Raw genomic sequence first — 144,179 nt, 5'->3', positions numbered from 1 at the left:
CTTGGGTAGGGATCTTATATCTGTTGTTTTGCCCTGATAACTGATGTTAAAACTACCCTATGTGTTAAAATGGAAGAATACGATAACAAGTCGTTGATCCCTGACTGCCTGTGCATTCAACAGGATCAAAGCTGATCATTAACCTCAATTCTGATCAAGATCCCGTTGTAATCTGAGGTAACCTTCTTTGTTGTCCACTACACCTCCAATTCTGGTGTCATCTGCAAACTTGATAACTATATCTCCTATGTTTACAGCCAAATCATTTATATAAATGACAAAAAGCAGTGGACCCAGCACCGATCCTTATGGCACTCCACTGGTCACAAGCCTCCAGTCTGAAAAACAACCTTCCACCACCACCCTCTGTCTTCGACCTTCGAGCCAGTTCTGTATCCAAATGGCTAGTTCTCCCTGTATTCCATGAGATCTAACCTTGCTAACCAGTCTCCCATGCGAAACCTCGTCAAACACCTTACTGAAGTCCATGTAGGGCACATCCACTGTTTTGCCCTTATCAATCCTCTTTGTTACTTCTTCAAAAAACTTAGTCAAGTTCGTGCGACATGATTTCCCACACACAAAACCGTGTTGACTATCGCTAATCAGTCCTCGTCTTTTCAGATGCATGCAAATCCTTTCCCTCAGGATTCCCTCCAATAACTTGCGTACCACCAATGTCAGACTCACTGCTCTATGGTTCCCTGGCTTTTCCTTACCACCTTTCTTAAATAGTGGCACCACGTTAGCCAACCTCTAGTCTTTTGGCACCTCACCTGTGACTTATTTTTATATTTTCAAGCACTGGGTCACCCCAGCTCTCCAATGATAGAGAATTTCCAAGTTTCATTACCACTTGAGTTACCAAATATCATCTCACCCCAGTCCTAAATGGCTGGGCTCTTATTCAGAAGCAATGACCCTCTGTCCAACAGTCACCGATGGCAGGGGTTAAAATATCTCCAGCACCTCCCCTGTTAAACGCCTTAAGAACTTTACAGACCCCTTCTGATCTTCTGAATTCTGGAGATTATGCACCGCATCTTCTCAACCTGATTTAGAGTAGGATAAAGGGCCAGCACAACATCGAGGATCGAAGGGCCTATACTGTGCTGTTCTGTTCTATGTTCTACGCTCCTTCTAGGTCAATGATCTCACCCCAGGAATCAGTCCAGTGAAAATGTGCAACACAATCTTAAGGGGCAAGATGTTACTCTGTGTATAAGGAGTAAAGTCTCCAGTGAAGGGGGAGATCGCAGTGCAGTGGCTTTGCGACTGGCCTGCTCATCCCCAAACCCAATGTAATGATTTACTGACTGCATTTCAAACCCCACACCAGGTAACTGATGGAATTTAAACTCCTGCCTCAGAGTGAAGGCTCAACCATTTAGAACTGGGATGAGGAGAAATTTCTGGTGGTGAAACTGTGGAACTCATTGTCACAGAAGGCTGTAGCAGAAGGTTTTCGACACCAGGTCATTAAGAGAGAGAGAGAGACATAGGTTCTTGATTAGTAAAGGGATCAAGGGCCAGCATCTGCAGTCCTCACTTTTGCCATAAAACCATAAGACATAGGAGCAGAAATTAGGTCATTCAGCCCAGTGAGTTGGCTCCGCCATTCAACCATGGGTGATAAGTTATGGGTAGAAGATGGAGTTGAGAAATATTGAATGGCAGAGCCAAGTCAATGGGCAGAAAGGCCTAATTTCTGCGTCGATGTCTTACGGCCTTAAGGTCTAACCCTTGCACCCCTCCCCCCCACCCCTTACTCAATGAGCCTATTGGCCTAATTCTACTCCTCCATCTTATAGTCTAATGCATCATTTTAGTGATGTCAATTGTTCTCATAACATACGATCTGGCAAACTCACTACCATCTTAGACTGATCTGTCTTTACACATGAATCCATATCCACAGCAACATGATTGACTCCGAACTGCAGTCTGAAATGGTTTAGCAAGGCACTGCACTTGACAGGCAATGAGGGATGGGCAACAAATTGCCAGGCTGTGCCCATCTCTCAGAGCAGAGCAAATGAAACAGAAAGTGCAGCGCGTCTTATTTCTCCCATTCCATCCAATCTCTTTGTGACAGGGAGTGGTTTACCTTTCCATGCTCAGTTCTGTACTGTCAGTAGTTTAACGACATTTCACAGCACGGATTAACTTCAAACTTCAAAAGAATACGTGGAAGCTCATGCTACGCAATGCAACGTTACCTTCCTCATGGTGATAATGTCCTGGGTGTGTAATCGTTTAAGTCTGGGATCTACCGCATGCACAAAGACCTCGGCTGGATTGTCAGACCAAATTGATAGCTCCAATCCGTAACCTTCCTGGTGCGGGAGCAATGCTGAATTGACCTGAAACTGTAAATCACAGTCAGACAGTGAGCCTGAAGAGACAGCGAGCTGGAAGAGATCCTGTAGGTATGAAATTAACTCGGAGACAAAACTTAGGGTGATGCTGGATGGCTGGCTTTCAGTATGAAGCCTGTCCCTCACAGGAATGCACTAGGACCACAGCACGTTTTAAATATATTATCACAATTAGGACTTGGATATATGAGACATTGCCTCAATCTTGGCAGAGGACAGAATATTTGGTAATGTATTAGCCACTGAGAAGGATAATGTTCGTCATCAATAGAATACTAACACCCTGGTGAATTTCAGCTCGATGATTGCAAATCCTTTGACCGTTTTGAACCTGTGGATCAGATCAACAATCGACCTTCTGCAACTTCAGGGAGTGAAACCTATTTCTCTGCAAAGATGTCCTCATAATTTCACCCTCTGAGCCCAGCCCTTGACGTTTACACTGAATAAGTCCAACGAGTTGTCAAATTAAGAGCAAAGAAGTAATGTAAAATTTGATCATTACTTGCAATCGTGGAGTTATACAGGATGGAAACAGACCCTCCAGTCCAACCAGTCCAAGCTGATCATGTTCCTCTTCCCTCCAGCAACAGCGATAAGGTCCCCCTTGTCCTTACCTACCATCCCACATCCAGAGGACCATCGGCCACCAGTCCCACCAGCTTCAGCAGTACGCCACCAACAGACGCAGAATTCCCTCTCCCACACATAACATTCCTCCCCCCCTCTCAACTCAGCCTTCCTGCAAAGGACCACTCCCTCTGACCCTCCTTCACTCTAAGCACCTCCCCCCAGCCCCACAGCATCTTCTTCTGCCACAACCTGCCTGCATTTGGCCCATACCCTTCCAAACCTTTCCTATTCATGTACTTATCTCACAGTCTTTTAAATATTGTAACTGTCCCCTGTCCACCATTTCCTCTGGATGTTCATTCTAAACACGAACCACTCAGTGTGAAAAAGTTGCCACTCATGTCCTTTTTTTAAATCTTTCACCTCTTACCTTAAAAAAAGCCCGCTGGTCTTCAAATCCCCCACCTTAGGGAAAAGCACCATACTATTTACATTATATATACCTCATGAGTTTATAAACATCTGTTTGCATCCTGGCCTTCACCTCAATGGGAATGGAGTATCAAATCAGGGACATCTTTTTAAAACTGTACAAGGCATTGGTCAGGTCACAAACAAAATAGAGAAATCGCTGGGAAAACTCAGTAGATCTGGCAGCATATGTTGGGAGAGAGAAAGCAGAGTTAATGTTTCAGGTCAGTGACCCTTCTCCAGAACTGACAAACACAGAGAAAAATGCGATTGATGCTAGAGAAGGGGCGTGAGGAGGGGAGATGACATAACTTCACAGAGGCAAAGGGGTCATCACCAAGGGTCCCATCATCCTTATTTATATGTGGAGAGTCTTTGACACTGATCCAGCTCCCACGGAGCCAGTTCTCAGAGTGAACAGAACCTCTGACACCCCTGTTTATATCTGTCAGCCAGGGCTCCCTGACTGGACCAGACTGACAGCCCCAGTCAGGGAACTCATATTGTATGAGGTCCACCTGGTTGGCCCTGCTACAATCACTACAGAGGAAGAGTGAACGATAGGTGGAGGTGAAGCCCGGAGAGAGAGAGAGAGATAGAGAGATAGAGAGAGAGACAGAACAGCAGTTAGGCAGACAGAGGAAGAGGTAAAGGTCATTACTTGCAATCATAGAGTTACAGCGTGGAAACAGACCATCCAGTCTGACCAGTCCAAGCTGTTGCAGGAGGGAAGAGGAAAATGATCAGCTTGGACTGGTCAGACCGGAGGGTCTGTTTCCATGCTGTATGACTCTACGATTGCAAGTAATGGTCAAATTTTACATTATTGCTTTGTTCTTACTGTGACAACTAGTTGGACTTTTTCAGTGTAAATGTCAAGGGCTGGGCTCAGAGGATGAAATTATGAGGACATTTTGCAGAAAAATAGGTTTCACTCCCTGAAGTTGCAGAAGATTCTGGGAGACTCTACAGCTGCTAATGGAGACAATGGGTCCTTTGTGGCAGTGGCAGGGCCTGGTGTGTGGGGCTTGGAGGAAGGGGATGGGGGATGATGTTCAGGCCTTAAAAGTTTGAATTCAGTATTGAGGCTGCAGTGTCCCCAAGCAGAACGTGAGGTGCCATCCATCCAGCTGAGCTGAGCTGGAGCACCACAGCAAACCTGAGACAGAGATGTTGGTCCAGGGAACAGGGTGGTGTGTTGAAGGGTCGGAAACTGGAAGCTCAGGGTCTTTGTTTGCGGGCAGAACGGAGATGTTCCGTGAAGCAGTCGCCCAGTCGATGCTTCATCACCCCAATGTAGAGGAGACCACATTGGGAGCAGCGAGCGCTGTTGAATAAATTGCGGAAAGTGCGGGTAATGTGCCGCTTCACCTGGAAGGCGTTTTTGGGGCCTTGAACACTGAGGAGGGAGGAAGTGAAAGGGGCCGGTATTACACCTTACAGGTGCAAGGGAAGGTGCTGTGGGGGAGGTGCTCAGAGTGAAGGCGGAGTAGCACAAGGTGTTCCAGAGGGAACAGCCCCTTGTGGGAAGGATGACAGTGTGTGGAGGGGAGGGGGGGAGGGGGGAGGGGAGTGTGGGGGGGGGCCATTGGGGGAGACAATTGCGTGTCTGGTGGTGACATCTCGCTGGAGCTAGTGGAAATGGTGGCTGATGATCCTCTGGATGTGGATGCTGGTGGGATGGTGGGGAAGGACAAGGGAAAACCCCATCGCTGTTGTGGGAGGGAAGGGAGGGGGCAGCGAGGGTCAAAATGTGGGTGATGGATCAGGTCTGGCTGAGGGTCCTGTCAACCACGGTATTGGGGAATCCTCTGTTGAGGACATTTCAGAGCCTCCCTTGTCTGATTTGGCACCATCAGAACACCTGGAAGAACTGAGAGAATGGAAGAGAATGTTTACAGGAAGTGGGCTGTGAGGACGTATACTTAAGGTAGCTGTGGGAGTAGATGGGTTTGTCGTGTATATTAGTGGCCAGTCTATCCCCAGAGATGGAAACCGAGATGTCGAGGAAGGGAAGGGAGGAGCCAGAGATGGACCTGGGGAAAGTGAGGGCAGGCTGGCAACTGGAAGTGGAATCGATGAACTTTTCCATTCCAGACGAGACAGGGAAGCAGAACCAATGGTGTCATCAATAGACCAGAGGAAGAGTAGTGGGTGGGGCCAAAATAGGACTGGAACAAGGAATGTTCCATGGACCCCACAAAGAGACAGGTATAACTGGGATATGTGCAGGTACCCACAGCCAGCCCTCTGACCTGAAGAAAGGGAGAGGAGTTAAAAGTGAAGCTGCTAAGGGTGAGGACAAGCCTGGCCAAGCAGAGGAGGGCAGTGGGGGTGGGGACGGTTCAGGATTGTGCTCCAGGAAGAAGTGGAGAGCCCTGAGACCATCTCGCCTCAGGCGACTCTCTGTGTGGAGTTTGCACGTTCTCCCCGTGTCTGCGTGGGTTTCCTGCGGGTGCTCTGGTTTCCTCCCACACTCCAAAGATGTGCTGGTCAGGTGAATTGGCCATGCTAAATTGCCCGTAGTGTTAGGTAAGGGGTAGATGTAGGGGTATGGGTGGGTTGCGCTTCGGCGGGCGCGGTGTGGACTTGTTGGGCCGAAGGGCCTGTTTCCACACTGTAAGTAATCTAATCTAATCTAATCTAATCATCTTGGTGGGGGGGTGGACGGGTAAAGGGGTTGCACGTCCATGGGATAGAGGAGGCGGCTGGAGCCTGCGAACTGGACATTCCAAAACTGACATTGAAAAATCACAGATGCGAGTGGGAAGGGGCTGGACAAGGAGAGAAAAGAATTCAGATCGAGGAACTCAAGCTGTGGTCAGAGATCTGTGGACAGTCTTGCGTCCCAATATCTAAGGAAGGCTACACTGGCCTTGGAGGGAGGTCAGAGAATTCGGACTAGGTCGATCCCAGGTATGGAGGGATTTTCCGATGAGGACAGATTGAGTAGGTTAAGCTCGAACTCAATGGAATTGAGAAGAATGAGAGGAGACCTTCATTGAAATGGATAAGGCTCTTAGTGGGTTTGGCAGGGGAGTCTCAGAGAGGTTGTTTCCCTTTGAGGGAGAGCCAGGGACCAGAGGACACTATCTCAGAATAAGGAGATGCCCAGTTAAGACAGAGATGAGGAGGAATTTCTTTCTCAGAGAAGAGTGAATCTGTCGAATTATTGACCGCAAAGGGCTGTTGAAGCTTGGTCTTTCAGCATGTTAAAGGCTGAGACAGATTGTGAAATCAGCCAGAGAATCCAGGGCTATGGGTTAGAACACAAATAAACATAAAACATTACAACGCAGTACAGGCCTTTTGGCCCTAACTGTTGCAATAAACCAATGTGAAGGCCATCAATCCTACACTATTCCATTATCATCCATATGTCTACACAATGACCATGTAAATGCATCTACTACAGGGTGAGGCTTTGAAGTGTCACTTTGTGAATACACATTGGCAGTTCTTTTCTGAAGTTTTGTGTCCAGTGCAAAATCAAATTACTCTGGTATATTAAAAAAAAACAAACAGATGATGCTGGAAATATCCAGCAGGTAAGGCAGCACCTGCTTTTTCAGACCATGACCTTCAAACTGGTTGAGGATTATCAGCTCAGAGGCATGGTCTCATTGAGTGGCAGAACAGATTCAATAGGCCGAATGGTCCACTTCTGCTCCTACGTCTTGCAGCCTTATATCCAGAACAATAATGATTGTAAAACTGGAAGGAACGTCAATGTGTCTTTTAGCCTCTTGCTCCCTGAAAAGCTCCAATATAAAAAGTACCAAAGACAGTAAAAAAAAATCATAATGAGGAAACAAAAGCACAAAATGCTGGAAATCCTCATTATGTCTGGCAGCAGCTGTGGGGATAGGAACAGAGTTAAAGTTAGACCAATGTGAAGTGCTGCATTTTGGGAAGGGCAAACCAGGGCAAGACTTTTGGTAAAGTCCTAGGAAGTGTTGCTGAACAAAGCGACCTTGGAGTGCAGGTTCATAGCTCCTTGAAAGTGGAGTCACATGGAGACAGGATGGTGAAGAACGTGATTGGTTCACTTGCCTTAATTGGTCAGAAAATTTGAGTACAAGACTTGGGATGCCATGCCATGGCAGTACAGTACATTGGTTAGGCCACTTTTGGAATACTGCGTTCAATTCTGGTCACCCTTCTACAGGAAGGACGTTGTTAAACTTGAGAAGGCGCAGAAAATATTTACAAGGACGTTGCCAGGACTGGAGGGTTTCAGCCATAGGGAGAGGCTGAGTGGGGCTGGGGCTATTTTCTCTGGAGTGTCAGAGAGGGAGGGGTGACCTTAAAGAGGTTTATAAAATCATGAGAAGGTGAATAGCCAAGGGTCTTTTCCCGGGGGTGGCGGAGTCCAGAACCAATGGTTTAAGTTGAGAACAGATAGATTTAAAAAGGACCTGAGAGGTAACTTTTTCATGCAGAGGGTGGTGTGTGTGTGGAATGAGCTGCCAGAGGAAGTGGTGGAGGCTGGTACAATTACAGCATTTAAAAGGCATCTGGATGAGGACATGGTTAGAAAGGATTTCAAGGGACACGGACCAAATGCTGACAGATGACACTCGGTCAGATTGGAATGTCTGGTCGGCTCAGATGAGTTGGGCCAAAGGGTCTGTTACCGTGTTGTACATCTCTATGACCCTACTCCAGCTCTGCAACCTTTCATCAGATGGAGCCAATGAGGTTTTTTTTCTCACAAGTAAAAGACAGGGAGTGGGAAGTAGATCTTTGATAGTTTGGAGGGCAGGAGAGATTAAATTACAAAAGGTTTCAAAGCCAAAGTGAGGGCTAATGGAAGAAGTGAACAAAAACATGTCTCCCAAGGTCATGCGAAGGGCAGGATTCCGAATGGATGCTGCCAGATAGAAAATGAAGGAAATATGAGAGGCCAAACCAAGCTGGGAGAGAAGATTATTGCTTAAAATTGTCGGACTCAGTGTTGAAAGCTCATTTGAAAGCTCCTTGAGCATGTGTTCGGGTTCAGTGGAACACTGGCTGAAACAGGTTACCCATTAAAGATAGGGAACGGAACCTAATTACATGGGTCAGACAAAAGGAACAGGGAATAGCAAACCTTTTCATCACATAAGCTCTCCACTTCGACCCATTGGGAATCCACGACAATTTCCTCTTTGCCTTTGTCATCGACGACATAGTAAGCCACAATGCGGAAGTAAGGGATCATGTCCCAAGTGATTTGAATGTCAAATGTGGTCTCTGGCACTCTCTCAACTCTCCGCAGGTCCAGCACTTTGCCTTTTCCGAGAACCTGAGAGAAACGCAGAGCTGTGATTAGAGAGAACACACGCTGATATTGGATGCAGGCAAAGGACAGGTCACACATGACAATTTCACAAAGCTACAGCCCATTGTCCAGTTGAATACAGCACTTGCCGGACCCCACCTGGAGTGCGCCATTCAGTTCTGAGCACCAGGAAGGATACTTTAGTCTCGGAGTGGGATCAGTGCTGATCCAATAAGGCGGCACTGTTGCCAAAAGGATTACATTATGAAGCTAAGTTACATGAATCAGGCTTGGATTCCTTTGAATATAGAAGTTTGAGGAATTGAAGTTTTTATGATAATCAAAGAAGTTGGTTGGGTAGGTAAAGTGGAAACTATTTCCTCTGGTGGAGCACCCCAGAACAATATATATGAGAGACAGAAAGAAAGAAAGAGAGAGAGAGAAAGAAAGAGAGAGAGAGAGAGAAAGAAAGAAAGAAAGAAAGAGAGAAGAAAGAGAGAGAGAGAGAAAGAAAGAGAGAAGAAAGAGAGAGAGAGAGAGATAGAGAGAGAGAAAGAAAGAGAGAGAGAGAAAGAAAGGAAGAGAGAGAATCACTCTGCATCACAGACAACTAACTGAGCTCACTGACTCCACAGAGCTTTGGGTGAAGATGTTCCTCCTCATTTCAGACTTAAACGATCACTCCCTAACCTTGCATCTGTTCTGTCATACTCTAGATTCATCAAATACAATCCCTGCTATGCAGAAAGGGGCCATTTGGCCCATCACGTCTGCAGCAATCCTCAAAGAGCACCCCACCCAGACCCACTTCCCTAAAAAATTCCTAATGAAGAGCTCTTGCCCAAAATGTCAATTCTCCTGCACCCCACTCTCAACTCTGCTCACCAGTCCTCACGTTCCTATGCCAGTAGCTGTCCCACCTAACCTGCACATTTTTGGACTGTGGGAGGAAATCGGAGCACTCCCACACAGACACAGAGAGAATGCATAAACTCCACATGGAGAGTCACCCAAGGGTGGGCTTCAACCCAGGTTCCTGGCACTGAGAGGTAGCAGCACTGAGCCACCCTTTCTCACCTGTCCTGACTAAAAACAGGTCTTACTGCTCTGGATGCCGGGGAATATTGGCCCAGTTTGTTCAGTGACTGAGAGAATGTGAGCACTGCAAATGCTGGAAGATCAGAGTCAAAAAGTGTGGTACTGGGGAAAGCACAGCCACGGAGCATCCAAGGGAAGGCAGCATCCAAGGAGCATGAGAGTCGACGTTTCGGACATAAGCCCTTCATCAGGAATGTAGGCGGTGGGAAAAGGATCTGAGAGATAAATAAGAGGGAGGCGGGAAAGGTAGCTGGGAAGGTGATGGGTAGATACAGGTGGGAGGTGATTCTGATCGGTCAGAGGGGAGAGTGAAGTGCATAGGGGGGAGGAAGATGGACAGGTTGGACAGGTCAAGAGGGCGGCATTAACGGCGACTTCACGAGTTTCCAAATCTTGCCTCCTCCTATCTCATCCCAGAACCAACCCCCCAACTCGGCACTACCCTCCTGACCTGTCCATCCTCCTTCCTTCCTATCCACTCCACCCTCCTCCACCGACCTATCACCATCAGCCCCCACCTGCATCCACCTATCGGCTTTCCAGCTATTATTTTCACCACCTCACACCCTCCTCCCCCCCAGCAGGCCCACTCCCCTCCTATTTTTCTCTCAGCCCCCTTGGGCCCCCATCCCCACATTCCCTATAAAAAGCTTATGCTCAAAATGTCGATTCTCCTGCTCCTCGGATGCTGCCTGACCTGCTGTGCTTTTCCAGCAACCCCACCATCCATAGACAAGCAGTTAGGTTGAGTAGTCGTGTTGTTCAGTTCTCATCAGAGAGAATAGCCCTCATTCTTGGAGTCAATAGCGTCAATATTTGCTGTACAGTGTCCAATGTGTATCCTCCAAAATATTCCAGGTGTAATCTCCCGAAATTCTTCTATCAATAGAGTAGGATTTCTTTCCTCATGTAGTACAGGTCAACACTCTCTCTCAGTCACTTGCTGTGCCTAACTTGAACGATAAACATGTACAGACCAGGGCTGCCTTATATCTTGAAATCCTTCATGTAAGTATTGTAAGCTTACCATGTAATCGAAGTAATGGACATCTCTGAGGTCATACTGGCTGATAGCTGTCAGATTTACAGTGATGATATACCCAGGATACAGCAGAACGTGTGGCACGCTGATGTGAAGGTACCTCCTGCTGGCGGAATGGTGTTTCCTCACGACTTTAACTATCTTTTCAGATCCAGTGTTTTCATCGCCCGCAATTGCCTGGAAAGGGTTAAAAGTGACTGTACATCGAGAAGCAAAAAGAAAACAGCTTTTGATGGAAATCAGAGACGTGAACAGAAATGGTAGGAAATACGTGAGTTTTTCCAATTTTCTGCTTTTGTTGTATATTTAGAATAGCGGGCAGACGCAAAATATTTATTTCTTTTTATTCACCCCTTTCCCCAGGGTTAGGGGAGTCCAGATCTAGAGGGCATACATTCAAGGTGAGAGGAGGAAGATTTAAAAGGGGCAACTTTTTTCACACAGAGGGTGGGGCATGTGTGCCATGAGTTGCCAGAGGAAGGGGTGGAGGCTGGTACAATGACAACATTTAAAAGGCATCTGGATGGGTATATGAGTAGGAAGGGCTTGGAGGGACAGGGGCCAAGTGCTGGCAAATGGGGCTAGATTAATTTAGGATATCTGGTTGGCATGAAGGATTTGGACTGAAGGGTCTCTTTTCCATGTTGTGCAGCTCGATGACTCTATGGCACAGCAGGTGGGTACCACTGCCATTTATTGCTCAGAAGGCTGGTTGGAGTCACACATCGGCCAGACCAGGTACATGTAGCAGATTTCTGACCCTAAAGGAGCATTACTGAACCAACAATTGCTTTATCCCCAACAATTGGGGGTTTTCTGCAGACCAACTAATAGCAGTAGAGAGATTGAAAAATGCATAGGCAGGCAGATTCTGGAAAAATGCAGAGGTAGCAGGGTTGTAGTTATGGGTGATTTCAACTTTCCCAATATTGACTGGAACCTCCTAAGTGCAGATGGTTTGGATGGAGCTGTTTTTGTCAGGTGTGTTCAGGAGGGGGTTTCCATGCTCAGTATGTAAACAGACCGACGAGGGGAGAGGCCATTTTGGATTTGGTGCTCAGCAATGAGCCAGGACAGGTGTCAGATCTCGCGGTGGGAGAACACTTTGGTGACAGTGATCACAACTACCTCACATTTACCATAGCCTTAGAGAGGGAAAGGAGCAGTTACCGAGGGAAGATATTTAATTGGGGAAAAGGGAATTATGACGCTATCAGACAGGAGTTGGGAAGTACAGACTGGGAGCAATTGTTCCACAGAAAGGGCACAGCAGACATGTGGAGTCTATTTAAGGAACAGCTGTTGCAAGTGCTGCACAAATTTATTCCTCTGAGCCAGGTAAGAAGGAGTAAGATTAAGGAACCTTGGATGATGAGAAGAGAGGAGCTTCTTGTCAAAAGGAAGAAGGCAGCTTGCGTCAGGTGGATGAAGCAAGGATCTGGCACAGCTTTAGAGGATTACAGGCTAGCTGGAAAGGAGCTCAGAAATGGATTGAGGAGAGCCAGAAGAGGACATGAAAAAGGCTTGGCAAGAAGGATTAGGGGGAACCCAACGGCGTTTTACTCATACGTGAGGAATAAGAGAATGATCAGGGAAAAGGTAGGGCCGATCAGGGATAGCGTAGGGAACTTATGTGTGGAGTCTGAGCAGATAGGGGAAGGCCTAAATGAATATTTTCCTTCAGTTTTCTCTAAGGAAAAGGACCTTTTTGTGAATAAGAACTTTGAGGAGCTGGGATACAGGCTTAACCAGATCAAGATTGATGAACTTGATGTGCTGGAAAATTTGGAAAACATTAAGATTGATAAGACCTCGGAGCCAGACCACATTTATCCTAGGCTGATCCGGGAAGCGAAAAAGGAGGTTGCTAAGGCACTGGCAAAGATCTTTGCCTCCTCACTCTCCATGGGAGTCGTACCGGAGGATTGGCAAGAGGCAAATGTTGTGCCTATTTTTAAAAAGAGTAATAAGGAAATCCCTGGCAATTACAGACCAGTCAGTCTTACGTCTGTGGTCAGCAAAGTTTTTGAAAGACTTCTGAGGGATACGATCTATGACTATCTGGCAAAGCACAGTGTGATTAAAGGCAGTCAGCATGGCTTGGTGACGGGCAGGTCATGCCTCACAAATCTTATTGAGTTCTTTGCGGAGGTGTCAAGAAAAGTTGACGATGGTCGAGCAGTGGATGTGGTGTTTGTGGACTTCAGCAAGGCATTTGATAGGGTTCCCCATGATAGGCTCATTCATAAAGTCAGGAAGTATGAGATACAGAGAGATTTGGCTATCTGGATTCAGAATTGGGTGGCTGACAGAAGGCAGAGAGTGGTTGTAGATGGAAAGTATTCTGCCTGGAGGTCAGTGTTGAGTGGGGTCCCGCAGGGCTCTGTTCTTGGGCTTCTGCTCTTTGTAGTTTTTATAAATGACTTGGACAAAGAGGTTGGGGGTGGGTTAGTAAATTTGCAGATGACACAAAGGTTGGCGATGTCGTCGATAGTATCGAGGGCTATTGCAGGTTGCAGCACGACATAGACAGGATGCAGAGCTGGGCTGAGAAATAGCAGATGGAATTCAACCTGGATAAATGTGAAGTGATGCATTTTGGAAGGTCGAACTTGAATGCTGAATATAGGTTTAATGACAGGATTCTTGATAGTGTGGAGGAACAGAGGGATCTGGGTGTGCAAGTACATAGATCCCTCAAAATTGCCACCCAAGTGGATAGGGTTATTAAGAAAGCATATGGTGTTTTGGCTTTCATTAAAAGGGGATCGAGTTTAAGAGCTGCGAGGTTCTGCTACAGCTCTACAAGTCCCTGGTGAGACCACACTTGGAATATTGTGTCCAGTTCTGGTCGCCCTACTATAGGAATGACACAGAGGCTTTGGAGAGGGTGCAAAAAAGGTTTACCAGGATGCTGCCTGGACTGGAGGGCTTACCTTATGAAGAAAGGTTGAAAAAGCTCAGACCTTTCTCTCGGGAGAGAAGGAGGAAGAGAGGAGACCTGATCGAGGTGTACAAGATAATGAGTGTAATAGATAGAGTCAATAGCCAGAGACTTTTCCCCAGGACTGGGTTGACAGGTACGAGGGGTCATAGCTTTAAGATATTAGGGGAAAAACATAAAGGAGACGTCAGAGGTAGGTTCTTTACGCAGAGAGTTGCGAATGCATGGAATGCGTTGCCAGCAGTGGTGGTGGAAGCAGAGTCAGTAGGAACATTTAAGCGACTGTTGGACAGGCACATGGATAGCAGTGAGTTGAGGGGTAGGTAGGTTAAGTTGTTATATTTTACATTAGAATTAAACCTTGGCACAACATCGTGGGCCAATGGGCCTGTTTTGTGCTCGGCAAAAGTGAGGACTGCAGATGCTGGAAACCAGAGTTTGGATTAGAGTGGTGTTGGAAAAACACAGCAGGTCAGGCAGCATCCGAGGAGCAGGAAAATCAACGTTTCAGGCAAAAGCCCTTCATCAGGAATAAAAGTTCTGTGCTGTACGTTTTTATGTTCTATGTTCTAATTGTTTTCATGGCCATCATTAGATTCGACTTTCCAAATTTTAATTTAAATTCTGCCATTCGAGCAGTGTTCAGACTCAGGCCTCCAGAACATTAATTCTGTAGTGAGTACTATAATACAATAATTCTTTCAATGGTGGTATAAATATACAGTCAAATAGATATATTGAAAGATGTATGGTAGGACAAATAGACAGACATCAAAAGGTACAGTTAAAAAATAGACAGCTAGATACATTAAAAGGTGGTAAATAACATAGACAGTCATTAATAGATACATTGAAAGATGGTTTGTAGTGCAGCCAGTCAGATAGACATTAATCGATACATTGAGGAGTGATGCAGGTATAAATGACAGATGGACACTAGTGCAACACGTAAAAACTGGTCAATCATCAAGATGAGAATTTGCTGTGAAAACCAGGTAAAAGGAGAAGCTTGGAGTCATTCACCCAATATCTGCCTCATGCCTTGTCTGGAATTGAGCAGGCTAGGTGGTGTCCTGATAAAGTGTTTGCAATTCGCAATGAGTTAGAAGGGGATACCCAGGGATAAGGTCTTTCTCTTGTAGTGATTTCAGCAATACAGGCAATGAATATAAGTCAGCCATGAATAGTACCCATTAATACACTGGTAAATCCAGTTAGTATTTTAGCAAAATTTCAACTGAGCTTGTGTAGGGTAGTACAGTGGCTCAGTGGTTAGCACTGCTTCCTCACGGCACCAGGGATCTGGGTTCAATCTTAACCTTGTGTGAAAGTCTGTGTGGAGTTTGCACATTCTCCCACATCTGCATGGGTTCCCTCCGGGTGCTCTGGTTTCCTCCCACGATCCAAAGATTAGGTGGAGGTCAGGTGGAGTAGTTCTGCTAAACTTCCCATGGTATGTAGGCTAAATGGATTAGCCATGGGAAGTGTAGGGTGTAAGGGTCAGTATGGGTCCAATGGCCTGCTTCCACACTTCAGAGATTCTATAAATTGACATTTGGCCTAATAGCCAGAAGATTTCAGGTTGGTTTGTATGTGACAATATAGTGATTTCAGGATTTTTTTTTCTCCTGTAGAAGATGAGTGACAGTTGCTATTCCTTTTAACTTTACTTTCTTGAAAAAGAGAAGGCCAAGAAGTGACCTAATAGAATTCTTTGAAATTACCAAAATGTTTGATGGGACGGACAGAAATACTGATTTTTTTTTTTGTTTAAACTGAGCGGGATTCCAAAACCAGGAGCCATGGATATAATTATTAATAAATTAATATAGAATCTCTGAGGAAATTCTTTTCAGAGGCTGGTGAGTCTGTGGAACTCATTATCACAAACGAATGGTTGGAGTGAATAGCATAGATGGAAGGAATGGTAAAGAGGAATTGGAAGTTAATTTGCCATTGGACAATGGTGAAAGTGGATAAGTAAGTTCTTCATAAGTTCCTGACTGACCCAAGTTGAAATGACTTCATGGCGGCAGGTGTGCAGGCTAACTGTTGGCTGAGGATTTCTCTCTGTACTGTGGACCACAGCAACAGGCTGCATGTCAGTTCCCACTAACCAGGTTTTGGAGCACAGAATTAATGGGTACATTGTGTGTGTGTTCATATGTGTCTGCATGTTCGTGAGTTTATGGGTGTGCTCATGTGTGTGTACATCTGTGTATATGTGTGCATTAGTCTGCCTGTGAGTGTATGTCTGTATGCATGTGTACGTGTTTGGGTCTGTGTGTCTGTGTATATGTGTTCATGTGTGTTCATTTGTGTGTGCCTCTGCGCTTCTAGGTATGTACGTTCATTATCGTGTGCATGCTCATGTGTGTCTCTGTGTGTGTTCATGTGTGTACACATATCTATGCTTCTGTCTATGTGTATTCGTGTGTCTAGGCATGTGATCGTGTGTGCGTGCGCGCGCGTATGTATTCAAGAATGTAGTTGTGTGTGTATCTGCATGTTCATATCTGTGTGTTTTTGTATATCTGTGTGTGCATATCTGTGTGTTTTTGTGTATGTCTGTGTGTATGTGCTTTTTTTTGTGATTAAATTACTGACAGTGTGGTAACAGGCCCTTCCGCCCAACAAGTCCACACCGACCCGCCGAAGCGCGACCCACCCAGACCCATTCCCCTACATTTACCCCTTCAGCTAACACTACGGGAAATTTAGCATGGCCAATTCACCTAACCTGCACAATTTTGGACTGTGGGAGGAAACCAGAGCACCCGGAGGGGACCCACGCACATATGGGGAGAATGTGCAAACTCCACACAGACAGTCACCCGAGGTGGGGATTGAACCCAGGTCTCTGGCGCTGTGAGGCAACAGTGCCAACCACTATGCCATCATGCCACCCACTCTGCCACTGTGTGTATCTGTGTGTGTTTTCATGTATATATGCTTCATGTGCATGTGTGTTCATGTGCGCGTGTGGGTTCTAAAATTAGATTGAATCTCACCACAAACTGGAAAATAAATTTTAGTTATAATTATGAATATCAGCAAAAAGATATGAACAGTGGCAATCCCAGTTTAAAAAAAGCACGAGTAATGAAGTCTTACCGTGATTTCTATTGTCTCAGCATTCCAGGGAACCATAAATTTAAAGCCTAGCTCACCAATTTGGTCAGTCAGTTGTGCAGCACTAGATGTGAGTATGTTTTCCCCTTTAATACGCACTGATACATTGATAGGTACATCAACAGCAGCAGAGCCATTGGGATAGGTAACCGATATCTGTAAGACAAACAGCGATAATCAGTGACTTCTGAACAGTGTGAGGTCATGGAGTTTTGGACGGGCCAACAAGGCAAGGGAGTCCATGTTGATTGGGAGGACCCTAGGAAGTAGAAAGGATCAGAGCAACCTTATTGTACATGTCCATAGATCATCGCAAGGTAGACAGGCAGGAGGCTGGAAGAACGCAGCAAGCCAGGCAGCAGCAGGAGGTGGACTAGTTTCAGATGTAACCCTTCTTAGATCGTTGAAGGCAGCAAAACAAGTAGAAAAGGTGATGAAGAAGGAATGTGGGTCAATTGCATTTATTTGTCAAGATGTGGAAGTGAGGGTGTTGGGCTGGGATGGACAAAATTGAAAATCACACGACACCAGGTTATAGTCAAACAGGTTTATTTGAAAATACAAGCTTTCAGAGCGCTGTTCCTTCATCAGGTAAGCTACTTGTCAAAGGAACAGTGCTCTGAGAGCTAGCGAGTGCAAATAAACCTGTTGGACAATAACCTAGTGTTGTGTGATTTTCAGCTTTACTAGTCAAGGTATTGCACACAAGAGCAAGGAGGTGATGATAGAGCCTTATAAGACATCATTTAGCTTATGGCTGGTTACTGCATGTGGTTCTGGTCTCCACAGTCCAAGAAGGATGTGGGGAAGATGCAGAAGAGATTCACCAGGGGATGTTGCCTGAGAAGGAACATTTCAGCAATGCAGAGATACTGGAGAAGCTGGAGTTGTTTTCTTTGGAGCAGGGAAGGCTGACGGGAACACCTGATTGAGAAGTAAGAGATTATGAGGGATATCAATGGCGTAGGTAGGAAGAAATGCTCTCAGTTAATAGAGCAGTGATGCTTAAAGTTCAGGAAATGGTCAGAAAGATGAGAGGGGATTGGTGAAGAAACATCTTCGCCCAGAGAGCGATGTATATCTGAAACTTGCTGCTGAAACTGTAGTAGAGATGATAACCCTCAGAACGTTTAAGAGTTGAACACCAGAAATGCCTTACGATACAAAGATATGGGTCAAGCACTAGAAAATGGAATTGGAGTAGGTGAGTTCTTAATGGCTGGCACTGACATAATGGGCCGAAGGGCCTTTATCCATGCTGCCAAACTTCGATGTCATAAGTGGATCAGGTGGGTTTTTATGACAACCGACATTCGTTCCAATTAGTTTAGTTCCAGATTTTTATTGAGTTCGGATTTCAACATCTGTTGTGTTGGGATTTAACCCATGTCCATACAACATTAGCCTGGAGTTCTGAATTATCCCAGTAACAATGTCTCGATACCACTTCCTTCCCTAATGGGGATAGTAGAATCCTGAGAAGTATTGAAGATCAGTGGAACCTTGGTGTGCATATCCATAGATATGTAGCAGGGCAGGAAGGATCAAGTCAAAAAGTGTGGCATTGGAAAATCACAGCCAGTCAGGCAGCATCTGAGGAGCGGGAGAGTTGACATTTTGAGCATAAGCTCTTCATCAGGATGAGTCTCCTGCTCCTCGGATGCTGCCTGACCATCTGTGCTTTTCCAGCACCACACTTTTTGACTCTGATCTCCAGCATCTGCAATCCTCACTTTCTCCGGGATAAATAAAGTGGTGAAGCAGTATTGGATTCCTACTTTTACTAGCGGAGGCATAGTTTACAAGATGAAGAAGATTAATTGGGGCTGTATAAAATGGAGATTGATGAACAATTGGACCAAGTGCTTAAAACAGTATGAGACCAGATATGGAGCTTGATGACTAGCACAGACACATAGTAATTCAGGGAAACAGACCGGTCGGTCCAACTCATCTGTGCCAACCAAGTTTCCCAAACTAAACTAGTCCCATTTGCCTGCATTTGGCCCATATCCCTCTAAACCTTTCCTATTCATGTACCTCTCCAGTTGTCTTGTAAGCATTGTAACTGTCTCTGCATCTACCACTTCTTCTGGCAGTTCAGTCTACGCACGAACCACCCTCTGTGTGAAAGCCTTGCTCCTCAGATCCCTTTTAAATCTTTCTCCGCCCACCTTAAAAATATGTCCCCCTAGGTTTGAACTACCCCACCCTGGAGAAAAGACCTTTGCTACTCACCTTATCTACGACCCTCATGATTTTATAAACCTCGATAAGGTCAGCCCTCAACCCCCAGCCTAAACCGCCTCTCCTAAACGTCCTAAACCCTCCAGTTCTGACAACATCCTGAACCCAGTCCAATTTAATAATAACCTTCCTATGTCAGGGTGACCAGAACTGTATGGTCTGAGCAATGAAGGTGAGTGTGCTAAATGCCTCTGAGGGGAAAACTCTATTGCAAGGAGGAGAACAAAACACAAGAAGAAACAAAACATAAGAAAAAAAAACATGCAAGTTCCCCTTTAAGTTGCCAACCTGCCAGGAGTTTTCTGCTCCTCTGTCTGATGACCTGGTGGCATTGTCAGGGGAATATGTCAGGGCTGACCATTCTCGTCAGACTCTCAGCATTGTCCTTCCTCTGATATCCCGTCCATTTGTCTTCACCTGAATTTGTTGGCTGGTTTCTGTTACCTCATGATTATCGCAAGTAGTGACATAGTCCGTGTCTGATTGTCCTGGTGTAAGTCACACTGCAGTTCAGTCTCCAGTGTCACAAAGCTAGTCCCTTATTTTTTTTCTAAAAGCTGTTCCTTGGCTCAAAGTGACTCTGTCTTTGATTTTTTTCAGAGGTAACAAACCGGGCCGGGCTCTGATCACTCTGGTTTGGTACAGAGATGAAAAGGATTTTGAGAAGCCTTTTGTTTATATCTAAACAGATGAGATTTCAGGCCAAAGTGGTCATGTTTTAAAAGTGACCTGTAGAATGAAAGGGGAGTGGTCAGCTGTCTCGCTGAGCAGTTTAGTTCAGTCTAGACCTGGTTAGGAGTTCAGCAGTGAGCTGTACAGAAACTCTCTCTCTCCTTCAGCCCTTCTAACTTCAACCTGTAAGCATGTGTTCCATTTGTACTGGTTTTTAAGGGGGTTTGCTTATTGGGACTGTTGTGTATATTCAGAACAGCATAATTAAATCTCGTTTGGATAGACTGAGTTCTGTAGGGCGTTCTTTAATCTGTTCTCTGTGTTTCATTGTGTAATTCTGTGAAGAAATTTTTCTCTGTTTTCAACCTCACTAACTTAATCAGGGTAATTTTCTCTGTACACTTACTGAAACAAATTGGTCTGGGCTGCTTGCTTAAGAAGGTTTTGAGTGGTCTGACCTAGTCCAAAACGTCAGACCTTGCTCGATAGTACAGTGCTCCTTTGGTAACCTATTGGAGCGTGCGCTGCGATTCACTACCTGGGAAGGGACTTGAATCCATTATTTTCAAGCATTGGGATCAGAGTGTTGCTAAGTGAGCATCAGTTGACAGGTTGGGACGCTTGCGGGCTGGGGAAGTGGGGTACCTTACACTGAACTCCAGAAGCTGACGGTAATGGGGGAGCAATGTTGGTTAAAAACCTCTCCCAATCTCACTCACTGTTGAAGCTTAGTGTAAGATGTAAAGTGGCCACTGTCCTCAATCTGACCACATTCACAGCTGGTTTTAGATGCTGTCAGACATTTCATCTACTCTTTGGAATCACTGCTACTCACTGAGCTAGACAATAACTTGTGATTGGCCGATTTACATTTTTTTTACAGGATTCCTACAGGGTGAGAACAGGCCCTTTGGCCCAACAAGTGAACATTGACCCTCCAAGCAGCAACCCACCCAGACCCACTCTCCTCCCCTAATACTCCATATTTACCCCTGACTAATACACCTAAACTGTACATCCCTGAACACGATAGGTTAATTTAGCACGGCCAATTCACCCTAACCTGTACCTCTTTGGACTGTGTGAGGAATACAGAGCATGTGGAGAAAACCCACACAGACACAGGGAGAATGTGCAAACTCCTCACAGACAGTCACCTGAGGCTGGAATCGAACCCGGGTCCCTGGTGCTGTGAGGGAGCAGTGCTGACCACTGAGCCACTGTGCTGGTCCTTTGAAACCTACTTGACACCTAACCGCCAAGTTGCTGAAGGTTTCCAACCTGTTTATTTTCTTTCATTTCTGCCAGCAACTCACTCCTTTGGCAATTAAAGCATGAGTTTCCTCTCACCGCTTTGTGTTTTCTTGACACCCATTCACAGCATTTGACATTACTGGGCAGGCCTGCGTTTATTGCCCGTCCCCAGAGGGCAGTAAAGAGTCAACCAAGTTGCTACGGACCTGGAGTCACATGTAGGCCAGACCAGGTAAGGGATGGCAGTTTCCTTCCCAAGAGGATATTAGTGAACCAGATGGGGCTTTTCTCTGATAATTGGCAACAGACTCATGGTCATCATGAGACTCTTAAGTCTGGATTTTCATTGGATTCAAATCCTACTATCTGCCATGGTGGGATTTAAACCCCAGACCCCAGAACATTACCAGGCCTCCAGAGAATCAATCCAACAATAATACCATTATGCCGTCCCCTCTCCTTTGCCCATGCTGTAATGCTTGCCTTAATGTTGACGATGGGCATATCCTTGCAACATTAGATCGCCTGATCACCCTTCGTCTCTGCATTGTCAATGGGTCACTTCACTTTGCACCAGATTGAGAGCATCTGCTGAATCTTACCAGATACTGGCTCAGTGCCATAGAATCATGAGGAAGAGGAGCCGGTGTTGGACTGGGCTGGACAAAGTTAAAAATCATACAACTCCAGGTTACAGTCCAACAGGTTTATTTGGCCACACTAGCTAGTGCTTCCAAATAAACCTGTTAGGCTATAACCTGATGTTATGTAATTTTTAACTTTGTCGTAGAATCATCCAGCATGGAAAGAGACCAGCTTCAGTCCAATCACTCCCTGCTGACCATAATCCCAAACTGAACTAATCCCACCTGCCTACTCCTGGCCTATAATCCATCCAAACATTTCCTATCCATGAACTTATCTCAGTATATTTTAAATATTGTGACTGTACCCGCATCCACCATTTTCTCTGGAAGTCCATTCTGCACATGAACCATCCTCGATGTAAAAAATTTGCTTCCTCATGTCTTTGGTAAATCTCTCTCCTCACATCTTCAAAATGTGTCCCCGAGACTTGAAATCCCCAGTCCGTTCATCTTAACTATACCCCTCATGATGTTATAAACCTCTCTAAGGTCACCCCTCAACTTCCAACGCTGCAGGGAAAACAGTCCCAGCCGTTGAGTTTCATTCAAGCTGAGGGTGTTTCGGGTCGCGAGCATCCAAAACTCATCATCTTGTTAAGCACACTGATGTGTACAAACCCACCCCATTCAAATCTCTCCCCAAATGCTCGTCCAAATCTCCTACTTACCAGAAGCAGAAATATGTCCCACTCCTGCACCCTGCTATGATATTTGGTGGGCAGTCTAGAGCTCCCACGCAGATGTTTGTCACATTACTTGCCCTCCTTTCCAATGCAAGGCACGAAAGATGAAACTGACAGCCTGCTAGATTTTACTGCACCCAAAATTGCCACAGGGAGAAAGTGAGGACTGGTGGAGAGTCAGAGTCGAAAAGTGCGGCGCTGGAAAAGCGCAGCAGGTCAGGCAGCATCTGAGGAGCAGGAGAGTCGACGTTTCAAGCATAAGCCCTTCATCAGCTTCACATTCCTGATGAAGGGCTTATGCCCAAAACATTGACTGTCCTGCTCCTCGGATGCTGCCTGACCTGCTGCGCTTTTCCAGCGCCACACTTTTCGAGTTTGAAATTGGCCCAGCCTCAGGGCCCAGTTTGGCCGTGCAAGCACGCCAGCGATATGGGACGAAGTGGGACAGATCTTTCACTAACACCTCTGATTCCAGGGACATCAGCTGGAGGGGGAGTGATACTGGGAGAAACTATTTGCCAAGAAACTAGGGAACTTGACCCATTGGTTCCAGACTCCTCTAAAGCAGCACAGCGACTCAGTGGCTAGCACTGTAGCCTGACAACGCTAGGGGCCCAGGTTCAATTCCAGCCTTGGGTGACTGTCTGTGTGGGGTTTCCTCCCACAGTCCAAAGATATGCAGGTTAGGTGGATTGGCCTTGCTAATTTGCCCCATAGTGTTCAGGGGCATGCAGACACTTTGACCAACTCAGTAACCTTGCATCTCAAGAAGTGATTTGTATCTGCTTTAAGAATTTTCAAAGACACTGCCTTTCAAGGAAGGGTGTTTCAAAGATTCATAATCCTCTTTGAGAAAATAAATGTCCTTGTTTTTGCGTTCAAGGGACAACCCCTTATTTTGAAACTGTGACCCGCAACCCCAAATCGATACTTAGCAAGAAGTACATATATACCAGGGAGTAAAAGTCAGTTCCAGGTGTAAAATAGGGTTTTGTCGCCACGAAGCTGATGCTGTAGGATGAGTCTTGAAATGATATGTTGTCCAATAAGGTGATTTCACGATTACCTGCATTGAAAAAGAACAATAACAACTTGCAACTTTAATGCAGCGAAAGAGCCCAAGAGCAATGACCAGACACAATTCAGAAACAATCTACAGAACAACATTATAGGTCAGTTATCTAAAAACTGAGGTCAATAGGCATCTGAAAGAAGGCAAGTGAGAGAAAGTCAGAGGAATTGTGGGAGGAATGCCAAATATTAGAGCCTGGGTAGCTCTAGACACAATTGCCCATTTCAGAGAAAAAAAAATTTACAAGACATGCTTTATTAGAGGTTGCAAGTTTGGAAGGTTCTGTATAAGAATTGGGAGGTCATGTTGTGGCTACACAGGACATTGGTTTGGCCACGATTGGAAAAACTGCATTCAGTTCTGGGGTCCCTGCTACAGGTAAAATGTTGTTAAACCTGAAAGTGTGCAGAAAAGATTTACAAGGATGCTGAAGGGTTGGAAGACTTGAACTAAAGGAAGAGGCTGAATAGGTTGGGTCTGTTTTCCCTGCAGTGTTGGAGGTTGAGGGGTGACCTTATAGAGGTTTATAAAATCAAGAGGGGCATGGGTAGGATAAATTGACAAGGTTATTTCCCCAGAGTAGGGGAGTCCAAAACTAGAGAGTATAGATTTAAGATGAGGGGGGAAAGATTTTAAAGAGACTTCATGGGCAGGTTTTTCACATAGAGGGTGGTACATACATGGAATGAGCTGCCAGAGGAAGTGGTGGAGGCTGGTACAATTACAGCACTTAAAGGGCATCTGGATGGGTATATGAATAGGAAGGGTTGAGAAGGATATGGGCCAAATGCTGGCAAATGGGACGAGATTTAGGTAAGATATCTGGTCGACATGGACGAGTTGAAGGGTCAGATTCCATGCTGTACATCTCTGTGACTCTGCGGCTATGAGTCTTGGTGAGGTGCTGGTGCATATCTTGTTGAGGGTATACTGTTGTCGCTGTGTGATGCTGGCAGAGGGTGTGAACAGTAAAGGTGCAAGATGCAGTGTCACTCTTTACCTTCAAAGGTGTCAAGTCCCTTCAGTGCTGTTAGACCCAATCGCATTCAGGCAAATGGAGAGTTTTCCAAAACGCTCCTGACATGTGCCTCACAGATGGTGGAGAGATACTGGGGTGTCAGGAGGTGGCTTACTCAGCACTGAGTTCCCAGCCTCTAACCTGCTGTCGTAGGCATGCTATTTGTACATATCATTAATTAACCTGCTCGGGTATCTTATGACCCACCTGTAGGTTAGGTGGGATTTGAACATGGGCCTCCTGTCTCAGGGGTATGAACATGACCACTGCACTACAAGACAGTTGGTCCTTTTCAGCTTTGTTGGCAACTAAAATTCGAGATGTGAGACGAGCGTGGAGACTATGCAGAATCTTTGAGGATGTCGTAAGTATAGAACAGCTGGAATAAGTATAGATAAGTTCATAAAGAGGTAACACACAAGTATGCGAATTGTAACCAGTGGTCTATTGGGGGACAATGTCAAAGATGGAGTAGAGTCATAGAGTCATAGAAAGAGGGTGAATGTAGCACAATGAAAATCAGGTGGTGGTCATCAGTGTTTTGGCTGAAGGCAGATTTACAGGAAAATTAGTAGGTCTCCCAGAATAGCACTGAAGTCTTGAAGCCTGATGATAATAGAAGCAAAGGTCAACCTTCCCACTGCAAATAGACCCATGTCAGCCCAGAGAGGTCAAATCATAGAGTCATAGAGCTGTACTGCACAAAAACAGACCCTTCAGTCCAACTCGTCCATGCCAACCAGGTATCCCAACCTAATCCAGTCCCACCTACCAGCACCTGACCCATATCCCTCCAAACCCTTCCTATTCATATACCCATCCAGATACCTTTTAAATGTTGTAACTGTACCAGTCTCCACCACTAGCTCTGGCAGCTCATTCCATACACACACTTCCTTCTATGTTAACAAGTTGCCCCTTAGGTCCCTTTCAAATATTCTTCCATTCACCTTAAACCCATGCCCTCTGGTCTTGTTAGACCTTGGAGACCAGGTTGATCGTTCCTTGAAAGTGGAGTCACAGGAAGACAGGATAGTAAAGACGACATTTGGTATGCTTGTCTTTATTAGAGGGTGCGTTGAGAATAAGAGTTGGGATCATGTTGTGGCTGTACAGGACATTGGTTCAGCCACCTTTGGAATATTGCATTCAATTCTGGTCTCCCTGCCATAGGATGTTAAAAATCACACAACACCAGGTTATAGTCCAACAGATTTATTTGGAAACAATAGCTTTCGGAGCACTGTTCCTTCATCAGGTGGTTGATCAGGCATCCGAAAGCTAGTGCTTCCAAATAAACCTGTTGGCTATAACCTAGTGTTGTGTGATTTTTAACTTTGGACACCCCAATCCAATGCCGGGTCCTCCATATCACGCCATAGGAAGGATAACGTTAAACAAATGCCATGAAGGAAATGCAGAGCATCTGATGGCTTGGTTTAATTCAAATGCAATACAGGGATAAATCAGAAACTAAAATTGTGATCGATCTGATTCGCCAACAGAAAATGGCTGGGGAGTGCAATGGAATTGCTTTCAGGAAGATTGTAGTGGGGACTGATGATAACACCCTAAGCTGTTGGAGAACATGTCAAACATGGGGACTAGTGATAATGCCCATTGCTGTTGGAGAGCATTTCAGTGGTGGGGACTGGTGATAACGCCCATGGATGTTGGAGAGTGTTTTATTAATGGGGATTGGTGACAATGCCCAAGGCTGTGGAGAACATTTCAGTGGTGGGGATTGGTGTTAATGGACATGGCTATTGGAGAACATTTCAGTGGTGGGGATTGGTGACAATGCCCATGGCTGTTGGAGAACATTTCAGTAATGGGGGCTGGTTACAATGCCCATGGCTTTTGGAGAACACTTCAGTGGTGGGGATTGTGATAAGCAATGGCTGCAATATTGAATCTCAAAGAAACAAGGTAAACAGCTAATAAACATTGGCGATTGCTTAACATGCGAAGATAAAGAACAGCTCAAGTTTGATGATCACTTACCATTTTTATCAGAAATCTCCGCTTGAATGTACAACATGCCGTTCTTGAACTTGTCCATCCCTCCTTTCTGACTTATGTTGTTGATCAGATCGATCGTTTCTAAAGTCACACGAAAGTCTCTGTTCTGTGACTGCAAGCAGAATTCAAGATGTATTCCATAAAGTGAGAGGTGAAAGGCTGACAAACCCGCAGGGGCTGATAATCTACATGCCAAGGGTACTAAAGGAAGCGGCCCTGGGAATATTGGATGCATTGGTGGTCAGTTTCCAAAACTCTGCAGACTTCAGATCAATCCCTTCTGGTCCTATTTGCCTGCGCTTGGCCAATACCCTTCTAAACCATTCCTGTTCAGATACCCACCCAGACGCCTTTTAAATGGTGTCATTGTACCAGCCTCCAACACTTCCTCTGGCAGCTCATTCTGTAAATGCACCACCCTCTGCCCCTTAGGTCCTTTCTATATCTTTCCCCTCTCACCCTAAACCTATGCCCTCTAGTTTTGGAGTCCTTCCGCATGGGGAAAAAGACTTTGACTATTTACCCTATCCATGCCCCTGATGATTTTATAAACCTCTATAAGGTCACCCATCAGCCTCCAAATTGCAGAAGGATGTTAATATTTTGGAAGCAGTTCAGAGAAGGTTTACTAGATTAATCCCTGGAATGTGCAGATTACCTCATGAGGATAGGCTTGACAGGCTAGGCCTACATCCTCTGGCATTTAGGAGACTCAGAGGTGACTCAATTGAAACAGATAAGATCCTGAGGGAACTTGACCAAGTGGATGTTGAAAGGGTGTCTTGTCTTGTGGGAGAATCCAGAACTTGGATTAAAAGCAAGAGGGTGTCCATTTAAAACAGAATTGTGGAAACATTTTCTGTCAGAGAGTTGTGAGTTGTTGGAATTCTCTTCCTGAAAAGACAGTGGATGCAGAATCTTCAAACATTTTTAAGGCAGCCATTGATCCTTGATAACCAAGGAATGAAAGGTTATCAGGGATGTGTAGGAATGTCAGATTGACATGAAAGTCAGATCAGCCGTGATGTTACTGGATGATGGAGTAGGTTTAAGTGATCCACTCTTGGTCGTCCCAGGAGTCATGTGTAGGCCCAATGGGGTAAGGATGGCAGATAGATTTCAGGGTCAGTCAATCATAATAGCAAGGCTTCAATTACTGTGACTAGCCTTCAGGTTGAGTATTAGCCCAGGACCTCTCTGGATTACCATTTGAGAGACAGTACCATTACCACATCATTTTACAACAGGGGATAATATCAGAGGAGATTGATCGGTCTGCCAGATTTCTTTTAGATTATTTACAGTGTGGAAACAGGCCCTTCGGCCCAACAAGTCCACACCGACCCGCCGAAGCACAACCATTCCCCTACATTTACTCCTGAACCTAACTCTACGGGCAATTTAGCATGGCCAATTCACTTAACCTGCACATCTTTGGACTGTGGGAGGAAACCAGAGGAAACCCACGTAGACACGGGGAGAATGCGCAAACTCCACACAGACAGTTGCTTGAGGCGGGAATTGAACCCAGATCTCTGGCGCTGTGAGGCAGCAGTGCTAACCACTGTGCCACCGTGCCGCCCACAGATGAGGATTATTGACACCATTTTTCCTTCTGAATCAGTGGATTGTATTCCATGATTTGAGTAAAGTCATAGAGTCATTAAGGGTGGAAACAGGCCCGTCAGACCAACCATAATCCCAAACTAAACTAATCCCACGTGCCTGCACTTGGTCCATCTCTCTACACAACGTTCCTATTCTTGTACTTATCTAAGTGTCTTTTAAACATTGTTACTGCTCCTGCATCCACCACTTCATCTGGAAGTTCATTCCACATACTTTTTAAAATCTCTCTCCTCTCACCTCAAACATACGCCCATCCGTCTTGAGATCACCCACCCGAGGGAAAAGAGACCAACCATTAACCATATCTGTACCCCTCATGGTTTTATAAAGTCACCTCTCAACCTCCTATGCTCCAATGAAAATGTCCAGGCCTATCCAGCCTTTCTTTATAACTCAAACCTTCTGCACCCAGCAGCATCCTGGTAAATCTCTTCTTAATATCCAGCTTAACATCCTTCCTGTAACAGGGTGATCCGTACTGGACACTGTCCTCCAGAGGAGGTCTGAGGGCTACTCTCTTGGAAGGTGCCACCTTTCTGATGAAAATTTGAAGCTGAGTACTTGACTGCTGGTGCTGATAGCATGAGCATCTTTGGTGTTTGCTGAACACTGGAGGAGATAATGTGAGGGAAGCAGGTTTTGTGGTAACTTTCGAAAGCGATTTTGATAAATATTTGCAGGATTGTGGAACTTGGGGCTAATTGCATACATCTTTCAAAGACCTAAAAGCACACTGAGCAATGTATACATCACAATGTATATTTCTTTGCATCACAATTAAGGTCAGTGCTGTAAGAGTAATGGACATTGATGGGGACATGCAGATTCGATTTTACTGTACTGACATTCATCTGACATTCTGCTCTGTTATGGACGAACTAAACTGACCCTGGGGCCACCGACAAAAGATGATCAATACAGCTTCTCATTGCTGGGAGTATTGCAGCAGAAGTTTTGTGTTTGCATTTCCCGCTCCTGAGCGATTGCTGGTCTCTCTCACACAATCTCGAAAACTGCTGACTTACACAAGAGATTGGGTGTAGATTTGATAAGGGGACCCTGTGACCCAAAACCGTAGTTATCCCAAAGGTCGCGTTGCCATGAAAATCACAATGGGATTTAGCACTGCAAGAGAGAAATAAAAAGAAAACAAATAGAGTGAAAAGTGTAGACAGAACTGCTGGGAATCACATTTTTTAGAAAGAAAGCTGTAGATGTAGTGGTAATATCACCGGACTCAAATCCCGTCACCTCGGTGAAAGATGCTCTTTGGTCTGTCCAAAACCTGTCGGTCTTCTAGAGCAACGAGTTGACCCTGACCGAGTGTTGCAGGCTGGCACATCCCAAGGTCCAGGACTACGTGCTGAGGGATGTACTGAAGCTTGGGGCAGCTGCTGGGAAAGACCACCGTCTGGGGCCTTCCTGCTGAAGGTAAATGGGGGTCCATTCAGTTATCAGACCTTCCTAGTGCCCCAAATATATGTAAATATAATCTTGCACAAGTAAGAGATGTCTTTGGCTTGTTTACTGGATAGAGTCAAATTCTAATAATTTGGATAGAGACAAATTTAAATTTTAATAGAGTCAAATTCGAAACCAATTCTTTGTTTCGTCATATGCTACTGTAGAACCAAACTGTTTCAGGGTCTATGTAGATAAAGATTTTTTTAAATGAATAAAATATATTTTTGAAATAAAAGAAAATTCCAGAAACACAGGCTAACATTCTGAGGTCCTGAGCTGCACAATGGCAACCAACAGACAAAAGTCAACGCGTCAAACAAGACAGATCTGACACCAAAAGTAAGTGGGAGCAGAATACTACAGGAAGACCATCTGGCTCACTCATGCAAGTTAAGGAAGGAAATTTGACATCTTTGAATAATGTCTCTGTACAGGTTGATTAGAAAATGTGCTTAACTATTTTTCAAAAATCATTTACATGGGTTCACAAAGCTGGGGATGCAATAGTTATACAAACAATGGGTTGAGAAAAGATTTACACAGAGCATCCTGAGTACCGTGACACATGAGGGCAATAGAACTATATGACAATCCCCTCTAATACCCCCAGGTGTGGGAAAATCAAGCGAAATGACAAACGCTCTGCCAATCCAACATTCGGCTTTCTACCGTTACACATGACTCTATAACGTTCTCCTTTTTGGGTCAATTCCTCTCTCCTTCCAACCACCTTGAAAATTAAAACATTTAAAACATTTAAAACAATTATCTTGGGGATTTAAATGAAAGAACTATACTTTCCACATTGTTACATTTTCTCACGTATCAAAGAAACTCCCTGTTCCCCCGACAAAGGGGAGGGATAGGAGTGTGTTACTTACCGTACTTGGATTGTGACTGAGAAGGAGGCATTAGTTACCAAATAGTGCCAATGATCTGGGATTATCCTCACATCAAATTTGGGTAACTCTGCAAAGACAAATCAGGTTGAATTAAAATTGAGGCAACTGGCTGCCTGGTGAATTACAGCGCTCAGGAAAGGAACGTGAGAGTTGGCAACTTGCGGTACTGCTCAATGTCTAATATCATCACATGAGCAAGATTTATGACCAACTCCAGCAGTTCAAAACCGGGTGCCCTGAGGATGCCATGGGCGTCAGACTGGTATTCAACCAAGACCCTGTAACCTCTGCCTGGGCACTGGACCAACCCAGATTCAATGGGGACAGCATACCAGATGGTGGGTATATAAGCGGGTTTCCCACATGGTGAAGTTACAGCATGTTAAATGGTGGAAATGGCATGTAATTGTCAAGACAAAGTGATCCCATAACCAAAAGATCAGATCAAACATCAACTGTCCTGCCACGTGCGCTCCTGAATGGGAATGGACAATGAACGGACTAACTGAAGGGATAGGCTCGTTCAGTATCTTTTCCAACAATACAGTTCCATAAGGTAGGTTGAGAAGTGGCAGCTCAGTCACAGCTTCCGAGTGTAGCTCATTCAGAATCCTAGTGCAGCTCATTCAGAATCCTAGTGCAGCTCATTCAGAATCCTAGTGCAGTTCATTCAGAATCCTAGTGCAGTTCATTCAGAATCCTAGTGCAGTTCATTCAGAATCCTAGTGCAGTTCATTCAGAATCCTAATGAAATTTATTCAGAATCCTGGTAACACTCATTCAAAATCCTAGTAAAACTCATTCAGAATCCTGCTGCAATTCATTCAGAATCCCAGTGTAATTCATTCAGAATCCTTGTACAATACATTTTGAATCCTAGTGCAGATCATTCAGATCTGAGTACAGTTTATTCAGAACCTGGGTGCAGCTCATTTAGAATCCTACCACAGCTCATTCAGAATCTTAATGCAGTTCACTGAGACTTCACGTGTGATTCACTGAGAATACTAGTTCAGTTCATTCAGATTGAATAGGGTTCCCCCATAGTAGGCTCATTCATAAAGTTAGAAAGTATGGGATAGAGGGAGATTTGGCTATCTGGATTCAGAATTGGCTGGCTGACAGAAGGCAGAGAGTGGTTGTAGATGGAAAGTATTCTGCCTGGAGGTCAGTGTTGAGTGGGGTCCCGCAGGGGTCTGTTCTTGGGCCTCTGCTCTTTGTAGTTTTTATAAATGACTTGGATGAGGAGGTTGAGGGGTAAGTAAGTATATGTGCAGATGACACAAAGGTTGGAGGTGTCGTCGATAGTATCGAGGGCTACTGCAGGTTGCAGCGCGACGTAGACAGGATGCAGAGCTGGGCTGAGAAATGGCAGATGGAGTTCAACCTGGATAAATGTGAAGTGATGCATTTTGGAAGGTCGAACTCGAATGCTGAATATAGGATTAATGACAGGATTCTTGGCAGTGTGGAAGAACAGAGGGATCTGGGTGTGCAAGTACATAGATCCCTCAAAGTTGCCACCCAAGTGGATAGGGTTGTTAAGAAAACAGATGCTGTTTTGGCTTTCATTAACAGGGGGATCGAGTTTTAAGAGCCACGAGGTTTTGTTACATCTCTACAAGTCCCTGGTGAGAGCACACTTGGAATACTGTGTCCAGTTCTAGTTGCCCTACTATAGGAATGATACAGAGGCTTTGGAGAGGGTGCAAAGAAGGTTTACCAGGATACTACCTGGACTGGAGGGCTTGCCTAAATGAAGAAAGGTTGAATAAGCTCAGACTTTTCTCTTGGAGTGAAGGAGGAAGAGAGGAGACCTGGTCAAGGTGAACAAAATAATGAGTGGCATAGATAGAGTCAATAGTCAGAGAATTTTCCCCAGGGCAGGGTTGACTGGTACAAGGGGTTATAGTTTAAAGATATTATTAAGGAGACATCAGAGGTAGGTTCTTTATGCAGAGAGTTGTGAATGTATGGTGGTGGTGGAAGCAGAGTCATTGGGGACATTTAAGTGACTGCTGGACATGCACATCGATAGCAGTGAGTTGAGGGATGCATAGGCAAGTTATTATATTTTACATTAGGATTAAATCTCAGCACATCGTGGGCCAAAGGGCCTGTTCTGTGCTGTACATTTTTAATGTTCTATGTTCTAATCCTCATGCAACTTGTTCGGAATCCTAGTGCAACTCGTTCAGAATCCTCATCCAACTCATTTAGACTCCTAATGCAGTTCAATCAGAATCCACATGCAGTTCACTCCAAATTCTTCATTCAGATTCCTCATGCAATTCACTCAGTATCCTAGCGCAGTCCTTTCAGAATCCTAGCGCATGTCATTCAGAATCCTAGTGCAGTTCATATAGAACCGTCGTGACATTCACACAGAATCCGAGTGCAGTTCACTCAGAATCTGAGTGCAGCTCATTTAGAATTCTACCATAGCTCATTCAGAATCCTAATGCAGCTCACTGAGACTTCACGTGCAATTCATTCAGAATCCTCGTGCAACTCATTCAACATCCGAGTGCAGTTTGTTCAGAATCCTAGTGCAGTTCATTCAAAATACTTCATTCAGAATTCTGTAGCAACTCATTCAGAATCCTAGTGCACACCATTCAGAACTCGACTGCAGTTCATATAGAACCGTAGTGACATTCATACAGAATCCCAGTGCAACTCATTCGGAATCCGCGTGCAGTTCATTCAGAATCTGAACACAGTTTATTCAGAATCCTAGTGTAACTCATTCAAATCCTCATGCTGTACATTCCGAATCCTAGTGCAATTCATTCAGAATCCTAGCGCAGCTCACTCAGAATCCTCGTCCTTTACATTCCGAATCCTAGTACAGCTCATTCCAAATCCTGGTGCAACTGATTCAGAATCCTCGTGCTGTACATTCCGAATCCTGGTGCAGCTCATTCCGAATCCTAGTGCAGCTCATTCCGAATCCTCATCCTTTACATTCCGAATCCAGGTGCAGCTCATTCGGAATCCTAGTGCTGTAGATTCCGAATCCTGGTGCAGCTCATTCCGAATCCTGGTGCAACTGATTCAGAATCCTCGTGCTGTACATTCCGAATCCTGGTGCAGCTCATTCCGAATCCTCGTGCTGTAGATTCCGAATCCTAGTGCAGCTCATTCCGAATCCTCGTGCTGTAGATTCCGAATCCTAGTGCAGCTCATTCGGAATCCTAGTGCTGTAGATTCTGAATCCTGGTGCAGCTCATTCCGAATCCTGGTGCAACTGATTCAGAATCCTCGTGCTGTAGATTCCGAATCCTGGTGCAGCTCATTCAGAATCCTCGTGCTATACATTCCGAATCCTGGTGCAGCTCATTCGGAATCCTAGTGCTGTACATTCCGAATCCTAGTACAGCACATTCCGAATCCTGGTGCAACTGATTCAGAATCCTCGTGCTGTACATTCCGAATCCTGGTGCAGCTCATTCCGAATCCTAGTGCAGCTCATTCCGAATCCTCATCCTTTACATTCCGAATCCAGGTGCAGCTCATTCGGAATCCTAGTGCTGTAGATTCCGAATCCTGGTGCAGCTCATTCCGAATCCTGGTGCAACTGATTCAGAATCCTCGTGCTGTACATTCCGAATCCTGGTGCAGCTCATTCCGAATCCTCGTGCTGTAGATTCCGAATCCTAGTGCAGCTCATTCCGAATCCTCGTGCTGTAGATTCCGAATCCTAGTGCAGCTCATTCGGAATCCTAGTGCTGTAGATTCCGAATCCTGGTGCAGCTCATTCCGAATCCTGGTGCAACTGATTCAGAATCCTCGTGCTGTAGATTCCGAATCCTGGTGCAGCTCATTCAGAATCCTCGTGCTGTACATTCCAAATCCAGGTGCAGCTCATTCGGAATCCTAGTGCTGTACATTCCGAATCCTAGTGCAATTCATTCAGAATCCTAGCGCAGCTCACTCAGAATCCTCGTCCTTTACATTCCGAATCCTAGTACAGCTCATTCCAAATCCTGGTGCAACTGATTCAGAATCCTCGTGCTGTACATTCCGAATCCTGGTGCAGCTCATTCCGAATCCTAGTGCAGCTCATTCCGAATCCTCATCCTTTACATTCCGAATCCAGGTGCAGCTCATTCGGAATCCTAGTGCTGTAGATTCCGAATCCTGGTGCAGCTCATTCCGAATCCTGGTGCAACTGATTCAGAATCCTCGTGCTGTACATTCCGAATCCTGGTGCAGCTCATTCCGAATCCTCGTGCTGTAGATTCCGAATCCTAGTGCAGCTCATTCCGAATCCTCGTGCTGTAGATTCCGAATCCTAGTGCAGCTCATTCGGAATCCTAGTGCTGTAGATTCCGAATCCTGGTGCAGCTCATTCCGGATCCTGGTGCAACTGATTCAGAATCCTCGTGCTGTAGATTCCGAATCCTGGTGAAGCTCATTCAGAATCCTCGTGCTGTACATTCCGAATCCAGGTGCAGCTCATTCGGAATCCTAGTGCTGTACATTCCGAATCCTAGTACAGCTCATTCCAAATCCTGGTGCAACTGATTCAGAATCCTCGTGCTGTACATTCCGAATCCTGGTGCAGCTCATTCCGAATCCTAGTGCAGCTCATTCCGAATCCTAGTGCAGCTCATTCTGAATCCTCATCCTTTACATTCCGAATCCAGGTGCAGCTCATTCGGAATCCTAGTGCTGTAGATTCCGAATCCTGGTGCAGCTCATTCCGAATCCTGGTGCAACTGATTCAGAATCCTCGTGCTGTACATTCCGAATCCTGGTGCAGCTCATTCCGAATCCTCGTGCTGTAGATTCCGAATCCTGGTGCAGCTCATTCCGAATCCTGGTGCAGCTCATTCCGAATCCTCGTGCTGTACATTCCGAATCCTGGTGCAGCTCATTCCGAATCCTCGTGCTGTACATTCCGAATCCTGGTGCAGCTCATTCAGAATCCTCGTGCTGTACATTCCGAATCCTGGTGCAGCTCATTCAGAATCCTCGTGCTGTACATTCCGAATCCTGGTGCAGCTCATTCGGAATCCTAGTGCTGTAGATTCCGAATCCTAGTGCAGCTCATTCGGAATCCTAGTGCTGTAGATTCCGAATCCTGGTGCAGCTCATTCCGAATCCTGGTGCAACTGATTCAGAATCCTCGTGCTGTACATTCCGAATCCTGGTGCAGCTCATTCCGAATCCTCGTGCTGTAGATTCCGAATCCTAGTGCAGCTCATTCCGAATCCTCGTGCTGTAGATTCCGAATCCTAGTGCAGCTCATTCGGAATCCTAGTGCTGTAGATTCCGAATCCTGGTGCAGCTCATTCCGAATCCTGGTGCAACTGATTCAGAATCCTCGTGCTGTAGATTCCGAATCCTGGTGCAGCTCATTCAGAATCCTCGTGCTGTACATTCCGAATCCAGGTGCAGCTCATTCGGAATCCTAGTGCTGTACATTCCGAATCCTAGTGCAATTCATTCAGAATCCTAGCGCAGCTCACTCAGAATCCTCGTCCTTTACATTCCGAATCCTAGTACAGCTCATTCCAAATCCTGGTGCAACTGATTCAGAATCCTCGTGCTGTACATTCCGAATCCTGGTGCAGCTCATTCCGAATCCTAGTGCAGCTCATTCCGAATCCTCATCCTTTACATTCCGAATCCAGGTGCAGCTCATTCGGAATCCTAGTGCTGTAGATTCCGAATCCTGGTGCAGCTCATTCCGAATCCTGGTGCAACTGATTCAGAATCCTCGTGCTGTACATTCCGAATCCTGGTGCAGCTCATTCCGAATCCTCGTGCTGTAGATTCCGAATCCTAGTGCAGCTCATTCCGAATCCTCGTGCTGTAGATTCCGAATCCTAGTGCAGCTCATTCGGAATCCTAGTGCTGTAGATTCCGAATCCTGGTGCAGCTCATTCCGAATCCTGGTGCAACTGATTCAGAATCCTCGTGCTGTAGATTCTGAATCCTGGTGCAGCTCATTCAGAATCCTCGTGCTGTACATTCCGAATCCAGGTGCAGCTCATTCGGAATCCTAGTGCTGTACATTCCGAATCCTAGTACAGCTCATTCCAAATCCTGGTGCAACTGATTCAGAATCCTCGTGCTGTACATTCCGAATCCTGGTGCAGCTCATTCCGAATCCTAGTGCAGCTCATTCCGAATCCTAGTGCAGCTCATTCTGAATCCTCATCCTTTACATTCCGAATCCAGGTGCAGCTCATTCGGAATCCTAGTGCTGTAGATTCCGAATCCTGGTGCAGCTCATTCCGAATCCTGGTGCAACTGATTCAGAATCCTCGTGCTGTACATTCCGAATCCTGGTGCAGCTCATTCCGAATCCTCGTGCTGTAGATTCCGAATCCTGGTGCAGCTCATTCCGAATCCTGGTGCAGCTCATTCCGAATCCTCGTGCTGTACATTCCGAATCCTGGTGCAGCTCATTCCGAATCCTCGTGCTGTACATTCCGAATCCTGGTGCAGCTCATTCAGAATCCTCGTGCTGTACATTCCGAATCCTGGTGCAGCTCATTCAGAATCCTCGTGCTGTACATTCCGAATCCTCGTGCAGCTCCTTCAGAATTCTAATGCAGCTCACTCAGAGATCACAAGCAATTCATTCAGAATCTTAGTGCAACTCATTCAACATCCGAGTGCGGTCCACTCAGAATCCTACTGCACTTCATTCAGAATCCTCATGCAGTTTGTTCAGAATGCTACTGTAAACTCATTCAGAATTTTAGCACAGTTCATTCAGAATTCCAGTGCAATTCATTCACAGTCCTCATGCAGTTAATTCAGAATCCTCATGCAGTTCATGTAGAGTCCAACTGCAGTTCATTCAGAATCTGAGTCCAGCTCATTCAGAATCCAAGTGCAGATCATTCATAATTCATGTGAAACTCATCCAGCTCATTCAGAATTCTTGTGCAACTCTTTCAGGGTCCTCGTGCAGTTCATTGCAAATCCCAGTGCAGTTCATTTAGAATTCTGGTGCAACTCATTCAGAATCCTCGTGCAGTTCATTCAGAATTCTACTACAACTCATTCAGAATCCTCATGCAACTCATTCAAAATCCTAGTGCAACAAATTCAAAATCCTAAGAGCAACAAATTCAAAATCCTAGTGCAGCTCATTCAGACTCATAGTGCAACACATACAAAATTCTCTTGCAATTCATTCAGAATCTTACAGCAACTCATTCAAAATCCTCATGCAGCTAATTGATAGTCCTTTGCAAATCATTCAGAATCCTAGTGAAGTTCATTCAGAATCCTGGTGCATCTCAATCAGAATCCTCAAACAATTCATTTAGTGTCCTAAGTGCAGTTCATTCAAACTCCTCATGCAGTTCATTCATAATCCGAGTGCAACTCATTCAAACTCCAAGTGCAGTTCATTCAGAATCCTATTTCAGTTCATTCAGAATCTTCATGCTGTTCATTCACAATACTCGTGCAGTTCATTTAGAATTTGAATGCAACTCAGTTAGAATCCTATGCGGTTGATTCGTAATTCTAATGAAACTCATTCAGAATCCGAGTTCAGCTCATTCAGAATTCTAGTGCAACTCTTTCAGAGTCTAAGTGTAGGTCATTCAGAGTCTTAGTGCAGCTCATTCAGAATCTTAGTGCAGCTCATTCAGTCTTAGTGCAAGTCATTCAGAGTCTTAGTGCAGCTCATTCAGAATTCTAGTGCAACTCTTTCAGAGTCTTAGTGCAGCTCATTCAGAGTCTTAGTGCAAGTCATTCAGAGTCTTAGTGCAGCTCATTCAGAATTCTAGTGCAACTCTTTCAGAGTCTTAGTGTAGCTCATTCAGAGTCTTAGTGCAGCTCATTCAGAATTCTAGTGCAACTCATTCACAGTCCTCGTGCAGTTAATTGAGAATCCTTGTGCAGTTCATGCACAGTCCAAGTGTAGTTCATTCAGAATCCTAATGTAACTCCTTCAGAATCCTCTTGCAGTTCTTTCAGAATCTTTAGTGCAATTCATTCTGAATCTTAGTACAGCTCATTGAGAGTCCCAGTCCAACTCATTCAGAGTCCTCATGCAGTTAATTCAGAATCCTCGTGCAGTTCATGTAGAGTCCGAGTGCAGTTCATTGAGAGTCCTAGTGCAGTACATTCAGCATCAGAGTGCAACTCATTCGGAATCCCAGTGCAACTCATTCGGAATCCCAGTGCAGTTCATTTGGAATCTCAGTGCAGTTCATTCAGAATCCCAGTGCAGTTCATTCAGAATCCCAGTGCAGTTCATTCAGAATCCTAGTGCAGTTCATTCGGAATCCTAGTGCAGTTCATTCGAAATCCCAGTGCAGTTCATTTGGAATCCCAGTGCAGTTCATTCGGAATCCTAGTGCAGTTCATTCGGAATCCTAGTGCAGTTCATTCGAAATCCCAGTGCAGTTCATTCAGAATCCCAGTGCAGTTCATTCGGAATCCCAGTGCAGTTCATTCAGAATCCCAGTGCAGTTCATTCAGAATTCCAGTGCAGTTCATTCGGAATCCTAGTGCAGTTCATTTGGAATCAAGTGCCGTTAATTCGGAATCAAGTGCAGTTCATTCGGAACCCAGTGCAGTTCATTCAGAATCCCAGTGCAGTTCATTTGGAATCCCAGTGCAGTTCATTCAGAATTCCAGTGCAGTTCATTCGGAATCCTAGTGCAGTTCATTCAGAATTCCAGTGCAGTTCATTCGGAATCCTAGTGCAGTTCATTCGAAATCCCAGTGCAGTTCATTTGGAATCCCGGTGCAGTTCATTCGGAATCCTAGTGCAGTTCATTCGGAATCCTAGTGCAGTTCATTCGAAATCCCAGTGCAGTTCATTCAGAATCCCAGTGCAGTTCATTCGGAATCCCAGTGCAGTTCATTCAGAATCCCAGTGCAGTTCATTCAGAATTCCAGTGCAGTTCATTCGGAATCCTAGTGCAGTTCATTTGGAATCAAGTGCCGTTAATTCGGAATCAAGTGCAGTTCATTCGGAACCCAGTGCAGTTCATTCAGAATCCCAGTGCAGTTCATTTGGAATCCCAGTGCAGTTCATTCAGAATTCCAGTGCAGTTCATTCGGAATCCTAGTGCAGTTCATTCAGAATTCCAGTGCAGTTCATTCGGAATCCTAGTGCAGTTCATTCGAAATCCCAGTGCAGTTCATTTGGAATCCCAGTGCAGTTCATTCGGAATCCTAGTGCAGTTCATTCGGAATCCTAGTGCAGTTCATTCGAAATCCCAGTGCAGTTCATTCAGAATCCCAGTGCAGTTCATTCGGAATCCCAGTGCAGTTCATTCAGAATCCCAGTGCAGTTCATTCAGAATTCCAGTGCAGTTCATTCGGAATCCTAGTGCAGTTCATTTGGAATCAAGTGCCGTTAATTCGGAATCCCAGTGCAGTTCATTCGGAACCCAGTGCAGTTCATTCAGAATCCCAGTGCAGTTCATTTGGAATCCCAGTGCAGTTCATTCAGAATTCCAGTGCAGTTCATTCGGAATCCTAGTGCAGTTATTTCAGAATCAAGTGCAGTTAATCCAGAATCTCAGTGCAGTTCATTCGGAACCCAGTGCAGTTCATTCAGAATTCCAGTGCAGTTCATTTGGAATCCCAGTGCAGTTCATTCAGAATTCCAGTGCAGTTCATTCAGAATTCCAGTGCAGTTCATTCGGAATCCTAGTGCAGTTATTTCAGAATCAAGTGCAGTTAATCCAGAATCCCAGTGCAGTTCATTCAGAATCCCAGTGCAGTTCATTCAGAATCCTGGTGCATCTCATTCATAATCCTCAAGCAACTCATTTAGTGTCCTGGTGCAGTTCATTCAGACTCGTCGTGCAGTTCATTTCGTAATCCGAGTGCAACTCATTCAAAATCCAAGCGCAGTTCATTCAGAATGCTCGGGCATTTCATTCAAAATTCGAGTGAAACTTAACCAGCGTTCTACTTCTGCTCATTCAGAATGAATGTGCAACTCTTTCAGGGACCTCGTGCAGTTTATTCTGAATCATAGTGCTTTTTTGAATAGGAAGGGTTTGTCAGGATATGGGCCTGGTGCTGGCAGGTAGGACTAGATTGGGTTGGGACAGCTGGTTGGCATGGACAGGTTGGACCGAAGGGTCTGTTTCTCTATGACTAGATGACTTATTCAGAAACCTAGTGCAACTCAGACAAAATCCGAGAGCAACAAATTCAAATTCCTAGTGCAGTTCATTCACAATCCTTGTGTTGACCATTCAGGATCCTTGAGCAACTCATTCAAAACGCTAGTGAACTCATTCAAAACCAAAGTGCAGTTCATTCATAATTCCAGTGCAATTTATACAGAATCCGAGTGTAACTCATACAGAATCCGAGTGTGACCCGTACAGAATCCGAAAGTCAGACATACAGAATCCGAGCGAGACTCATACAGAAACCGAGCGAGACTCATACAGAATCCAAGTGTGACCCATACAGAATCCAAGTGTGACCCGTACAGGATCCTAGTGTGACTCATACAGAATCCGAGAGTGACTCATACAGAATCCGAGAATGACTCATACAGAATCCGAGTGTGACTCATACAGAATCCGAGTGTGACTCATACAGAATTTGAGTATGACCCATACAGAATCTGGGTGTAGCACATATAGAATCCGAGCGTGACTAATACAGAATCCAAGTGTGACCCGTATAGAATCCGAGCGTGACACATACAGAACCTGAGTGTGACCCATAAAGAATCTGAGCGTGACCCATACAGAATCCGAGCATGACAAATACAGAATCCAAGCGAGACCCATACAGAATCCGAGTGTGACCCACACAGAATCCGAGTGTGACCCATACAGAATCCGAGTGTGACCCATACAGAATCCGAGTGTGACCCACACAGAATCCGAGTGTGACCCATACAGAATCCGAGTGTGACTCATACAGAATCCGAGTGTGACCCATACAGAATCCAAGTGTGAACCATACAGAATCCGAGTGTGACTCGTACAGAATCCGAGTGTGACTCATACAGAATCCGAGTGTGACCCATACAGAATCCAAGTGTGAACCATACAGAATCCGAGTGTGACCCACACAGAATCCGAGTGTGACCCGTACAGAATCCGAGTGTGACTCATACAGAATCCGAGTGTGACTCATACAGAATCCGAGTGTGACCCATACAGAATCCAAGTGTGAACCATACAGAGTCCGAGAGTGACCCACACAGAATCCGAGTGTGACCCGTACAGAATCCGAGTGTGACTCATACAGAATCCGAGTGTGACCCATACAGAATCCGAGTGTGACCCATACAGAATCAGAGTGTGACTCATACAGAATCCGAGTGTGACTCATACAGAATCCGAGTGCGACAAACACAGAATCCGCGTCTGACTCATATAGAATCCGAGTGTGACCCATACAGAATCCGAGATTGGGACATACAGAATCCGAACGTGACTCATACAGAATCCGAGATTGGGACATACAGAATCCGAACGTGACTCATACAAAATCCGAGCGTGACCCATACCGAATCCGAGTGTGACCCGTACAGAATCCGAGTGTGACCCATACAGAATCCGAGTGTGACCCATACAGAATCCGAGTGTGACCAAACAGAATCCCAGTGTGACTCATACACAATCCGAGCGTGACCCATACCGAATCCGAGTGTGACCCTTCCAGAATCCGAGTGTGACCCGGACAGAATCCGAGTGTGACCCATACAGAATCCGAGTGTGACCCGCACAGAATCCGAGTGTGACCCATACAGAATCCGAGTGTGACCAAACAGAATCCCAGTGTGACTCATACACAATCCGAGCGTGAAACATCCAGAATCCGAGCGTCACCCTTCCAGAATCCGAGCATGAATCCGAGTGTGACCCATACAGAATCCGAGTGTGACCCATACAGAATCCGAGTGTGACCCGCACAGAATCCGAGTGTGACCCATACAGAATCCGAGTGTGACCAAACAGAATCCCAGTGTGACTCATACACAATCCGAGCGTGAAACATCCAGAATCCGAGCGTCACCCTTCCAGAATCCGAGCATGAATCCGAGTGTGACCCATACAGAATCCGAGTGTGACCCATACAGAATCCGAGTGTGACCCATAGAGAATCCGGGTGTGACCCATACAGAATCCGAGTGTGACTCATACAAAATCCGAGTGTGAACCATACAGAATCCGGGTGTGACCCATACAGAATCCGAGTGTGACTCATACAGATTCCGAGTGTGACCCATACAGAATCCGAGTGTGACTCATACAGAATCCGAGTGTGACCCGGACAGAAACCGAGTGTGACCAAACAGAATCCCAGTGTGACTCATACACAATCCGAGTGTGAAACATCCAGAATCCGAGCATGAATCCGAGTGTGACCCATACAGAATCCGAGTGTGACCCGTACAGAATCGGAGCGTGACTCATACAGAATCCGAGAGTGACTCATACAGACTCCGAGTGTGGCTCATACAGAATCCGAGCGTGACTCATATAGAATCCGAGTGTGACTCATACAGAATCCGAGCGTGACTCATACAGAATCCAAGCATGACTCATATAGAATCCAAGTGTGACCCACACAGAATCCGAGCGTGACTCATACAGAATCCGAGTGTGACTCATACAGAATCCGAGCGTGACTCATACAGAATCCAAGCATGACTCATATAGAATCCAAGTGTGACCCACACAGAATCCGAGCGTGACTCATACAAAATCCGAGCGTGACTCATACAGAATCCGAGTGTGACTCATATAGAATCCGAATATGACCCATACAGATTCCAAGCGTGACTCATATACAATCCAAGAGTGACACATATAGAATCCGAGAGCGACTCATATACAATCCAAGAGTGACACATATAGAATCCGAATGTGACCCATACAGATTCCAAGCGTGACTCATATAGAATCCGAGTGTGGACCCATACAGAATCCGAGTGTGACCCATACAGAATCCGAGTGTGACCCATACAGAATCCGAGTGTGACCCGGACAGAATCCGAGTGTGACCAAACAGAATCCCAGTGTGACTCATACACAACCCGAGCGTGACACCTCCAGAATCCGAGCGTGACTATTACAGAATCCGAGGGTGACCCATACAGAATCCGAGGGTGACCCATACAGAATCCAAGTGTGACACGTACAGCATCCGAGTGTGAGACATACAGAATCCGAGTGTGACCCATACAAAATCCGGGTGTGACCCGTACAGAATCCGAGTGTGAGCCATACAGAATCTGAGTGTGACCCGTACAGAATCCGAGTGCGACTCTTACAGAATCCGAGTGTGACCCATACAGAATCCGAGAGTGACCGTACAGAATCCGAGTGTGACCCATTCCGAATCCGAGCGTGACCCGTACTGAATTCAAGCGTGACACATACAGAATCTGAGTGTGACTCACACAGAATCCAAGCGTGACCCATACAGAATCCAAGCGTGACACATACAGAATCCGAGTGTGACCCATACAGAATCCGAGTGTGACCCGTACAGAATCCGAGTGTGACGCATATAGAATCCGAGTGTGACCCATACAGAATCCGAGTGTGACCGTACAGAATCCGAATGTGACCCGCACAGAATCCGAGTGTGACCCATACAGAATCCGAGTGTGACCTATAAAGAATCCGAGGTTGACTCATACAGATTCCGAGTGTGACCGTACAGAATCCGCGTGTGACTCATACAGAATCCGAGTGTGACCCATACATAATCTGAGTGCGACCCATGCAGAATCTGAGTCTGACTCATATAGACACCGTGTACGACCCATACAGAATCCAAGTGTGACCAATTACACAATCCGAGCGTGACCAATTACACAATCCGAGCGTGACACATACAGAATCCGAGTGTGACTCATACAGAATCGGAGAGTGACTCACACAGAATCCCAGTGTGACCCATACAGAATCCGAGTGTGACTCATACAGAATCCGAGTGTGACTCATACAGAATCCGAGCGTGACTCATACAGAATCCAAGCATGACTCATATAGAATCCAAGTGTGACACATACAGAATCCGAGCGTGACTCATACAGAATCCGAGTGTGACTCATATAGAATCGGAGAGTGACTCACACAGAATCCCAGTGTGACCCATACAGAATCCGAGTGTGACTCATACAGAATCCGAGCGTGACTCATACAGAATCCAAGCATGACTCATATAGAATCCAAGTGTGACACATACAGAATCCGAGCGTGACTCATACAGAATCCGAGTGTGACTCATATAGAATCCGAATGTGACCCATACAGATTCCAAGCGTGACTCATATAGAATCCGAGAGCGACTCATATACAATCCGAGAGTGACACATATAGAATCCGAATGTGACCCATACAGATTCCAAGCGTGAGTCATATAGAATCCGAGTGTGAACCCATACAGAATCCGAGTGTGACCCATACAGAATCCGAGCATGACCCATACAGAATCCGACTGTGACCCATACAGAATCCGAATGTGACACATATAGAATTGGAGTGTGACCTATAAAGAATCCGAGATTGACTCATACAGATTCTGAGTGTGACCGTACAGAATCCGAATGTGACCCGTACAGAATCCGAGTGTGACCCGGACAGAATCCGAGTGTGACCAAACAGAATCCCAGTGTGACTCATACACAATCCGAGCGTGACACATCCAAAATCCGAGTGTCACCCTTCCAGAATCCGAGCGTGACACATACAGAATCCGAGCGTGACACATACAGAATCCGAGTGTGACCCATACAGAATCCGAGAGTGACACAGACAGAATCCGAGCATGACCCATACAGAATCCAAGTGTGACACGTACAGCATCCGAGTGTGAGACATACAGAATCCGAGTGTGACCCGTACAAAATCCGGGTGTGACCCGTACAGAATCCGAGTATGAGCCATATAGAATCTGAGTGTGACCCGTACAGAATCCGAGTGCGACTCTTACAGAATCCGAGTGCAGACACTTACAGAATCCGAGTGTGACCCATACAGAATCCGAGAGTGACCGTACAGAATCCGAGTGTGACCCATACAGAATCCGAGTGTGACTCATACAGAATCCGAGTGTGACTCATAGAGAATCCAAGTATGACCCATACAGAATCCGAGTGTGACCCATACAGAATCCAAGTGTGACTCATACAGAATCCGAGTGTGACTCATACAGAATCCGAGCGAGATTCATACAGAATCCGAGTGTGACTCATGTAGAATCCGAGCGTGACCCATACAGAATCCGAGCGAGATTCATCCAGAATCCAAGCGCGACTCATATAGAATCCGAGTGTGACCCACACAGAATCCGAGCGTGACTCATACAGAATCCAAGCGTGACTCATATAGAATCCGAATGTGACCCATGCAGATTCCAAGCGTGACTCATATAGAATCCGAGAGTGACACATATAGAATCCGAACGTGACCCATACAGATTCCAAGCGTGACTCATATAGAATCCGAGTGTGGACCCATACAGAATCCGAGTGTGACCCATACAGAATCCGAGCATGACCCATACAGAATCCGAGTGTGACCCATACAGAATCCAAGTGTGACACATATAGAATCCGAGTGTGACCTATAAAGAATCCGAGATTGACTCATACAGATTCCGAGTGTGACCGTACAGAATCCGAGTGTGACACATATAGAATCCGAGTGTGACCTATAAAGAATCCGAGATTGACTCATACAGATTCCGAATGTGACCCGCACAGAATCCAAGTGTGACCCATACAGAATCCGAATGTGACTCATACAGAATCCGAGTGTGACCCGTACAGAATCCGAGTGTGACCCATACAGAATCCCAGTGTGACTCATACACAATCCGAGCGTGACACATCCAGAATCCGAGTGTGACCCGTCCAGAATCCGAGTGTGACTCATACAGAATCCGAGTGTGACACATATAGAATCCGAGTGTGACCTATAAAGAATCCGAGATTGACTCATACAGAATCCGAGTGTGACCCATACAGAATCCGAGTGTGACACATATAGAATCCGAGTGTGACCTATAAAGAATCCGAGATTGACTCATACAGATTCCGAATGTGACCCGCACAGAATCCAAGTGTGACCCATACAGAATCCGAATGTGACTCATACAGAATCCGAGTGTGACCCATACAGAATCCCAGTGTGACTCATACACAATCCGAGCGTGACACATCCAGAATCCGAGTGTGACCCGTCCAGAATCCGAGTGTGACTCATACAGAATCCGAGTGTGACCCACACAGAATCCAAGCATGACACATACAGAATCCGAGTGTGACCCATACACAATCCAAGCGTGACACAGACAGACTCCGAGCATGACCCATACAGATTCCAAGCGTGACACATATAGAATCCGAGTGTGGACCCATACAGAATCCGAGTGTGACCCATACAGAATCCGAGTGTGACACATATAGAATCCGAGTGTGACCTATAAAGAATCTGAGATTGACTCATACAGATTCCGAGTGTGACCCGTACAGAATCCGAGTGTGACCCATACAGAATCCGAGTGTGACACATATAGAATCCGAGTGTGACCAAACAGAATCCCAGTGTGACTCATACACAATCCGAGCGTGACACATCCAGAATCCGAGTGTGACCCGTCCAGAATCCGAGAGTGACACATACAGAATCCGAATGTGACCCGCACAGAATCCGCGTGTGACCCATACAGAATCCGAGTGTGACTCATATAGAATCCGAGTATGACCCGTACAGAGTCCGAGTGTGACCAAACAGAATCCCAGTGTGACTCATACACAATCCGAGCGTGACACATCCAGAATCCGAGTGTGAACCGTCCAGAATCCGAGAGTGACACATACAGAATCCGAGTGTGACCCGCACAGAATCCAAGCATGACACACACAGAATCCGAGTGTGACCCGCACAGAATCCGAGCGTGACACAGACAGAATCCGAGAGTGACCCATACAGAATCCGAGCGTGACACAGACAGAATCCGAGCGTGACCCGTACAGAATCCAAGTGTGACACGTACAGAATCCGAGTGTGACACGTACAGAATCCGAGTGTGACCCGTACAAAATCCGGTTGTGACCCGTACAGAATCCGAGTGTGAGCCGTACAGAATCTGAGTGTAACCCGTACAGAATCCGAGTGCGACTCTTACAGAATCCGAGTGCAGACACTTACAGAATCCGAGTGCAGACACTTACAGAATCCGAGAGTGACCGTACAGAATCCGAGAGTGACCGTACAGAATCCGAGCGTGACACAAACAGAATTTGAGCGAGACACATACAGAATTCGAGAGTGACTCATACAGAATCTGCATTTGACACATATAGAATCCGAGCGTGACTCATACAGAATCTGCATTTGACACATATAGAATCCGAGCGTGACTCATACAGAATCTGCATTTGACACATACAGAATCCGAGCGTGACTCATACAGAATCCGAGTGTGACTCATACAGAATCCGAGCGTGACTCATACAGAATCTGCATTTGACACATACAGAATCCGAGCGTGACTCATACAGAATCTGCATTTGACACATATAGAATCCGAGCGTGACTCATACAGAATCCGAGTGTGACTCATACAGAATCCGAGCGTGACTCATACAGAATCTGCATTTGACACATACAGAATCCGAGCGTGACTCATACAGAATTTGTATTTGACACATATAGAATCCAAACGTGACCCATACAGAATCCAAGCGTGACACATACAGAATTTGAGCGTGACACATACAGAATCTGAGTGTGACTCATACAGAATCTGCATTTGACACATATAGAATCCGAGCGTGACACATACAGAATCCGAGCGTGACTCATACAGAATCTGCATTTGACACATATAGAATCCGAGCGTGACACATACAGAATCCGAGCGTGACTCATACAGAATCTGCATTTGACACATATAGAATCCAAGCGTGACCCATACAGAATCCAAGCGTGACACATACAGAATTTGAGCGTGACACATACAGATTCCGAGCGTGACTCATACAGAATCCGAGCGTGACCCGTAGAGAATCCGAGCGTGATACATACAGAATCCAAGTGTGTACAGTACAGAATCCAAGCGTGACACATACAGAATCCAAGTGTGTACAATACAGAATCCAAGCGTGACACATACAGAATTTGAGCGTGACACATACAGATTCCAAGTGTGCCACATACAGATTCCGAACGTGATACATACAGAATCCAAGTGAGACACGTACAGAATCCGAGTGTGACTCATACAGAATCCGAGCGTGACACATACAGAATCCGCGTGTGACACATATAGAATCCGAGTGTGACCCATACATAATCTGAGTCTGACTCATATAGACACCGAGTACGACCCATACAGAATCCAAATGTGACCAATTACACAATCCGAGCGTGACACATACAGAATCCGAGTGTGACCAATTACACAATCCGAGCATGACCCATACAGAATCCGAGTGTGACCAATTACACAATCGGAGCGAGACTCATACAGAATCTGAGCATGACCCATACAGAATCCGAGTGTGACCAATTACACAATCGGAGCGTGACTCATACAGAATCTGAGCGTGACACATACAGAATCTGAGCGTGACACATACAGAATCCGAGCGTGACTCATACAGCATCCAAGCATGACTCATATAGAATCCAAGTGTGACCCATACAGAATCCGAGCGTGACTCATACAGAATCCGAGTGTGACACATATAGAATCGTAGTGTGACCTATAAAGAATCCGAGATTGACTCATACAGATTCCGAGTGTGACCGTACAGAATCCGAATGTGACCCGTACAGAATCCAAGTGTGACTCATACAGAATCCGAGTGTGACCCGGTCAGAATCCGAGTGTGACCAAACAGAATCCCAGTGTGACTCATACACAATCCGAGCATGATACATCCAGAATCCGAGTGTCACCCTTCCAGAATCCGAGCGTGACACATACAGAATCCGAGCGTGACACATACAGAATCCGAGCGTGACACATACAGAATCCGAGTGTGACCCATACAGAATCCGAGAGTGACCCGTACAGAATCCGAGTATGAGCCATACAGAATCTGAGTGTGACCCGTACAGAATCCGAGTGCGACTCTTACAGAATCCGAGTGCAGACACTTACAGAATCCGAGTGTGACCCATACAGAATCCGAGTGTGACTCATATAGAATCCGAATGTGACCCGTACAGAATCCGAGCGTGACCCATACAGAATCCGAGTGTGACTCATACAGAATCCGAGTGTGACCCGTACAGAATTCGAGCGTGACCCATACAGAATCCGAGTGTGACCCGTACAGAATCCGAGCGTGACCCATACAGAATTCAAGTGTGACACATACAGAATCTGAGTGTGACTCACACAGAATCCAAGCGTGACCCATACAGAATCCAAGCATGACACATACAGAATCCGAGTGTGACTCATACAGAATCCGAGTGTGACCCGTACAGAATCCGAGTGTGACGCATACAGAATCCGAGTGTGACCCATACAGAAACCGAGAGTGACTCATACAGAATCAGAGTGTGACTCATATAGAATCCGAGTGTGACTCATATAGAATCCGAGCGTGACCCATACAGAATCTGAGCGTGACCAATTACACAATCCGAGCGTGACACATACAGAATCCGAGTGTGACTCATACAGAATCCGAGTGTGACTCATATAGAATCCGAGTGTGACTCATACAGAATCCAAGTGTGACTCATATAGAATCCGAGTGTGACCCATACAGAATCCGAGTGTGACTCATATAGAATCCAAGTGTGACTCATATAGAATCCGAGTGTGACTCATATAGAATCCGAATGTGACCCATACAGATTCCAAGAGTGACTCATATAGAATCCGAGTGTGGACCCATACAGAATCCGAGTGTGACCCATACAGAATCCGAGTGTGACACATATAGAATCCGAGTGTGACCTATAAAGAATCCGAGATTGACTCATACAGATTCCGAGTGTGACCGTACAGAATCCGAATGTGACCCGTACAGAATCCGAGTGTGACCCATACAGAATCCGAGTGTGACTCATACAGAATCCGAGTGTGACCTGTACAGAATCCGAGTGTGACCCGTCCAGAATCCAAGCATGTCACATACAGAATCCGAGTGTGACCCATACAGAATCCGAGCGTGACCAATACAGAATCCGAGTGTGACCCGCACAGAATCCAAGTGTGACATGTACAGAATCCGAGTATGAGCCATACAGAATCTGCGTGTGACCCATACAGAATCCGAGCGTGACACAAACAGAATTTGAGCGTGACACATACAGAATCCGAGCGTGACACAGACAGAATACGAGTGTGAGACATAGAGAATCCAAGTGTGACCCGTACAGAACCCGAGCGTGACTCATACTGAATCCGAGTGTGACCTGTACAGAATCTGAGTGCGACTCTTACAGAATCCGAGTGCGACTCTTACAGAATCCGAGTGTGACACACACAGAATCCAGGCGTGACTCATACAGAATCCAAGTGTGACTCATACAGAATCCGAGTGTGACCTGTACAGAATCCGAGTGTGACCCGTACAGAATCCGAGTGCGACTCTTACAGAATCCGAGTGCGACTCTTACAGAATCCGAGTGTGACTCATACAGAACCCGGGTGTGACCCATTCCAAATCCGAGCATGACACATACAGAACCCGAGTGTGACCCGTACAGAACCCGAGTGTGACCCATTCTGAGTTCCAGTGCAACTTTTTCAGAAACTGAGCAAAACTCATTCAGAATCCCATTGCAGCTCATTCAGAATCCCATTGCAGCTCATTCAGAATCCCATTGCAGCTCATTCAGAATCCCATTGCAGCTCATTCAGCATCCCATTGCAGCACATTCACAATCCCATTGCAGCTCATTCAGAATCCCAAAACAGATCGTTCAGAATCCCATTGAAGCACATTCAGAATCTCATTGCAGCTCATTCAGAATCCCATTGCAGCACATTCAGAATCCCATTGCAGCTCATTCGGAATCCCATTGCAGCTCATTCAGAATCTCATCACGGCTCATTCAGAATCCTACTGAAGCTCATTCAGCATCCTACTGCGGCACATTCAGAATCTCATTGCAACTCATTCAGAATCCTACTGCAGCTCATTCAGAATCCCATTGCAACACATTCAGAATCCCATTACAGCTCATTCAGAATCTCATTGCAGCTCATTCAGAATACCATTGCAGCACATTCAGAATACCATTGCAGCACATTCAGAATCTCATTACAGCTCATTCACAATCCCATTGCAGATCATACAGAATCCAATTACAACTCATTCAGAATTTCATTGCAGTTCATTCAGAATTCCATTGCAGCTCATTCAGAATCCCATTACAGCTCATTCAGAATCCCATTGCAGCTCATTCAGAATCCTATTGCAGCTCATTCAGAATCTCATTACAGCTCATTCAGAATCTCATTGCAGCTCATTCAGAATCCTATTGCAGCTCATTCAGAATCACATTGCAGCTCATTCAGAATCTTATTACAGCACATTCAGAATTACATTGCAGTTCATTCAGAATCCCATTACAGCTCTTTCCGAATCCCATTCTAGCTCATTCAGCATCTCATTGCAGCTCATTCAGAATCCCTTTATAGCTCATTCAGAATCCTATTATAGCTCATTCAGAATCCCATTCTAGCTCATTCAGAATCCTATTACAGCTCATTCAGAATCCCATTACAGCTCATTCAGAATCCCATTACAGCTCATTCAGAATCCCATTATAGCTCATTCAGAATCCCATTGCAGCTCATTCAGAATCCCATTACAGCTCATTCAGAATCCTAATGCAGTTCATTCTGAATCCTCATGTAACTCATTCAGAATCCCTGCATTTCATTTGGAATCCCTATGCATTTCATTCGGAATCTGCATCCAGCTCAGTCAGCATCCAAGTGCAGGAGATGCAGAATCCCAGTGCTGCTCATACAGTATCCTAGTGCACCTCAGTCAGAATCCTAGTTCAGCTCATTCAGAATCCTAGTGCAGTTCATTCAGAATCCTAGTGCAGCTCATTTATAGTCCTCGTGCAGTTTATTCACAAATCTCTGAGCAACACCTTCCAAATCCTCATGTAACTCATTCTGGATCCTAGTGCAGTTCAGTCAGAATCCCAGTCCAGCTCAATCAGTGTGCCACATTACTGAACACAGGTAAGAAATGAACTGCAAACTCACCGTAATTCTGAACTTGAAATGATATCGCACCTTCATTTTTAGAGCTCCCGTTAACTCTCGCCCGGATCTGATATCTTCCAGTCCTATGATTAAGTAAACACATTGCAGGATGGTGAAACTTGGTGAAAATAAGAGTGCACACTGATAAGTTGGGCCACATTCTGGAGATAGTCCTTTTTAAATGTGGTATTGCTTGATGTCAAACCATTTCCTGTGAGGCATCTCAAACGTTTTAATAGTTAAAGGCAACTTGTTTCTGTCCTGTCTAAATGTGGGCTCCAAAAGTATTCGAGCAACCTGACTGTGTTCCATGCATGTGTTTGGATATCAGTGCCAAGGCTGGCCTTTATTGCCCCTAATTGCCCTTCAGAAGGTGACATTCTTGAAATGACCGTGCCTCTGAAGAAGGGTCATTGGACGTGCACTGTTTTCTCTCCCCCTTGATCTGCCTGACCTGCTGAGTTTCTTCAGCAATTTCTGTTCTTGCTTCAGATAGAGCTATGAAGTGGCTTGGAGTGCCAGGTATAAAAGTCGGCAAGTCATAGTGCAACTCTATAAGACTTTGGTCAGGCCCCGTTTGGAGTATTGTCTGCCTGCTAGTTACCGTATGACAGGAAGGAATGATATGGAGACTTTGTAGAGAGTGCAGGACAGGTTTACCAGGGTGTGACCTGGATCGGAGTGTATTAACTATAAGGTAAGGATGGACTAACCTGGATTGTTTTTCCTACAGCATTGGAGGCTGAGGTATGACCTGGTAGAAGTATATAAAAAGTGGATAGGATGAATAGTTGGAGTTTTTTCCCAGGGCAATAATGTTAAATTTCATGGGGGGGGTGGGGGGGTGGGGTGTGGGGAACCATAGATTTAAAGTAAGAGAGAAAAAGTTTAAAGGAGATGTGTGAAGTACTCAGACAATAGTAAGGATGTGCTGGCAGGGGAGGAGATAGAAGCAGGTATGATAGTAAAGATGAAGAGGCACTTAGACAGACACATGAACAGACAGGGAACAGAGGGATATGGCTCATGTGCAGGCAGTTGGGATTAATTCAGATGAGCATCATGGAGGACATAGACTTGGTGGGCCGAAGGGCCTGACCCCGTTCTGTGCTCTATATTTCCATTCTGTACATTGACCTGCTCAGATATCACATTGAGCTCCTGGCATTCTCTGACGAGAGCTCACTTTCAAGACATGGACAGAATTGGGCACTGTCTGATGGTAGCCTTCACTCAAACCAAGCATCCACCCAAGTCCATGATATCCCCACTTGATCCATTGGGTGATATTTACCCTCAAAATTCCCACTGTGTACCAACTCAAGGCTGTGGGTCTGCTAACTCTTACTCAACTGCGACCACTTACGGAATTTTATCATGTCGAACCCAGGACCATTCAAATTCAACTTTCTGATTGATCTCATCCTCTCTGTTTGTGCACTGAAGGAGGCCATTTGGCCCATCGTGCATCTACTGACTGTGCATATATTGAGTTCTAGATGCACTGAGTGACAAAATATCTCCTGAAATCCTCTCTAAACCTTTGGTTCTTACCTGAAAACCATACCCACCTCCCCAATCAATTATATCTATGTCTCTCTTGAGCTTGTGTACCTCAGCCAGGTCCGCACTCAGCCTTCTCTGCTCTAAGGAAAACAATTCCATCCTCTTCATGGATGAACCATTGCAATCCAGGCAACATCTTCGTGAATATTCTCTGTCCCCTCTCCAGTGTAATTACATCCTCCTTCTGTGGTGACCAGAACTGAACACAATATCCCAGCTGTGGCTTAAATAACATCTTGTACAGCTCCAACTATTCCATTCTCTTATTCCCAGTGCCTTGCAGAGTTTCATCTTCAGACAATGCCCCAAGTCTCCTTTGAATTCCCCCCCCATTAATCCTGCCTCCACCCCATTCTTAGGTGGTGCATTCCTGTTCCCTAACCATTCATTGCATGAGGAACGTATTCCACACGCTGCCTTCGCTTTTTTCACCAATCGCTTTCAATCGGACCCTGCTGGTCCCGATTCTTCTGCCAATGCAGAAGATTTTCCCAATTGCCTCTGTCTATTGCCCTCATGATTTAAAAACACTTCACACACAAAAGAAATTCTCTTCTCAGCCGTTTCTTCTTGGACAGTTTCTGTTTCTCCGATCTACGTCACTGAATTTCCTGATCGCAGGATCTTGACTCATATCTATACCCTCCCAACTGCCTTCTCATTCTTCTTGAGTTGTGGTGCCTAAATTTGGGCAAAACACTCTATTTAACTCCCATGCTGCAAGCCTGTGGCAGGACTCTGACCATTCCATTTTGCTCTTCCCTCAGAAATACTCTGAGCTGAACAGACTGCAGGAGTTTGGTGGCTGCTGAGACTTAACCTTACATTGAATCCTTCAATAATTCTGGGAGGCATGATAGATGAATGCAGCTGTCAAGCAATACAGAAATATACAATGCCTTATAGAGTCATAAAGTCATACAGCGCAGCAACAGACTTTCGGTCCAACTAGTCCATTTCGACTATAATCCCAAACTAAACTAAACCTTCTAGATTAGATTTAGATTTACTTACAGTGTGGAAACAGGCCCTTTGGCCCAACAAGTCCACACCGACCCACCGAAGCGCAACCCACCCATACCCCTACATCTACCCCTTATCTAACGCTACGGACAATTTAGCATGGCCAATTCACCTGACCTGCACATCTTTGGACTGTGGGAGGAAACCGGAGCACCTGGAGGAAATCCACGCAGACACGGGGAGAACGTGCAAACTCCACACAGTCAGTCGCCTGAGTCGGGAATTGAACCCGGGTCTCTGGCGCTGTGAAGCAGCAGTGCTAACCACTGTGCCACAGTGCCGCCTACAAGCCTCTCCTATTCATGTACTTATCCAAATGCCTTTTAAACATTGTAACTGTACTCACATCTGCCACTTCCTCTGGAAGTCCATTAGGCACTTGAACCACTTTCTCTGTAAAAAGGTTGGCTCTCTTTTTAAATTCTCCGCTCAACAAATGCCCTCTATCCTTGAGATCTCCCATGCTAGGGAAAAGATGCCTACCATTTTCCTATAGCCTTCATTATTTCATAAACTTCTATCAGGTTGTCTCTCAACCTCCTACTCTCCAGAGGTCACAGCCTATCCAGCCTTCCTTTATAAGGCAAACCTTCCAAACCCAGTAACATCCAGGTAAATCTCCTTTGCACCCTCTCCAGCTTCATAATATCTTTCCCATAAGTGAGTGAAAAAAACTGGACACTCCAGAAGAGGCCTCGCCAAGGTCCTGGATAACCTCAACATGAAGTCCCAACATCCTATACTCAAAGGACTGAGCAATGAAGGCAAGAAGCACAATTTAGGCTTACATTTCAGACTGGATGCTGATTTCGCCACTATGCACTGAATCCAAGCTGTCTTGTTCATCCACACTTGCTAAAACATTACCCTGGGAGTCCTGAAGAAAAGACACACATCAGCCATTCATTGCAGTTGAAACAAACTTAAGCAAAGATCGCGTATTTTTGAGGGCAAATTCAGCTGCCAAGCTCCATGGTAAAATGATATTAATCATTACTATCAGCTTCATCTGTTTCAATAAATGAAGCTGATTCTAATTCTAAACTGCTCCTCAAATTACGATTCAAGGGTTTCTGTCCAATCTCTAGTGTCCAAATTGTCTACTCCCGTTCCTAATCTGAATGTGCATATGTCGCCATGCTATTTGTCATGGACTTTAATAGAGTGTGGAGGATCTTTACCGGAATAGCACTTGGAAATGAACAGATTCATATGAGAGACTGATGAAGCAAAGAGTAAGATGATCATGTAAATTTCTCCACAGAACCAGTCAGACTCTCTTTAACATGTCTAAGTGTATGTCACAGCGAGTGCAGGATTACCCCCGATCTAACAGGATCCATGGGAACAGGATTCATCATGACCAGATATTGGTACGTTTTTAGTAATTTGGACCTGAGGTATAGAATCCCTACGGCATGGAAGCAGACCATTCTCCATTGAGTTTACACTGATCCTCTCAAGAGCATTCCACCCAAACCCACCTACCCCTGAAACCCTGAATTTCCCTTGGCTAACCCACCTAGATAGCCCATCCCTGGACACTATGGGGTAGTTTAGCAAGGCCAATCCACCTACTGCACAGCTTTGGACGTGGGAGAAAACTGGAGCACCTGAAGGGAACCCACCCAGCCACAGGGAGAATCCACACAGACAGTTGCCTGAGAGTAGAATCAGACCTCGATCCCTGGTGCTGTGAGACAGCAGTGCTAAAGACTGAGCCACCGCTATGATAGGGAGGAAGAGCATTTGTTGGCAGATAGGCCATACTTAGATAAACTTACCCAAATATCTGCAGTGATTAGATTCCCTACAGTGTGGAAACAGGCCCTTCAGCCCAACCAGTCCACACCGACCCTCCAAAGAGTAACCCAGCCAGACCCATTTCCCTCTGACTAATGCACCTAGCACTATGGGTAATTTAACATGGTCAATTCACCTGACCTGCATATCCTTGGACTGTGGGGAGGAAACCAGAGCACCCGGAGGGGACCCACGCAGACACGGAGAGAACGTGCAAACTCCACACAGTCACCCGAGGCTGAAATTGAACCTGGGACCCTGGTGCTGTGAGGCAGCAGTGCTAACCACTAAGCCACCATGCCTCATGCAGTAAATGCTGGTAAAATATGGAACTATATCAAGAAAGAAAGTACAAAACCATCACTTACAGATACTTCTATTACAACCGTGGTGCTTATGGGATTCAACTCTTCATCAAGTGTAAAGACTTGGTATCGTACTGAAAAAAAACATGGTTTTCCAAGGTTACTAACTTCAAGTGGAATGGTTACAATCAATGGTGGAACCTTGAAATCCAATCCAAGAAGGTCCACACAGAAACAGCACAGCTCCCAAAGATGATCTAACATTTATTTCTTATCCTTCTGAAAATGTTGCTGTCATAAAGATACCAGTCTCACCTCTCTTGGATTTCCCAAGACTACACTTAGCCCCAGGCACAACAGAAATGGGAATCAAAATGCATCAACTCCATCGAAACAATAAGCCTTCCATTATTTCTTCTTGCAAACTGTTGAGACCCCCAAGGTCAAGTTATGGTTGCCTGTTGCCATCAAGTGAAACTAATGTCTAGACTCTATAGAATGACACAGTCCTGATGAAGGGCTTTTGCCCAAAACTTCGATTTTACTGCTCCGCTGCCTGAACTGCTGTGCTTTTCCAGCACCCACTCTAATCTAGACACAGTACAGAAGGAGACCACTTGGTCCATCATGCCGGTGCTGGCTCTTTGATAGGGCTATCCAAAGGGTCTCATTTGCCTAAATCTTTTCCTGTCAAGTATTAGATAGAAAAGGAAGTTACTCTTGATTCTGCTTTCATTGGGATTTCCAGCATTTCACAATCAAGGAAGCTGCAAAATAAGTGTCCATGGTGTCGGGGCCAAGGTACTTGCAGTGACAAAGGATTGGCTGACTGGCAGAAGGCAGAGAGTAGAGACAAAGGGTCTTTTTCAGGACAGCAACTGTTGACTATTGGAGTTCTGTACAGGTCTGTATTAGGACAGGACTAATCACATTATACATTAAAGATCTGGATGATCAGGGTATTGTTGCTAAATATGCAGGTGACACAAGGTTAGGTAGAGGGATAGGTAGTGTTGAGGAGGCAGACAGGCAAGAAGGGTTACACCCGAAACATTGACTCCTCCACCTCCTGATGCTGCCTGGCTTGCTGTCCTCTTCCAGCCTCCTGCCTGTCCGTTCAGAAGTACTGGGACAGGCTAAGAGAATAGGCAAAAAAGTGTCAGATGGAACGCAATGTGGAAAAGTGTGAGGTTATGCACTTTGGTAGGAAGAATAGAGGCGAAATAGAAAAAGGCTTCAGAAATCTGAAGTTCAATGGACTTGGGAGTCTTACACCAGGATTCTCTTAAGGTTAACACGCAGGTTCGTTTGCCCTCTCTGTGCCCAGTATTTCTCCCCAGTCTGCTCGATTATGTTTGCCACATATTTGAAACAACTCCCATGTATGACAGTGACACGTGACACATTCGGGCACGAATTTTCCTGCACTCTATCAGTGAAAGGTGTTGAGACTACATCAGTTGCCAATATGCCAACCGACAATGAATTGACCCAGAAGATGCCCTCTTGCTCACATAACTATTTTGTCCCTGTATGAAGCAAGCAAGCCAGGACGATAGGTCTGTTTGATCTGGAGCAATTGCTTACCAGTTTCGTGAGGTTTGTAGATGGGTTTGTCAGTTATAACATAAATGAAATAAGGTCGTGGTGCCAGTCGAATCCGTGTCTTTCGGGTCACTCTAAATGGGATTTCAGCCACCAGCACTGCATAATGTGTTTCATGGGTAATGTCCAAATGCCTGGTCTTTTCTGGAAGAACCTGGGAAATGAAAGTTTTGTGAGTTACTTTAGGGAATACTCACTCTCAACTGCACAATGTAACCATTCCCAACAACAAAGTGGTTAAGGATGTTCAAGATTTGGAGATGCCGGTGTTGGACTGAGGAGCAGGAGAGTCAACATTTGGAGCATAAGCCCTCTATCAGGAATGAGACTTGTGGGCCAAGGGGGCTGAGAGATAAATGGGAGGAGAGTGTCGGGCTGGGGATATGAGGCAGCTGGGAATGTGATAGGTAGGTGGAGGTGGGGGTGAAAGTGATAGGTGGGAGAGGAGGGTGGAGAGGATAGGTGGGAAGGAAGATGGATAAGTAGGGCAGGTCTTGAGGGTGATGCCGAGTTGGAAGGTTGGGATTGGGATAAAGTGGGAGGAGGGAAAATGGGGTAACTGGTGAAATCCATATTGATCCATTTAATCAATTTTAATGACAATCTATTTGACCGTGCAACTGGATAATGGATGAAAATAGTGACAGACACTGATAATATGATATAGCCTTACAAAACTCACAATTCATTTTCTTTCATTTGTTTCAACAGTTACGAGAGCAATTTGTTAATGAATCTGCTGGGAACTTTACAGTTCCCAGGGATGTTAAAAGTTAAGAGGAGAGTTTGCGCATCTAGGCTTGGGGTTCCTTGTATCTGATTAAGATTATGTGGTGATCTAACTGAGGCTATGAACATATTTCAAGGATTTGTCAGGGTAGACAGAAAGAGAGCAACTATTTCACCTGGTGGTGAGTGTCTAGGACAAAAGTCAGAACAGAAATTAAAAATTAAGGCTAGGCTGTTCAACGGTGATTTGTGGAAATATTTCTTCACACAAAGGTCAATGGAAATCTTCGCGGTGGGAAAACTCTGAGATACAATTACTCAGGATGGAATCACCGCATAGCAAAAAGGTGGATTGATTAGGAACAGCCAGCATGGAATTCTAAAGGAGAAGTTGACTCTCATTAACTTAATGGAGTACCTTGAAGAGATAATATCAAGGATATTTGAGTGTAGCGCTGTGGATGTGGTGTATGTGGATTTTTAGGTGGAGTTTGATACACTACCAACTGGCAGACTGGTGAGAATTATTACAGCTTGTGGAATAATATGAACAGGAGCAAAATGGATACAAAACAGTCTGATTGGCAGGAAACAGAAGTTTACAGGTAGAAGCTAACAGGCATTTTCTAGGCTGTAGTGGAGCACCCAGCATTCAGCACTGGGTCTCTTACTTTTACTGACTTTTATATATATATAGCGACCCTGATCTTGGGGTGGAGGGGCAGTTGCAAAGTTTGCTGATGATTCAAGCATTGTAAACTGTGAGAACTCCAGAAAGACAGAGACAGTTTGGTGGCATGAGCAGATAAATAGCGGAGGAAGTTTAAAGGGGGATGGTGCATTTTAGTTGGAAGAACACAGACAAACAAAGCAAAATATGATGCATAATTCTAAAGGGTATGCAGGAGCAGAGATATATATATATTGTGTATGTGTGTGTGTATAAAAATGGCAGGAGAGTTAATAAGTATACTGAGTTATTAATGAGGCAAGAACAAGGAGGTTATGTTGGGTTTCTGTAAGGCACATATTAGACCTCAGGTGAAGTATTCTGTGCAGTTGTTAGTGCCACACTGTAGGAAGAATGGGAACACATTGCAGAGAGTGCAGAAGAGGTTTATAAGCGTGTTTCCAGGGATGAGGAACTTCGGTGATGTGGATCCATTGAAGAGGTTGTGATGGCTCTCCCTGGAGGGACGAAGGCTAAGAAGAGATCTGACAGCTTTTCAGCATCATGAGTGGTCTGGATGGAGAAGGGAGGAAGACTGTATTGGAATGGGATTGAGAAGTGCAGCGGAGGCTTTGGTCTAATTGGATGATAGAATGCGTTCAAGGGGATGAATGGCCTCCTTGTTTTCTCACATTAGCGAACCAAAACCCTCAACAATTGAATTACCTGCATGTGGATAACTTTGGTGAAGTTGTTTGCCTGGTTCAGGTCTACCTGATGTCTCTGGGACAGTAGGACATCCTGCGATTCCCCTGATTGTCCCTCAAAGTAGACAGTGATGGCAACACTGGCGGGAGCCTTGAATACTTGAACGGTGATCGTCTCGTTCATGCCGATGTGAACCACTTTGGGAGCAGTGATCAAGTATCTAAGAAAGTCAACACAGCACACTGTTCAGGAAATCAGCACTTTCACATACCTGCCCAATCCCAGCTGGAGCCTGACCTATCTAACAGTATTTCAATCTTCCTGAATGATCTGTTCACCTCCTTTCAAGTAAGTAAATGGATGAGAAATTAAGCACCATCCTTATTTTCCCAATTAGTTGGATGTAACGCTTTCTGGCCCCATGCGTATCTTCACCCTCTAGCTCTCCATTGCTTTTCCACCTTCTACAAGACACAAGTCAGGAGTGTGATGGAATTCCCGCATGATTGGCACCTCATCCACAAGCATCCACTCCCTCCACCACCAACGCTCAGTTGCAGCAATGTGTATCATCTACAAGATGCATTGTAGAAATTCACCAATGCTCCTCAAACAGCACCTTCCCAACTGGCAATCAATTCCATCTAGAAGGACAAGGGCAGCAGATACATGACAACACCAGCCCCTGCAAGTTCCCCTCCAAGCCACTCATCATCCTGACTTGGAACAACAACGCTGTTCATTCACAGTCGCCGGGTCAAAATCCTGGAATCCCCTCCCTGAGGGCATTGTGGTCAACCCACAGCAGGCAGATTGTAACGTTTCAAGAAGGCAGCTCATCCTCACCCTCTCAAGGGGCAACTAGGGGCAGGGCAATAAATGTTGGGTCCAGCCGGCAACACCCATGCCCCATGAGTAAATAATAACAAAAAACACCCCACTTGCCTGGATGAATGCAGCTCCAACAACACTCAAGAAGCTTGACGCCATCCAGGGCAAAGCAGCCCGCTTGATCAGCCCACATTCACAAACATTCACCCCTTCCATAACTGGGGGTCAGTAGCAATAATGAGCATTATCTAGAACATGCACTGCGGCGACTCACCAAGGCTCCTTAGACAGCACCTTCAACTAGAAGGACAAGGGCAGTAGATACACGGGAACACCACCCCCAGCAAGTTCCCCTTTGAGCCACTCACTATCCTGGTTTGGAAATATATCGCCGTTCCTTCAATCTGCTTAAGCCATGTGGATCTCAAAACCTCGACTCAACGGACTTCATTCTCAGCGAGGAACTGAGCTCTTTTATGCAACTCAACCAATAAAGGACACGGTGATGCTCCATAGGTATTATAAAACCGTCCCTTCATGTGAGCAGGATAAAATGGTCAAGAAAATAACCCCTGATTTACTGTCACAGAAAATCCAGCATCACAGCTTTTTTTTTAATTAGTTCTGTCAAAAGAAGCTTTTCTGTTTGGCTTACGCACATTAACCTCTTGGACGAAGAATTGACAACCTGTAACAACTGGGAGTTAAGTAATGGGTCAAAGTTATGAAACTGTCCCGTGTGGGATGGGGCCTAGACCCCAGGCTTGAGCAATTCAAGATGGCAGCTTATCACCACCACCTCCGGGATGGGCTGTTATTAGGCCTGGGGTTTAGATCAGAGTGGGTGCTGGAAAAGCACAGCATGTCAGGCAGCATCTGGAGAAGCAGGAAAGTCAAAGTTTCGGGCAAAAGCCCTTCATCAGGAATAGAGGCAGGGAGCCTCCAGAGTGGAGAGATAAATGGGGGGGGGGGGGGGGGTGGGGCTGGGGAGAAAGTAGCAAAGAGTACAATAGGTGGATGGGGGTGGGGATGGGGGTGATAGGTCAGGGAGGAAGGTGGAGCGGATCGGTGGGAAGGGAGATTGGCAGGTAGGAAGAGCTTCAAGGCAGAGGAGATGACCTGGAGGTTGCAGTGAGCGAGAGAGAGACTCATTGAGATTCTTATTAAGGCTGGGCAATAAATATTGGCCCAGCCAGCAGCACAGTGTGCTGTGAACATGAACGACAATTCACTCTACCGTTGGTGCCTATTCAATAAGGGATGCGTAATCCACTCCCTAGACACTCACGAGTCCAATTGCTTGGAAAAGGGAAATCAATCCTGACAAAGGGCTTATGTCTGAAACCTTGATTCTCCTGCTCCTCAGATACTGCCTGACAGGCTGTGCTTTTCCAGCACCACACTCACAAAAACCAGTTAATGCGGAGCACTCTGTGATAAGGGCTGAAAATGTGTTGCTGGAAAAGCTCAGCAGGTCAGGCATCATCCAAGGAGCAGGAGAATCGACGTTTCGGGCATGAGCCCTTCTTTAGGAATGAGGAAAGTGTGTCCAGCAGGCTAAGATAAAAGGTAGGGAGGAGGGACTTAGGGGAGGGGCGTTGGAAATGCGATAGGTGGAAGGAGGTCAAGGTGAGGGTGATAGGCCAGAGTGGGGGTGGGGGCGGAGAGGTCAGGAAGAAGATTGCAGGTTAGGAAGGCGGTGCTGAGTTCAAGGGTTGGGACTGAGACAAGGTGGGGGGAGGAGAAATGAGGAAACTGAAGAAATCTGAGTTCATCTGTTGTGGTTGGAGGGTTCCTAGGCAGAAGATGAGGCACTAACCCTAGACTACACCTCCTTCCATCCTGCCCTAGTCTACACCTCGTCCCACTCTGCCCCCTGTAAAAACGCCATCCCATATTCCCAAATCCTTCATCTCCGCCGCATCTGCTCCCAGGAGAACCAGTTCCAATACCATACAACCCAGATGGCCTCCTTCTTCAAAGACCGCAATTTACCCCCAGGTGTGATCGACGATACTCTCCACCGCATCTCCTCCACTTCCCGCTCCTCCGCCCTTGAGCCCCGCCCCTCCAATCGCCACCAGGACAGAACCCCACTGGTCCTCACTTACCACCCCACCAACCTCCAGATACATCGTATCATCCTTCGTCATTTCCGCCACCTCCAAACGGACCCCAACACCAGGGATATATTTCCCTCCCTACCCCTATCAGCGTTCCAAAAAGACCACTCCCTCCGTGAGTCCGTTGTCAGGTCCACACCACCCCACCAACCCAACCTCCACTCCCGGCACCTTCCCCTGCAACCGCAAGAAATGCAAAACTTGCGCCCACACCTCCCCCCTTACTTCCCTCCAAGGCCCCAAGGGATCCTTCCATATCCACCACAAATTCACCAGCACCTCCACACACATCATTTACTGCATCCGCTGCACCCAATGTGGCCTTCTCTAAATTGGGGAGATAGGCCGCTTACTTGTGGAACGTTTCAGAGAACACCTCTGGGACACCCGGACCAACCAACCCAACCACCCCGTAGCCCAAAACTTCAACTCCCCCTCCCACTCCACCAAGGACATGCAGGTCCTTGGACTCCTCCATCGCCAGACCCGACGGCTGGAGGAAGAACGCCTCATCTTCCACCTAGGAACCCTCCAACCAAAAGGGATGAACTCAGATTTCTCCAGTTTCCTCATTTCCCCTCCCCCCACCTTGTCTCAGTCAAATCCCTCGAACTCAGCACCGCCTTCCTAACCTGCAATCTTCTTCCTGACCTCTCTGCCCCCACCCCCACTCCGGCCTATCATCCTCACCTTGACCTCCTTCCACCTATCGCATTTCCAACGCCCCTCCCCCAAGTCCCTCCTCCCTACCTTTTATCTTAGCCTGCTGGACACACTTTCCTCACTCCTGAAGAAGGGCTCATGCCCGAAACGTCAATTCTCCTGCTCCTTGGATGCTGCCTGACCTGCTGAGCTTTTCAAGCAACACATTTTCAGCTCTGATCTCCAGCATCTGCAGTCCTCACTTTCTCTAATCTGTGATAAGGACCATGTAATCTGCTTTTGCGCCTATTTGCAGGGTGCGTATTGGCTAAGAGTTCAGCTTCAGAATGCTATCTTTAATATCCATCTTTAAGGGCAGCAGTTATGGTCATGCTGTTCCTTAAAAGATCTGGAGTGTGCTCATCAATCCCTCGGCACTGCACCTCATCCAATCACGTTTCGTGTCATTGGAAATGAATGGATGCAGAAGCACTTTGTTTTCTTGAGTCTGTGATCTGAACCACAGCGCTATGGGTAGGGCAAGGGGGCAGATCCCAGAGCTGCACAGTCAGAATGGGCACTGAACCTGATACTGTTGGCAATAAGGTGGCACGGTGGCTCAGTGGTTAGCACTGCTGCCTCACAGTGCCAGGCACTCGGATTTGATTCCCACCTCGGGCGACTGTCTGTGGAGTTCGCACATCCTCCCCGTGTCTGCGTGGGTTTCCTCCGGGTGCTCCGTTTTCCTCCCATAGTCCAAATGATGTACAGGTCAAGTGAATTGGCCATGTGAAATTGCCCATAGTGTCAAGTACACTAGGGTCATGGCACTCATCCACAGATTCTATCAACAAACACATTGACCTGGACCCAATATACCGACCACTGCAGCAGACAGCTGGAACTGACAATCGGAAGCGGCAGAGACAAACCACTATAAATGCCAGAGGAAAGATCACAGAAGCGCTTCACAGGAGGCTCCCAAGCACTGAGGATGTCACCTAGACAGGGGACGAAACGTCTGCAACACAAATTCCCAGCTCGGCGAACAGAACCACAACAACGAGCACCCGAGCTACAAATCTTCTCGCAAACTTTGAGTTCAAGTACATTAGTCAGGGGCAAATGTAGGGGAATGGGTCTGGGTGGGTTACTCTCCGGAGGGTTGGTATGGACCTGTTGGGCTGAAGGGCCTGTTTCCACTCTGTAGGGAATCTATAATAAAAATAATAAAGCTGATTAATGCTCCTCGGCCAACCAAACCTCCCCCCCCACCCCCACCCCCGCCCTGGAGTCTGAGCAGCTTTGGCAACATACAGTTTCATGTGGGTGTTGTAATCTGGAATCATGGATTATGATGGTAGAGGGTCCAATGCTGTTAAAATTCTCTCACCGGATGTGGGTCCGTCTGGTGGTGTCAGTGTTTATTGCCCTTGAGAAGGTGGTGGTCAGCTGCCTTCTTAAATCGCTGCTGTATGTTGACCCACAACACCATTAGGGAGGGAATTCCAGGAATAACGAAGGAACAGCGATATATTTTCACATCAGGAAGGTGAGTGGTGTCTCCATGTATCGGCTCCCCTTGTCATAGAGTTGTGGAGTCATACAGTGCAGAAACAGATCCTTCAGTCCAAATCGTCCATGCCGACCAGATATCCAAATCTAATCTAATCCCATTGGACAGCACTTAGCCCATATCCCTCCAAACCCTTCCTATTCATATACCCATCCAGATGCCTTGTAAATATTACAATTGTACCAGCCTCCACCACTTCCTCTGGCAGCTCATTCCATACACACATCAACCTCTGCGTGAAAAAGTTGCCCCTTAAGTCCCTTTTATATCTTTCCCCTCTCACCCTAAACCTATGCCCTCTAGTTCTGGACTCCCCCACCCCAGGGAATTTACCCTGTCCATGCCCGTCATAATTTTATAAACTTCTATAAGGTCACCCCTCAGCCTCCGACGGTCCAGGGAAAACAGCACCGGCCTGTTCAGCCTCTCCCTGTAGCTCAAACCCTCCAACCCTGGCAACATCCTTGCAAATATTTTCTGAACCCTTTCAAGCTTCACAACATCTTTCCGATAGGAAGGAGACCAGAGGGTAGAGGTGATGGTTTTAGAAGGTGCTGTAAGAAGAGCCTTGTGAAGTTCTCCAGTGCATCTGAGTGTCAGTGGTGGAGGGAATGAATGAAAGCAGCCAGCCAGGAATCACTCACATATTCAAGCTGCTGCTTGATGCTGGAAGGACTTACCTCTCAATGGTCTTTAGCCATGTCATGAACACGACCTCCCTGGCTATCAAATCCCGAGTGGGACGTGAACCCAGAATTTCTGTCTCACAGGTAGTGATGATACCATTCATTGAAAGTCAGAAGCTACCATAAGACACGTATGAAGATGCAAAACATATTTGCAAGGGTGATACCGCAACTGAGGCTTTACACCTTTACGAAATATTGAATGGGCTGGAGCATTTTTCTCTCAAAAAGTGAAGGTTGGAGGTAAGAGGAAAAAGATTTTAAGAAAACCGCGAGGGACAATTTTTTACACAGAGAGTTTGTGTGTGGAATGAACTTCCTGAGAAAGTGGTGGATGCAGGTACAATCACAATGTTTAAAAGATATTTGGATAAGTACATGAATAGGAAAGGTTTAGATGGATATGGGCCAGGAGCAGGCAGGTGGGACTAATTCAGTTTGGGATTATGGTGGGCATGGACTGGTTGGACCAAAGGCTGTGTTTCTGTGATGTCTGACTCTATAACTTTAATCAGGGTCTTTCAGATATGAAAAGGCCTGATGAGGCAAAAAGTGGAGAAAGTGGCTCTAGTTTTGAGGGAACGGAGTTAGGGACTGTAAATATAATATAGAGGCAAGTCAATTCAATAAAGGAAATCAGGGGAAGCCTCTCTAGTGGCACTAGTTAGGTGATTGTTTCCAACCAGCACAGATATGGCGGGCCGAAGGGCCTATTTCTGCGCTGCAGGTCTCTGTAATTGGCTGCCACACATTGAGATGGAAGCCTTTTCGAGAAAGCTGTATAAATAGAGGAGGTGGGAAGGGATGGATGGATACATTTATCGGGTGAAGAGGACAGGAGCAGACACGTATGGAGCATTAACGGCATACTATATCAGTTGGGCTGAATGGCCTGTTTATCTCCTGCACATTCTGTGCAATTCTCTGCATCCCACCTCTGTGTTTTTCCCCTAAGACTCAGAGCGTCAGCATTAACGGAAATTTGAACGTCATAATGTTTTTTTTTTCCCCAGTCCACACTAACTCATTCCACAAGGTCGCATCTTGAATGTTCAATAAAACTCTTTGCCCTTCGCCTTGGTGCTAACTAAACTGCGAGGTTGTCAGACATTACTGTACAGCGGCTTTGCTCAGTTCAAGTCGTGAAAGTCGATACTTACGAGATCTTTTGTTCAGTGAGAGGCAGGAAGGAGCAGGCAACGAGCAATATCCCCAGCAGCTCCATAACTGCACAAGTGCCCAGTCCAACAGTATCGAAGATCAGAGCAGACTGTGGGCTTTTAGTGGATCAATATTGACAATGCATTATTCATTAACCGTACACCAGTCTGAAGTTTTGCTGTTCAATGTCTCTTTGACTATACTGCTGCTGAATCTCCGGGAGGCTTGAGATCTCAACAACCTGCAAAATTCTTCGGATTGGAATTGTGTTCTGTTTTGGAAGACATCTTCCATTTATAAAACTGCTTTTTGAGTTAATTGGCCAGGCTAGCATTGGGAACCCCTGGTCTCTGGATAGTCAGAGGCTTTTTTTCCCCAAGGTCGAGAGGTTGACTGTAAGAGGGCACAAGTTCAAGGTGAGAGTTTCGAGAAAAATGCTTCACACAGAGGGTGTTGGCTAACTGGAAGGTACTGTCAGTGGAGCTGCTGGAAACAGGCAGCTTAGCAACGTTTAAGGTGTATCTTGCTAGCCACGTGAACAGGAGGAGATCAGACGGATAGAAACAGCATATGGGTCGTACAGTCATAGAGTTGTAAAGCACTGGAAACAGACCCTTCGGTCCAAACCAGTCCAAAACCCCACCCGCCTGCTCCTGACCCATATCGCTCCAAACCTTCCCTACTCGTGAAATTATCTAAATGGCTTTTGAACATTATAAATGTAACCGCATCCTCTGGAAGTTCATTCCACACATGAACCACTCTCTGTGTAAAAATTTTACCCCTCATGTCTTTATTAAATCTTTCTCCTCTCACCATAAAAATATGCCCCCGTGTTTTGAAAATCCCTCATCCTAGGGGAAAGACACCTGCCATTTACCTTATCTATACCCTTCATGATTTCACAAACTTCCAAAAAGTTCAACCTCCAACGCTCCAGAGACAAAAAGTCAAGAAGTAATGGGTCTGCTCCACTCGAGGGCCCTCTTGTGGAGCAGCAGTAGCGTCCCCACTCCTGGACCAGGATTCAAGTCCCACCTGCTCCAAAAGCATGTGGTAAGATCTCTGATTGGGTTGATTCAGAAAATAGGTTAAATAAATAAAAATTATAAAGAGGTTCAAGGGGGCCTCTTACGGTGCAATTGCCTTGTAAGTTGAGTCAGTAGTGAGGAAGGCAAATGCAACAATGGCACTTATTGGGTGGCACGGTGGCTCAGTGGTTAGCACTGCTACCTCTTGATGCTAGGGACCCGGGTTCGATTCCAACATTGGATGCCTGACTGTGTGGAGTTTGCACGTTCTCTCTGCGTGGGTTTCCTCCTACAGTCCAAAGATGTGCAGGTTAGGTGATTTGGCTGTGCTAAAGTCCCCATAGCGTTCAGGGATGTGTCAGTTAGGTGCACCATTTGGGGGAAAGGTAGGGGAATGGGTCTGGGTGGGATACTGTTTGTAAGGTCGGCATGGACTTGTTGGGCCAAACGGCTTGTTTCCACAATGTAGGGATTGTATAGGCTCAGGCTTGGTCATGCATTGTTATAGTTTAGCATCTCTAGGAAAGGGAAGCAGCATGAACAACTTGTGTTTATGAAACAGCAGTAATATGGGAAATGTCCTCAATACATATCACAGGAGCACCATGAGGGAACATTTGATACCATGCAAGATACTGAGATATTGGTGGAGATGGCCAAATCCCTGGTCAAGGAGGCAGGTTTTAAAAGGTTGTCCTCTAAGAGGGAGAGGCAGTGAGGTGGAGGGAGGGTGAACTCCAGGGGCAAGTCAGCGGAACCATGGGTAAGGGGATGATATCGGGATGTTTCGGGATTCAAAGATAGGCTCACTAATGTCCTGTAGGGAATGAAACGGCCATCCTTACCTGGTCTGACGAACACGTGACTCCGTACATGTGATTGACTCTCAGCTGTTCTCTGGGTTGGGCGATAGATGCTGGCCTAACCAGAGCTGACACCCAGAACGCCGATTCTCCTGCTGCTCCGATGCTGCCTGACCTCGTGTGCTTTTCCAGCACTGTTTTAACTCTGATCTCCAGCATCTGCAATCCTCACTTTCTCCTAACCAGCAATACCTTGATTCCCTTGAAGGAATGAAAGGAAAGTACGCCCAAGCAGGGATTTGATGATTTGCGCGGCTGTCGGAGTTTGCAGAGACAGGGAGGAAACTTAGCCACACGGGGATTGAAAAACCAATTCTAGGAATTGTGAATTTGGTTGAACAGCTGTAGGAATATCGTGCCCACCTTGCTCTGCGTGGCTGTTAATCTAAAGAAAAGACACCACTGCATGCAGAGCACTTCAGAGAATGTGTGCTCACCTGGTGGCCTGGCCTACGTGACTTCATGCAAGACTACAGGTTGCCTCTGAGAGACAATGTGACCAAAACGTACAAGATCCAGAGGCAGAACGACAAAGGGGGGGGATGTAGGGGGTCAACTCAAGGGGTTTACGGTTCTCTCAGTGAACTCCACCCAACCCCACTCCTTGACATTTAATATCGAGCAAAATGAGATGTCCAGAATGAAATTTTACCCCGCCTCACTTCCATCAAAAGCTACACCTTTAAACCTGATCCACTGCTGAGCCGATGAAGGGCTCACGCCCCAAAACGCCGATTCTCCGGCTCCTCGTCTGCTGCCTGACCTGCTGTGCTTTTCCAGCGCCCCACACTTTTCGACTCATTGCCCCACACTGTCAGGGCAGCCTAGGCCGGATGCTGAGGAGCGTATTTGCCCTGTGGGAGGAGATAAGGACAAAGGGATGTGGCTCCAAAGTAAAAGGTCTCCCGATTAGAAACAGGGCAACAGGCGAAGGCCATTCAGCCCGTCAAGTCTGTCCGCTGATCGGCGGCCAAACCTGCCTTTGGCCCACAATCCCTCAACCAAAACATAATCTTTTGAAATTAGTAACTTCTCCAGCAGACACTGAAGGCATGGAATCCCCATCCCCAGAGAGCAATGGAGACCAGATAGTTGAATATTTCCAAAGAAGAGCTAGATACACATTTGACGAAGAAGGGTGCCAAAAGGTATCAGGGCACATTTTGAGGCAACAATCAGACGTTGGAGCCCAACAGTGTGGAAGCAGGCCATGAAGCCCATCAAGTCCATACTGACCCTCTGAAGGACATCCCACCCTAGTCCTGAGCCCTGCATTTCCAATGACTAACCAACCTAACCTGCACATCCCTGGACTTTTCCCCATGGTCAACCGCCTAACCAGTACATCTTTGGGAGGAAACTGGAGCAAACCCACGCAGACTCGGGAAGAATGTGCAAACTCCACCCAGAGACCTGAGGCTAGAACCGAACCCAGGTCCCTGGTGCTGTAAGGCAGCTACGCTAACCACTGAGCCACCCTTATGGAATGGCCATGCAAGTTCAAAGGGCCATATGTCCTACCCCTGCTCCGAAATCCAACAGAGAAGACGTATGTGGACCTGCTAACAGTACTAGAAACATTGCTGTCAAGCATTCCCATTCCAAACTGCCAGCCGCCCCAAAGATCCTCTGAAAGCACCTCTCCCTCCTGGTTAATGTGCAACAAAGTCTTGTTAAAGGCAACATGAATCATCAAAAATAGGTTTATATTGGCACAGAGTTTTCAGATAAACTGGAATTGTCGCACAGTTCCACTCCCAAAGACTGGCTGGTGGCCCAGTGGGAGAATCACTAAAGGAGTATAACAGAGGCCCTAGTCCATGCACTCCATCCCCAACAGAGATTAGTGAAATGTAATTTCAACTGATAAATCAGAAATTGAAAGTTAGGTCCCAGTAAAGAAGACCGTAACAATTAGTACCGCTTCCTGGAGAAAAAGCCATCTGCCTCGCTAAAGTATTTTAAGGAAGGAAGCCCACAGTGCAGAAAGAGGCCGTTCGGCCCATCATGAGTCTTTAAACAGCATCCCACCCAGGCTCACCCTGTATGGCTAACACACCTCATCTGTATGACACTATGGGGTATGTCGCATGGCCAATCCACCTAATGTGCACATCCACGGGAGGAAACCCACACAGACACGGGGAGAATATGCAGACTCCACACAGACAGTCACCCAAGGCTGGAATCGAACCTGGGCCCCAGCACTGTGAGGCAGCAGTGCTGAGCCACCATGCCACCCAGAAGCCTAGCACCCGTACCTGGTCGATTTTACTTCATGGCCCGTTATGTTATGACAGTTTGAGTGGCAGTGGTGTTTGCCGAGGTTCGTCCCGAGCAGCGCCGTGACACGGGACTCCGCGCTCTACGGCCTGTTCCCTGGGACGTACACCGAGACGAACATCAACTATGCCTGGAGGATCATCAACTCGGTGAAGGATGCTCTCTGGGCGGTCCGAAACCTGTTGATCTTCCAGCTGAAGGAGTTGACCCTGACTGAGTGTTGCAGACTGGCACATTCCAAGGTCCAGGACTACGTGTTGAGGGACGCGCTGAAGCTTGGGGCAGCTGCTGCCATGGCGCGGTGGGGAAAGACCACCATGTAACATCTGCCTGCCTAAGAACAGGGGGCCCACGCAGTAAGTGGGCTCCGCTGACGCCTCAGCTAAAAATCTGGATTGTCAATGCACAGACTTGTATATACGAATGAGTAATTCCGATCTCTGCATGTAAAGAAGTGGAGTATATACGTATGTATGGCATCATCAATTGTGTAGATTTCAAAATAATTTTATGAATAAAATATATTTTTGAAATAAATTTTTAAAATTTTGAGTGCTCAATCAAGTATGTTTTAAAAATTGTCAGGGCACCTTATTTCAAAAGCCCCTCGCAGAACAAAGTGCCTGGGAGTTTAACATTCAAGGCTGTGGGCCTAGTGCAGGAAAGTGGGAGTAGTGTTGGTAATTGTGTGTATTTTGGCAGTACAGAATTGATGGGCTGAAGGGACTCTTCAGTACCGTGTGATCCTGGGTGGGCGTCTGTGAAACTTCTTGCAATCTACGCCAGACCAGTTGTGCCAGACCACTGCAGACAATTCACACCAGACGGATGGGCACCGTTCAAGGGGTCGCCTTGGGTCGCCTTTCCCAAGGGCCATTCAGGATGATCAATGATACTGAGATCCCACGACTGAATTAATAACCGCTCTCAAGGCTGAACCTTTCTGATGGGATGTCGGAACAGGGCTCCGTCTCTCCTCTCAAGAGGATAAAGAAGATGCCACATGCTGTTCTGAACCATCGTCATCATCGGTGGTCCCTCACAGACAAGGCTGACTCCCTCCCATTCTCGGGGGGAGGCTGTAGGTGGCTGTACAGACCGATGGGCCTACCGCAGGCTCTGTTACACTGGGGGCAGAAGGTGGTCATGGGAACGGGGTCTGGGTGTGCTAGCACGCTCCTTTCCCTGTTTGCTCCCGGCTTCCACATTTCCCAATGGCAAGTCTCAAGGTGCTCCATGCCTTCCCGGACGCTCCTCCCCCACTTTGGGATGGTCTCGGGCCAGTGATCACCAAGTCTCTGCCGCCATTTTAAATAGTAGGGCAGTCGGCCTCCATTGCCCTGAAAAATATGTATCCTTTAATCGACATCTCCCACTTAAAAACAAACTGTCAGATTATTGCCACAGTGCAGTCTGTGTAGTGTTGAGGATTGTTTTTCAGGTTTCCGTACACTAAAACAGCGGCCACATTTCAAATCGTAAACATCAGAAGTAGAAACCACTGGAGAAAGTCAGAACTGGCAGCATCTGTGGACAGAGAGAGAGCAGAGTTGATGTTTCAAGCTCCGTACTCTTCTTCAGAATGGATAGCTGCAGACAGGGGGAACATTGGGAGCTGAGGGAAAGGAGTGAGCCGACAGGTGGTGACCGAGTTCGGAGAGAGAAAGAGGAAGAAAGAGAAAAAAAGGGTAGGTAGATAAAAGGATGGTTGCGAGTGAGCAAGTGAAGAAAGAATCATAGAATCCCCACAGTGAGGAAGCAAGCCATTCAGCCCATTGAGTTTACACTAACGCTTCGAAGAACATCTCACCCAGACCTAACCCTGTAACCCACAATGCCTCATGGCGAACCCACCCAACCTACACAGCCCCTGACGCTACAGAGATATTTAGCATAGCCAATCCACCTAACCCACACACCTTTGGATTGTGGGAGGAAACCCACGCAGACGCAGGGAGAATGAGCAAACTCTATGCAGAGAGTAGCCCGAGGCTGGAATCGAACCTGGGTCGCTGGCGCTGTGAGGCAGCAGTGCTAACCGCTGAGCCACCAGATAGAGAAGTTGGAGTGGTGATAATGAGGAGTAAAAGGAGTTTTAAAAGGGTTGGCTGTGCTGAAAACCATCCATGTCATGACAGGGCCTGGCTAAAGGACTTGGAAGGAAGTGTTCAGATTTGAAAATTATTAAGTATGATGTTGAGACTTAAAGACTGCTTTTTTAATGCCTAAACTATTCCATTGGCTGGAAAGAACACCTTGATGAAAGAAGCTATAGAAATGCAGGTCTTTGCTTTGATAGAGTCATGAAGAGGCCAAGAGTATGCAAAGTGTAGGAGGAGAGTGGAAGCAGAACGGGTCCATCAAAGGGAGAAGGGGAGATACCGGAAGGGTGTTTCTGAAGGCACGGAGTTCAGAACTAGGGGCCACAGTGTGAGCATATAGAGTCATAGAGCTGTATAGCATGCAAATAGACCCTTCAGTCCAACTCGCTCACGCCAATCAGAAATCCTAAATTAATCTAGTCTCACTTACCAACATTTGGCCCATATCCCTCGAAACCCTTCCTATTCATATACCCATCCAGATGCCATTCAAATGCTGTAATTGTACCAGCCTCCCCCACTTCCTCTGGCAGGTGATACGCGCATCACCATCTGTGTGAAAAAGTTGCCCCTTAGGTCCTGTTTAAATCTCTCCCCTCTCACCTTAAAAATGTGCCCTTTAATCTTGGACTCCCCCAACTCCAGGGAAAAGATCTTGGCTATTCAACCTATCCATGTCCCTTCGTTACATTATAAACCTCTATAAGGTCACCCCTCAGCCTCTGATGCTCCAGAGAAAACAGCCCCAGCCTATTTAGCCTCTCCCTACAGCTCAAACCCTTAAACCTTGATAGCATTCTTGCAAATCTTTTCTGAACCCTCTCAAGTTTCATGACTGGGCTGAGTAGTCTGTATATTGTGTCTGTCACTACAGAACCAAGCATTGATCGGCATCTGTTAGCTCAGGGGGTGGGGAGCAGAGGGGCGGAGAATGATATTATATTTAAATTGATAAGATACGTGGACTGTGGAGGATTGGTCTCCATTATGTATCTCAGATTGCACTGGCATAAACATAAATCAGCTTTCAACCATAGAATCTTGTCCATGTGAATCCTTGGCTCAAATGTTAAATCTAACTAATTGATATTTCCGAATACAGAGTGGACTGCCCAATCGTCTTTAACCTTCTTAATGGGGACAGATCGTGACTCAGTCGACTGGGAGTTGGTCGAGCAGCAGACTAAGCTATAGAAAATGGCTCAATGATAGTGTTACTGCCTCAGAGGTGGGTAGGTGAAGGGGGCAACATGAGGTCAGGTCCTAGCTGATTCAGAAGAGATGTGTTGTAGGTTGGTAAGACGAAAGTAGTGGAGGGGTCACCAGGGGGTGAAAGTGCGCGTGAATATCACTGTGAGGCCACTCATTCAGAACAGTGGGAGCAGTTTCTATTGTGGGGTCATGAACAAGGACCAGAGTGAATTGGACCCATCACAGGTCTCAGAGGGCCTTGCGGTGCGGTGGTACTTTACCTGCCTCTGGGCAAGAAGGTCTGGATTCATGTCTCAGCTGTCATGGAGGTCAGTCGTCCAATCAGTTGACGAAAGTAATTAAATCTTTAGTGAGCCTCCACTGGTAAAACATAAAATCAGATTCAAGTCCAGCCCAGCGTGATCCATTTTCCCCTGTGGCATCCTAGTGTCAAAGGTCCACTATTTTCCGGAAACTGAGAAGGTTGATGACAGCACAGAGGCTGGCAGGGTGTGTGTGGGGCGGGGGGAGGGGTGAGGTTGGGTGGGGTGAGGGGTGATCGATGAGAAATGGAAGGTGAAGGGACTCGGCAAATCGACTGATCATTTCCAGAATTGACAACAGCAGCAAAAACACTACTCTAGATTAATACGAATTATTCTTCCCTCACAGACCCTGCCCATATGTGACATTCTGAAAAAGGCTGAGAGAGCAACGCAAGGTTTGACCTGACCATAATTATCAGAGAGGGCTTTCCAAGGGAGGGGTGCTGCAGGGCCAACCTCAGCCACCAGGTGTCAGTCAGAGACTTTTGGCATTGGCTCCGCATTGGGCTTGCAGCACCATTGACATGAGGAAACCATCCTAAGGCACTTCACAAGGTGATTTCGCCCAAGAACAGTACAGGCTCTTTGACCCGATTAGACTGAGCCGAAATGTGATGCCCTTCTAAACCAAAAATCTTTTGCCTCTACGCGGTCCATATCCGTCCATTCGCCACCTGCTCATGTTAGTTGTCAAGAGCCTCTTAAACATTACAATTGTATCCACCTCCATCACCCCTTCTGGCAGCACATTCCAGGCACTTACCACCTTCTGTGTTAAAAACCTGCCTCTCACACCTCCTTTAAAATTTACCCCTGTTTACCTTGAACCTATGTACAGGAGTTGGGAGGTCATGTTGCGGCTGTACAGGATATTGGTTAGGCCACTGTTGGAATATGGCGTGCAATTCTGGTCTCCTTCCTATCGCAAAGATGTGAAACGTGAAAGGGTTCCGAAAAGATTTACAAGGATGTTGCCAGGGTTGGAGGATCTGAGCTATAGGGAGCGGCTGAACAGGCTGGGGCTGTTTTCCCTGGAGCGTCGGAGCCTGAGGGGTGACTTTATAGAGGTTTACAAAATTATGAGGTGCATGGATAGGATAAGTAGACAAAGTCTTTTCCCTGGGGTCGGGGAGTCCAGAAATAGAGGCCATAGCTTTAGGGTGAGTGGGGAAAGATATAAAAGAGACCTAAGGGGCAACTTTTTCACCAGAGGGTGGTACATGTATGGAATGAGCTGCCAGAGGATGTGGTGGAGGCTGGTACAATTGCAGTATTCGGATGGGTACATGAATAGGAAGGGTTTGGAGGGATATGGGGCCGGGTGCTGGCAGGTGGGTCTAGATTGGGTTGTGATATCTGGTTGGCATGGACAGGTTGGACCGAAGGGTCTGTTTCCGTGCTGTACATCTCTCTGACTCTATGATTCTGTGTCCCCCAGTAATTGCCATTTCCACTGGGTGGGTGGGTGGGGGAGGGGAGGGCTGCGGGGGAGAGAGACTCTAACTATGCTTGTTCATGCTTGTCGCAGCTTTGTAAACATTTATCAGGTTACCCCTTGGCGTTTGAAGTTCAAGGGGAAGCAAACCAAGTTTACCCGATCTCTCCTCATAACTAATGCCCTCCAAACTGGGCAACATCCCGGTAAACTGCTTCTGTACCCTCTCCTAAGCTTCCACATCCTCTGGTAGTGCGATGACCAGGACTGTACACGATATTCTGAACGTGGCCGAATTAAAGTTCTATACAACTGTGATGTGACTGACCAGTTTTTATACTCAATGCCCTGACCGATGAAGGCAAACATGCCATATGCCTCCTCAACTGCCTTTAGACACTTGTGTGAGCAAGGTTTGACAAGGGGCTGGAATGATGTGAATTTACAAGGTGGAGAGAACAAACTGAAAGCGTGGTTACCTTTTATGGGGTCACCATAACAGAGCAAATTATGTGAAAGAGGTGGCAGGGACTTTATTGGAGGGATATTATGGTGGCTCAGTGGTTAGCACTGCTGCCTCCTAGCGCCAGGGACCCGGGTTCAATCCCAGCCTCGGGTGACTGTCTGTGATGAGATTGTGCTTTCGCCCCCTGTCTGCTTGGGACGCTCTTCGGAGGGATGGTGCCGACCCAATGGGCCGAATGGACTCTTTCTGCACCATCGGGATTCCACCTTCGTGGCCAGGTACTGCAGAAAGAATGCCGGCGATATTGGGAGAGAGGCTACGAAAGTTGAGGAGAATGCAGATCTCGGAGTGGGTAGGGGTGAGATTGAGGGGATTGGCAAGCAAGGAACTTATTGCAAAATTGCAGCGTTCATTACAGCGCAGGGGCTGAGAGACGAACAGGACCTGAGCTGCAGAGCTTTGTATGGTCTCGACTTTACAAAGGGATAGAGAACACACCCCCAGCTGCATCAAAGGAGCTGAGGCTCAAGTTCCTCAGAGTGACGATTACTGGCGATCTGTCCTGGACTTCCAACATGGAGGCGATGGCCAAGGAGGCACAACAGCGCCTCTCCTCCCTCAAGTGGGTCAGGAAATTCAGCACGTCCGGGAGGACCCTCACCAACTTCGATAGATGCACCATTGAGAGCATACTGTCCAGGTGCGTAACGGCCTGGTATGGTACTGCCCAGGACGGTAAGAAGCTACAGAAGGTGGTGTGCACAGCCCAGACCATCACGGGAGGCAACCTTCCATCCATGGACTCCATTTACACAGCTCCCTGCTGAGGAAAGGCCGTCAACATCAGCAAAAACCCATCGCACCCCAGTAATGATCTCCTACAACCTCTTCCTTCAGTAGAAGATACAGAAAGCTGAACACTCACACCAACAGGTTCAGGAACAGCTTCTCCCCAGCTGTTAGTAGACAGATGAATGGACACTCCAGGCCATGCTGATCTGGTTAATGTTGATCTTGCCTAGCGCACGCCCTGTGCAATATAACCTGTTTTCCTCTGTCTAAGTCTTTTTGTCACCTTTTGATCTGTGTGTTCTTGCTTTCTTCTGCACCGCTCAGAAACAACGCTTTTCACTGTACTTAGGAACACGTGACAATAAATCGACCAATCAATGCTAGGGCCATCCAGGAGACCTTTACAATGCACAAGTCTAAAGGTGAGGGTTTTCAGCAGTGGGAGGAGCTCAGGCAGAGGTAGGGGCAGTTGATGTCATCGAGGAGGGAGTGGGATGGCACGGTGACGGGCCGATTTCTCAACCAATGAAACTTGTGACTGATGGTCCCACGTGTCCTCGAAATGGAGCCTGGAACAGGGCTTTCATTTCCAAACACTACTGCTTTTCTTTTCAAAAACTGATTTTTAAAAAGAAAAAAGATTCCCCTACTGCATCGAGTTGGGTCGTCTGAAGGAGTTCTGAGGAAAGGTCACCGGACCTGAGACCTTCACCCTGATGTTTCTCTCTACAGATGCTGCCAGACCCACTCAGATTTTCCAGAAACGTCTGTTTCTATTTCTGTTTCCAACAAAAGGTCGCAGTGTTCAAGAAGGAACTGACCCAGCCAGAGGTGGTGACCAAAGCAGAAGATGGAAACTCTCTCCCCGGTGGGTTTTCTCTGCTTCCTTCCCGCAGTCTAGGTTAGGGTGGATTAGCCCATGCTATATTGTCCCATAATGTCCAGGGATGTGCAGGCTGGGTGGGTTAGTCATGGGGAAATGCAGGGTTACGGGAATAGGACAGGGGGTACGGGATGCTGGTCAGTATGGACTTAATGGGCTGAATGGCCTACTTCCACATTGTAGGGATTCCATAATTCAATGGTTAACTGGAGGCACGTGTACTGCAGTTGGGGCTGGAGGTCAAACCGACAGCAGAGCAGCATCAAGAAAGGTGCACCTTCCCGATCCACTGGGAGGTGATCACAGGCCCCTTACAGATGGAAACGCAGAATTGACTCAACCCATTAACACGGAGCAGACTGAGGCAAGAGTCAAGATCACCTCATACTCCCTATTCACACTGTATTCAAGCTGCACCTGCAGAACAGGAAATGGTGATCAAAGACACGCACACACACACACACACACACACACACACCATACACACAGACACACCATACACACAGACACACACACACCGTACACAGAGACACACCCACCCCCCCACACACACACGCACACACACACACCATACACAGAGACACACCCACCCACCACACACACACACACACACACGCACACACACACCATACACAGAGACACACCCACCCACCACACACACACACGCACACACACCATACACAGAGACACACCCACCCCCCCACACACACGCACACACACACCATACACAGAGACACACCCATCCACCCACACACACCCACCATACATAGAGACACACCCACCCACACACACACACACACACACACACACACACATACAGCCACACACATAGGCACACTCAGCCACATGCACGCACACAGACACACTCACATACATACTCACTCACACACGCACACACACAGACACCCACACATACACACAGACACACTCACGTACATACCCATACACAAACACACACACAAGACACACACAGACACATTCACATACACACACACACACAGACACACACACACCAACACGCGCACACTCACACAGAAGCATGCACATACCCACACACAGCACACAAAAGCACGCACAAACCACCAAACAGAGACACATACATACCCACACACACAGGCACACACACATATACACACACACATATGCACTCACACGCTCACACAGACTAACACAGACACACAGTCGCACACAGGCACACACTCGCACACACACCCACACACATACTCACACATACACACACAGACACACATACAGACCACATTCACACAGACACACACTCTCTCACCCACAGAGACACACACACAGAACACATTCATATAGACACACACTCTCTCATGCACACAGACACACACACTCACACTCACACAGATACACATTCACACACCAAGAGCCACAAATACATACATACACATAGACCACACTCACACAGATACACACACTCACACAGACATGCGCGCACACTCTCACACACGCACACCGACACACACTCACACAAGAACAAACTCACACAACACAGACATTCTCACGCTCACACAGACACACACACAGAGACACACTCACACAGACACACACACTGACGCACACACTCACAAACCAAGAGTCACAGACACATTCACACATACACACATGTACACGCACACATACACCACACTCACACACTCACACAGACATGCACTCACACATACACAGACACACAAAACAGAACAAACTGACTGGGTATCAATCAATTTATCACCTTTGAGGCACAGTGGTTTTAGAATGGTTGATGTCTTCAGCTAACGTTGAAAATGCTACATGTTGGCAAGACTCAGTTATAAAAGTCACAAGGAACACCATCAGGTGGGAACCATTTGACAGCTTTGATAAAAGATCCCAGCTTAGCTGGTTAGGTCCTTAACACCACTTTCCTGACCATAAGCTTGACTCACCTGCAGATTAACATCCTATCTAACCAATCTTGAATGTATACAACCACCTGATGAAGGAGCAGTGCTCTGAAAGCTAGTGCTTCCAAATAAACCTGTTGGATTATAACCTGATGTTGTGTGATTTTAACTTTGCATTCAAGGTTAGCACTCTCACCGCTGAGTCACTCAGCTGGTCCCCACAGTACACTGCTGATGGAGGGCTATATTGTTAGAGCTGCCCATCTTTTGATTCGGAGTGTAACAATACTATTTGAATGCAAAAGATCGCATGGTGTTTTCTCCACCAAGATGGCTCCGTGATTAGCATTGTTGCCTAGCATTGCAGAGCCAGGGACCCTGGTTCGATTCCAGCCTCAGGCAACTATCTGCAAGGAGTTTGCACATTCTCCCCGTGTCTACATGGGCTTCCTCCCACAGTCCAAAGATGTGCAGGTTAGGGTGGAGTGGCCATGGGAAGTTATCCCATAATATCCAGGGATACGCAGGCGAGTTAGCCGTGGGAAGTGTAGGGTTATAGCAACAGGGCAGGGGGAGTTGGATGCTCTTTGGAGGGTCAGTGCAGACTCAATGGGACTGTATATACACTGTGGGGATCCTAAGGAGCACGGTGTTCTCTGCGGTTATCATTGGGTTAAAACAAAAGGGAATGTCTGACTATTGTACATTGCTGCTTGTGGGAGCTTGCTATGTTCATTTGGGATGCTATAAGCCCTACACTGTTACAGTGGGGCCATTGGTGGCAAAGTGCATTGTGTCATCCCCAGGTTGTGAAAGGTACAGAAGCAAGCCTCCCTTTCCCGAAAACATTTGACTTCTGTTCACAAATTCAAACATGGCAACTTTACCCAAAGCAACACACAGACAATCTCAACCGTCACGTCAAATGGGGGTGGTGAGGGCGGGCCACCAGTGAGGTGTCGGGGGGAAGGATATGGAGTGGGACAAGCGGATGGGAATGAGTGTGGAAGAGGAATGAGATGGACGGACAGCAGGGAAGGTGAGGAGGACATTGACAGGCAGGAGGTGAGGAATGCTGGTGGGAGGAGAGGGGAGTTAGAAATCATAAAGGAAAGCCATTTGTCACTTTAAAATCCAACTGTGAACGCGAGCTTCCCCTGGCAACGCCAAAGTTTAACGCGCAGTCTGAGTTGTTTTTCGGAATGTAGAACAGAATCATACAATCCCTAAAGTGTGGAAACAGGCCCTTCAGCCCAACTCGTCCGCACTAACCCTCCGAAGAGTATCCCACCCAGACCCATTCCCTTACCCAATTACTCTACATTTCCCATGACTAATGCACATAACCAACACATCCCTGAACACTACGGGCAATTTAGCACGGCCAATTCACCTGACCTGCACATCTTTGGACTGTGGGAGAAAACTGGAGCACTCCGAGGAAACCCACACAGACACGGGGAGAACGTGCAAACTCCACACAGACAGTTACCCAAGTCTGGAATCGAACCCAGGTCCCTGGCGCAGTGGGGCAGCAGTGCTGACCAGTGAGCCACCATGTGGCCCTATGTAGTGCTAAGCTGACTTCCTGGGCTGTTGTGGAGAGTGGGGACACCCACAGTGGTGTTAGGGAGGGAATTCCAGGATTTTGATTCAGCGACACTGAAGGGAATGGAGATCCGGCTCCAAGTGAGGTGAGTGGCTCAGAGGGGAACTTGCAAAATGGCGGTGCTCTAATGTAGCCGAGGCTGTTGTCCTTCTGGATGACTGTGGATTGGAAAGGTGCTGTCTTAGGATGGGGCAGGATCATCGCGGAGCGTTTAAGGAGACAGAGATCCCTTCACCTCCCTTTTGTGATAATTTGGATTTTCAGATGGAAAGGTTTTCTCTCTCTCTCTCTCTCTCTCTCCCCTAAACATCATCTTCAAAAATCCCTTGAGGTCACCTCCTCCAATCCAGGGAGATTAGCCCTCACCCTCTCCAGGAGTGAATTGTAAACTCCAACCCAACTGAATCAGTCAGATGACAGTTAAAAGGGAAGGTGGTTCTGGATTTCTGAAAGCACATTGTCACACATACTTGAGTGAGGACAGTGAAAAGTTTATAGATATTGCATCACAACGTGGGTGGCACAGTGGCACAGTGGCAAGCATTGCTGCCTCACAGCGCCAGAGACCTGGGTTCAATTCCCGCCTCAGGCGACTGACTGTGTGGAGTTTGCACATTCTCCCCGTGTCTGGGTGGGTTTCCTCCGGGTGCTCCGGTTTCCTCTCACAGTCCAAAGATGTGCAGGTCAGGTGAATTGGCCATGCTAAATTGTCCATAGTGTTCGGTAAAGGGGTAAATGTAGAGGAATGGGTCTGGGTGGGTTGCGCTTCGGCGGGTCGGTGTGGACTCGTTGGGCCGAAGGGCCTGTTTCCACACTGTAAGTAATCTAAATGTAGTGACAGATACAAACATATCCAGGTGCAGATAATTCAGATCAAATCCTGCGGAAATAAAAAAAAACTTAGAAATAAATAGTGCAGCATTATAGATCCAAGGAATAAATTAGGGAAAGAAAAGTTAAATGTTTCGAATATCAGTCTTTCCATCTCAGTACATGCCATTAGTGTCGGGACAAAGTGTGCAGTTTGAATTTACAAAATGATATGAAGGGACATTATCTTAAACTGCTCTGCACAGCCGGGGTCAGATTGACAACCCTTTGAACCTGAGTTTAACCTTGCACTGACTAAAGTGAACTCCGAGCATAACATTTACCAACTTGAAATAAAACCACCATGATTGTACATCGGTGTTAGTTGCAAGGATTGTACCAAAGTCGTTAACTTTAGCCAGAAACCCAGACTCAACAGAAATCAGCCAAAGAGCTGCGGATGCTGGAGATCTGAAGCAAACAAACACAGAAAGTGTTATAAACATTATGTTTCTCCCTCACTGACAGTGAAATCAATGGTGACATCAGCGTCATCTTATTCACAAATCTCCACACTGGGAAGAAATGCCAGTAAAAACTCTCAAGGTAAAAACTCTCACAGTTCCAGTATCTAGTCTTCATTCCAAGTGTGTGGAGCAGGCACTGACCTGTAACCAAACATCGCAGACACCCTTAAAATCTCTGGCTGTGATGCTGTGCGGCATCTTTCGAGGGATGGGATTAGTTATCTCTGCGTGACGCACAGGAACAGAAATTGCTGGAGAGACCCAGGAAGTCTGCCTGGTAGCATCTGTGCAGAGAGAGAGAGAGAGAGACAGAGATTAACATTTCAAGTCCAGCGACCCTAGTTCAGAATGTTCTGAAGCAGACTCATATCAGACTGGAAACATTAACTGTTTTACAGATGCTACTGGACAGAGCTGCTGAGTCTCTCCAGCACTTTCTGTGTTTGTTTGCTTCAGATCTCCAGCATCCGCAGCCCTTTGGCTGACTTCTGTTGAGTCTGGGTTTCTGGCTAAAGTTAACCACTTTGGTACAGTCCTTGTAACTAACCCCAATGTACAATCATGGTGGTTTTATTTCCCCTCTCTGGCTCAGTGAGTCCCTCCCCCTACGTCTTTTTACACCAGTCACATCTCCTTTCAGTCAATTCAAACCCTTGTTTCAGAAGTTGCCAGCTCAGAGGTCAACAGGCGAAATCGAGTGCTACTGTTGCTTCGGTGAACCTTAAACCTCATCAGATCTCCTGGTCTGAGTCATCCCTGTACCGAGTGCAGTCATTCCACCAGGGGTAAGATATCCTTACAATATGAGTGTGTTCAGTAGAAGTTTAATCTCAAGCCATTTCGAGTCAAACAGTGCAGTATTGATTTGTGTCTTCTGTGTGTTGCCTGTTTTGGTTTCCTATCTCACTCCCTCTGTGTGCACACCAGTCTATTTTAAGCATGGTTCAACTCTATTGTACCCACATTTGCATTTCTCAATCTAACTCAATCTTCCCTGAAGAGTCCCATTTCTCCTGCGACCTCAACCCTTTCCCTCCAGCACCCCGCTGAATGTTAGAAACCCCTCCATTTTTACCCTTCCTCCAATGACTTCCAGGCTTTTAAATCAAGCTCAGTATTCAATGGACTTGGTTGTTTTCAACTTTGTCTCCAATTCTCTCCTTGGGCATGGCATTTTTATCCTGAGGTCTTGACTAGGAAGGTTGATGTTGGGAGAGCAAGGGAAAGGGGAGCTGCGTGTTGTGGGTTGTGTGATTTTTAACTTTGCACACCCCAGTCCATCATATATATTTAATGGTAAGGTCCTGAGGCGGGTTACTGAGCAAAGAGACCTTAGAGTGCAGGTTCAGAGTTCCTTGAAAGTGGAGTCACAGGTAGATAGGATAGTGAAGAAGGCATTTGGTATGCTTTCCTTTATTGGTCAGAGTATTGAGTACAGGAGTTGGGAAGTCATGTTGCGGCCGTACAGGATGCTGGTTAGGCCACTGTTGGAATATTGCATACAATTCTGGTCTCCTTCCTATCAGAAGGATGCTGTGAAACTTGAAAGGGTTCAGAAAAGATTTACAAGGATGTTGCCAGGGTTGGAAGGTTTGAGTTATAAGGAGAGGCTGAACAGGCTGGGGCTGTTTGCCCTGGAGCATTGGAGGCTGAGGGGTGACTTACAGAGGTTTATAAAATCATGAGGGACATCGATAGGGTCAATAGATACGGTCTTTTTCCTGGGGTCGGGGAGTCCAGAACTAGAGGGCCTAGTTTCAGGATGAGAGGGGAAAGAGTTAAAAGGGACCTAAGGGGCAACTTTTTCACACAGAGGGTGGTACGTGTATGGAATGAGCTGCCAGAGGAAGTGGTGGAGGCTGGCACAATTACAGCATTTAAAAGGCATCTGGATGGGTATATGAATAGGAAGGGCTGAGGGGATATGTGCCAAGTGCTGGCAAATGGGACTGGATTAAGTTGGGATATCTGGTCAGCATAGATGTATTGGACTGAAAGGTCTGTTTCTGTGCTGTACATCTCTGTGACGCTATGACACTGTAGCAAGTAAATGGAGTTGCGATATAGACCAAATGTGATTGAGGTGACTAAGTGACTGAATGGACTCCTTTTGTACCCATGACCCCCATCCCTCGCCAGTTTTGAATCATAAAACCAAGATGTCTAATGGAACAGTTGGTGGGCCTTTGAATTATTAACTTAATAATAACTCAATTCACTTATTTTCTCAATTCTATAACCAGCCACCCATGTAGTTTAAGAAACTGGGAAAATTGACATTAATCTTGGACTGTGATGAACACCATTTAAATGATCCAACCGCATGCTCAAAAAGGACTATTGTACATGATATTCAGGAGGTAATTTTCATTCAATTAGTCCACAGCCATCTCACGAGATTGCTTGGAAAGTCATTATTTTATAGATATGTCATGGTTGCACAGGTGTACAGAACAGGAAAAGGCCCTTTGGCCCATCTGTGGGTCTGTGCCAGTCAAAAACAACCACTTGGCTTTCTAATCCCATTTTTCAAGTGTGAAATGGCCCATACTATGTCATCATCATGGAGTCATAGAAATGTACAGCACCAAAACAGACCAACTTGTCCATGCCAACCAGATATCCTAAATTAATCTAATCCCATTTGCCAGCACTTGACCCATATCTCTCTAAAACCTTCCTGCTCATATACCCATCCAGATGCCTTGTGGGTGGCACGGTGGCACAGTGGTTAGCACTGCTGCCTCACAGCGCCTGAGACCCGGGTTCAATTCCCGCCTCAGGCGACTGACTGTGTGGAGTTTGCACGTTCTCCCCGTGTCTGCGTGGGTTTCCTCCGGGTGCTCCGGTTTCCTCCCACAGTCACAAAGATGTGCAGGCCAGGTGAATTGGCCATGCTAAATTGCCCATAGTGTTAGGTAAGGGGTAAATGTAGATGTAGGGGTATGGGTGGGTTACGCTTCGGCGGGGCGGTGTGGACTTGTTGGGCCGAAGGGCCTGTTTCCACACTGTAAGTAATCTAATCTAATCTAAATGCTGTAATTGTACCAGCCTCCACCACTTCCTCTGGCAGCTCATTCCATCCAAGCACCACCCTCTGTGTGAAAATGTTACCCTTTAAGTACCTTTTATATCCTTCCCCATTCACCATAAACCTACACCCTCTAGTTCTGGACTCCCCTACCCCAGGGGAAAAAAGCCTTGTCTGTTTATCCTATCCATGCCCCTCATGATTTTTCAATCTGTCAGGTAACCCCTCAGCCTGGGTTGGACACTCCAACGGAAATTTTCATTGGGGTGGGGATTGAAACGCAAAGTGTATATTTTCAACACACTCCAAAACAATTGGCTTCTTGATAACTTCAGTTCAAACATGTTGTGAAGAGCTCATCGATTAATGTGGCACTGGCTTTGTGACTGTGAAGAAGGAGGAAGAGGACGTGGGAGGTCGAGATTAACAGAATGCAAAACAGAGAGAAAGACTAAAGCAGAAAGGGTCGATTAAAAAGAGGATGAGAGACAGAGGAACGGTGTTCCCGAAGGTAGGGGGCTCCAGAATGAGGGAAAGGGGTCTAAGGATATGGGACAAACCATCTCGGACTGAGACAAGGAGCAATATCTTCACTCAGAGAATGGGGAGCCTGTGGATGTCACTATCACAGAGCGCTGCTAAGACAAAAATATTGTGCAATTTCAAGAAGGGGTTAGAAAGCTTAAAGGGTATAGTATGAGAGGAATTCACGACCACAGAGAGCAGTTAAGACCAAAACATTGTACAAATTCAAGAAAGGGTTAGAAAGCTTAAAGGGTTCAGAGAGTGTGAGAGAAAGCAGGAACGGGTGACAGAGTTGGTGGCGATGGTATTGAATGGTGGCGTAAGTCCAAAGGGCCAAATGGCCCCACCCTGCTCCTGGTTTCTCTGTTTCTATGAGAGCCTGAAGTCTTTGACGATTGAAAGAGTCGAAAACAAAAAGAAGAAGTGCTGGAGAAACTCAGCATGTCTGGCTGCATCTGTGGAGAGAGGGAGCGAGAAAGCAGATTCAATGTCTCGGGTCCAATGACCTATCTTCAGAACTGATGGTGGCTGGGAAAAGGTTGGTAATTATTCAGAAGAAGGGGAGGGGAGGAGGAGTAAATGATAGATGGAGATAGACCCAAAACAGAGCGAGAGAAAACAGGTGAGCAGACAAAGGAGTGGGTGAAGTCCAGTCTGGGGCAATGAATAGGTACTAATGAGGGTTGTTAGTCAACGGGCAATTAGATTCCCTACAGTACGGAAACAGGCCCTTTAGCCCACCAAGTCCATACTGACCCTCCGAAGAGTAACTCACCCAGACCCATTCCCCTATGTTTACCCCTGACTAAAGTACCTAACACTATGGGCAATTTAGCATGACCAATCCACCCTAACCTGCATATCTTTGGACTGTGGGAGGAAACCGGAGCAAACCCACACAGACACGGGGAGAACGTGCAAACTCCACACAGACAGTCGCCCAACATGGGAATCGAACCTGGGTCCCTGGCACTGTAAGACAGCAGTGTTAACCACTGAGCCCCTGAATGGTTGCAGCCCACGGGATGATTAGGGCTCGTGTGTGGGGTTCGGGTAAGGACATTGGAGGTGTTGCTCAGCCCCTAAAACTATTGACACTTAATATTAAGTCCAAAGGGTTGCCAAGTGGAAAGTGAAGAGTCGCTGATTGGCCACGTTCCCTTGGATGTTGGGTGGGAGCGGACGGAGCTCCCTGGTCTGGGTCACGCCATGTCGTCGTGGGTGTTGGCGGAGGGCCTGACCAGCGAGGTGACCTGCCCGATCTGCCTGAACCTGTACCAGGACCCGGTCAGGCTGGAGTGCGAGCACAACTTCTGCCGGGCGTGCATCGCCGACGCCTGGGGGCAGCTGGAGTCCGGTTTCCGGTGCCCCCAGTGCCGGGAGACCTTCCCCCAGCTGCGGCTCAAGAGCAACCGGCTGCTGGCCAACATCGTGGAGAGGGTGCGGCAACTGCGACTGGATGCCGGGCCTGCTCTCCCGCCTGCCGGAGAGCCCACCCCCGTCCTCTGCCCCCGCCACGAGGAGAAGCTGAAGCTGTACTGCCAAGACGACCAATTGGCCATTTGCGTGGTGTGCGGCGTCTCCAGGGAACATAAAGAGCACCAAATTGTACCCATCCACGAGACCTTGCAGTATTGCCAGGTAAGAGCCTTGCACCTCTCCTCGTGCGCATGATTCACTTGCCGGGTCTGCATTTATTGGGCCCCGTCCCCAGTTGGATTTGGGGGAGGGGGAGTGGGAGCTTATGAGTCATCCATGTTCCTCTGGGTCTGGAGTCACGTGCAGGCCACACCAGGGAAGAATTGGCAGAATCCTTCCCTAATAGACATTAGCGAATCAGATGGGTGTCCCCCCAACAACAGCACAGGGTGACTCAGTGCTTGGGGTGGACACCCACATGGTGCCAGGGACACAGTTTTGATTCCAGCTTCGGGCAACTGTCTGGGTGGAGTTTACACATTTCCCGAAGTACTTTCACGGGTTTCCTCCAGTGCTCAGGTTTCTTCCCGCGGTCCAAAGGTCTGCAGGTTAGGGGGATACACGCCATGCTAAGTTGCTTCATAATGTGCAGCCTAGGTGGATTATAGGGGTAGATGGATTAGCCATGGGAAATGTAGGGTTATAGGGGTAGGTGGATTATCCATGGGAAATGCAGGGTTATAGGGATAGGTGTATTAGCCATGGGAAATGCAGGGTTATAGGGGTAGGTGGCGTAGCAATGGGAAATGCAGGGTTATGGGGAGAGGTGGATCAGGCATGGGAAATGCAGGGTTATAGGGATAGTTGGATTAGCCATGGGAAATGCAGGGTTATTGGGGTAGGTGGATTAGCCATGGAAGGTGCAGGGTCATAGGGATAGGTGGATTAGCCATGGGAACTGCAGGGTCATAGGGATAGGTGGATTAGCCATGGGAAATGCAATGTTATATGGATGGGTGGATTAGCCATGGGAAATGCAGGGTTATAGGGATAGGTGGGTTAGCCATGGGAATCGCAGGGTTATAGGGATAGGAGGGGTAGCCATGAGAAATACAGGGCTATAGGGATAGGTGGCTAAGCCATGGGAAATGTAGGGTTATAGGGATAGGTGGATTAGACATGGGAAATTCAGGGTTATAGGGATAGGTGGATTAGCCATGGGAAATGCAGGGTTATATCGGTAGATGGATTCGCCATGGAGAATGCAGAGTTATTCGGATAGGTGGATTAGCCATGTGAAATGCAGGGTAATAGGGGGAGGTGGAGTAGCCATGGGAAATACAGGGTAATAGAGATAGGTGGATTAGGCATGGGAAATACAGGGTTCTGAGGGTACGTGGATTAGCCCTGGGAAATGCAGGGTTATATGGGTAGATGGATTAGCCATGGGAAATGCAGGGTTATAGGGGTAGGTGGATTAGCCATTGGAAATGCAGGGTTATGGGGATAGGTGGAGTAGCCATGGGAATTGCAGGTTTATAGGGATAGGTGGATTATCCATTGGAAATGCAGGGTTTAAGGGATAGGTGGATTATCCATGGGATATGCAGGGTTATTGACGTAGGTGTGTTAGCCATGGGAATTGCAGGGTTATAGGGAAAGGTGGAAGAGTCATGGGAAATGCATGGTTATGGGGATAGGTGGAGGAGCTATGGGAAATGCCGAGTTATAGCAATGGGTCGATTAGCTATGGGAAATGCAGGGTTATAGGGATAGGTGGATTAGCCAGGGGAAATGCAGAGTTACAGAGGTAGGTGGATTAGCGATGGGAAATGCAGGGTTATAGAGATGGGTGGATTAGCCATGGGAAATTCAGGGTCATATGGATGGGTGGATTAGCCATGGGAAATGCAGGGTTTTTGGGTCGGGTGGATTAGCCATGGGAAATTCTGGGTTATAGGCATAGGTGGATTAGCAATGGGAAATGCACTGTTATAGGGATAAGTGGATTAACCATGGGAAATGCAAGATAATAGGGATAGGTGGATGATCCATGGGAAATGCAGGGTTATGGGGATAGGTGGATTAGCCATGGGAAATGCAGGGTTATCGGGATGGCTGGAATCGCCATGGGAAATGCAGGGTTATAGGGGTAGGTGGATTAGCCATGGAAAGCGCAGGGTCATAGGGATAGCTGGATTAGCCATGGGCAATGCAGGGTTTTAGGGATAGGTGGATTAGCCATGGGAAGTGCAGAGTTAGAGGGGTATATGGATTAGCCATGGGCAATGCAGGGTTATGTGGAGAGGTGGATTAGCCATAGGAAATGCACGGTTATACGGGTAGGTGGATTAGCCATGGGAAATGCAGTGTTATAGGGGTAGGTGGATTGTCCATAGGAAGTGCAGGGTCATAGGGATATTTGGATTAGCCTTGGGAACTGCAGGGTCATAGGGATAGGTGGATTAGCCAGGGAAATGCAGAGTTGTATGGGTAGGTGGATTAACCATGGGAAATGCGGGGTTATAGGGGTAGGTGGATTATCCATGGGAAGTGCAGGGTCATGGGAGTAGGTGAATTATCCATGGGAAATGCGGGGTTATTGGCATAGGTGGATTAGCCATGGGAAATGCAGTGTTATAGGGACAGGTGGATTAGCCATGGGAAATGCAGGGTTATAGGGATAGGTGGATTAGCCATGGGAATTGCAGGTTTATAGGGATCGGTGGATGAGCCATGGGAATTGCAGGTTTATACAGATAGGTGGATTAGCCATGGCAAATGCAGGGTTATTGGGATGGGTGAATTAGCCATGGGAAATGCAGGGTTATAGTGGTAGGTGGAGTAGCCATGGGAAATACAGGGTTATCAGGATAGGTGGATTAGCCATGGGAGATGCAGGGTCATAGGGATAGGTGGATTAACCATGAGAAATGCAGGGTTATATGGATGGGTGGATTAGCCATGGGAAATGCAGTGTTATAGGGGTAGGTGGATTAGGGATGGGAAATGCAGGGTTATTGGCGTAGGTGTGTTAGCCATGGGAAATGCAGGGTTATAGGGACAGGTGGATTATCCATGGGAAATGCAATGTTATATGGATTGGTGGATTAGCCATGGGAAATGCAGGGTTATAGGGATAGGTGGGTTAGCCATGGGAATTGCAGGTTAATAGGGGTAGTTGGATGAGTCATGGGAAATGTTGGGTTTGCGGGATAGTTGGATTAGCGATGGGAAATGCAGGGTTATAGGGGTAGGAGGATTAGCCATGGGAATTGCAACATTATAGGGAGAGGTGGATTTGCCATGGGAATTGTAGGTTTATAGGGATAGGTGGATGAGCCATGGGAATTGCAGGTGTATAGGGATAGGTGGATTAGCCATGGGAATTGCAGGGTTATTGTAATGGGTGGATTAGCCATGGGAAATGCAGTGTTATAGGGCTAGGTGGATCATCCAAGGGAAGTGCAGGGTTATGTGGAGAGGTGGATTAGCCACGGGAAATGCAGAGTTATAGGGGGAGGTGGATTAGCCATGGGAAATACAGGGTAATAGGGGGAGGTGGATTAGCCATTGGAAATTCAGGGATATAGGGATAGGTGGATTAGCCATGGGAAATGCAGGGTTATATCGGTAGATGGATTCAGCATGGAGAGTGCAGAGTTATTCGGATAGGTGGATTAGCCATGTGAAATGCAGGGTAATAGGGGGAGGTGGAGTTTCCATGGGAAATACAGGGTAATAGAGATAGGTGGATTAGGCATGGGAAATACAGGGTTCTGAGGGTAGGTGTATTAGCCATGGGATATGCAGGGTTATAGGGATAGGTTGCTTAGCCCTGGGAAATGCACGGTTGTATGGGTAGATGGCTTAACCATGGGAAATGCAGGGTAATAACGATAGGTTGATTAGCCATGGGAAATGCAGGGTTATAGGGACAGTTGGAGTAGCCATGGGAAATGCAGAGTTATAGCGATGGGTGGATTAACCATGGGAATTGCAGGTTTATATGGATAGGTGGATTATCCATTGGAAATGCAGGGTTTAAGGGATAGGTGGATTATCCATGGGAAATGCAGGGTTATTGGCATAGGTGTGTTAGCCATGGGAATTGCAGGGTTATAGGGAAAGGTGGAAGAGCCATGGGAAATGCATGGTTATGGGGATAGGTGAATGAGCTATGGGAAATGCAGAGTTATAGCAATGGGAGGATTAGCCATGGGAAATGCAGTGTTATAGGGGTATGAGGGTTAGCCATGGGCAATGCAGGGTTATAGGGATGGGTGGATTAGCCATGGGAAATGCAGGGTTACAGAGGTAGGTGGATTAGCCATGGGAAATGCAGGGTTTTTGGGTCGGGTGGATTAGCCATGGGAAATTCTGGGTTATAGGCATAGGTGGATTAGCAATGGGAAATGCACTGTTATAGGGATAAGTGGATTAACCATGGGAAATGCAAGATAATAGGGATAGGTGGATGATCCATGGGAATTGCAGGGTTATAGGGGTAGGTGGATTAGCCATGGGCAATGCAGGGTTATGTGGAGAGGTGGATTAGCCATAGGAAATGCACGGTTATACGGGTAGGTGGATTAGCCATGGGAAATGCAGTGTTATAGGGGTAGGTGGATTGTCCATAGGAAGTGCAGGGTCATAGGGATAGGTGGATTAGCCATGGAAATGCAGTGTTATAGGGGTAGGTGGATTATCCATGGGAAGTGCAGGGTTATTGGGGTAGGTAAATTATCCATGGGAACTGTAGGGTTATTGGCATAGGTAGGTTAGCCTGGGAAATGCAGCGTTTTCAGCCAATGTGGATTAGCCATGGGAAATGCAGGGTTATAGGGATGGGTGGATTAGCCATGGGAAATGCAGGGTTATATGGATTGGTGGATTAGGCATGGGAAATGCAGGGTTATAGGGGTAGGTGGATTAGCCGTGGGAATTGCAGGTTTATAGGGATCGGTGGATGAGCCATGGGAATTGCAGGTTTATACAGATAGGTGGATTAGCCATGGCAAATGCAGGGTTATTGGGTTTGGGTGGATTAGCCATGGGAAATGCAGTGTTATAGGGTTAGGTGGATTAGCCATGGGAAATGCAGGGTGATGGCGGTATATGTATTAGCCATAGGAAATGCAGGTTTACAGGGATAGGTGGATTAGCCATGGGAAATGCAGGGTTATAGGGATGGGTGGATTAGCCATGTGAAATGCAGGGTTATGTGGAGTGGTGGATTAGCCATGGCAAATGCAGGGTTATTGGGATGGGTGGATTAGCCATGGGAAATGCAGGGTTATTGGGATGGGTGGATTGCCATGGGAAATGCAGTGTTATAGGGGTAGGTGGATTAGCCATAAGAAATGCAGGTTTATAGGGATAAGGGGGATTAACCATTGAAAATGCAGGGTTATAGGGATAGGTGGAGAAACTATGGGAAATGCAGGGTTATTGGGATCAGTGGATTAGCCATGGGAAATGCAGGGTGATGGCGGTATGTGTATTAGCCATAGGAAATGCAGGATTATAGGGATGGGTGGATTAGCAATGGGAAATGCAGGGTTATAGGGATCGGTGAATTGGCCATGTGAAATGCAAGAGTTATGTGGAGTGGTCGATTTGCCATGGGAAATGCAGGGTTATAGGAATGGGTAGATTAGCCTTTGGAAATGCGGGATCATTGGCGTAGGTAGATTAGCCATGGGAAATGCAGGGTTATAGGAATAGGTGGATTAGACATGGGAAATGCAGGGTTATAGGGGTAGGTGGATTAGCCATGGGAAATGCAGGGTTATTGGCGGAGGTGTGTTAGCCATGGGAATTGCAAGGTTATGGGGATAGGTGGATTAGCCATGGGAAATGCAGGGTTATGGACATGGGTGGATTAGTCATGGGAAATACAGGGTTATAGGGGTAGGTGGAGTAGCCATGGCAAATGCAGGGTTATAGGGGTAAATGGATTAGCCATAGCAAATGCAGGGTTATAGGGATGGGTGGATTAACCATGCGAAATGCGGGATTATTGGCGTAGGAAGATTAGCCATGGGAAATGCAGGGTGATAGGGATGGGTAGATTAGCCTTTGGAAATGCGGGATTATTGGCGTAGGTGGATTAGCCATGGGAAATGCAGGGTTATAAGAATAGGTGGATTAGCCATGGGAAATGCAGGGTTATAGGGGTAGGTGGATTAGCCATGGGAAATGCAGAGTTATTGGCGTAAGTGTGTTAGCCATGGGAATTGCAGGGTTATAGGGATGGGTGGATTAACCATGGGAAATGCGGGATTATTGGCGTAGGTAGATTAGCCATGGGAAATGCAGGGTTATAGGGGTATGTGGTTTAGCCATGGGAAATGCTGGGCTATAGGGATAGGTGGATTAGCCATGGGAAATTCAGGTTTATAGAGATGGGTGGATTAACCATGGGAAATGCGGGATTATTGGCATAGGTGGATAAGCCATGGGAAATGCAGGGTTATAGGGATGGGTGGATTAGCCGTGGGAAATGCAGAGTTATAGTGGTAGGTGGATTAGCCATGGGAAATGCAGGGTTATGGGGATAGGTGGAGTAGCCATGGGAAATGCAGTGTTATAGAGGTATGTGGATTAGCCATTTGAAATGAAGGGATAGGTGAATTTGCCATTGGAAATGAAGGGTTATAGGGATGGGTGGATTAGCCATGGGAAATGCAGGGTTATGTGGAGAGGTGGATTAGCCATGGTAACTGCAGGATTATTGGGATAGATGGATTAGCCATGGAAAAAACAGTGTAATAGGGATAAGTGGATTAGCCATGGGAAATGCAGTGTTATAGGAGAAGGTGGATTAGGTATGGGAAATGCAGGGTTATTGGCGTATGCGTGTTAGCCATGGGAATTGCAGAGTTATAGGGATAGGTGGACGAGCATGGGAAATGCATGGTTATGGGGACAGGTGGAGGAGATATGGGAAATGCCGTGTTATAGCAATGGGTGAATTAGCCATGGGAAATGCAGTGTTATAGGGGTATGTGGATTAGCCATGGGCAATGCAGGATTATAGGGATGGGTGGATTAGCCATGGAAAATGCAGGGTTATAGGGATAGGTGTACCAGCCATGGGAAAGGCATTGTTATAGGGATAAGTGGATTGGCAATGGGAAATGCAGGGTCATAGGGGTAGGTGGATTGGCCATGGGAAATACGGGAGTATAGGGTTAGGTGGATTAGCCATGAGAAATGCAGGGTTATAGGGATAGGTGGATTATCCATGGGAAATTCAGGGTTATAGGGGTAGGTGGATTAGCCATGGGAAATGCAGGGTTATAGAAGGAGGTGGATTAGCCATGGAAAATGCAGGGTGATGGCGGTATGTGTATTAGCCATCGGAAATGCAGGGTTTTAGGGATAGGTGGATTAGCCATGGGAAATGCAGGGTTACATGGATGGGTGGATTAGCCGTGGGAAATACAGGATTATAGGGGTAGGTGGATAAAACAAGGGAAATACAGGGTTATCGGGATAGGTGGCTACGCCATGGGAAATGCAGGGTTATAGGAATAGGTAGAGTAGCCATGGTAAATGCAGGGTTAAATAGGTAGGTGGATTAGCCATGGGAAATGCAGGGTTATAGGGGTAGGTGCATGAAACATGGGAAATGCAGGGTTAGTGGCGTATGTGTGTTAGCCATGGGAAATGCAGGGTTATAGGGACAGGTGGATCAGCCGTGGGAAATGCAGGGTTATAGGGATAGGTGGATTAGCCATGGGAAATGCAGGGTTATAGGGACAGGTGGATTAGCCGTGGGAATTGCAGGTTTATAGGGGTAGGGGGATTAGCCTTGGGAAATGCAGGGTTATAGGGACAGGTGGATTAGCCATGGGAAATGCAGGGTTATAGGGATAGGTGGATTAGCCATGGGAAATACAGGGTTATTGCGGTAGATGGATTAGTCATGTGAAATGCAGGGTTATAGGGATAGGTGGATTAGCCATGGGAAATACAGGGTTATTGCGGTAGATGGATTAGCCATGTGAAATGCAGGGTTATAGGGATAGGTGGATTAGCCATGGGAAATGCACGGTTATTGCGGTAGATGGATTAGCCATGTGAAATGCAGGGTTATAGGACTAGGTGGATTAGCCGTGGGAATTGCAGGTTTATAGGGGTAGGGGGATTAGCCTTGGGAAATGCAGGTATATAGGGATGGGTGGATTAACCATGGGAAATGCGGGATCATTGGCGTAGGTGGATTAGCCATGGGAAATGCAGGGTTATGGGCACAGGTGGATTAGCCATGGGAAATGCAGGGTTATATGGATGGGTGGATTAGCCTTGGAAAATGCAGGGTTATAGGGATAGGTGGATTACTCATGCGAAATGCAGGGTTACATAGGTAGCTGGAGTAGCCATGGGAAATGCAGTGTTCTGGGAGTAGGTGAATTAGCCATGGGAAATGCGGGGTTATTGGCGTAGGTGAATTAGCCATGGGAAATGTGGGGTTATCTGGATTGGTGGATTAGTCATGGGAATCGCAGGGTTATAGGGGTACGTGGAGTAGCCATGGGAAATACAGGGTTATAGAGATAGGTGGATTAGCCATGGGAAATACAGTGTTATCGGGATAGGTGGCTAAACCATGGGAAATGCAGGGTTATAGAGGTAGGTGGATTAGCCATGGGAAATGCAGGGTTATACGAGTAGGTGCATGAGCCATGGGAAATGCAGGGTTAGTTGCGTATGCGTGTTAGTCATGGGAAATGCAGGGTTATAGGCACAGGTGGATCAGCCGTGGGAAATGCAAGGTTATGGGGATAGGTGGATTAGCTATGGGAAATGCAGGGTTATAGGGATGGGTAGATTAGCCATGGGAAATGCAGGGTTATAGGTGCATCCAGATTAGCCATGGAAAATGCAGTTATTGGCGTAGGTGTATTAGTCATGGGAAATGCAGGGTTATAGGGATAGGTGGACTAGCAATGGGAAATGCAGGGTTATGGGGATAGGTGGATTAGCCATGGGAAATGCAGTGTTCTAGGGGTATGTGGATATGCCATGGGAAATGCAGGGTTATACAGGTGGTTGGATTAGCCATGGGAAATGCAGGGTTATAGCGATAGGTGTTGGATGCTGCCTGAACTGCTGTGCTCTTCCAGCACCACTAATCCAGGATAGGTGTACCAGCCGTGGGAAAGGCATTGTTATAGCCTTATACCACACTCAATCAAATGTGGCAGATTCGTTCCCATTAGTGAATCAGCAATGTTTTCACAGCCATCATTAAAGTCTTCATCCCAGGTTTTTTATTGGAGTCAAATCCCACCATCTATCATGGGGGGATTTGAGCCCAGGTCCCTAGGACATCAGCTAGGCTTCTAGATTAACAGTCCTTTGATAATACCACTAGAGTGCTGCCATGTGCCTTCTATATAGTACATACTGCAGCCACTGTGTGTCAATGATGGAGAAAGTGATGGCTTAAGGCGGTGGGTGGGGTGACAGACAGATTGGCTGCTGTGTTCTGGTTGGTACCGGGACATTTTGGAGTATTGTTCCAGCCGCAATCATCCCAGCGATAGGTGAAAGGAGATTTTCGGCGGCTGGTTCCCAACCAACGATATCGAATAAGACAAATAATAACAACTTTCACAGCTGTACAGGAAAACCTCTAACCACCAATACCTGTGGTAAAGTGGGGGCAGTGCTGAGCTCTCAGTCAAACTCCAAAACAGAGAGCAGAATGACTTGACCTCATTCCTAGTCACTCCGAAAGCTGCATCATGAACGAGGCCCACTGTTTTATTTTTGTCCAATCTTTTGCAGGAAAAGCTGAAGGAATCTTCAGGAGAACTGGAGAAGCGAGTGGAAATGATCAGAGGGATAGAAGCCAGTCAGGAAAAGGCAGTCCTGGAACTCAAGGTAACCACCCAATTGTCTTTGGTGGACCAGTAAGAACACTTGCAAGTGGAAGCAACGATCCAATGTCACTGAACAGCCAATGAACATCGGTGGTTCAGCCTTTCACCAAAGCTGGACAGGGCTGGGGCTGTTTTCCCTGAAGTGTCGGAGGCTGAGGGGTGACCTTACACAGGTTTATAAAATCATGTGGGGCATGATTAGGATAAATAGACAAGGTCTTTACCCCAGGGCAGGGGAGTCCAGAACTAGAGGGCAGAGGTTGAGGGTGAGAGGGGAAAGATTTAAAAGGGACCTAAGAGGCAACGTTTTAAAGCAGATGGTGGAGTGTGTATGGAATGAGCTTCCAGAGGAAGTGGTGGAGGCTGGTACAATGACAACATTGAAAAGGCATCTGGATGGGTATATAAATAGGAAGAGTTTAGAAGGATATGGGCCAACTGGCAAATGGGACTAGATTAGGTTAAGATATCTGGTCGGCATGGATGAGTTGGACCAAAAGGTCTGTTTCCGTGCTGTACATCTCTATGATTGTACATCCCCTGCTCGTTACGGACGGTGGAGGCTTGATGACAACATGCGACAGAAGGTGGTCGATCAACCCATCGAGATCATGCTAGCTCTCTGACGAGCAATCCAGGCTATTTCATGCCCCTGCTCTGTCCCTGACAGTGCCCAAGAAATTTTCACTTTGAAGTCATCGCCAACCTACAACAGCAGTCAAAAGCACAACTCTTTCCCACTTTGCTTCCTGATCCTGCCCTGAATTCCTCTGCCCCAAACCTAATCTCTTAACCCTGAGTACTTGCACAATCCGCTAAAAGGAGCAACATCTCTGTGTCTATCTTATTAAAATCTACCATAAACCTGGAGACCTCTATCTAATTTCCCCACAATGCACCAGTCCAGGTTTCGCCCACCCAACCTTGTGGTGAAATTCTGACAGTCCTGGTCCCTGGGGCTGGCACCATTGTATTTGTACAATATGTTATCCCAATACACTTTATGGAGTGAGAACACAAGGGCTGGCTAACACCACCGCAAGCATCCAGTGTCGGGGAAGTCATCGAGATCGAGTACAGCATGAGAGAGGTGCAGATTAGGCTGTCCTGTACATCAGTCAGTGCTCTCCCCATGCCCAATGCACCAGGGTAACATGTCCCAGTTCCTGAAGCAATGAACCTATGACATGTCTGAAGGCATGTGACAATTCAGTGTCAACCTTTAACTTAGCATTAACACTCTGGCTTCCTCTAGGACAGTGAAAAAAGGTTATTGAGACATCTTGAGCAATTGGGTCAATGGGCTGAGCAGTGGCAGATGGAGTTTAATTTGGATAAACGTGAGGTATTGCATTTTGGCAAAACAAACAGGCAGTATGTATACAATTAAAAGTAGGGCCTTGGGTGGTGTTGTAGAACAGAGAGGCCCAGGGGTTCAGATACATAATTCTTTGAAGTTCGCGTCATGTATAGACAGAGTTGTTAACAAGACGTTTAGCACATTTGCCTTCATTGCTCAGACCTTTATGTATCGGAGTTGGGCATCATGTTGAGGTTGTACAGGACATTGGTGAGGCCTCTTCTGGAGTGCTGTGCGGCGTTCTGCTCTCCATGTTAGAGGAAGGATATTATTAAACTGGAGAGGGTTCAGAACAGATTTACCAGGATGTTGCTGGAATGCAGTTTGATTTAAAGAGAGAGGCTGCGACTTTGTCACTGGTGTGTAAGAGGCTGAGAGGTGACCTGATAGAGGTTTAAATAATCATGAGGGGTATAGATATGATGGCTGATGTCTTTTGCCAAGGATGGGGGATCTCAAAACTCGGGGCATTTTTTTTAAGGTGAGAGGAGAAAGATTTAAAGATTTAGGGCGGCATGGTGGCTCAGTGGTTAGCACTGCTGCCCCACAATGCCAGTGATCCGGGTTTGATTCCAGCCTTGGTCGACTGTCTGTGTGGTGTTTGCACAATCTCCCCTGGTGTGAGTGTGAGTTTCCTCCCACAATCCAGAGATGTGCAAGTTAGAGTGGATTGGCAGTGCTAAATTGCCCATAGTGTTCATGGGACGCGTAGGATAGCTGCATTAGTCACGGGTAAATGTCAGGTAGAGGAATTGGTCTGGGGGTTAGTCTTTGCAGGGTCGGTGTGGACTTGTTGGGCTGAAGGGTCTGTTTTCACACTGTAGTGATTCTATAATTTTAAAAAAACATGAGGGGCAATTCTTTGCAAGAGAGTAGTTTGCGTGTGGAACGAACTTCCAGAGGAAGTGCTGGATGCAGTTAGAGTTACAATGTTTGAAAGGCATTTGGATAAGCAAATGGATAAGAACTGCTTGGAGGGATATGGGCCAAGTGCAGGCAGGTGGGTCTAGTTTAGTTTGGGATTATGGTCTGGTTGGATTGAAGGGTCTATTTCCGTGCTGCATGACTCAATGACCCTACTCCTCACAGGCCCAATGTGAGAAACTCCGAGATGCGACTCTAAATTTTGGTTTTACACCAAGCAGGAGACTTGGTTCCAATGATTATTGCCGACCATTCCCTCCTTGCAACATAGGGAAATCCCAAGCCCTCCTGGATGACCCAACCTGTTGCTAAGTAGGCCTGAGTTTTGAGATGGGTACCCATAACAGCTTGTGAACCTTGCTGCTATTACCCCCTCGCCACCAGTGTGTACTTGCAAGGTGTGAAAACAATCATTGAGAGCCACCACAAAAACAGAAGGTGCTGAACAAACTCAGCAGGTCTGGGCAGAAAGGAGGAAAAAGTCAGGCCTGCAGATGCTGGAGAGGCAGAGTCGAAAAACGTGGCGCTGGAAAAGTACAGCAGGTCAGGCGGTATCCAAGGGGCAGGCGAGTCGATGTTTCGGGCATCAGCCCTTCATCAGAAATGTCAGCATCTTGGGGGAGAAAAACAGAGTGACCACTTCCAGTCTGAGATGACTCTTCATTGAGGACCATCCAAAGAAGATGCTGAGGGGAAAGATGAAAAACATCAAATGCTGGAGATCACAGCAGGTCAGACAGCATTCATAGAGAGATAGCAAGCTAGCGAGTTTTGAGAAGATTTGTATCTCAGGTTGAGTTTGTGGATATAGGTTCGCTCACTGAGCTGGAAGGTTCATTTCCAGACGTTTCGTCCCCCTACTAGGTAACATCTTCAGTGGTCCTCCAGGAGAAGCAATGCTGCTGATTCCTGCTTTCTATTTATATGTTTGGGTTTCTTTGGGTTGGTGATGTCATGTCCTGTGCTGATGTCATTTCCTGTTCGCTTTCTCAGGGGGTGGTAGATGGGGTCTAACTCAGTGTGTTTGTTGATAGAGATCTGGTTGGAATGCCATGCTTCTAGGAATTCTCGCACATGTCCCTGTTTGACTTATCCTAAGATGGATGTGTTGTCCCAGTCAACTCTAGACCGACAGCTATCTGGACTCGAATTGTTACTTTGCTGTCTCTCCATGGATGTTATCCAACTTGCTGTGATCTCCAGCATTTGCTGTTTTCAGTACAGATTCCAGCATCTGCAGTAATTTACTCCTCCGTTGTCTCGAATTCTCTCTCTCTCTCTCTGTCGTGGTTCTGTTCGCTGAGCTGGGAATTTGTGTTGCAGACGTTTCGTCCCCTGTCTAGGTGATATCCTCAGTGCTTGGGAGCCTCCTGTGAAGCGCTTCTGTGATCTTTCCTCCGGCATTTGTAGTGGTTTATAAATCACAATAAATGCCGGAGGAAAGATCACAGAAGCACTTCACAGGAGGCTCCCAAGCACTGAGGATATCACCTAGACAGGGGACGAAACGTCTGCAACACAAATTCCCAGCACGGCGAACAGAACCACAACAACAAGCACCCGAGCTACAAATCTTCTCCCAAACTTTAAATCTCTCTCTCTCTGTCTGCACAGACACAGCCAGACCTGCTGAGTTTCTCCCCCACTCTCTGCTTAAGGGGCATAGTGGCTCAGGGGTTAGCACTTTTGCCTCACAGCACCAGGGACCTGGGTTCGATACCCGCCTCGGGCGACAGTGTGTGGAGTTTCCATATTCTCCCCGTGGGTTTCCTCCCACAAACCAAAGAGATGTGCAGGTCAGGTGAATTGGTCATGCTAAATTGCCCAAAGTGTAAGGTGCATTCGTAAGAGGGAAATGGGTCTGGATGGGTTACTCTTCAGAGGGTTGCTGTGGACTTGTGGGGCCAAATGGTCTGTATCCATACTGTAGGGAATCTAATCTAATCTATAAGATAAGGACATGAATATGGAAGGACAGGGGACAAGGGCAGGCTGAAGGGATTAATTTGATTTGGTGTCATGTTCAGCACAACATCGTTGGTTGAAGAATCCGTTCCCATGCTCTACTGCTCTACTTGCAGTAGGAGTCAGCCATATGGCTGTGGGTCTGGAGACATGTATATGGAAAGGCAAGGACTGATTAGAGATAGTCAACTTGGCTTTGTGCAAGGGAAATCATGTCTCACAAACTTGATTGAGCTTTTTGAAGAGGTAACAAAGAGGATTGATGAGGGCAGAGCAGTAGATGTGATCTATTTGGACTTCAGTAAGGCATTCGACAAGGTTCCCCATGTGAGACTGGTTAGCAAGGTTAGATCTCACAGAATACAGGGAGAAATAGCCATTTGGATACAGAACTGGCTCAAAAGTAGAAGACAGAGGGGTAAGGTGGAGGGGTATTTTTCAGACTGGAGGCCTATGACCAGTGGACTACCACAAGGGTCATTGCTGGGTTCTCTACTTTTCATCATTTATATAAATGACTTGAATTCGAGCATAAAAGGTATAGTTAGTAAGTTTGCAGATGACACCAAAACTGGAGGTGTAGTGGACAGCGAAGAGGGTTACCTCAGATTACAACAGAATCTGGACCAGATGGGCCAATGGGCTGAGAAGTGGCAGACGGAGTTTAATTCAGATAAATGCGAGGTGCTGCATTTTGGGAAAGCAAAACTTAGCAGGACTTATACACTTAATGGTAAGGTTCTTGGGAGTGTTACTGACCAAAGAGACCTTGGAGTGCAGGTTCATAGCTCCTTGAAAGTGGAGTTGCAGGTAGATAGGATACTGAAGAAGGCATTAGGTATGCTTTCCTTTATTGAGTATTGAGTACAGGAGTTGGGAGGCCATGTTGCGGCTGTACAGGACATTGGTTAGGCCACTGTTGGAATATTGCATGCAATTCTGGTCTCCTTCCTATCGGAAAGATGTTGTGAAACTTGAAAGGGTTCAGAAAGGATTTACAAGGATGTTGCCAGGGTTGGAGGATCTGAGCTACAAGGAGAGGCCGAATAGGCTGGGGCTGTTTTCCCTGGAGCGTCAGAGGCTGAGGGGTGACCTTAGAGAGATTTATAAAATCATGTGGGGCATGGATAGGATGAATGGGCAAAGTCTTTTCCCTGGGGTCAGGGAGTCCAAAGCTAGAGGGCATAGGTTTAGGGAGAGAGGGGAAAGATATAAAACAGACCTAAGGGGCAACGTTTTCACACAGACGGTGGTGTGTGTATGGAATGAGCTGCCAGAGGAAGTGGGGGAGGCTGGTACAGCTACAGCATTTAAAAGGCATCTGGATGGGTGTATGAATAGGAAGGGTTTGGAGGGATATGGGCCGGGTGCTGGCAGGTGGGACTAGATTGGGATGAGATATCTGGTCGGCATGGACGGGTTGGACCGAAGGATCTATTTCCATGCTGTACATCTCTCTGACTCTATGACTCTATGACTGTATGACATATGTAGGCTCGACCAGGTAAGCTTTGCAGATATCTTTCCATAGATGGCATTAGCGGACCAGAAATCTTTTGTTTTTGTGACAATTGACACGAGTTACCATCGGGCTAGCTTCATATTCAATTCCAATTTCACCATCTGCCATAATGGGAGTCAAACCTGCGTGCCCAGAACCTTAACCTGGATTTGATGAGATTACAAGTCTAGTGACAATATCACAACTCTTAAAGCCATAAATTGGACCAGACCCAAGCAATAATGGTGGATCTCCTTCCATTAAGGTAATTAATGAGCCAGATGAGTTTTAGCAACAATTTAGTACATGGATGATCACAATTATCGATACTAATCTCTCCAAAGTTTGGGAGAAGATTTGTAGCTCGGGCGCTCGTTGTTGTGGTTCTGTTCGCCGAGCTGGGAATTTGTGTTGCAGACGTTTCGTCCCCTGTCTAGGTGACATCCTCAGTGCTTGGGAGCCTCCTGTGAAGCGCTTCTGTGATCTTTCCTTCTGCATTTGTAGTGGTTTCAATCTGCCGCTTCCAGTTGTCAGTTCCAGTTGTCCGCTGCAGTGGTCGGTATATTGGGTCCAGGTCGATGTGCTTATTGATTGAATCTGTGGATGAGTGCATCAAGACACTGTTCAAAAGGGCCACAACACACTGCAGCACACCAGAACTGCAAAAAGAGGAAGAGGAACACCTATACAAGGTATTCGTCAAAAACCCGCGCAATTTCATCAACAGATGCCTAAGGGAAAGACACGGAACGAGGACATGCCACAACCCAAAGGACTAGCCACACTACCATACATCAAGAGCATTTCCGAACTGACAGCCAGACTACTGCGACCACTAGGACTCATAACAGCACACAAACCAACAGCCACTCTCAGACAACAACTCACCATGACGAAGGACCTGATACCCAGCATGAGCAAAACCAGTGTCGTGTACAAAATCCCATGCAAGGACTGCACAAAACACTACATAGGACAAACAGGAAGACAGCTAACGATCCGCATCCATGAACACCAACTAGCCACGAAACAACACGACCAGCTATCTTTAGTAGCCACACATGCAGATGACAAGCAATACGAATTCGACTGGGACAACACTACTATTACAGGACAAGCCAAACAGAGAACAGCCAGGGAATTCCTAGAAGCATGGCACTCATCCACAGATTCAATCAATAAGCACATCGACCTGGACCCAATACACGACCACTGCAGTGGACAGCTGGAACTGACAACCGGAAGCGGCAGATTCAAACCACTATAAATGCCGGAGGAAAGATCACAGAAGTGCTTCACAGGAGGCTCCCAAACACTGAGGATGTCACCTAGACAGGGGACGAAACGTCTGCAACACAAATTCCCAGCTCGGCGAACAGAACCACAACAACTAATCTCTCCATTCAAGGTTTTATGTAATGAATTGAATTTAAATGGCACATTGCACCAGGGGGATTTGAGATTGGATCATTCGGCCGAGCTTGCTGGTTATGTTGTTATACTCAATTATAGTCACAGGGAATATTGCATTGTGCCCCTTTTCATTTCCCAGTGCCTGGTTATACTTCCATCCATGACATTCCAGTCTCTACCGTCTCACCAAGGTGACCTGTCATTGCCTGTGCAATGCCCAGTAGGTGCCCACATGCTCTGGAGCTGTGTGGACACTGCAGGGGAACCCAACCTGTTCTCAAACAATGACCACACTGATGTCCATTCCAGTGGAGGCACCACCAAACGAGAGAAGGATCTCTTGCAGATGGTATTCCTCCCTGGAACAAAAGACGTCTTTTATTCTTTCATTGGATGAGCACTTTGCTGGCTGGGCCAGAGTTTATTGCCTGTCCCCTAGTTGCCCCTCGAGAAGGTGGTGGTGAGCTGTCTTCTTGAACCGCTGCAGTCCACGTGGTGCAGACAGATGCTGTTAAGGAGCGAATTCCAGGATTTTGACCCAGCGATGGTGAAGGAACGGTAATATATTTCCTAATCAGGATGGTGAGTCATTTGGAGGGGAACTTGAAGGTGGCGATGTTTCCATATATCTGCTGCCCATGTCCTTCTAAATGGAAGAGACCATGGGCTTGGAAGGTGCAGACTGACGGGCAAAGAGGGTGGGGTGGCCTTGTTGGTAAGGGAGATTATTCAGTCCCTTGCGCGGGGGGACCTAGAGTCAGGGGATGTAGAGTCAGTGTGGATAGAGCTGCGAAATACTGAGGGTAAAAAGACCCTGTTGGGAGTCATCTACAGGCCCCCAAACAGTAATCTGGATGTCGGATGTAAGTTGAATCAGGAGCTGAAATTGGCCTGTCGCAAAGATGTTACTACAGTTGTTATGGGGGATTTCAACATGCAGGTAGACTGGGAGAATCAGGATGATATTGGACCTCAAGAAAGAGACTTTGTGGAGTGCCTCAGAGATGGGTTCTTAGAGCAGCTGGTGCTGGAGCTGACCAGGGAGAAGGCAATTCTAGATCTGGTATTGTGTAATGAACCAGAATTGGTCAGGGACCTCGAAGTGAAGGAGCCATTGGGAAGTAGTGACCATAATACATTAAGCTTCAATCTGCAATTTGAGAGGGAGAGGGTACAATCGGAAGTGACAGTACTTCTGCTGAATAAAGGGAACTATGGAACTATGAGGGAGGAGCTGGCCAAAGTTCAATGGTGCAATACCTTAGCAGGGATGACAGTGGAGGAACAATGGCGCATATTTCTGTGTATAATGCAGATGTTGCAGGATCAGTTCATTCCTAAAAGGAAGAAAGATCCCAGGAGGAGGCATGGGTGGCCGTGGCTGAGGAGGGAAGTTAAGAAACATATAAAGTTAAAAGAGAAAAAGTATAACATAGCAAAGATAAGTGGGAAAACTGAGGACTGGGAAGCTTTTAAAGAGCAACAGAGGATTACTAAGAAGGAAATACGCAGAGGAAAAATGAGGTACAAAGGTAAACTGGCCAATAATATAAAGGAGGATAGTAAAAGCTTTTTTTAGGTATGTGCAAGGCAAAAAAATGGTTAGGACTAAAATTGGGCCCTTGAAGACAGAAACAGGGGAATATATTACGGGGAACAAAGAAACGGCAGAAGAATTAAATGGGTACTTCAGATCTGTGTTCACTGGGGAAGACACAAGCAATCTCCCTGAGGTAACAGTGGCTGAAGGATCTGAACTTAAGAGAATTTACATTTGCCAGGAATTGGTGTTGGAGAGACTGTTAGGTCTGAAGGTTGATAAGTCCCCGGGGCCTGATGGTCTACATCCCAGGGTACTGAAGGAGGTGGCTCGGGAAATCGTGGATGCGTTGGTGATTATTTTCCAGAGTTCGATAGATTCAGAGTCGGTTCCTGAGGATTGGAGGGTGGCTAATGTTATACCACTTTTTAAGAAAGGTGCAAGAGAGAAAGCAGGAAATTATAGACCAGTTAGTCTGACCTCAGTGGTGGGAAAAATGCTGGAGTCTATTATAAAGGATGAAATTACAACACATCTGGATATTAGTAACAGGATAGGTCAGATTCAGCATGGATTTATGAAGGGGAAATCATGCTTGACTAATCTTCTAGAATTTTTTGAGGATGTAACTCTGAAGATGGACGAGGGAGATCCAGTAGATGTAGTGTACCTGGACTTTCAGAAAGCTTTTGATAAAGTCCCACACAGGAGGTTAGTGAGTAAAATTAGGGCGCATGGTATTGGGGGCAAAGTACTAACTTGGATTGAAAATTGGTTGGCTGATAGGAAACAAAGAGTAGTGATAAACGGCTCCATTTTGGAATGGCAGGCAGTGACCAGTGGGGTACCGCAGGGATCCGTGCTGGGACCGCAGCTTTTTACAATATATGTTAATGATATAGAAGATGGTATCAGCAATAACATTAGCAAATTTGCTGATGATACAAAGCTGGGTGGCAGGGTGAAATGTGATGAGGATGTTAGTAGATTACAGGGTGACCTGGACAAGTTAGGTGAGTGGTCAGATGCATGGCAGATGCAGTTTAATGTGGATAAATGTATGGTTATCCACATTGGTGGCAAGAACAGGAAGGCAGATTACTACCTCAATGGAATCAGTTTCGGTAAAGGGGCAATACAAAGAGATCTGGGTGTTCTTGTACACCAGTCAATGAAGATAAACATGCAGGTACAGCAGGTAGTGAAGAAGGCTAATAGCATGCTGGCCTTCATAACAAGAGGAATTGAGTATAGACGCAAAGAGGTGCTTCTGCAGCTGTACAGGGCCCTGGTGAGACCACACCAGGAGTACTGTGTGCAGTTCTGGTCTCCAAATTTGAGGAAAGACATTCTGGTTATTGAGGGAGTGCAGCATAGGTTCACAAGGTCAATTCCTGGAATGGCGGGATTACCTTACACAAAAAGGCTGGAGCGACTGGGCTTGTATACCCTTGAGTTTAAAGACTGAGAGGGGATCTGATTGAGACATATAAGATTATGAAAGGATTGGACACTCTGGCAGCAGGAAACATGTTTCCGCTGATGGGTGAGTGCTGAACCAGTGGACACAGCTTAAAAATACGGGATAGACCATTTAGGACAGAGATGAGGAGAAACTTCTTCACCCAGAGCGTGGTGACTGTGTGGAATGCTCTGCCCCAGAGGGCAGTGGAGGCCCAGTCTCTGGATTCATTTAAGAAAGAGTTGGATAGAGCTCTCAAAGATAGTGGAATCAAGGGTTATGGAGATAAGGCAGGAAGAGGATACTGATTAGGAATGATCAGCCATGATCATATTGAATGGCGGTGCAGGCTCGAAGGGCTGAATGGCCTACTCCTGCACATATTGTCTATTGTCTATTGCTGTATGAGGAGCCTTGGTGAATTTCTGAAGTGCATCTTGAGGATGGTCCATGTTGAGAATTGCACTGTTGCTTTTCAGTATACCTGGACCCAACTCAGCAGAGACTGGACTTTGGCCTATTGCACCCTCTAGCTCTATAAGAATCTACATTCCAGAACTAGGGAGCATAGTCTGAGAATTAGGGCCAGACCATTCAGGAGAGACCTTAGGAACCACCTCCACACACAAGATGGTAGGGGGCTGGAACTCTCTTGCATAAATGGCTGTGGAAGTTGTTAGTTTTAAATCTGACCCATCTTCCTTGAGCAAAGGTATGAGGGGATGTGGGCCAAAGACAAGTATTTGAAGTTAGGCCACAGATCAGCCATGAGCTTTTTGAATGGCAGAACAGGCTCAAGGAGCTGAATGGCCTCCTCCAGTTCTTTTTAGGTGGCGTCTTTGTAATTTGAGGCAAGTCCTAAGTGCACGTTTGTCACATTGTTTGCAGAGACCCCTGTAACTGTAGTGAGACGATGTATTGCTGTCTCTAATAACCCCACCATGATTTAAGGCCAAATATTTCAACAGATGGAGATAAGAAAGAGGATCTGAGACTACAGTTGGTCTCAAGGGACATCAATCACCCAACATAGTACAATGCGAGTCCACATTTAACCCTGTCAGCTGGCCTGGTAGAAAAGACATCACTCAGTGACTGCTCACCCTCAGAAGGCCAAGATTCAATTCTTAGTCTGTGTTCAATTCTCAACCATCAGGTTTATAATTTACCTCATGCTCCTGACAAAATTAAAAAAACAGTCCCTGACGATTCCCGCCCCTGCAATTTTTTCCATCAAATAACTGGTGCTGTGGGACAAGAGTCCAGTCCAGTAACCGTGAACAAAATGATGATACAATGTATTTTTTTTTACATCACTGTTCCCTAACGCAAGCTGCAAGAGCAGTTAGTCATCACTCAGATGAGTAGCAAGTTTAAGGGGAGGTTTCATCATGTTGTTTAACATCATGAGGAGCTTCCATAGAGGAAATGAAGACAAGTGTTTCCAATGGCTGGAGGAGCTCGGCAATCAGAGGTGACAGATTAAAAATGACTGGCCACAGAGTGGAGAACAGTATAAAACACCAGCTCACACCCAGTTGGACGATTGTGCCCAATTCTGGACACCACCATCCAACCAAAATGTTCAGGCCTTGGGGAGATTTATTAGAATCGTTCCAGGACTGAGCTACTTCAGTTAGACTGACAGGCCGAGCTAAGTCTGGATTGTTATCCTTTGGACAGTGGAGATTGAGGGGATATGCAGTAAGCATAGAGTGCTTTCACTGACAGAAGGCTGAAAACCAGAAACCACAGATTTAAGATAAGTGGCATCGAAATGAGGAAAACAATTGTTTTGTAGAGAGTTGATTTTCTCATTTCAAAAATATACTTTATTCTTAAAAATATCTTATATACACACACAGTCACAAATGTGGTTCGGTTCTGTACAGTGGCATGTGGGAACAGACAAACATTGCAGTTTGACTCTATCCAAACAAACTAAATACATCTCTTCTATATACAAGATCATATTGGCATGCATTTTGTGGAGAATTGTTACTCAAGAATCTCTACCCAGGTACCTTTGTACCAAAAACAGTGCTATAAGAGGCAACTTGTAAACTTTTCACTGTACTCCTCTGAGTAGATGTGACAGCAGACTCTTAGACTCATAGAGATGTACAGCACGGAAACAGACCCTTCGCTCCAACTCGTTCACACTGACCAGATATCCTACATAAATCAAGTCCCATTTGCCAGCACTTTGCCGATATCCCTTCCGATTCATATATCCATCCAGATGCCTTTTAAATGCTGTAATTGTACCAGCCTCCACCACTTCCTCTGGCAGCTCATTCCATACACGTACCACCCTCTGCATGAAAATGTTGCCCCTTGGATCCATTTCGAATCTTTCCCCTCTCACCCTGAACCCATGCCCTCTCCCACCCAAGGGAAAAGACCTTGTCTATTTATCCTATCCATACCCCTCTACAAGGTCACCCCTCAGCCTCTGGTGCTCCAGGGAAAACAGTCCCAGCCTATTCAAACCCTCCCTATAGCTCAAACCCTCCAAGCCTGGCAATACCCTTGCAAATCATTTCTGAACCCTTTCAATAGGAGGGAGGCCAGAGTTGCACACAGTATTCCAAACGTGACCTCACCGAGGTCCTGTACAGCCGCAACATGATCTCCCAGCTCCTATGGCCTGGCCTATCTACCTGAGATTCCACTTTCAAGGAACGAATTCCAATTCTAATACTAATCCAGAATGCTACCTGAATAGACAGTGGAGGTAGATCCAATTGTAATTCTTGAGAAGCACTAAAATGAAAAAAGTGTAACATTGACAAAGCAATAGAGTTTGTGGGATTGGACTATTCTTTGACAAAACCAGTATCGGTCCGATGGGCTGCAAAGCCATCTTCGGCAGTGCAGCACAGGTCACTGTCAGGTGGAAACAGAGTCAAGGCCCACCAAAGCAGTTCTCTCAACTCTTCAATAGCAGCGGCTGGGTGGACTTGCCAGAGGACTGATGGAGCTACAGCAGGGGTAAAAGTTGGAGGATTGTGCAGTTTTGTGGGATGTGGGTGTCACTGGCTGGGCCCAGCATTCACTGCCCATCCCTAGTTGCCCCCTTGGAAAGGTAGTGGTGAGCTGCCTTCTTGAACCGCTGTGGGTTGTCCCACAATGCCCTGAGGGAAGGAATTCTAGGATTTTGACCCAGCGACAGTGAAGGAGCAGCGGTATATTTCCTAGTCAGGGTGGTGAGTGTCTTGGAGGGGAACTTGCAGGGGGTGGTGTTCCCATGTATCTGCTGCCCTTGTCCTTCTAGATGGAAGTGGTCGTGGGTTTGGAAGGTGCTGTCTGATGATCTTTGGTGGATTTCTGCAGCGCATCTTGTAGATGATACTCACTGCTGCTACTGAGCGTTGGTGGTGGAGGGAGTGAATGTTTGTGGATGTGGTGCCAATCAAGTGGGCTGCTTTGTCCTGGGATGGTGCCAAGCCTCTTAAATGTTGTTGGAGCTGCACCCATCCAGGCAAGTGGGGAGTATTCCATCACACTTGTGCCTTGTAGATGGTGGACAGGCTTTGGAGAGTCAGAAGGTGAGTTACTCGCTGTAGTATTACTAGCATCTGACCGGCTCTTGTAGCCACTGAGTTTATGCGGCGAGTTCAGATGAGTTTCGGATCAGTGGTAACTCCCAGGATGTTGATAGTGGGGGTTGCGGTGATGGTAACACCATTGAATGGCAATAGGGGATGGCTAGATTGTCTCTTATTGGAGATGGCCATAGCCTGGCATTAGTGTGGCAGCGAATGTAACTTGCCACTTGCCAGGATGTTGTCCAGATCTTATTGTGAGCCCAGGGTTGGGGGGGGGAGGTGGCATTGTCAGTGTATGAGAATCCACTGTGATCTGAGCTTGCTGTCTGTATCAAACAGGACAGGACGGAGACTATAAAGGGTCGCATCGCCTCAGAGTTCGAGGCGCTCCACACCTTCCTGCAGGAGGAGCAGGATATCGTCCTGGGCAGGCTTCGAGAGGAGGAGGACAAACTCCTGCAAGAGATGCAGGAGAACCTGAAGAAGGTGCACGCAGAGAAATCCACCCTGGAAAGCATGCTCGTCAATATTCAACAAAAACTCAAGGAGGAAGACCCTGTCTGCTTACTCCAGGTAAGACTCTTGGGGAATCCCGCGCTTCTGGCCTATTCCAGCAGGAAGAGGAGGTAGGGATTGGGCTGGAGGTGGATCTCCACTTGAACTTTGAGTCAGAACTCGTATTAAAGGCCATAAGGGCCATCGCAAGGTGTTCCACAGAAACTGTATTGGACAACGAGACACATAGAGGGAAGGGCACAGGAAAAAAGGTCAGTATTGTAGAAAGAGTAGATGGAGAATAGAAACATAGCAACAATGTGCAGGAGTAGGCCATTCGGCCCTTCGAGCCTGCACCACCATTCAATACAATAGGGGCTGATCATGCAATCTCAGTATCCCACTCTCGCTCTCTCTCTGTACCCCTTTAGTTGCAAGGCCCATGCCCAGCTCCCTCTTGAATATACCTAAAGAACTAGCTTCCTGTGAGAGAGAATTTCACAGGTTCCCAACTCTCTGAGTGAAGACATTCTTCCTCATTTCAGCCCTGAATGGTTTACCCCTTATTGTTAAACTGTGAACCCTCGTTCTGGACTCCCCCCCTCCCCCCAAACATTGAGTCATAGATTCAGAGAGATGTATAGCACAGAAACAGACCCTTCGTTCCAACACATCTGTCTGGACCAGATATCCCAACCCAATCTAGTCCCACCTGCCAGCACTTGGCTCATATCCCTCCAAACCCTTCCTATTCATATACCCATCCAAATGCCTCTTAAATGTTGCAATTGTACCAGCCTCCAACACTTCCTCTTGCAGCTCATTCCAAACACATACCACCCTCTGTATGAAAAAGTTGCCCCTTAGGTCTCTTTTATATCTTTCCCCTCTCACCCTAAACCTATCCCTCTATTTCTGGACTACCCAACCCAGGGAAAAGACTTTGCCTATTTATCCTATCCATGCCCCTCATAATTTTGTAAACCTCTATAAGGTCACCCCTCAGCCTCCGACGCTCCAGGGAAAACAGCCCCAGCCTTTACAGCCTCACCTTATAGCTCAAGTCCTCCAACCCTGGCAACATCCTTGTAAATCTTTTATCAACCCTTTAAAGTTTCATAACTTCTTTCTGATAGGAAGGAGACCAGAATTGCACATAAAATTCCAAACGTGGCCTTAACAATTACCTGTACAGGCGCAACATGACCTCCCAACTCCTGTACTCAATACTCTGACCAATAAAGGAAAGCATACCAAACGCCTTCTTCCTATCCTATCTACCTGTGACTCCACTTTCAAGGAGCTATGAACCTGCCCTCCAAGGTCTCTTTGTTCAGCAACACTCCCAAGGACCTTACCATTAAGTGTATAAGTCCTGCTAAGATTTGCTTTCCCAAAATGCAGCATCTCACATTTATTTGAATTAAACTCCATCTGCCACTTCTCAGCCCATTGGCCCATCTGATCAAGATCCTGTTGCAATCTGAGGTAACCCTCTTCACTGTCCACTACACCTCCAATTTTGGTGTCATCTGCAAACTTACTAACTGTACCTCTTATGCTCGCATCCAAATCATTTATGTAAATGACAAAAAGTAGAGGACCCACCACCAATCCTTGTGGCACTCCACTGGTCACAGGCCTCCAGTCGGAAAAACAACCCTCCACCACCACCCTCTGTCTTCTACCTTTGAGCCAGTTCTGTATCCAAATGGCTAGTTCTCCCTGTATTCCATGAGATCTAACCTTGCTAATCAGTCTCCCACGGGGAACCTTGTCGAACACCTTACTGAAGTCCATATAGGTCACGTCTACTGCTCTGCCCTCATTAATCCTCTTTGTTACCTCTTTTAAAAACTCAATCAAGTTTGTGAGATATGATATCCCACACACAAAGCCATGTTGACTATCCCTAATCAGTCCTTGCCTTTCCAAATACATGTACATCCTGTCCCTCAGGATTCCCTCCAACAACTTGCCCACCTCTGAGGTCAGGCTCATCAGTGTATAGTTCCCTGGCTTGTCTTTACCGCCCTTCTTAAACAGTGGCACCACGTTAGCCAACCTCCAGTCTTCTGGTATCTCACCTGTGACTATTGATGATACAAATATCTCAGCAAGAGGCCCAGCTATCACTTCCCTAGCTTCCCACAGAGTTCTAGGGTACACCTGATCAGGTCCTGGGGATTTATCCACCTTATGCGTATCAAGACATCCAGCACTTCCTCCTCTGTAATAGGGACATTTTTCAAGGTGTCACCATCTATTTCCCTACATTCTATATCCTCCATATCCTTTTCCACAGTAAATACTGATGCAAAATATTCATTTAGTATCTCCCCATTTTCTGCAGCTCCACACAAAGGCTGCCTTGCTGAACTTTGAGGGGCCTATTGTCTCCCTAGTTACCCTTTTGTCCTTAATGTATTTGTAAAAACCCTTTGGATTCTCCTTAATTCTATTTGCCAAAGCTATCTCATGTCCCCTTTTTGCCCTCCTGATTTCCCTCTGAAATATACTCCTCATGTCTTTATACTCTAAGGATTCACTCAATCTAACCTGTCTATACTTGACATATGTTTCCTTCTTTTTCTTAAGCAAACCCTCAATTTCTTTCAGCATCCAGCATTCCCTATGCCAACCAGCCTTCCCTTTCACCCTAACAGGAATATACTTTCTCTGGATTCTTGTTATCTCATTTCTGAAGGCTTTCCATTTTCCAGCCGTCCCTTAACCTGCGAACATCTGCCTCCAATCAGCTTTTGAAAGTTCTTGCCTAATACAGTCAAAATTGGTCTTTCTCCAATTTAGAACTACAACTTTTAGATCTGGTCTCTTCTTTTCCATCACTATTTTAAATCTAATAGAATTATGGTCACTGGCCCCAAAGTGCTCCCCCCACTGACACCTCAGTCACCTGCCCTGCCTTATTTCCCAAGACTAGATCAAGTTTTGCACCTTCTCTAGTAGGTACATCCACATACTGAATCAGAAAATTGTCTTGTACACACTTAAAAAAATTCCTCTCCAGCTAAACCCTTAACAATATGGCAGTTCCAATCTATGTTTGAAAAGTTAAAATCCCTGACCATAACCACCCTATTATTCTTACAGATACCTGAGACCTCCTTACAAGTTTGTTTCTCAATTTCCCTCTAACTATTAGGGGGTCTATAATACAATCCCAATAAGGTGATCATCCCTTTCTTATTTCTCAGTTGCAACCAAATAACTTCCCTGGTTATATTTCCGGGAATATCCTCCCTCAGCACAGCTGTACTGCTATCCCTTATCAAAAATGACACTTCCCGTCCTCTCTTGCCTCCCTTTCTATCCTTCCAGCAGCAATTGTATCCTGGAACATTAAGCTGCCAGTCCTGACCATCCCTGAGACATGTTTCTGTAATTGCTAAAATATCCCAGTCACATGTTCCTAACCATACCCTGAGGTCATCTGCCTTCCCTGTTAGGCCCCTTGCATTGAAATAAATGCAGTTTAATTTATTAGTCCTACCTTGTCCCTGACTGCCCTGACTGTTTGACTCACTTCTGTTCTCAACTGTACCAGTCTCAGATTGATCTTTTTCCTCACTATCTCCCTGGGTTCCATTCACCACTAACCCCCTCCACCATCCACCACCCCCCCCCCCCCCCACCCCAACCTTACTAGTTTAAATCCTCCCGAGCAGCTCTCACAAATCTCCCTGTCAGTATATTAGTCCCATTCCAATTTAGGTGCAATCTGTCCTCTGGAACATTCTTCAGAGTTGTCAGAGCTGCACTCATCCGGGCAGGGGTCAGAATGCTTTCTTTATTTCCGGAGCTCCTTGAGGGCTGCTTTTTGAGTTTCAGGACCTACCTTTTCGTCTTTGAAGGACTCCTTTTTCACACACGCTAATTCTTTTATGTGATGACACAGTCGTGCGGTAACATTTCCCTTCTGCATGCACGTGGAATTGTGTGCAGGTTCTCTTTAGAGAGATAACACAGTTCGTTAAGGGGCTGTAAGAATACGTATACGTTGTTAAAATGGGAATCGATTAATACAATGTCTGAAATGTAACCCTCCCAACCTACGGGGGCACACATTCCCTGCTCCATACCATACCCCCTCACCCCATTACTGAGTGGCATGGGATCCCTTGTTACTCTCTTCTGCACTCCCAGATGTTATGGACCAGTCCAAAACCCCCTGCTCAAGAGATAATCCATTTGAAAACATTCTCTTATTTTAAATGTAAATATTAGGTTTTGCATTCCAGATGCAATCCCATTAGTCAAACTACTGGATTTAAAGCAAAATTCACTTTATCCATCCACTATAGTTAAAGTGCAACAAAAAAAAGAGTAGGATTTGGAATAACTTCACTCTCTTGGAACACTTACCAGTTGATACAGTATTACCCATTAACTGTTCCAATACAGTAACATCCCCTCATCACAACCTTGGCACAAGTTCCTCACAAGGACCAGGCAATGGCTGTTTCCAACAAGAGACAATCTCATCATCACCTTGACATTGAATGTACCCCACCCCCACCCCCCAACATTCTGGGGGCTACCATTGACCGTAAACTACAAGGGGCTAGCCCTGGCCTTCTTAGCGCAGTAGGCAGCACATCAGTCTCATAACCTGAAAGTCCTGAGTTCAATCCTCAGAGAAGGCATATTTGTGGCTGTTCACCACCTAGTGATTTTCTTGGGCAGCACGGTGGCTCAGTGGTTAGCACTGCTGCCTCACAGTACCAGGGACCCAGGTTCAATTCCCACCTCAGGCAACTGTCAGTGTGGAGTTTGCACATTCTCCACGTGACTGTGCGGGTTTGCTCCGGTTTCCTCCCACAATCCAAAGATGTGCAGCTTAGGTGAATTGGCCGTGGGAATTTGTCCATAGTGTTAGGTGCATAAGTCAGGGGTGAATGTCGGGGAATGGGTCTGGGTGGGTTGCTCTTCGGAGGGTCGGTGTGGACCTGTTGGGATGAAGGGCCTGTTTCCACACTCTAGGGAATCTAATCTAATGGCTACAAGAGCAGATCAGAGGCTGGAAATTCTGTTGGTAAGCAAATCACCTCGAGACTCCCCAAAGCCTGTCCACCATCTACAAGGCTCAAGAGGCAGCAGTGTTTAACATCTACAAGATGCACTGCAGTGCCATTTCAAAAGGACTTTCCAAATGGATCAAAATCCTGGAATGTTGGTTCTAATGTAGAGTAGGTGACACTCTATGGACCACAAAAGTTCTGGAAAACACCATACTACCATCACCATCTTCTCCTGGGCAACTGGGGCTGGGGGGAAAATACTTCAGTCAATGAAGCCCTCCTTCCGTGAACAAGGCTCATACAGTTGCTGCCATGTGAGAAATCATGTGTGGAGGTTGCACGTTCCCCCCCGTGTCTGTGTGGCTTTCCGCTGGGTGCTCCAGTTTCCTCCCACGTGCAGGTTAGGTGGATTGGCCATGTGAAATTGACCAGAGTGTCCAGGTTAGGGCTAAATTGCCCACAATGTCTAGGGATGTGCAGGTTTGGTGGATTGGCCATGTTAAATTGCCCACAGTGTCCAGGGATGTGCAGGTTAGGGTGAATTGGCCATGCTAAATTGCCCACAATGTCTAGGGATGTGCAGGTTTGGTGGATTGACCATGTTAAATTGCTCACAGTGTCCATGGATGTGCAGGTTAGGTGGATTGACCATGTTAAATTGCCCACAGTGACCAGGGATGTGCAGGTTAGGTGGATTGACCATGTTAAATTGCCCACAGTGTCCATGGATGTGCAGGTTAGGTGGATTGGCCATGCTAAATTGCCCACAATGTCTAGGGATGTGCAGGTTTGGTGGATCGGCCATGTTAAATTGCCCACAATGTCCAGAGATGCGCAGGTTTGGTGGATTGGCCATGTTAATTTGCTCACAGTGTCCAGGGATGTGCAGGTTTGGTGGATTGGCCATGTTAAATTGCTCACAGTGTCCATGGATGTGCAGGTTAGGTGGATTGGCCATGTTAAATTGCCCACGGTGTCCAGGGATGTGCAGGTTAGGTGGATTGGCCATGGGATATTGCCCTGTAGTTTTGAGGGATGTGCACGTTAGGTGGGTTAGCCCTGGTAAAATTCCCATGCAGGGTTTGGGTATGCGATGCAGGGGGGTAAAACTGGGCGGAATGCTCCTCAGAAGGTCAGTACCAACTCAATGGGCTGAAAAGCCTCTTTCAGCACTGTAGGGATCCTATGGTTCGATCTTCCTCCTCCCTCATACCTCAGTCTGCTGCCATTCCCGTTCCTCAATTCCTCTGCCACAGCTTTCCATACCTGATACGCACTGACTCTCACTGGTCTCAGCCACTGACTGTTGTCACTCGTTGATGTAGTGAAATAGCCTTTGCGCTGATTTGTCTAAATAATAGCAATGTGCTGCTGTCTTCCTGTTCTGATCACTTCTGAGATGTTGGAATGTGTTTCTGTGATCTTTCATCACAATCTTTATTGTATTCCCTTCATTTCACAGGACATCAAAGACCTGTCAGAAAGGTAAGATCAGAATAGTTATTTTGCAATATCCTTATGCGCACATGCCAACATTCATAGGTTAAAAATCACACAACATCAGGTTGATGTTGATTAGATTATCTACAGTGTGGAAACAAGCCCTTCAGCCCAACAAGTCCACACCGACCCTCCGATGAGTAATCCACCCAGACCCATTCCCCTAAGCACCATGGATAATTTAGCATGGCCATTTCACTTGACGTGCATATCTTTGGATTGTGGGAGGAAACCAGAGCACCCAGAGGAAACCCACACAGACACAGGGAGAATGTGCAAACTCCACACAGTCACCTGAGGTGGGAATTGAACCTGGGTCCTTGGCAATGGGAGGCAGCAGTGCTAACCACTGAGCCACCGTGCCACCCATTAATTTCATATTTTTGTTGAATTCAAATTCCACCATCTGCCAGTGAGAGATTTGAACCTGGTCCCCAGAACATTCCCTGGGTTTCTGGATTAACAGCCCAGCGGCACGGTGGCACAGTGGGTTAGCACTGCTGCCTCACAGCGCCAGAGACCTGGGTTCAATTCCCACCTCAGGCGACTGTCTGTGTGGAGTTTGCACGTTCTCCCCGTGTCTGCGTGGGTTTCCTCCGGGTGCTCCGGTTTCCTCCCACAGTCCAAAGATGTGCAGGTCAGGTGAATTGGCCATTCTAAATTGCCCGTAGTGTTAGGTAAGGGGTAAATGTAGGGGTGTGGGTGGGTTGCGCTTCGGCGGGGCGGTGTGGACTTGTTAGGCCGAAGGGCCTGTTTCCACACTGTAAGTAATCTAATAATACCACTAGTCCATCGCCTCCACCCTCTAAAACTAATAGAATTACGGCCACTGGCCCCCAAGTGCTCCCCCCACTCACATCTTAGTCACCTGCCCTTCTTAATTTCCCAAGAGTAGGTCAAGTTTTCGCCCAAGGCAGGGATCAAACCTGGGTCCCTAGCGTTGTGAGGCAGCGGTGCTAACCACTGAGCCAGGGTTCAGAAAATAGTTGCAAGGATGTGGGAGGGTTTGAGCTTTAGGGAGAGGCTGCCATCCTTACCTGGTCAGGCCTACATGTGACTCCAGACCCACAGCAACATTACCTTGGGGTAATGAAAGCTCAGCCAATATATGCTGGTGCAGACAAGTAACCCCTCCCCTCCCATCCAATGAATTGAAAAAAGAGGAATAGTACTGGAATGGGGTTGGGAAATGAGTGAGGCACAATCCCCTGTGAAAATACCTCAAGCCTCCGCCATCTTCTCTGTTCGACAGGCTGAAGCAAGGCGTTGCAAGCTGTGAAGTCGTGCCAGCCCAAAGGTTGAACGTTGGCTCTTTTCAGGGCCCCTTGCAGTATGCGGTGTGGAAGAAGATGAGAAAACGGATCAGTCCAGGTGAGGCACTGCACAGGTTGAAATGGTAAGCACGCACCGTAACAACAGCCACTACCGTCACATCGGGATACAGGCTAACAGCTAAGAGAAAAAGCGTCACAGCCATAGAATCACAAGAGCCGTTACAATCGTGCAATGAGGCCGTTTAGCACATCATTTTGACACTAGCTCTCAGAATGAGCATTTCACAAGGTCCTACTCCCCATGCTACTTGGGTAGTCCTGCCTGTGCTTCCTTCTGAAACATACAAACATGACTCCCTTTTGAATGCCTTAATTAAACCTGTCTCCACCATAGTCCCAGGCATTGCACTTCCAGACCCGTACAAGGGAGTGTGTCACTTTTTGCTTTGGTTTGACTGGTGCCCTGGTGTTTTTGGACCCCCTTGTAAGCTAGGAATGTTTTCCCCACATCAACTCAGTCCAGAGCCTTCACAATGTCCAATGCATCTGTCAAATTTCCACTCAGCCCTCTTCTCCTGAAGAAAAACAGCGCCAACGTCTCAGAACTACCCTCTTGACAGAAGGTACAGGTCACCTTCTACATCCTCGTCACATCCCAAAACACTTGACAACATTGTTTTTGGCCGTAAAGTGTCAACACTGGTACGATGAGGAATGTTTGGCAGCTGCTGTGCTAATACCAGTAAAAAGCCAGTGAGATAAATGATCCGATAAGCTGCAATTTACTGATATGACCTACGGATCGATATTGGTCTTCCTTGAAAGAGTGTCACAGGATCTCCTGACAGTACAGATAAGTCCTTGCTATGAGGCAGTAGCCTAACATCAGTACAGTTGGCAGAGATCCCTCAGTAGCGCAGTAGAGTGAATGCATTGCAGACTGAGTTCCCTGGGATGGGGCTTGAACTCACAACCTTGCATATGCATATGACCCAAAATCTTTGTTAACCCTCCAGGGCCATCTGCTTGAATACCAGGGTGGCTCAGTGGTTAGCACTGCTGCCTCACAGTGCCAGGGACCACCCTCGGGTGATTGCCTGTGTGGAGTTTATATATCTTCCCGTGTCTGCATGGGTTTCCTCTGGGTGCTCCAGTTTCCTCTCATAGCCCAAAGATGTGCAGGTTAAGTGAATTGGCCATGCTAAATTCCCATAGTGTTCAGGGATATGTAGTTTGGATGGCTTGGCCATGGGAAATTGCCCCATAGAGTCCAGGGATGTACAGGTGGAAGCAGATATGAGAGGAACATTAAGATAAGCACATGAGCATGTACTAGGGTGGCACAGTAGCTCAATGGTTAGTGCTGCTGCCTCACAGCACCAGTGACCCAGGTTCAATTCTAGCCTCGTGCCAACTCTCTGTGTAGAGTTTGCACATTCTCCCTGTGACTGTGTGGGTTTCCTCCCACAGTTCAAAGGTGTCCAGGTTAGGTGGACCAGCCATGATCTGGCTAGGATGCTCTTTGGAAGGTCAGTCTCAATGGACTAAATGGCTTCTTTCCACTATAGGAACTCTATGATTCTAAAGTCGCACCAAAGTTATAGCTGAGGAAGGATGAACGTGCCTTCTTCCTGGTCAATATTCATCCCCAATTTAACTTAAAAGGGATGATTCGTTCCCAATTACATTGCAGTTAGGACTTACAAAAAGAACTGAATTGATTGGAGAGCTCTTTGGGAGGTCTGAGGCCAGGAAAGGTGCTATATGAATGCAAAAACAAAGTCATTATGCGTAACTTTGCAAGTCTTACAATGGCTACTTCTGTGTCATCCAGACAAGCTCAAGTCATCAATTACAAGCATGGATTGATTGCTGGGCCCCACCATATCTCGATTTGTAATTTTAATAAAATCAACCGTTTATTGTACACCTCTGGACCCGGTCGGACTTAGAAACTGGGCCTCATAGCTCCAAGGTAGGGAACTTATCACATGGGTCCCATCCCACACATTGCTAGATATTTCCCTAATCAACATGAAGATACAGCAGCTGGAGTAAATGGAAATTGAATCTGGGTCTTCTGGCTCAGAGGCAGAAGCATTACCACTGTGCTACAAGGGTTCCCACACCAGATCTAGTCTCTGCCGACCATTTGACTCCAACTCAAACTCTCCATTCCTGGCAACAGCCTGGTAAATCCCTTCTGATCCCTCTCCAGCTAAATAATACCCTTCCTGTAACAAGACAACTAGAACTGGCACAGTGCTCCAGAAAAAGCCTCACCAACATCCTGTACAAATCCAACATGACATCCCAATTCCTGTATTCAAAGATAGACAATAGACACTAGACAATAGGTGCAGGAGTAGGCCATTCTGCCCTTCGAGCCTGCACCACCATTCAATATAATCATGGCTGATCATCCTTAATCGGTATCCTGTTCCTGCCTTATCTCCATAACCCTTGATTCCACTATCCTTGAGAGCTCTATCCAACTCTTTCTTAAATGAATCCAGAGACTGGGCCTCCACTGCCCTCTGGGGCAGAGCATTCCACACAGCCACCACTCTCTGGGTGAAGAGGTTTCTCCTCATCTCTGTCCTAAATGGTCTACCCCATTTTTTTTAAGCTGTGTCCTCTGGTTCGGCACTCACCCATCAGCAGAAACATGTTTCCTGCCTCCAGAGTGTCCAATCCTTTAATAATCTTATATGTCTCAATCAGATCCCCTCTCAGTCTTCTAATCTCAAGGGTGTACAAACCCAATCGCTCCAGTCTTTCAGCTGAACAATGAAGGCAAACGTGCTAAACGCCTTCTTAACCAGCCTGTCTATACGTGATGCAAACTTCAGAGTTATGTACTGAACACCTGGGTCTGTCTGTTCTACAACACGGCCCAAGTCCTTCCTTTTAATTGTATAAGTCGTGTCTTTGTTTGTTTTACCAAAACATAATATCTCAAATTTATCCAAATTAAACTTTATCTGCCACTCCTCACCCATTGATCCAACTGATCAAGATCTCTTTCTAATCTTGGATAATCTTCCTCACTGTCCACTAAACCACCAACCTTGGTGTCTTCTGCATACTTATTAACGATGCATTCTATATTCTCATCTAAATCATTTAAATAAATAACAAACAAAAGTGGGCCCAGTACCGATCCCTGTGGAACACGACTGGTCACAGGCCTCCAGTCTGAAAAACAACCCTCCACTGTGTCTCCTACCTTTAGGCCAACTTTGTATCCAATTGGTAAGCTCAGCCTAAATCCTATGTGACCTAACATTACTAATTAGTCGACCATTTGGAACCTTGTCAAAGGCTTTACTATAGTGCAAGAAAACAGCGTCCACTGCTCTGCCCTCATCGATCTTATTTGGTAATGCACAGAAATGTAATATCCATGCTTCTGAGCTGGGAGGCCTAAGTTCAAATCTTACTCAGTCCTGAGCTGCATCGTAATATCGGTGAACGGGTTGATTAGAAAATATCTGCAGAGAAATGTCCAGGTTTTCTTTTTTTATGAAAAGAGACGCAATGTCCCTTGACCTTCCTCTGTGAGATTGACGTTCGTTTCCAGGGACAATCCTGGAGAGGGTTTGAACACCCCAATAAGTTCCAGCCTGCAGCTTTGCTTCCGGTTTGAGAGCCAGCTGTCACACTGGCTCTCGGATGGATGTCTGCAGGTGCATCTGTTGACTTGGTGAGGCGAGGCTGAGTAGCCACAGATAGAGAGTTGCAAGATGACTGTGCAGCTCTGCTTTCACATGGTGGTTTCACACGCCTTGACTCTCTGAGGCATTGATTCACTGCAGGCAGCAAGGTAATGCGTGGGCTAGCACCACTTGAAATCCCTTCACCCTCTCCGCACTGTCAACCTGCACCTGAACAAATGGTGAAGCTCAGAGATGGTCGGGGGAAGTTCAGATACAGCATGTGATTTCCTATCGATCACCTCCCCCCCCCCCCAGCCAGACTGCAGTGTTCAGTCGCGCACAGCTTTACCCTGTGTATTTACCACATCGGATTCAGTGTGTTTTTCCTGACTGGAATGAAAGATTTATTCAGGCTTTTAATCGGCTTGGGTCAGGTGGCATTTCAATTCTGAGCCAGTGCATCTGTTCCACAACAGGCCTGAGGTTTATGGAGCTCCTGCCTTTCCTAGGAGCAGACAGCTGATCCTGCGGATAACGCAGCAACTCGTTGGTATCTAGTGACATCCCATAAACCCTAGTGTTTGACTTCAGTTGCTGTAGGATAATGGCCACCTGAATTGGTTTCTTCACCATCCATTAAAGACAGGAACTCAGTTTCAAATCTATTTTCAACACTCTCTTATCCAGCGCTCCCTTCTGCCAGCTCTCTGACAGTGCAGCACTCCCTCAGTACTGACCATCTGACAGTGCAGTGCACCCTCAGTACTGACCCTATGACAGTGCGGCACTCCCTCAGTAATGACCCTCTGACAGTGCAGCACTCCCTCAGTAATGACCCTCTGACAGTGCAGCACTCCCTCAGTACTGACCCTCTGACAGTGCAGCACTCCCTCAGTACTGACCCTATGACAGTGCGGCACTCCCTCAGTACTGACCCTCTGACAGTGCGGCACTCGCTCAGTACTGACCCTATGACAGTGCGGCACTCCCTCAGTACTGACCCTCTGACAGTGCGGCACTCCCTCAGTACTGACCCTCTGACAGTGCGGCACTCCCTCAGTACTCTTTGACAGTGCAGCACTCCCTCGGTACTGACCCTCTGACAGTGTGGCACTCCCTCAGTACTGACCCTCTGACAGTGCGGCACTCCCTCAGTACTGACCCACTGACAGTGCAGTTCTCCCTCAGTACTGACCCTCTGTCAGTGGGGTTCTCCCTCAGTACTGACCCTCTGACAATGTGACATTCCCTCAGTACTGACCCTCTGACTGCGGCACTCCCTCAGTACTGACCCTCTGACAGTGCGGCACTCGCTCAGTACTGACCCTATGACAGTGCGGCACTCCCTCAGTACTGACCCTCTGACAGTGCGGCACTCCCTCAGTATTGACCCTCTGACAGTGCAGCACTCCCTCAGTACTGATCCTCTGACAGTGTGTCACTCCCTCAGTACTGACCCTCTGACAGTGTGTCACTCCCTCAGTACTGACCCTCTGACAGTGTGTCACTCCCTCAGTACTGACCCTCTGACAGTGCGGCGCTCCCTCAGTACTGACCCTCTGACAGTGCGGCACTCCCTCAGTACTGACCCTCTGACAGTGTGTCACTCCCTCAGTACTGATCCTCTGACAGAGCACCACTCCGTCAGTGCTGACTCTCCAACAGCGAGGCATTGATCAGTTTGTTGAGAGTCACAGAGATGTACAGAACGGAAACAGACCCTTCGGTCCAACTTGTCCATGCCGACCAGACATTCTAAATTAGTCTAGTCCCATTTGCTACCACTTGGCCCATATCCCTCCAAACCTTTCCTATTCATATACCCACCCAGATGCCTTTTAAATGCTGTGATTGTACCAGCCTCCACCACTTCCTCTGGCAGCTCATTCCATACACGTACCACCCTCTGTGTGAAAAGGTTGCCCCTTAGGTCCCTTTTATATCTTTCCCCTCTCACCCTAAACCTATGTCCTCTAGTTCTGCACTCCCCCACCCCATGGAAAAGACCTTGTCTATTTACCTTATCAATGCCCCTGATGATTTTATAAACCTCTATAAGGTCACCCTTCAGCCTCCAATGCTCCAGTGAAAACAACCCAACCTATCAGCCTCTCCTTATAGCTCAAAATTAGAAAAATAGGTGAAATTAAAAAAAGCAAGGACCACTGCTTTTTGTCATTTATATAAGTGATTTGGATGTGAACATAGGAGGAATAGTTCGTAAGTTTGCAGATCACACCAAAATTTGGAGGTGTAGTGGACAGCGAGGAAGATTACCTCAGAGTACAAAGAGATGTTGACCAGATGGGCCAATGAGCTGAGGAGTGGCAGATGGAGTTTAATTTCGATCAAGGTGAGGTGCTGCATTTTGGAAAGGCAAATCTGGGCAGGACTTATCCACTTAATGGTAAGGTCCTGGGGAGTGTTGCGGAACACGGAGACGGAGTGCAGGTTCAGAGTTCCTTGAAAGTGGAGTCGCAGATCGATAGGATAGTGAAGAAGGCGCTTGGTATGCTTTCGTTTATGGGTCAGAGCACTGAGTATCGGAGTTGGGACGTCATGTTGTGGCTGCACAGGACATTGGAATATTGCGTGTTATTCCGGTCTCCTCCACATTAATTCTGATTCCTCTTTCCACGGATGCGTGCCGGGCCTGTTGAGTTTCTCCAGCTATTTCTGATTTTGTTTCTGACTCCTGTCACCTGCAGTTCTTCAGTTAGTTTTATTCAATAAGGTCATGGCTGATCTGATTTTAACCTTTACATTCTTGCACACACACCCCGTTAATCTTTCACCCCTGTGGTCATCACAAAACTATTACTTCTAGTTTAAAAATATTGAAATCTCCTACACCTGTGGCACGGTGGCACAGTGGTCAACACTGCTGCCTCACAGCGCCAGAGACCCGGGTTCAATTCCCGCCTCAGGCGACTGACTGTGTGGAGTTTGCGCATTCTCCCCATGTCTGCGTGGGTTTCCTCCGGGTGCTCCGGTTTCCTCCCACACTCCAAAGATGTGCAGGTCAGGTGAATTAGCCATGGGAAATTGCCTGTAGTGTTAGGTTAGGGGTATGGGTGGGTTGCGCTTTGGCAGGGCGGGTGTGGGCTTGTTGGGCCGAAGGGCCTGTTCCACACTGTAACTAATCTATTGCCTTTTACAGAAGGGGATTCCAAAGAATCTCAACCTTCTAAGAGAAAAAAAACTTCCTATTTTCTGTCTTAAGTGGTTACTTCTGAAATTTTAAACTCTGACCTCGCTTCTCAATTCTCCCACTGGGTAAAGTCTACATGAGAAATGACAGCTTATTTATACAGAACCATAAAAGATTAAACTTGAGAGCGTTCGGAAAAGATTCACAAGGATGTTGCCAGGGTTGGAGGATTTGAGCTGTAGGGAGAGGCTGAACAGGCTGGGGCTGTTTTCCGTGGAGCGTCGGAGGCTGAGGGGTGACCTTATAAAGGTTTACAAAATCATGAGGGGCATGGATAGGATAAATAGACAAGGTGTTTTCCCTGGGGTGGGGGGGGGGGGGGGTCCAAAACTGGAGGGGTGAGAGGGGAAAGATTTAAAAGGGACCTAAGGGGCAACGTTTTCATGCAGAGGGTAGTACATGTATGGAATGAGCTGACAGAGGAAGTGGTGGAGGCTGGTACGATTGCAACATTTAAAAGGCATCTGGATGGGGACATGAATAGGAAGGGTTTAGAGGGATATGGGCCGGGTGCTGGCAAATGGGATTAATTTAGGATATCTAGTCGGCATGTACGGGTTGAACCGAATGGTCTGTTTCTGTGCCATATGTCTCTTTGACTCTATCCAAGTACCCTTAACAGGAGCATACTAAAACATACCAGGCCACCAAGATGAGACATAAGACATCAAGATCAAACATTTTGTGGAAGAGGCAGATTCCGAGGAATGCTCTCAATGAGGAAAGGCTTAGGGAGGCCTTCCTGAAGCTTAAGGCTGAAGAAAGTTAAAGAATATTCAACTGCCTGAAAGCATTGTCAGCACAAATGCACTCGCAACCCGTCGAAAGATCTTCAGAGCAGCACTTGAAATGGATCAAATTTGCAGGGCTATGTGGAAGGAGTAGGGTGGGTGAGTGGGGTGGTTGAGAAGAATTGGGATGCGCATGGACATCACGAGCCAAAAGGCCTTAGGATTCGAGCTGCATACTGGAGAGGCTGGGCTTAGAACCTTCCAGCATAGAACAAGGCCATTTGATCCATTCTGCCCCTGCTAGCCCTTTGAGCAAGCTCTCCAACTCCTCCTTGCCCTTTCCCCACAGCTCTGTCCATTATCCCCTTGACCAGGTCTCGGGACGGTGGGGTATTTTTCCGTTCAGGGTCTCCCTCCAGTGTGGAAGGAGCAGCTGGACAAAAAAAAAACAGACAGAAGAAACAACGCAGTACAGTTTTACTGTTACAGTCTGTGGTTAACCACATCTCCTATACCTCGCCTGCCAGCCCTGCTCACGCCTAATTCACTCTCCCTCTCCACACCATGTTCTCGGGTGCAGTCGCGCAAAGGTGCTGCTGTTTGAGGCGGATGTGAATACGATTGAGATCGCATGGTCAGAAATAACTTCCAGCGCTTCTGCGGTTAACTCCAGGTGAAGCTGGGTCAACATCGTGAAGCACCGGGCCACGCAAGGCAACTCGAGCACCTGCTGTGTCAGCTTTGGCTCAGTTGATAGCACATTCGCCATTCCCCCCTCACCCCTGAGTCTGGGAGGGTTCCCAGTTCAAGTCCCATCACAGCCTGACGATCCATGCTGACTCTCCCATGTGGGGCTGAAGGAGTACCGCATTGTCTTTCGAAGGTGTTGATTCGTTGGGTGCAAAGCAATGCAGTTATCTTCAATGTGTGGGCTGCTATTTACAGCACCAAGAACAAAACTACTATCTCATCGGTTAGGCGGAGCTTGCTGTGTGTATATTGACCGCAAACTTTCTCAAGTCGCAACTGCAAATCATTGACTGTAAGACATGTGCTCATGAACATAGAACACAGAACAGTACAGGCCGTTCAGCCCACGATGCTGTGCCAAGCATTTATCTAAATCTAAGAGCAACCTCACCTACACACCCTTCAACTTACTGCTGTCCATGTGCTTACCCAGCAGTCACTTAAGTGTCCCTAATGTCTCTGACTCTACTCCCACTGCTGGCAGTGCATTCCATGCACCCACCACTCTCTGTGTAAAGAATCTACCTCTGACATCTCCCTATCACCTCCCTCCAATCACCTTAAAATTATGCCCCCTTGTGACAGCCATTTCTGCCCTGGGGAAAAGTCTCTGGCTATCTACTCTCTCTGTGCCTCTCACACCTCTATCAAGTCACCTCTCTTCCTTCTTCTCTCCAAGGTGAAAAGCCCAAGTTCACACAACCTCTCTTCGTAAGGCAAGCCCTCCAATCCAAGCCAGGCAGCATGCTGGTAAACCTCCTCTCCAAAGCATCTACAGCAACATCCTACCCCGGTTGCTACATTAATGCAAACCATTCCTTCATTTGAGCGATTACCTCATAACACGAGCGCATAAACACCAGGAGCTGGAGTAGGCTAATCGGCCCCTCGAGCTTGCTGCATCATTCAGTGACATCACGGCTGATCTGATTGGGGCCTCAATCCCACAATGCAGGAGGAGAATGCCAAGCTGAAGGGTATGCAACCTACTGCAAAAGGCTTTCTTTCCTTGTGAAAGGGGAGCAATTGTCTCGATAGGTGCAGCCCTGCGTGTTATTGCACGTGGGTGATGTACCTAATAAAGGTCACAAGAAGAACTTTCACCAGCTCAGGATATTCCCAAATCATGGGAGTTATTTGAAAGTCTGGCCACTGTCCTGATGGGGGCAACACAGCAACCAGTTGATCGACAGCAAACTCCCAAAGCATGGATCCAATTAAGGGAAAGCTGGAGAGAGAGAGAGAGAGAGAGAAAAGGGAATGGAAGGAAATGTTAATGGGAGTGGAATTAAGAAGGGTGGCTCAAGATCCCTGAGGAACACTGATGCCACTAGACCAGAAGCCTGGAGTGATTCATGCTCTGGGGGAATTAGTTCAAATCTCACTTTAGCAACTAGTGGAATTTAAATCTGAGGATTAAATCTAGAAATATAAAGCTAGACTCATGAATAACTATCATCGGTGTTGGTATACTCATTTTCTTCAGGGAAGGGAAATCTGCCATCCTTACCATCTACACCTGACTCCAGACCCACAACAATAGCATTTGACTCTTACCTGCCCTCTGAAATAAGCCTGGCAAACCACCCAGTTCAAGGGGAATAATGATTGGCAACGAATGCTGGCCTTGCCAGAGATGCCCATATCCGGTGAAAGGGCACACTATTTAAAAAGTCGTTGTGGACCATTGGCCCAAATGACAATAATCCTTCGACCGGTTTGACAAGGCTTCACAATCAAAATACAGCGGATGCTGGAAATCTAAAATGAAATGCAGAGAATGCTGGAGAAACTCAGCAGGTCCAGTCTGCAGAGGGAGAAAAACAGAGTTGACGTTTTGAGTCATTCTGAAGAAGGGTCGTGCCGCACTGGAAACGTTAAATCTGTTTCTCTCTCCACTGCCAGACCTGCTGAGATTCGCCTGCATTGGCTTCCTAAAAACATAAAGAATCGGAGCAGGGGAGGCCATTGGGATTTTCAAGCCTGTTCCCCATTCATTTCAACCATGGCCGATCATCCAACTCAATAGTCTGTACTCAGGATTTCTCCCCCCAGCTTGCCACCCCCACATATCCTTTGACCCCTTTAGCTCCAGATGTAGTATTTAACTCTTCCTTGAAACCATGCAATGCTAGCTTTCTGTGATAACGAATTTCATAGGCTCACTACTCTCCAGGTGAAGAGATTTCCCTTGATCTCAGTCCTCAATGGTTTATCCTGTATCCTTAGACTGCGACCCGTTATTCTGGAATCCCTTGATCATCAGGAACATCATAACAATTGCACAGTCAGGTCACTCAATTGGCACCCATCTTCTCACCTTCTTATACTTTTTTTTAATAAACTTTATTAACCTATTTTTCCATTCAACTTCTTCAGAGATGTTACAACACATCTCTGAGGCAAGTAGGACTTGAACCCAGGCTTCCTGTTTCAAGGATAGAGACACTGAAACTGCACCACAAGAAGCCCCTCGGATTTCCTTATATTTATTTATTTAACCTATTTTCCTCCACTATGTTACTGTACACTTCTGGAGCAGGCGGGACTTGAACCCAGGCTTCCCGGTTCAAGGATAGAGACCATAAGACAAAGGAGCAAACATTAGGCCATTCAGCCCATCCAGTCTGCTCCGCCATTCAATCATGGCTGATAAGTTTCTCAGCCTCATTCTCCCACTTCTTCCCTGTAACCCTTGATCCCCTTGATACTCAAGAACCCATCGATCTGGCCACCACAGCCTTCTGTGGCAATGAATTCCATAGATTCACCACCCTCTGGCTGAAGAAGTTTCTCCATATCTCTGTTCCAAAGGATCTTCCCTTTACTCTAAGGCTGCCCCTTCAGTTCCTCATAATTCCCACCAATGGAAATATCTTCCCAACATCTACTCTATCCAGGCCATTCAGTATTCAATATGTTTCAGTTAGATCCCCCCCCCCCCTCATCCTTCTAAACTCCATCGAGTATAGACACAGAATCCTCAAACATTCCTCACATGTCTAAGTTTTCAATCCCGCCACCATTCTCTGAAAACTCTCCAGGACCAGAACATCCTTCCTGAGGTGTATGAGGCCCAAGGCTGCACACAATATTCCAGATGTGGTCTGACCAGAACCTGATAGAGTCTCAGATGTACATCCCTGCTATTTATAGTCAAGTCCTCTCAAAATAAGTGTCACTGTTGTATTTGCCTTCCTAATGACTGACTCAACCTGCCAGACAACTGCACCACAAGAGGCCCCCTCAGACCTCCTTATATTTTTATGTTTTCCTAATCAACTCGTTCAAAGATCTTACCTTTGGAGCAGATGGGATTTGAACCCTGATCCAGGCGTAGGGGCGCTACCACTGCCCTACAAAACGTCCTTTTTGTCTTCTATTAAAATCAAAGACCATATATATTCTAGTAATAGTCGATCTCATGTAAAGGTCGACCCCCGTATTTTTGGCCAAATAACCTGGAATATTCCATATATCTCGTGTAAAAGTTGACACTAGTTCTTCGCAGATAACAGAGTCGGTGTGCCATCCGTCATGTTCCAGTCCAGCTTTCCAGTCTGCCGGGTGTTCCACTCTGCTCCCGGCCCACCAGTCTGTTGGCTGTTGTGTTCCACTCCAGGTTTTCAGAGTTACATAATCCGTGTTATTTTTCGAGATCAGTTGGGCTTCTGCTTGCGATACGGGACGGGTTTTTCACGGGCAGGAATTTCAGCCCCTCAAAAACAGCATCCGTGTAATAGTCGACCCCATAAATTCAACCTTATCATACAGTCGGGACAGCGCGGTGGCTGAGTGTCCATCACTGCTGCCTCAACACCACCGGGGTCCCAGGTTTGATTCCAGCCTGGGGGCGACTGTCTGTGTGGAGTTTGCACGTTCTCCCCAGTGTCTGCATGGGTTTGCTCCAGTTTCCTCCCACAATCCAACCAAAGATGTGTGGGTCAGATGAATTGGCCGTGCTAACTATCCCAGAGTGTTAGGTGCATTAGTCAGAGGGAAATGGGTCAATAGACAATAGGTGCAGGAGTAGGCCATTCAGCCCTTCGAGCCTGCACCACCATTCAATATGATCATGGCTGATCATTCCTAATCAGTATCCTGTTCCTGCCTTATCTCCATAACCCTTGATTCCACTATCCTTGAGAGCTCTATCCAATTCTTTCTTAAATGGATCCAGAGACTGGGCCTGGGTGGGTTCCTCTTCGGAGGGTCAGTGTGGACGTTTTTGGGGCCTGTTTCCGCACTGTAGGGAATCTAATCTGGTCAGAAGAATGCCCGAGTATGTACGGTAAATGAATCAGTGACGTTCCGTTGGCCAGCAATCAATCTTATTTTTCCCTTCTCCCTCGCCCCTTGCAGTGCCGGCCCCGCTGACCCTTGACCCTCGCTCCGCCAACCCATACTTGGTGCTTTCGGAGGACCTGACTGCCGCCAAGTACTCGTACACCTCGCAGCAGCTGCCCGACAACCTGGAACGCTTCGACTTCTGCGCCTGTGTGCTGGCCTCGGAGGGGTTCGCCTCGGGGAAGCATTACTGGGAGGTGGAGGTGGGCGGCCAGCCGGACTGGGACGTGGGCGTGGCGGCGGAGTCCATCGACCGGGAGGGCTGGGTCATCCTCACGCCGGAGAACGGCTTCTGGACCTTCGGCCACGTGGAGCGCTCCCGCATCGGCGTCTACCTGGACCACGAAGGGGGCCAGGTGTCCTTCTACGACGCCGAGGAGATGACCCACCTCCACACCTTCGTGGACACCTTCAACGAGAAGCTCTTCCCGTTCTTCTACCCCAGCGCGGACACCAACACCGACCCTCTCAGAATCTGTCACCTGCTCCTCTGACAGGCCGGGCTGGGCTGGGGCTGGGCTGGGGTCGTCAGAGATGGCAAAAGGGTAAATGATTTCCAATTCCCTTCTTTAATTGTTTTGGAGATTGCTGGCTCAGGTCAAAACGTGTGGCACTGGAAAAACACAACACAGCATAAGCTTTGCATCCTGAAACGTTAACTCTCCTGACCCTCGGATGCTGCCTGGCCTGCTGTGCTTTTCCAGCGCCACACTCTTCGCCTCCAATCTCCAGCATCTGCAGTCCTCACTTTCTCCCATTGCTGGCTCGACCTCAGTTTTCTGCCTTTTGATTGCTCTTGAACTGAGTGGGACAGCTCAGGGCTAACCACATGGCTTTGCGTATGGAGCCACGTGCAGCTAAGGCCAGTTTCGGATGTTAGCTGGAACACTGTCCACTGTTCGCATTATAGGATGGACGCCATTGCATAGAGTCACAGAGCTGTACAGCACAGAAACAGACCCTTCGACCCAACTCGTCCATGCCGGCCAGACATCTTAAGTGGCCCATATCCCTCTAAACCCTTCCAATTCATATACCCATCCTGATGCCTTTTAAATCTTGTCATTGTACCAGCCTCCACCACTTCCTCTGGCAGCTCATTCCACACACATATCACCCTCTGTGTGAAAAGGTTGCCTCTCAGGTCCCTTTAAAAGCTTTCCCCTCTCACCCTAAAACTACGCCTTCTAAGTTTCATTTTAGATTCCCCTACCCTGGGAAAACAAAACCTTGCCTATTTACCCTATCCATGCCGCTCATAATTTTGTAAACCTCTATAAGGTCACCCCTCAGCCTCCAACACTCCAGGGAAAACAGCCCCAGCCTGTTCAGCCTCTCCCTACAGCTCAAACCTTCCAAATCCTTGTAAATACTTTCAAGTTTCACAGCATCTTTCCTATAGCAGGGAGACCAGAACGGAATGCAATATTCCAACAGTGGCCTAACCAATGTCTTGTACAGCCGCAACACGACCTCCCAACTTCCTGTACGCAATGCTCTGACGAATAAAGGCAGCAGAGGAGATTTACTGAACTAGAGAGCTTCAGTTAGGAAGAGAGATTGGATAGACTGAGGTTGCTTCCTTTAGATCAGAGGAGACTGAGAGGGCCTCTGATTGACATATCGACAATTGTCAGGGGCATAGTGTAGACGGGAGGAAACCTTTCCCCTTGACGGAAGCATCAATAACCAAGGAAGATGGATTTAAGATATGGGGCAGGAGGGTTTGAGATTCGTTGTCATTCAAAGTATGGTGGGATTCTGAAACTCGCTGCCTGTAAAGCTGGTAGACACACAACCCCTCGTAACATTCAAGAATATAGATGTGGGTCAGCGATGCCGAGGTAAAATGGGACTAGAATAGTTAAGTCTTTGTATATGACGGGTGCGGATTCGAAGGGCCAAAAAGCCTTTTTCTGTGCTGCTGCCCTTTATTACCTTCCCTCGGAGACAGATATCTTCTATTTTATGGAGAAAGTGAGGACTGAAGATGCTAGAGATCAGAGCTGAAAATGTGTTGCTGGAAAAGCGCAGCAGGTCAGGCAGCATCCAAGGAGCAGGAGAATCGACGTTTTGGGCATAAGCCCTTCTTCAGGAATGAGGAAAGTGTGTCCAGCAGGCTAAGATAAAAGGTAGGGAGGAGGGACTTGGGGGAGGGGTGTTGGGAATGCGATCGGTGAAGGGAGGTCAAGGTGAGGGTGATAGGCCGGAGTGGGGTGGGGGCGGAGAGGTCAGGAAGAAGCTTGCAGGTTAGGAAGGCGGTGCTGAGTTCGAGGGATTTGACTGAGACAAGGTGGGGGGAGGGGAAATGAGGAAACTGGAGAAATCTGAGTTCATCCCCTGTGGTTGGAGGGTTCCCAGGCGGAAGATGAGGTGCTCTTCCTCCAACCGTCGTGTTGCTATGGTCTGGCGATGGAGGAGTCCAACAACCTGCATGTCCTTGGTGGAGTGGGAGGGGGAGTTGAAGTGTTGAGCCACGGGGTGGTTGGGTTGGTTGGTCCGGGTGTCCCAGAGGTGTTCTCTGAAACGTTCTGCAAGTAGGCGGCCTGTCTCCCCAATATAGAGAAGGCCACATCGGGTGCAGCGGATGCAGTAAAGGATGTGTGTGGAGATGCAGGTGAATTTGTGGTGGATATGGAAGTGTCCCTTGGGGCCTTGGAGGGAAGTAAGGGGGGAGGTGTGGGCGCAAGTTTTGCATTTCTTGCGGTTGCAGGGGAAGGTGCCGGGAGTGGAGGTTGGGTTGGTGGGGGGTGTGGACCTGACGAGGGAGTCACGGAGGGAGTGGTCTTTTCGGAATGCTGATAGGGGAGGGAAGGGAAATATATCCCTGGTGGTGGTGCTATGACAACAATCAATGCGATGGTCACAATTACTAATATCAGCTTTACATTGCTGATTTTTTCACTGAAATTTAATTCCACCAGCTCCCCATCGTAGTAGCTTATGCCTTTGGATGACTTGCCCAATGACATTACCACCATGTTGTCATCTCCTCCTTTTTTGCAAGGTTTGTGAAGGTTTGTAGCTCAGGTTGAGGTGTAGGGTGTAGGTTTGCTCACTGAGCTGTAGGTTTGATATCCAGACGTTTCATTACCTGGCTAGGTAACATCATCAGTGGCGACCTCCAAGTGAAGCGAAGCTGTTGTCTCCTGCTTTCTATTTATATGTTTGTCCTGGATGGGGTTCCTGGGGTTTGTGGTGATGTCATTTCCTGTTCGTTTTCTGAGGGGTTGATAGATGGTATCTAGATCTATGTGTTTGTTTATGGCGTTGTGGTTGGAGTGCCCAGGCCTCTAAGAATTCTCTGGCATGTCTTTGCTTAGCCTGTCCCAGGATAGATGTGTTGTCCCAGTTGAAGTGGTGTTTTTTTTTTCCTCCGTGTGTAGGGCTACGAGGGAGAGAGGGTCGTGTCATTTTGTGGCCAGTTGGTGTTCGTGTATCCTGGTGGCTAACTTTCTTCCTTCCTGGGGAGTCATCTCCTCCTGTTGTGGCTCTGTAGACTAGAACGGCCTGGATCTATGATCCCCAAATTTCAGTGGAACGGGGGATGACATAATTGAAACATCAACAATTCTTCAAGAAGGAATACTGAGAAACTGTTTCACCCCTGTGGAGAATCGAAGAGCAGGAGACACAGTGACATGATCATGGTTGGATGATTTGGGACTGAGATGAGGCTGTACCTCTTCAGTTTTAAGCAATGTGAGTTTTCAGAATTCTCAGTCTGGGAGAGCTGTCTTGTTCACTATCCCCAGGACAAAGATCGTGGGTACTGAGAGAGTTTAGGGACATGGGAATAAGGTGGATGGTCAAGGGAGTATTGTGGGAGTAGGCCATTTGAGTCCACACTGGATCTCCGAAGAGTATCCCATCCAGTCTCGGCAACCCTGCATTTCCAATAGCCAATCCACCAGAACCTGCACATCTTTAGACTGCGGGAGTAAGCCAACACAAACATGGGGAGAATGTGCAAACGCCACACAGGTGCCTGAAGGTGGGATCGAACCTGGGTCCCCAGCGCTGTGAGGTAGCAGTGTTAACCATTGAGCCACTGTATCTAGTGAATGAATCTGCAGCAAAAGGTTACTGGCTCCTCGGATGCTGCCTGACCTGCTGTGCTTTCCCAGCACCACTCTAATCTAGACTCTGATTTCCAGCATCTGGAGTCCATGTTTTTACCTTCGTGTGAGTAATGTTGACTGTGAAACTACTAAAGGTTACTGTAATTTGGTTCACTGATTCCCTCAGGAAAGTAAACCTGCAAATTTTACTCTCCAACCCAGTCTACATATGACTCCACATCCACAACAATGTAGGGGAATCTGAACCCACCCCCTTGGAAATGGCCAAGCATTCCATTTGGTTACATCAATGTGTCACAGGAAGTGATCCATTGTGGGTGTAAATACATTGCAGTGGTGAAAGAAAGGGTTGGGTAGGGGGTGTCTCACCCACCTTCTCAAGGGCAACGAGAGACAGGCAGGAAATGGTGTCCTCCCCTGCAAAGCCTATATACAGGCACATGCAAACTTAAACAGGCTGTCACAGCATTAGACATTCAGCGTGGCTCCAACAACGCAGCGTAAGAAACACTTGATCGAACTCTCGCACACATTAAGGCCCACACTCCAAATAAATCGAAAACAATTTCAAAGTTGCAGCTGCTTTCTTTTTCGAAGGCTGGTGAAAAAGGTCAAACCGGTTTGCAACTTCCTCCCTACTTTGGTTGAATGGAATAAAACGTTTCATGAAAATTAACCGACTTGGCCAAAGTCGAATTTCCCGTTGTTAGTTACTGCTCCCCTCTCTGTATATTGAATGCTCCAGGTCACGGTGTGTCTCTGTCACTCTCTGCTATCCTATGCACCTATACGCCTTTTTCTCTTTCACTCACTCACTCACTCACTCTCACTCTCTCTGAGTGCTGTGCAGGTAGAGGGACCATCTTATACTTTCAACGGAAGTGACCATTTGTCAGTTAATAACAGGAGAGCGGCTGCTCACCAGGCTGTTCTGACTGATCAACATCAGTATATTTAATATCAGTGACAGACACCAGCCAGAATTGCTGCCATTGCTATGGCTCCTGTGGGCATTATCCTGAGATTTCACTGGGAGGAGCCCCCATCTCATTGAGCTTACCCCATGGGTTTGGAACATGAATACATTGCACAGGAAATGACCCCAAACAGAGCCTATTCCTCTCTGACTTTGAGCTCGCTCTGTAGTTTGTGGCCAGAGAGAGAGAGAGAGAGGTTGTTAATTTTAGGTTGTCCCGAGCAACCAGCAGCCAATGAAGGCTATCAGAACATCTCAGAACTCTGGGTTCCCGTGGTGACCCAAAGCGAATTGGGAGCAGTTTTTAATTAACTGGCTTGACTGGGGAATTCAAGGGTTTTAAGTCTCACCCATTACTGGCTTCAATAGTAGAGCTAAAATCAGAGTGGGGTGGACAACCATTGTGATGGAATCATTGAATCACTCCAGATGGAGGACATTTGGCCCATCAAGTCTGCAGCAACCCTCAGACCCAGTCTCCCACCCTATCACCACAAGGGGTCTTAATCCCCATGGCTAATGTACCCAGCCTACACATCCCTGGACAGCACAAGACAATGTAGCACGGCCGATCCACCTAATACGCACACCATTGGACTGTGGGAGGGAACCAGAGCAAACCCACACAGACACAGAGAGAATGTGCAAACTCCACACAGACAGTCACTCGAGGGTAGAATCGAACCAGAGTCACTGACACTATGAGAAGATTAGAGTGGCACTGAGAAAGCACAGCAGATCAGGCAGCATCCGAGGAGCAGGAAAATCAATGTTTCGGCAAAAGCCCTTCACCAGGAATAATCTTGACCCAGGCACTATGAGACAGCAGTGCTTACCACTGAGCCACTGTGCCATTCAATGGAAGCAGAAGATAATATACAAGAAAAGGTAGAGGTAGAGGTAAAGATTGGCCTCAGAGCACCACATAATGGGGAGCAAAGGGATAGGCGGGAATGTGGAGTCAAGGCCATTACTAGATTAGCCAGGATCGTACGGAATGGTAGGACAGTTTTGTTCCTTAATTCCCACATTTCGGCGTACGAGAAGAGAAACAATTAGTTCTTCCCACTTGGGGGAGTGCAGCGATCTGGTGCAAGGTAGGAATAAGAATCAGCGACTATGGTGAGTGTAACTTTGAGGGGATGGGTGTGGCCAGTGGCAGAGGCATAACCCACTATCAGGCCTGGTCAGAAATCATAGGCTACAACTCACCAAAGCCTCCTTCGCGAAGCTGCAATCTCTGCAGCGGCCGGATGGGAGCTCCACCATTTGTCATTCCCCTCCAAGCCACGCACCATCCTGACGCAGAACGATATGGCTGTTCCTTCACTGGTCATTTGGAAAAATCCTGGAACGCCATCTTTAACAGGGCTGGGGATGTTCCTGCACGACATGGTGTGCAACGCTACAAAATGGGAGCTCAACCCTTCCTTTTCACAAGGGACAGACGACCCCTAATGGGAAGGGGTCTGATTCAGCACAGATTCCCACATTGCATTGCAAAGTCTTGCTCCAGTGATGGTCAGTGAATCCCAAAAATAATAAAACTGGCTCCTGAGCCAAGCCTATTCCACTGCCTCCTGGATGAGTTAGGTTCAAATCAAGGCTATCATATTATTTCCTGAATATTTTCTGGAATAATCCCTTTCCGATCAATGGAACACCTCACCTCTGTAGCCCAACAGCTCACTCACTATGCTGTGGCCCAAGGTCTCCATTCATTCACCAGGGAATCCACCACAACCAACCCTGACGTGGTACTGGGGCAGCCCGGTAGCTCAGGAGTTAGCACTGCTGCCTCACAGTGCCAGGGATGCAGGTTCGATTCCAGCCCCGGGCGACTATCTGTGTGGAGTTTGCATGTTCTCCCTGTGTCTGTGTGGGTTTCTCCCATGATCTTAAGACATGCAGGTTAGGGTAAATTGGCCATGCTGTGTTGTCCATAGTGTTCAGTGATGTGTAGGTTAGGTGCATTAGCCAGGAATAAATATAGTTTAGAGGAGTGGGTCTGGGCAGGTTACTCCCCGGAGGGTTGGTGTGGACTTGTTAGGTCGAAGGGCCTGCTTCCACACTGAAGGGATTCTATAATGTAGAAATGATACCAGTGCTGGCTATGGCTTTTCTACTGCTAAAGGTGGTGAGTTCAAAAAGTCCGATCCATATTGTGCGTTATAAAGTTGAAGTTGGCACTCAAATTAAATTAACTGCAGGCACATAGTTCCTTGAAGGTGGAGTTGGAGGTAGCCATAGGTGGGGGTCTGTGAAGAAGGCGTTTGATACACTCGCCTTTATTGGTTTGTGCATTAAGTGGAGGAGTTGGGGGACATGTTGTGGCTGTAGAATATGGCCTTCAGTTCAGGTCTCCCTGCAATAGGAAAGAAGCTGTTAAACTGGAGAAGGTGCAGAAAAGGTTTACAGGGAAGAGGCGGAATTGGCTGGGGCTTTATTCCCTGGAGCATTGGGGGCTGAGGGGAGACCTCATAGATGTTTACAAAGTCATGAGGGGCTTGGATACGGTGAATAGACATGGGGTGGGGGAGACCAGAAATAGAGGGCATAGGTTTAGGGTGAGAGGAGAAAGCTTTAAAATGTACCTGAGGGGCAACTTTTTCACACAGAGGGCGGTGCGTGTATGGAATAAGTTGCCAGAGGAAGTGATGGAGGCTGGTACAATTGCAACATTTAAAAGGCATCTGGATGGTTATATGAATAGGAAGGTTTAGAAGGACATGGGGCAAGTGCTGGCAAATGGAACTAGATTAGGTTAGGACATCTGGTCAGCATGGACGTGTTGGACCAAATGGTCTGCTTCTGTGCTGTACATCTCTGTTAACTTGTGGAAGATGGCTGGCGAACATCTCGCATCCAGTTAGACCCACGAGGCATTTATTTCATAAATTGTCAATGTTATTTTTGCTTCAAAAAGCAACCTCTGTAGGCACTAGCTCAAGGGTGGAGTGATGAGAGAAGTCAGTTCACTCTCTCCAGTTGGGAATGACATGAGACACCAGGACTGGCACGTTTCCAACAGCACTGACGACACAAACTTTTCAATGATGGAATGTGGTGCACGGATGTTTCGGAATCAACAACAGACTATAAATACAGCTAATATTTTGCGTGATATCTGAGATGGCTGAGGAGGGATCCTAACAAATATTTATCAGGCAATTAATATTGCAGAAATAAGCTCTCACCCCACTTATGGTTTCTAGCAAGGCCATGGAGAGAGTTCAGTCTCAGAATCAATGGTTATAGGTTCATGCTGCACCTCAGAGAATTGGGGTACATTTTATCAACTGACCCTTAAGAGTCAGTACTGAGGGAGTGCCGCACTGTCAGAGGGTCAGTACTGGGGGAGTGCTGCACTATCAGAGGGTCAGTACTGAGGGAGTGCTGCACTATCAGAGGGTCAGTACTGAGGGAGTGCTGCACTGTCAGAGGGTCAGTACTGAGGGAGTGTCGCACTGTCGGAGGGTCAGTACTGAGGGAGTGCTGCACTGTCAGAGGGTCAGTACTGAGGGAGTGCTGCACTGTCAGAGGGTCATTACTGAGGGAGTGCCGCACTGTCATAGGGTCAGTACTGAGGGTGCACTGCACTGTCAGATGGTCAGTACTGAGGGAGTGCTGCACTGTCAGAGAGCTGGCAGAAGGGAGCGCTGGATAAGAGAGTGTTGAAAATAGATTTGAAAACTGAGTTCCTGTCTTTAATGGATGGTGAAGAAACCAATTCAGGTGGCCATTATCTCTCCTTCAGCAACTGAAATCGAACACTAGGGTTTATGGGATGTCACTAGATACCAACGAGTTGCTGCGTTATCCGCAGGATCAGCTGCACTGTCAGAGGGTCAGTACTGAGGGAGTGATGCACTGTCAGAGCGTCAGTACTGAGGGAGTGCTGCACTGTCAGAGGGTCAGCACTGAGGGAGTGTTTTTACTGCATTTGCTGCATCCAATGTGGCCTCCTATACATTGGGGAGACAGGCCGCCTACTTGCGGAACGTTTTAGAGAACACCTCTGGGACACCTGCACCAACCAACCCAACCGCCCCATGGCTGAACACTTTAACTCCCGCTCCCACTCCATCAAGGACATGCAGGTCCTTGGCCTCCTCCATCGCCAGACCATGGCAACACGATGCCTGGAGGAAGAGCGCCTCACCTTCCGCGAGGAACCCTCCAACCACAAGGAATGAATGCAGATTTCTCCAGTTTCCTCATTTCCCCTCCCCCCATCTTGTCTCAGTCCCAACCCTCAGACTCAGCACCGCCTTCCTAACCTGCAATCTTCTTCCTGACCTCTCCGCCCCCAACCCCTCTCCGGACTATCACCCTCACCTTAACCTCCTTCCACCTATCGCATTCCCAACGCCCCTCCCCCAAGTCCCACCTCCCTACCTTTTATCTTAGCCTGCTTGGCACACCCTCCTCATTCCTGAAGAAGGGCTTATGCCCGAAACATCGATTCTCCTGCTCGTTTGATGCTGCCTGACCTGCTGCGCTTTTCCAGCAACACATTTTTAAACACTAAGGGAGTGTTACACTGTCAGAGGGTCAGTACTGAGGGAGTGCCGCACTGTCAGAGGGTCACTACTGAGTGAGTGCCGCACTGTCAGAGGGTCAGTACTGAGGGAGTGCCGCACTGCCAGAGGGTCAGGACTGAGGGAGTCTGCACTGTCAGAGGGTCAGGACTGAGGGAGTGCCACACTGTCAGAGGGTCAGTACTGAGGGAGTGCCGCACTGTCAGAGGGTCAGTACTGAGGGAGTGCTGCACTGTCAGGAAGTCAGTACTGAGGGAGTGCTGCACTGTCAGAGGGTCAGTACTGAGGGAATGTTAATCTTGCCAATACTGTCTCTGTGACCTCTCAGATGGATATATAATTCGAGTATATGATATGTGCAGCTTAATCGGCATGATTAGTAAAAGATCACCTCCGTCGGAGTTTGTTGTGAGTAAACGGGCTGTCCTCAATCCCACATGACATCAGTCACTGAACGTTCAGAGCCCTTCACTGACTGTGACTCACATCAGAATATCATGATGTTTTGAAAGGCACGAGAGAAATGCAAGTTGAAAAATAGAAGTCAGCCGCTCATTTCAATCTGTGTTTCCAATCAGCTCAAAGATAATCTTCAGACTCCAGCCGCCCAAAGCGGCTTTGTGTAGTCGTGGGCGATGTTGAGGGTGTGGCAGCGGGGG

General features: G+C 46.9%; 2 protein-coding genes across 4 annotated transcripts in view; one reads left to right on the top strand and one right to left on the bottom strand.

Moving 5' to 3' along the window:
* Window positions 1-68,255, bottom strand: part of LOC140455401 (complement C3-like) — a 95,258-nt gene extending 27,003 nt beyond the window's left edge. Inside the window, exons 1-15 of one of the 3 annotated variants that reach the window (XM_072550217.1) lie at window positions 68,121-68,255; window positions 61,121-61,322; window positions 58,978-59,149; window positions 57,454-57,524; window positions 56,071-56,159; window positions 52,694-52,776; window positions 30,491-30,578; window positions 29,397-29,570; window positions 29,171-29,270; window positions 26,499-26,628; window positions 23,358-23,470; window positions 16,884-17,057; window positions 10,811-11,002; window positions 8,515-8,709; window positions 2,220-2,369 (exon numbers count right to left, since the gene is read on the bottom strand). In XM_072550217.1, coding sequence (XP_072406318.1) covers window positions 2,220-2,369; window positions 8,515-8,709; window positions 10,811-11,002; window positions 16,884-17,057; window positions 23,358-23,470; window positions 26,499-26,628; window positions 29,171-29,270; window positions 29,397-29,570; window positions 30,491-30,578; window positions 52,694-52,776; window positions 56,071-56,159; window positions 57,454-57,524; window positions 58,978-59,149; window positions 61,121-61,322; window positions 68,121-68,185 — 1,998 coding nt within the window. In that variant the 5' untranslated portion in view covers window positions 68,186-68,255. The remainder of the gene's footprint in view (window positions 1-2,219; window positions 2,370-8,514; window positions 8,710-10,810; window positions 11,003-16,883; window positions 17,058-23,357; window positions 23,471-26,498; window positions 26,629-29,170; window positions 29,271-29,396; window positions 29,571-30,490; window positions 30,579-52,693; window positions 52,777-56,070; window positions 56,160-57,453; window positions 57,525-58,977; window positions 59,150-61,120; window positions 61,323-68,120) is intronic. The other 2 variants (XM_072550218.1, XM_072550219.1) reach the window with 2 other exon arrangements.
* A 20,835-nt stretch (window positions 68,256-89,090) lies between these two features.
* LOC140455547 (zinc-binding protein A33-like) lies at window positions 89,091-134,415 on the top strand. Its single transcript, XM_072550481.1, has 6 exons — window positions 89,091-89,522; window positions 99,102-99,197; window positions 113,252-113,485; window positions 119,912-119,934; window positions 121,202-121,320; window positions 133,937-134,415. Exons 1-6 carry the CDS (start codon window positions 89,091-89,093, stop codon window positions 134,413-134,415), a joined length of 1,383 nt encoding a protein of 460 aa, XP_072406582.1.
* Window positions 134,416-144,179: the final 9,764 nt, after the last annotated feature.

Source organism: Chiloscyllium punctatum, chromosome 30 (assembly GCF_047496795.1).
Source record: "Chiloscyllium punctatum isolate Juve2018m chromosome 30, sChiPun1.3, whole genome shotgun sequence".
Classification (NCBI taxonomy): Eukaryota; Metazoa; Chordata; class Chondrichthyes; order Orectolobiformes; family Hemiscylliidae; genus Chiloscyllium; species Chiloscyllium punctatum.
Note: the sequence above shows the minus strand (reverse complement) of the source record. Positions and strands in the feature narration are given on the sequence as shown.

Bases quoted from the DNA above. Each gene is read 5' to 3' on its own strand.
- LOC140455547 (XM_072550481.1), top strand. From the start codon at position 89,091: ATGTCGTCGTGGGTGTTGGCGGAGGGCCTGACCAGCGAGGTGACCTGC. The intron at 113,486-119,911 runs GTAAGACTCTTG...TTCATTTCACAG, and splicing joins ACCCTGTCTGCTTACTCCAG to GACATCAAAGACCTGTCAGA. The intron at 119,935-121,201 runs GTAAGATCAGAA...TCTGTTCGACAG, and splicing joins ATCAAAGACCTGTCAGAAAG to GCTGAAGCAAGGCGTTGCAA.